Source organism: Dermochelys coriacea, chromosome 1 (genome assembly GCF_009764565.3).
Source record: "Dermochelys coriacea isolate rDerCor1 chromosome 1, rDerCor1.pri.v4, whole genome shotgun sequence".
In the NCBI taxonomy this organism is placed as follows: Eukaryota; Metazoa; Chordata; order Testudines; family Dermochelyidae; genus Dermochelys; species Dermochelys coriacea.
The window spans coordinates 331,676,742-331,820,920 of NC_050068.2; the positions used below are offsets into that span (position 1 = coordinate 331,676,742).

General features: G+C 42.1%; 1 protein-coding gene across 2 annotated transcripts; it reads left to right on the forward strand.

Moving 5' to 3' along the window:
- Positions 1-33,287: 33,287 nt before the first annotated feature.
- On the forward strand, positions 33,288-100,860 carry LOC119855839 (guanine nucleotide-binding protein G(i) subunit alpha-1). 2 transcript variants are annotated; one of them, XR_006275831.1, is made up of 10 exons: positions 33,288-34,247; positions 60,478-60,520; positions 60,604-60,745; positions 73,914-74,071; positions 82,865-82,993; positions 94,333-94,462; positions 95,838-95,991; positions 98,163-98,369; positions 98,491-99,378; positions 99,639-100,860. XR_006275831.1 is itself a non-coding variant. In XM_038402650.2 (9 exons), the coding sequence occupies exons 1-8, from the start codon at positions 34,130-34,132 to the stop codon at positions 98,351-98,353; spliced, it is 1,065 nt and encodes a 354-aa protein (XP_038258578.1). In that variant the 5' UTR covers positions 33,773-34,129; the 3' UTR covers positions 98,354-98,369; positions 98,491-100,860. The 2 variants fall into 2 exon arrangements, 1 of the variants encoding a protein (XP_038258578.1); XM_038402650.2 differs by having other exon boundaries at positions 33,773-34,247; positions 98,491-100,860.
- The last annotated feature ends 43,319 nt before the right edge of the window (positions 100,861-144,179 follow it).

Sequence of the window (144,179 nt, forward strand, 5' to 3'; positions counted from 1 at the left end):
AAGTCTTGCAAAATATTCTAAATATACTTTTATGTATTTTACATATATTGACAACACGTTATCTCCAGTTATTAATTTCATAAAACATTTACAATGTGCTGTAGCATTTCAGAGGTCTTTGCAAAACCTGTTCCATTCACAGGCTGAGTAGCTCCCAAATTTCCTGATACTGCAGTTTTTTCTAGACTTCTGATTTTTATCTGGCTTTCATGACCTAATACTGAATTCTAAGCTTTATTGTCATTAATAACAACAGAAAAGCTTTCACCTTCAATGGATGATGCTCAATTTTCTTATCTGATATTACTATTTTTTTCAACTTCTGCTAAATGTGATTCCATTTATTGCATGAATGAGGAATATTTCTGTGTTGGCTGATTATGATCCATCTGTATTATGCAACTGTCAAAAGCCTGTCTTGGCCTTGGATCCCATTGAAAGCAACTATTGTACAGCAGGTCACTTGCCATTTTTATGTAATTGTCCAGAGAATGTCCTAGTTGCTCATTTACATGACTGTATAATACAAAATTTCTCCTAGATGTTCAATCGGGCTTTTGTCTAGCCCTGAATAGGCACTGTTAAGAAGCAGAGATATATGAATAGTAAAATACCCATTGCCTGCTTCAGCCCACAAAATTCTTCTGAATAAACAAAATATATACATTTATTAAGAGTTATGTAGGTGGAAGTTAAAATGAACAACTTCAGTATTCAAAATAGAATAATTTTTTATTTTGGTGCAGTCTAGTCTGGCCTGGTTCAGTTAGTGCTGCCATACATACAATCACATTGTTCCTAGGTTGTGGGGTCCTACGACACCAGGAATGGGCAGAAATGCTAGTGTAATAAATTTATTAGTCTCTAAGGTGCCACAAGTACTGCTTTTCTTTTTGCGAATACAGACTAACACGGCTGCTACTCTGAAACTTACTGCATAGGCTCCAGTACCCATGAGGGTCAGGATATCTGCCCTTTTAGTATGATTTTTGTTGGAACAGATCACATATTCACTCCACAACTCCTGTTTAATCGGGAACTTCCGTCAACTCTTTCCCTAATTCGCTCCACAAATGCACGCATCATTTCTGTACACCATTCCCTTTGAGTATCTGATGGAATGGCCAGGGTATCAGACATCTCATGAGATGCACATGAAAATAATTGTTTAAATTTTTTATTCTTACTACTGCTCCAGTTTTGTATCTGTTACTGCCATTCAAATTTTCTGTAGTGAAAATAAGCAAAATGTTCATCAGTGTCAGTTACATATTCCATAAGTGTCTGAGAGTGTCTTGAGAAGACACTTTTAGTATATACTCAGATACCTATAATTGTCTTTGCCAGTTTATTGGTGGATTTTCAGCAATGATATGAATCAGACTTTGACATTTTAACTGCAAAGACTAGCTGTGGTTAAGTTTGGAGTCAAATAAGAATGGGTTAAAAGGAAAACCAACATTTCAAGGTGCATTGATCATCTTTCATTTTAAATAAATAAAATCTTTATTATCCAAGTTACAAAACTCTTTAGCATGTCTACTTGTAGCAGAAATTACAACTGTTATACAAAAAGCCCTGTCCATGCTACCAAAACCTCTAACTAGTGTTGCTAACAAGCTTTAACTCTTTTTAAGACTAATTCACAGCAACAACTTTCTTCACCAAACCATGTTTGACATAAGAATAATAATTCTTATATAACTTATGTGATGAATTTCACTTCTTTGTGTTCATAAAATGTCTGTGAACAGGCTATGTTGTTCTCAATGGTATTTGTTATTTAAAATTATTCACTAAATAATTACTAATAATAATTCTTGGCCCTTAGTTCATTCATAAGCAGCTTATTGCAAGTATTTGCCATGATTAGATTCACTAGACACATGATATCGTCATGGTTTCTGATTGAAAAAGCAGCGCAATTAGTCATATTACCGTGCAAATGCTTCCCAATACGAATTTCAAATTCCCTTTCTTTCTTTCAACATTTTTCAATAGTCTCTTTAAGTTTACAATGAACATTCCTGCCAGTTTGCTGGGCTAGTCTCAGAAAGTGAATACAAAAGAGATGTTAACGCAATCAAAAGTAAGTTATTTTAAATTTCAAATGAAATTGTCTGGAAATTTCCCCTCCCCCCAGTATTTGCCAAACTTTATAGTTAAATTACCTCAGAAGGATTATGTCTCTGAAAACAGCTGTAGCACAGTTTAAAAATTGCAAATATAGGTACCTATTTTAAATAATATTAAGCTACTTCCCATGGTTTAAAAGTGATAGCATGGATGACACTTTAAACAGGGTGAATTTCCAAAGGAACAGGTGAGTGCTCCATGCCATAGCCCATTTAGACAGGAATAACAACTCACCACTTTTGGCACCTTAGAGACTAACAAATTTATTAAAGCATAAGCTTTCGTGAGCTACAGCTCACTCGAAAGCTTATGCTCTAATAAATTTGTTAGTCTCTAAGGTGCCACAAGTACTCCTTTTCTTTTTGCGAACACAGACTAACACGGCTGCTACTCTGAAACTCACCACTTTGAAAGTGTTTCTCCCTCAGAACCAATCTCTAACTAAGGTAAAAACTGTTGGAAATTCTGTATGCAGAGGAAATTGATAGGAAGATATATTTGATATAAATATAACTGTTTTGTCTCATGCCAAAATGTTGAAAAAAATTAAATTGCACCTAAAAATTATAGCCACATTATGTAAAATTAATAAAATAATTTGCAGAGATATCATTCTCACAATTATTTGAACTCCGTGTTATTTAAGTGATAATACTACCTGTTCACTGTTTTATTAAGCAGCTATCTAGTTCTTCAGTAGAATGAAGGCAGCATAGTTTGCCCTACTGAGGAGCATGAATTAGTGTTGACTAAAACAGTGTGTGGTCACTATTATTGCCATTCTGTTACAACATTCTTATGTTGCTGTTATGTTCTCTTTTTTTTCAATTGTTTAAAGGTCCCAGAAAAGATTTGGGTAGAAGTCAAATTCTTTCTTTACCATTATATGAACTGAATGAGAATACACATCTTTCAGATGAGATGTAATTTTGAAGCTCTGACCATTGGTGATCATTAAAACTCTCAAAGTACTTTGCACAAGAATAAGGGTGCTAGCATAAGTGTCATGGCTAAATTTCAGTTGGATATTATATTGTGATTACCTAAAATGCTCCATCTAGTTTCAGTTGGGTAAAACTATTCTTCACTGTCTGTCCAGACATGATTACATGTAATGTCAAAGAATTCTCACATTTCATCTGAAAGGTGGATGCATTTTAGTTGTGGGTGAAATGATTTCTGTCATAAGTAGTTTGTAATCAGTTAATAATGTTTTTTATATACTGTAAGATATGCAGAAAAATATATGTACAGGCCAGTTATTGATTTGATCATCAGTGGAGAAAATGGTAAATGTGGAAAAGTGAATACACATGGATTTACAAATATGATTCCAACAAATGATAATTTCCCAAGCTCATTGTTAACTGATGAGCAAAAGTCAGATAACCACTAGATCTTCATGCTTTATTGAAAGCCAGCTATTTTACAAAGAGAAACTAAATGATGGGATATCTCCCAGTATCATGTCTAAACTAAACTAAATAGAAGAAATTTATAAATGAGTATTCATTACTTTTTTCAGAGATTCATAGAATTTAAGGCCAGAAGGGACAGTGTAGCCAATAGAGCTAGCTTTAGCATTTATTTTATTCAGCAGTAATGCAAGGAACCTACAGGCCTGTATCCTGTAACACATTGGCTTCAGCAGTTAGCATAAGGCTTGAGGCATCTGAACCAAAGTTCATAGAAATGCCCTAATGGTCACCCCTAAGTTTTGGGGAATTGGGAATAGAGTGTTTAAGGGTGAAGTTTATCCATAACACCAGCCAACCACAGGAACATGAGCTAACCCCAGCTTTTGGATATTTTAGGATGGGAACATCTCTAGGTGTCTGACCACAAGAGTTCCATGGTAACGAATTGATGTATATGATAATAAATTGATATCATTAATATACTAACTTATAGGAGAAGGGCAACCCAACATTAGTATGATGAGGAAATACAACTAAGGAAGAAGGAGAAATTCCTACTGAATATGCATTAGACATGGTGTCATCAGCATAACATATAAAAGTTGTATCCCAGCCTGTGGGTAGGAGGAAAGTGAGATGTAGCCCTTGGGAGATGCCAGGATGATGGCCACTGGCGATTGTGAGGAAGATGATGGTGATGAGGAGGAAAATGGTTAACATTTCCGGTTGTTCTGCAAGGGAAGGTGTGACTTCAGATGTACATTCTGTATGATCTAGATCTACCTTACTGGGTTAAAGTGTTTGTGACTTTGCTAAAAGTATTAATAAACTATTACAAATATAGAAGGGTTCCTAAAGTGTGAGTGTTGCAACTGTGCACATCGTGATTCCCAACTAAACAGTAATTTTAATAATACTGGCTCTGATCTTGAGACAAGAACGTGTCAAACCTCAGAGTGATAACTGGGAATTCTTAAGTAATCAGTATACAATTCATAGATTGAGCTACATTAGACTTTCTAGTCTGACTCCCCTGTATAACACAGGCTATTAAATTTCACTCATTTACGCTTATATTGAGCCCATATATTATATGTTGTTATATATATATTATATTATATATATATATATTATATATAACAATTAATTGTTATATTGAACACATATTGTGTTTGATTAAAGCATAACTTATGTTTCAGCTATAACATATCTCCCAGAAAGGTATCTAGAAGAGCTCAAGAGATGAAGAATCCATCACTTCCAATGGTTAATTACCCTCACTGTTAAGTGGGTACCTTTTTTATTTAATGTGTTATTAATTTATTTTATTTAATTTGTCTGGCTTCAGCTTCCAGCCATTGTTTCTTGTTATGCCTTTCTCTGTTAGATTAAAGATCCCTCTAGTACCCAGTCTTTTCTTCCTTTGAAGGTACTAATATAAAGTCACCCCTCAGTCTCCTTTTTGATAAAACTAAATAAGATTGGCTCTTCAAGTCTCTCACTGTAAGGTATTTTCTCCAGTCCCCAAATAATTTTTTGGCTCTTTTCTGCATCTCCAATTTTTCAACATTCTTTTTTAAAATGTGGGCACCAGAACTGTACATAGAATTCCAATATCATTCTCAACAATGTATTTTTCAGAGGTAAAATCACCTCCCCCGCTACTCATTACTCCCCTGCCTCTAAGGATCCTCCTACCTGTTTTTGCCACAGCAGCACACTGAGAGCTCAGAGTTGCTTATCAACTATGATTCCTAAATCCTTTTAGAGTCTTGGCTGTCCAGGACACAGTCTGCATGTATGGCCTACGTTCCTTGTTCATACGTGCATAACTATGCATTTGGTTTTATTAAAATGCATTTGGTTGGAACAGGCCCAGTTTATCAAGTGTTCCAGGTTGCTCTGAATGACTGCCCTTACCATTCCACCAATCTTTGTGACAGCCACAAATTTGATCAGTAGTGATTTCATGTTTACTTCTAGATCAGACAAAAATATTGAATAACATCAGGCATAGTACCAATCCCTGCAGAATCCGACAAGAAACACCCCTATTCCATGATGATTCCCCTTTGAGGAATATTTTTTTGGAGATCTGTCCGTTTTCCAGTTCTTAATCCATTTAACATGAGATTTGTTGATATTGTATAGTTCTAATTGTTAATCAGAAGTCTAAGGCCATGTTGACACTATACAGTTTACACCTTATGTTGACTTAACTCTGCAGATGTACACACTGCAATGCTCCTCACACCGCTTTAACTCACCTGCTACGCCAACATAATAAAACCACTTCAACAAGAGTAGAACTTAGGGTGATGTAGTTAGACCAATGCAGTGTCAGTGTAAACACTATATTGTTTACGTTGCACTAAGTGGCCTTCAGGAGCTATCCCACAATGCTCACCATGACTGCTCTGGTCACCGTTTTGAACTCTGCTTACCTACAGCCAGGTGCATAGGTGAACAGCTGTCCCTTGTTAAACCTCAGGAAAATTTTGAATTTGCTCTTCCTGTTTACCCGGTGTGGAGTGCTCACATAGCAACTGCCCAGCTAAGCATACCGGCTCCACGCAACAAATGCGCTCCTTGCCTGGAGTACATGAGAGATGATGGATCTCCTCAGTCTCCGGGAAAGGGAGGCTGTGCATGAACTTGCTTGGGTCATGGAAGGGATAGGGACATGCAGCAGTGCTGTGTAAAACTCAAAGAGCTGTGCCAGGCATAGGAGAAGACAAGTGATGCAAATAGTTGCCTCTGGTATGGAGCCACAGCCATGCTGCTTCTACAAGAAAGTGGCTGGGGTCAGTGTGGTGGTGAATACCCTCCCCCATTGAACTCCTCTTATAGTTTCGTGTTCATAATGCACAACACAATACTGAAGAGCAGTGCAGGATCCTGCTTTCTGACACAGAGGGCTGGCTCGCAGGTTACCAGGGCAGTTGAAAAGTGACTGGAAACCTAGTAGGATGCCCATGGAATGATGGAATTGAGAAACCTGCATCACGTGGTACTGAACCTGCCCCCATGAGACATTGCAAATCCTTCCCAAAACACTCTGTGGCTAGTTGCACAGTGGAATAGCTACCCCACAGTGCACTGCTCTCTGTGTTGATGCAAAAGCTGCTACAGTGGATGCGCTCTGCTGACACATGAAGCATAGTGTGGACACGCAACAGTGGTTTAATTACAGCAGTGGCTGTTTTTTAATATAACTTAAGTCGACTTAATTTTGTAGTGCAGACATAGCCTAAATATATTACATCTACATAGTTATTTTCATCAACCAATCTTATAATCTCAAAGAATAAAATCAGTTTTTTTTTTTACATGACCTATTTTCCATAAAACCATGTTGACTGGCATTAATTAGATTCCTATCCTTTAAGTCTTTCTTAATTGAATCCTGTATCAACTTTTTTATTGTTTTGCCCAGGATGGATGTCAGGCTGACTGACCTATAGTTACCCAGGTCATCCTGCTTGCCATTTTTGAATATTGGCAGTATATATATGTAATTGCAGTATATTCATCCTTGTTGTACAACTAGTAGTATTGATTAGTAGATATAGCCAACAGATCGCTATCGTATCTCACCATACCGATGTAACCACCAAAATAACACTTTTTGCCTGACACCAAGACGCCATATTTCCAGTTTCAGACGCCATCATGTCAGGCCAGGCTAGAACGTTTTTGGAAATGTAGCATGGACAAGTGAGAAATGAAGAGTGGATTAAGGTGGTGACTGGATGAGGTGAGAGAAGAAGAAAATGAGATTGAGAGGGAACAGAATGAACAGAGAATGAGATTGCTAAGGAGTGGTAGACTCACTGATTTGTAAAGGTAATTTTAGATTATTTTATAACTGTATCAACATGCAATCTGCTCTATGTTAGTTGTAAACTGTCAATTTTGAGTCACAGAGTCACAGAATATCAGAGTTGGAAGGGACCTCAGGAGGTCATCTAGTCCAACCCCCTGCTCAAAGCAGGACCAATCCCCAATTTTTGCCCAAGATCCCTAAATGGCCCCCTCAAGGATTGAACTCACAACCTTGGGTTTAGCAGGCCAATGTTCAAACCACTGAGCTATCCCTCGAATGTAACACAACACAAAACACAGAAATATCTCATTTATGAGCATCACAGTTTGATACTGACTTGGCAGCATGTGAGAAGTCATCTGTGAGACAAATTCCAATTACGGAAAAATATTGTAACTTTCAAATTACAACTAAGAATACTGACCTTCTATCTATCTAACATGCTACGCAGAGACAGCAAACAGCCTTAAGGGATGGAAGTGGTAAACTTGCATGAAAAAAAGCTAACACTTTAGCCAAGGATAAAAATAGCTGTATGGTACAACTGTTACTCACATTAGCATGCACTTACTGATGTTTGACTTTAGTGAGACTAGTGATGTAAGTGCTTACCAACAGAGGTAAAGGTTGTATAACTGAGTCCTAAAATTTAAATGGTCTGTATTCAGGAGGGGAGAAACCATTGTACTGGGAAGGCACAAATTGACCCCTAAATACTCAGCTTCTAATGTTAACTAGTAGCTTTAGAGCTAGGACTATGTTAACTTTAGCTCATTGTTCCTCAATGAGCTACTGACCCCACATGAGAAGCTTTCAAGGGCAGTTACAGCCAGCAAGTTTCTGACAGCCTAATTGCAAGGAAGGTCTAGGAAGCAGGGACTCAGGTGAGCATTTTTACAACTTCTCAGCCTAAGCCTCTCTGATAACCTTCTAATTTATATTTTAATACCTATGCTGGGAAAGAGTTAACAGGGAAAGCAGATCTTACTATAACATGATCTCTACTTTAAATAAACTAAGCAAGAATATAGATATAATTTTAAAGAAAAGTTCAAATAGGAAAAATCCTGTTTTTTTCCCTAAACACTCAGTGTACTGACAACTTCTCTGTCCAAGACCTCTTTAATAACATTCAATACAGAATCTTTCCTGTTTAAGTACCTTATAGCTCCAAGTCAATACAAAATGTTCCCTGCCTTTTCCCTTCATACAGCTTTCTCAATGCCAGCTTTCCTTATCTAGGGTTTTAAAATTCTTTGAGCAAGGTCCCATGACTCATTTTTATAGTTCTGCTTCAGTTAAGGGGAAACAGCTGGACCTCCCAAGTGCATTTAATAAGTGATGCAGCAAACAGCTTTTTTCCCCCATAAGAAATTAACCTTGGCTATTATATGATGATTCTGTCTCACACATGCAAATGGAAGAGTTCTTAAGAAGCTAAAAGGTTCCGTTTATCTTTCTTCTACATGGGTTGTTCCATATAGGGAAGAAAGGGGCTTAAAGAGACACCTGTACTCTACTATTTAAGTGTATACTTGTTTCAACCTCTGCAACTTGAAAACGTTTAGCCTATTTTGGGATTACCCAGCTTTCAGACTAGGTAAGCTTTTATACCATTTACCCTTTAATTTGATTTGTCTTGGTATTTAATTAATTAATTATATACTCTGGCTATTGTTGGGACCATTTTCAGAGACCGGGAGAAACAAACTTCTGACCACTGGTGAAATGCAGAGATAGGGAAAGTATCTTAAAGAACAGGATTTATAAGACTGGGGGCTAATACCTAACTAAATGGCTTATACACATTACTGTAAGTCTCAGCTGTTGCTACTGTAGATACTGGTTGTGATGTTCCCATCTGGTGTATCTGGACCAGCGATCTGCTAGGTCACTCCAATCCTTGATTCTGGGAGCCAGCTCTACCCTGCTCGGCTGTGAGAACCCCCATCCTGGGCTGTTCATGCACAGCCTCTGTCATGTAAGCTCCTTGGATTGGGCAACCGAATGACACTAGCCAATATATCCAGTTACAGCCACAACCCTAGGAACCTCTCTCTTGCAGTGTCTAGTTATACCTGCTGGACGCTGCAAGCTTATATGAGTTTAACAAATGTAACAATTTAACAAATAAATTGATATGTACCAGGCTTATTATCCCAAGGGGAGTCTCTGACATGCTTCAGACCAAATGCACTGCTTCAGGTAGAATAAACAAACAGATTTATTAATTACAAAAGATAGATTTAAAGAGATTATAAATCAAAGCATAACAAGTCAGATTTGGTCAAATGAAATAAAAGCAAAATGTGTTCTAAACTGATCTTAACACTTTCAATGTCCTTACAAACTTAGATGCTTCCAACTGCTGGCTGGTTGTCCTTCAGCCAGGCTCTCCCCTTTCATCAGCACTTCAGTAGCTTGGTGTTGATGTCTGTAGATGTAGGTGGAAGAGAGGGGAAGAGCATGGCAAACATCTCTCCCCTTTATCATGTCCTTTATTCCCTCTTGGCTTTACTCCCCTCCCCCTTCAGAGTCAAGTGGGCATTACCTCAGGGCAGTCCCAAACTGACCAAAGGAATGGGGGTGACTCACTTGAGAGTCCAACAGATTCTTTGTTGGTGCCTAGGCCAGTGTTGTTTGTTCCTGTAAGGCTGGGCTGGGTTTGTCCCATATATACCCTGATGAGGCATGAACTGCCGCCCTGCTCTTGGAGAGCTTTTTCCTGTGCTTGCTTTAAGCCATGAGGATACCTTTTTAACCTCATAACTATATACATGAAATTATAACCTATTACTATAACAACACTATAACAACAAAGCTTAGTGTATCATGAGCCTTCCAAAGACACCCAACATGACAAACTTTGCATTGGGTACCACACAATCATTTTATAAGGATGAAAACAGGGGTGCAGGGTGTTCCCACGAGGTACAGAACATCACACTGGTCCAATTTTAAGTTAAGGCAAAATTTCCCTTGACTGCAATGGGATCAGGATGTAAACTATAAATAATCGTTTTGAGACTATTTTGTCTAATAAGCATTAATTCTGTTGCTAACCACAACATTTATAGATTAGTGAAAGCTTTTTTCTAGGTAGTTGCATTTTTAGGAATACACTAAATTTTCATTCATTGGAGTTTTAATATCTTAAAGGACTTAACTTAATCCTGCAACCCTTACTTATATTACACTCATATGCAGTGGGTTTAATTGACTTCAACAGGGCTTCTGACAGTTAAGGTTGAAATAGCAGACCCAACTGTGTATTAGTAATAACAGAGAAGGTCTCCTGTCCAGGAGTACAGACAGGCTTGGTTGTCATTTTACAACTACATTGCATAAGTAAAAGAGCAAGAAAAACTCCCTAGTTATGGGTTAATTTTTCTATGAGGCATAAACAAATCAATTGAGTGCGCTAAGGTGGAACTTTCTAGCTATGAAAGAAAAGATTATCCTTAAAAAGGTAATTTATAATTCCATGACCCCATTAAATATAAATTTATTATTTAGCTAAACACCCTAATGGTATTCAATTTATTGTGGAAACTAAAAATTATGAACTTTGCAAACCATTTTGACTTCTGTAATAGTTATGGAGAACAATATACTGTATAAGAAAAATAAGTCTCTATACTGAAAATACAACCTAGTACACACACTATGTATATTTAACATATAAGTATTAAAATAGTACAGATAACATTACCCTATCAACCTGGGGCAGTTTTATTTCAATATAGAAGGGAAAGGACTGCCTGCTCAAACCAGGAACACTCAAGTTAAACTGACTGAAGGGCTAGTTTACTCATTCCTGTTTGTAAGTTGAAAATTAATGTATTAAAAGTAACCCATATTTTCTTTAATGAGTCTAATATTTTTCTTTTCCTTAATAAATTATTTACCAAATAAAAAATAATATTTAGCTACTACTATAGCTCTGATCAGCAAGTATCTGAGAAAATTCCTCCTATATATCCTCATCCCTCTGAGGTAGGGAAATATTATTCCCCCATCTTAGAGGTGAATTGAGGAACATAGATACTTTTCGGTTAGTCAAAAGTTACACTGAGGATGAGAATAGAATCCATATCCTCACATTTCAGCACCTAAACCAAAAGAATATTCTTCTTCCAAAGTAGTTTGGTGTCAGATTGTGGATACAGGATCATCATCATGACTTAAGAAGTCTCAGTTGAGCTGTAACAATAACAACTGTGCAATATAGCAAGTGTCAGCTTACTCAACAACTTGTTAGTGACATGGGGCTTGATTAAGAAAGGTGCTGAGCACCCTGACCCCAGTCCAGAATAACACCTAACCCATCACATGCTTAATAGCTCTCATTCAGTCAAATCCTGGCCCCATTAAATCAATGCAAAATTTCCATTGACTTCAGTGGGATGATTCAATGCTTAAAATGAAGCATGAGTTTAAGGGTTAGATTTGCAAAAGGACATATGTTCTTAACTACCTCTTTAGTTGCTTGAATCCAACATGTAGATGCCTCTGGCAGACATGCGCAAAAGCACCTAAGTCCTGCTGCTGCTGCCAAGCTGCTTGGCACTCAGACGCTGATGGGATTCTCTACCTATGCATTCCCTCACCTGTAGGGCTTGATCTAGTAGGCATGCTCAGAGCACACCTAGCCCTCACAAAATGCAGGTGAGAGCAAGAATTTAGCTGGCTCTTCATGTCTTGTTATGCTCAGTGGTTAGGACACTCACCAGGGATAGATGAGAACTGTTTTCAAATCCTGCTCTGCCGGATTTGGAGTAGAGGCTTGAACCCAGGTCTCTGACATCCCAGCTGCCCTAGCCACCTGCCTCTTGAGCATGGTGGGGTGGGACTATCTCAACTCCTCCTGTTGAAGATATTCTACTGTGTATAATATTCATTGGAGCAGGGAATTAAACCTCACTCCCCCACATCCCTGGTGGGTGTCCTAATCACGGGTCTATAGTCCCTCTCTCTCTCTGGCCCAGTGAGTATTTATTTATACAAATTTCAACAGGAAAGACTGAGAGACCCCATCAGAATACCCCCATAGCCTAGTGGTCAGGGCACTCTCCTAGTGGGTGGGAGATCACATTTCTATTTCAAATCAGGCAGAGCAGGGATTTGAAAACAGGTCTCCTGTATCCCAGGTGAAGCCCTAACTAATAGGCTATCGTGTATAGTAGAGCAAGGGAGTCTCTCTTTTTTAATGAGAAAGGGCTGACCTGGCTTAGATGCCGACCTCTGGGAGAGGATTCACTGTTGAGAATCCCAAGTGGAGGGAAGAACCTTCCTCTGGCACTGAAGTAAGGCACCTAATTACCATTGAGGGGCAGTACTTAGGCTCCATCCCTCTCCTTGGCATTTCCTACTGACTAATTTAGGCAACTCCCTGCTCAGCTTGCTGGCTTCTGCAAATTCCTTTCTTAGGCGCCTCACTCGCCCTGTGCATGATGTGGAGAATCTGGGCACCTAACTTGAGGCACTGAATCCCACTGGGTGGCAGAGCAACTATTAGTTAACGTGCAAGTCTCCTTTGTAAATCTAGCCCTAAGTGCTTTACTGGATTAGGGCCAGAGTGTTGAGCACCTTGCAGAATCAAGCCTATGATGAGGGAATATATTAGCAATAGGAGAATGTGAGTAAGCATTATAACTATGGCAAAAGCCTTCCTTAGGTCTGCTGTATGCTTACTCACTTGCCAGTATTTATTTACAAGAGACACACACAACTATGGGCTTGATCCTAGTTGGACTGAAGCCAATGACACAATGCCAATTTAATTCAGTGGTGCAGAATTAGGTTTCAAAACAATATCTGCATAATAGATTAGGGTACACATCATTCTGCATTGTGCACCAAATACCAAACAGTAGCAAACTGTTGTTAAGCAATAACTGCACCTAGAAGATGAGTGCTACTGTGAGAATTTTGATCATATTCAACCACATTTAAAATTTTTGTAAAAATAAATAATATATATTTCGGAAACTGTATTCTTTGATAGCTTGCAGGTATACATGAAATCCATAGTCTTTTACTGGATATGCAATTCACAATCTAATCCATTAAATAAAAGCCCTTTATTGGTTGGATTATAAATTTATTAGAGCTGTCAAGTGATTAAAAAAATTAATTGTGATTAATCACCCCATTAAAGAATAACAGAATACCATTTATTTAAATATTTTTGGATGTTTTCTATATTTTCAAATATACTGATTTCAATTACAACACAGAATACAAAGTGTACAGTGCTCACTTTATATTTAGTTTTGATTACAAATATTTGCACTATAAAAAACAAAAGAAATAGTATTTTTCAATTCACCTAATACAAGTACTGTAGTGCAATCTCTTTATGATGAAAGTTGTACTTACAAATGTAGAATTACATACAAAAAATAACTGCATTTAAAAATAAAATAATGTAAAACTTTAGAGCCTACAAGTCCATTCAGTCCTATTTCTTGTTCAGCCAATGACTCAGATAAACAAGCTTGTTTACATTTGCAGGAGATAATGTTGCCTGCTTCTTGTTCACAATGTCTCCTGAAAGTGAAAACAGGAGTTTGCATGGCACTCTTGCAGCTGGTGTCGCAAGATATTTACAAGCCAAATGTGCTAAAGATTCCTATGTTCCTTCATGCTTCGTCCTCCATTCCAGAGGACATGCATCCATGCTGATGATAGGTTCTGCTCAATAACAATCCAAAGCCATGTGGACTGACACATGTTCATTTTTATCATCTGAGTCAGCTGCCACAGCAAATGGTTGATTTTCTTTTTTGGTGGTTAGAGTTTTGTAGTTTCTGCATCGGAGTGTTGCTCTTTTAAGACTTCGGAAAGCACCTCATCCCTCTAAGATTTTGGAAGGCACTTCAGATACTTAAATCTTGGATCGAGTGCTGCAGCTATCTTTAGAAATCTCACATTAGTACTGTGACACTCTGTACCTCGAGGGAACACCCTGCACTCCAATGTTCATCGTTAAAACATGATTATGTGGTATCCAATGCAAAGTTTCTCATGTTGGGTGTCTTCGGAAGGCTCATGATGCACTGAGCATCGTTGTTATGGAAATGTTATAGGTTGTAATTTCATGTATATAGTTATGAGGCTGAAAATGTGTCCTCATGGATTAAAACAAGCCCAGAGAAAAACTCTCGAGGAGCAGAGGCCCAGGCAAAATCTGCAGGAGCAGTTCACACCTCATCAGGGTCACCCCCCGCTTCTCTTGGTCAGTTTGGGACTACAATGAGGTAATGCTCATCTGACTCTGAAGGGGTGCGGGTGGGGGGAAAGCCAAGAGGGAAGAAAGGACACAATAAAAGGGAGACAAGTTTGCCATGCTCTCTCTTTCTTACACCTCCATCTACAGACATCACCACCAAGCGACTGAAGCGCTGATTAAAGGGGAGAGCCTGGCTGAAGAGCAATCAGCCAGCCTGTGGTGAGAAGCATCTAAGTTTGTAGAGGCACTGAAAGTGTTAAGATCATCTTAGAATGCATTTTGCTTTTATTCATTTGACCAAAACTGACTTGTTGTGCTTTGATTTATAATCATTTTAAATCTATCTTCTGTAGTTAATCAATTTGTTTGTTTATTCTATCTGAAGCAGTGCATTTGGTTTGAAGCATGTCAGAGACTCCCCTTGGGATAACAAGCCTGGTACATATCAATTAATTTGTAAAACTGACAGACTCATATAAGTTTGCAGTGTCCAGTGGACATAGCTGGACACTACAAGACGGAGGTTCTTAGGGTTGTGTCTGAGACCGGAGATATTGGCTAGTCTCATTCGGTTGCACAATCCAAGCAGCGGCTGGCCAAAAGTTCTCCCTCACGTAGTTGGGAACAGTTAACATACTAGAGGCTGTGCGTGAACAACCCATGAGTGGGCGTTCTCACAGCAGAGCAGGGTAAGGCTGGCTCCCAGAATCAATGATTGGAGAGACCTAGCAGATCACTGGTCCAGATAACATCAGAGGGGAACGTCACAAGTACCTTCTTTGCCTTTTGTCAAATCTGCAGCGTAAGTGTTCTTAAAGTGAACAACATGCTGAGTCATCATCCAAGACTACTATAAGATGAAATTATGGCAGAATCCAGGTAAAACAGAGCCAGAGACATACAATTCTCCCCCAAGGAGTTCAGTCACAAATTTAATTAACACATTATTTTTTTAATAAAAAGAAAAGGAGTACTTGTGGCACCTTAGAGACTAACAAATTTATTAGAGCATAAGCTTTCGTGAGCTACAGCTCACTTCATCGGATGCATTTGGTGGAAAAAACAGAGGAGAGATTTATATACACACACACAGAGAACATGAAACAATGGGTTTATCATACACACTGTAAGGAGAGTGATCACTTAAGATACGCCATCACCAGCAGCAGGGGGGGGAAAGGAGGAAAACCTTTCATGGTGACAAGCAAGGTAGGCTAATTCCAGCAGTTAACAAGAATATCAGAGGAACAGTGCGGGGTGGGGTGGGAGGGAGAAATACCATGGGGAAATAGTTTTACTTTGTGTAATGACTCATCCATTCCCAGTCTCTATTCAAGCCTAAATTAATTGTATCCAGTTTGCAAATTAATTCCAATTCAGCAGTCTCTCGTTGGAGTCTGTTTTTGAAGCTTTTTTGTTGAAGTATAGCCACTCTTAGGTCTGTGATCGAGTGACCAGAGAGATTGAAGTATTCTCCAACTGGTTTTTGAATGTTATAATTCTTGACGTCTGATTTGTGTCCATTCATTCTTTTACGTAGAGACTGTCCAGTTTGGCCAATGTACATGGCAGAGGGGCATTGCTGGCACATGATGGCATATATCACATTGGTAGATGCGCAGGTGAACGAGCCTCTGATAGTGTGGCTGATGTGATTAGGCCCTATGATGGTATCCCCTGAATAGATATGTGGACAGAGTTGGCAACGGGCTTTGTTGCAAGGATAAGTTCCTGGGTTAATGGTTCTGTTGTGTGGTTGCTGGTGAGTATTTGCTTCAGATTGGGGGGCTGTCTGTAAGCAAGGACTGGTCTGTCTCCCAAGATCTGTGAGAGTGATGGGTCGTCCTTCAGGATAGGTTGTAGATCCTTGATGATGCGTTGGAGAGGTTTTAGTTGGGGGCTGAAGGTTATGGCTAGTGGCGTTCTGTTGTTTTCTTTGTTGGACCTGTTCTGTAGTAGGTGACTTCTGGGTACTCTTCTGGCTCTGTCAATCTGTTTCTTCACTTCAGCAGGTGGGTATTGTAGTTGTAGGAATGCATGATATAGATCTTGTAGGTGTCTCTGTCTGAGGGATTGGAACAAATGCGGTTATATCGTAGCGCTTGGCTGTAGACAATGGATCGAGTGGTATGATCTGGATGAAAGCTAGAGGCATGTAGGTAGGAATAAAAAAGCACAAGAACAAATCCGCACAGACACACCCCTGGAGCCCCGACCTGGGGTATTCTATCTGCTACCCAAGATCTATAAACCTGGAAATCCTGGACGCCCCATCATCTCAGGCATTGGCACCCTGACAGCAGGATTGTCTGGCTATGTAGACTCCCTCGTCAGGCCCTTCGTTACCAGCACTCCCAGCTATCTTCGAGACACCACTGACTTCCTGAGGAAACTACAGTCCATTGGTGATCTTCCTAAAAACACCATCCTAGCCACTATGGATGTAGAAGCCCTCTACACCAACATTCCACACAAAGATGGACTACAAGCCGTCAGGAACAATATCCCCGATACTGTCATGGCTAACCTGGTGGCTGAACTTTGTGACTTTGTCCTGACCCATAACTATTTCACATTTGGTGACAATGTATACCTTCAAATCAGCGGCACTGCGATGGGTACCCGCATGGCCCCACAGTATGCCAACGTTTTTATGGCTGACTTAGAAAACGCTTCCTCAGCTCTCGTCCCCTAATGCCCCTACTCTATTTGCGCTACATTGATGACATCTTCATCCTCTGGACCCATGGAAAAGAAGCTCTTGAGAAATTCCACCATGATTTCAACAATTTCCATCCCACCATCAACCTCAGCCTGGACCAGTCCACACAAGAGATCCACTTCCTGGACACTACAGTGCTAATAAGCGATGGTCACATAAACACCACCCTATATCGGAAACCTACTGACCGCTATTCCTACCTACATGCCTCTAGCTTTCATCCAGATCATACCACTCGATCCATTGTCTACAGCCAAGCGCTACGATATAACCGCATTTGCTCCAACCCCTCAGACAGAGACAAACACCTACAAGATCTCTATCATGCATTCCTACAACTACAATACCCACCTGCTGAAGTGAAGAAACGGATTGACAGAGCCAGAAGAGTACCCAGAAGTCACCTACTACAGGACAGGCCCAACAAAGAAAATAACAGAACGCCACTAGCCATCACCTTCAGCCCCCAACTAAAACCTCTCCAACGCATCATCAAGGATCTACAACCTATCCTGAAGGACGACCCATCACTCTCACAGATCTTGGGAGACAGGACAGTCCTTGCTTACAGACAGCCCCCCAATCTGAAGCAAATACTCACCAGCAACCACACAACAGAACCATTAACCCAGGAACCTATCCTTGCAACAAAGCCCGTTGCCAACTTTGTCCACATATCTATTCAGGGGATACCATCATAGGGCCTAATCACATCAGCCACACTATCAGAGGCTCGTTCACCTGCGCATCTACCAATGTGATATATGCCATCATGTGCCAGCAATGCCCCTCTGCCATGTACATTGGCCAAACTGGACAGTCTCTACGTAAAAGAATGAATGGACACAAATCAGACGTCAAGAATTATAACATTCAAAAACCAGTTGGAGAACACTTCAATCTCTCTGGTCACTCGATCACAGACCTAAGAGTGGCTATACTTCAACAAAAAAGCTTCAAAAACAGACTCCAACGAGAGACTGCTGAATTGGAATTAATTTGCAAACTCGATACAATTAACTTAGGCTTGAATAGAGACTGGGAATGGATGAGTCATTACACAAAGTAAAACTATTTCCCCATGATATTTCTCCCTCCCACTTCACCCCCCACTGTTCCTCTGATATTCTTGTTAACTGCTGGAATTAGCCTACCTTGCTTGTCACCATGAAAGGTTTTCCTCCTTCCCCCCCCCCCCCGCTGCTGGTGATGGCTTATCTTAAGTGATCACTCTCCTTACAGTGTGTATGATAAACCCATTGTTTCATGTTCTCTGTGTGTGTGTGTATATAAATCTCTCCTCTGTTTTTTCCACCAAATGCATCCGATGAAGTGAGCTGTAGCTCACGAAAGCTTATGCTCTAATAAATTTGTTAGTCTCTAAGGTGCCACAAGTACTCCTTTTCTTTTAGCGAATACAGACTAACACGACTGCTACTCTGAAACCTATTTTTTTAATGAGTGTCCTCTGCATGGAAGCATGTCCCCTGGAATTGTGGTTGAAGTATGAAGGGGCATAAGAATGGTAGCCTATCTGGCATGTAAATACCTTGCAATGCCAGCTACAAAAGTCCTATGTGAACGCCTGTTCTCACTTTCTGCTGACACTGTAAATAAGAAGTGGGCAGCATTATCTCCCGTAAATGTAAACAAACTTATTTGTTTACATTGGTTGAACAAGAAGTAGGGCTGAGTGGACTTTTAGACTCTAAAGTTTTGTATTGGTTTGTTTCTGAATGCAGTTATGTAGCAAAAAAAATCTACATTTGTAAGTTGCACTTTCACGATAAAGAGATTGAAATACAGTACTTGCATGAGGTGAACTGAAAAATACTATTTCTTTGTATTTATTTATAGTACAAATATTTGTAATAAAAATAATTACATAAAGTGAGCACTGTACACCTTTCAGAGTAGCAGCTCTGTTAGTCTGAATTCGCAAAAAGAAAAGGAGTACTTGTGGCACCTGAGAGACTAACAAATTTATTTGAGCATAAGCTTTCGTGAGCTACAGCTCACTTCATCGGATGCATTCGGTGGGGAGATTTATATATACACACAGAGAACATGAAACAATGGGTTTTATCACACACACTGTAAGGAGAGTGATCACTTATGATGAGCTATTATCAGCAGGAAGGGGGGGGAAGGAGGAAAACCTTTTATGGTGATAATCAAGGTGGGCCATTTCCAGCAGTTGACAAGAACGTCTGAGGAACAGTGGGGGGTGGGGTGGGGTGGGGAGAAACAACATGGGGAAATAGTTTTACTTTGTGGAATGACCCATCCACTCCCAGTCTCTATTCAAGCCTAAGTTAATTGTATCCAGTTTGCAAATTAATTCCAATTTAGCAGTCTCTCGTTGGAGTCTGTTTCTGAAGTTTTTTTGTTGAAGGATAGCCACTCTCAGGTCTGTAATCGAGTGACCAGAGAGATTGAAGTGTTCTCCGACTGCTTTTTTGAATGTTATAATTCTTGACGTCTGATTTGTGTCCATTTACTCTTTTACAAAGAGACTGTCCAATTTAACCAATGTACATGGCAGAGGGGCATTGCTGGCACATGATGGTATATATCACATTGGTAGATGCACAGGTGAATGAGCCTCTGATAGTGTGGCTGATGTGATTAGGCCCTATGATGGTGTCCCCTGAATAGATATGTGGACAGAGTTGGCAACGGGCTTTGTTGCAAGGATAGGCTCCTGGGTTAGTGGTTTTGTTGTGTGGTTGCTGGTGAGTATTTGCTTCAGGTTGGGGGGCTGTCTGTAAGCAAGGACTGGCCTGTCTCCCAAGATCTGTGAGAGTGAGGGTTCGTCCTTCAGGATAGGTTGTAGATCCTTGATGATGCGTTGGAGAGGTTTTAGTTGGGGGCTGAAAGTTATGGCTAGTGGCATTCTGTTATTTTCTTTGTTGGGCCTGCTGTAGTAGGTGACTTCTGGGTATTCTTCTGGCTCTGTCTATCTGTTTCTTCACTTCAGCAGGTGGGTACTGTAGTTGTAAGAATGCATGACAGAGATCTTGTAGGTGTTTGTCTCTGTCTGAGGGGTTGGAGCAAATGCGGTTATATTGTAGAGCTTGGCTGTAGACAATGGATCGTGTGGTGTGATCTGGATGAAAGCTAGAGGCATGTAAGTAGGAATAGCAGTCAGTAGGTTTCCGATATAGGGTGGTGTTTATGTGACCATCACTTATTAGCACTGTAGTGTCCAAGAAGTGGATCTCTTGTGTGGACTGGTGGCTGAGGTTGATGGTGGGATGAAATTGTTTAACCTCTCCAATGCATCATCAAGGATCTACAACCTATCCTGAAGGACGACCCATCACTCTCATAGATTTTGGGAGACAGGCGAAGATTCAAGAAAATTTAACTCCAAGAATCTTTCTGGTATTCTTGTGTTAATACTAGTATGTAATTTTTAATTTTACTTTTTCAGATATTTTAGATGTTATTTGAATGATTTTTCTTATGAATTATATGTGCATAGTGTCAATGTTTATTAACTAATGGGGACATCACTTATAATAATTTGATGAGAATTTAACTTTTGATAACTTCTTTGACAGGGTTACAAGCCTTGTGAATGGGGGAAGCAATAATGTGGTATATCTTGATCTTAGTAAGGCTTTTGATATAGTCTTGCATGACTGTCTCAAAAACAAACTAGGGAAATACTACCTAGAGGGAGCTACTATAAGCTGGGTGCATAACTGGTTGGAAAACCATTCCCAGAGAGTACTTATCAGTGGTTCAAAGTCAAGCTGGAAGGGCATATCAAGTAGGGTCCCGCAGGGATCAATTCTGGTTCTGGTTCTGTTCAATATCTTCATCAATGATTTAGATAATGGCATAGAGAATACACTTATAAAGTTTGTGGATGATACCAAGATGGGAGGGGTTGCAAGTGCTTTGGAGGATAGGATTAAAATTCAAAATGATCTGGACAAAATGGAGAAATGGTCTGAAGTAAACAGGATGAAATTCAATAAGGACAAATGCAAAGTAGTTCAATTAGGAAGGAATAATCAGTTGCACGCCTACACAATGGGAAATGACTGACTAAGAAGGAGTACTGCAGAAAGAGATCTGAGGGTCATAGTGGATCACAAGCTAAATATGAGTCAACAGTATAGGGTTGCCAATTTTGCTTGGATGTATACCTGGAGATTTCATCACATGACACAATCTTTAATTAAAGATTAATCTTTAATTCCTGGAGACTACAGGCCAATCCCGGAGGGCTGGAAACCCAGAACAGTGTAACTCTGTTGCAAAAAAAGCAAATATCATTGTGGGATGTATTAGCAGGAGTGTTGTAAGCAAAACACAAGATAATTCTTCTGCTCTACTCCATACTGATTAGGCCTCAACTGGAGTATTATGTCCAGTTCAGGGCGCCACATTCCAGGAAAGATATGGACAAATGAGAGAAAGCTCAAAGAAGAGCAACAAAAATTATTAAAGGTCTAGAAAACATTATCCATAAGGGAAGATTGAAAAAATTGGGTTTGTTTAATCTGGAAAAGAGAGCGAGAGGGGACATGATAACAATTTTCCAGTACTTAAAAGGTTGTTACAAGGAGGAGGGAGAAAAAATGTTCTCCTTAACTTGTGAGGATAGGACAAGAAGCAATGGGCTTAAATTGCAGCACGGGCAGTTTAGGTTGGACATTAGGAAAAACTTCCTGTCAGGGTGGTTAAGCACTGGAATAAATGACCTAGAGAGGTTGTAGAATCTACATCATTGGAGATTTTTAAGAGCAGGTTAGACAAACACTTGTCAGGGATCATCTAGATCAGTGGTTCCCAAACTTGTTCCGCCGCTTGTGCAGAGAAAGCCCCTGGCGGGCCGGGCCGGTTTGTTTACCTGCCGCGTCTGCAGGTTCGGCCGATTGCGGGTCCCAGTGGCTGCGTTTCGCTGCTCCAGGCCAATGGGAACTGCTGCAGCAGCAGCCAGTACGTCCCTCAGCCCACGCCGCTTCCAGCAGCTCCCATTGGCTTGGAGCAGCGAACCGCGGCCACTGGGAGCCGCGATCGGCCGAACTTGCGGACACGGCAGGTAAACAAACTGGCCCGGCCCACCAGGGGCTTTTCCTGCACAAGTGACGGAACAAATCTGGGAACCACTGATCTAGATAATACTTAGTCCTGCCATGAGTGCAGGGAACTGGACTAGATGACCTCTTAAAGTCCCTTCCAGTCCTATGATTCTGTAATTCTGATTCAGAGCAGTCTTTGCCTTCCATATATTCTGAAGACTATGCAGAAATAAAGACAAAATCTGTATGAAATATAGATTCATAGATACTAAGGCCAGAAGGGACCATTATGACCATCTAGTCTGACCTCCTGCACAACGCAGGCCACAGAATCTCACCCACCCACTCCTGCGAAAAACCTCTCAGCTATGTCTGAGCTACTGAAGTCCTCAAATCGTGGTTTAAAGACTTCAAGGAGCAGAGAATCCTCCAGCAAGTGACCCATGCCCCATGCTACAGAGGAAGGCGAAAAATCTCCAGGGCCTCTTCCAATCTGCCCTGGAGGAAAATTCCTTCCCCACCCCAAATATGGCGATCAGCTGAACCCTGAGTATATGGGCAAGATTCACCAGCCAGATACTCAGGAAAGAATATGATTCATACCCTTTTTGTTTATATAGACCCTTGATCATTCTTTTTCATTTTCTTTTCCTCTTCTGAACTTCTTTTCTTCCTCATCTTTTCAACACTTCACCCTTTTACCAGACCAAGACTGCATTCAGGTTTTTACTCTCAAACATACCTACCTTAAGGTCCAACCGTGCAACCTTTAGGTTGATGAACATTTACTTACACCAGTTAAATTAAACTGCTTGCATGAATAAGTGTTATCCAACATAAGTAAAGCTTGCACAATCTGGCCCTTATTGATTAATGACTAACATAACTGAATGAAAAGGTTCAAATGGCACAATCTATATTTAATATTAATAAACATAATATGCAAATGTCAGTGTTTTTAAATTTCAGTAGACACCCTGACCTCTGAGTAAAGGTTATACAAAATGGGCATTTTTAGTCTTGAGAAAAGAAGACTGAGGGGGGACCTAATAACAGGATTCTAATATGTCAAGGGCTGTTATAAAGAAGATTGTGATCAACCGTTCTCCATATGCACTGAAGGCAGTACGAGAAGTAATAGACTTAATCTGCAGCACAGAAGACTTAGGTATTAGGATGAACTTTCTAACTATAAGGATACTTAGGGACTTGAAATGGTTACCAAGGGAGGTTGTGCAATCCCCATCACTGGAGATTTTTATGGACAGGTTAAATAACCACTTAATAGGGATGGTCTAGGTATACTTTGTCCTGCCTCAGCATGGGGGGATTAGTTTAGATCAGTGGTTCTCAAAGCCAGTCCGCTGCTTGTTCAGGGAAAGCCCCTGGCGGGCCAGACCGCACCCCTTGACCTGCGCCGCTTCCCGCAGCCCCCATTGGCTTGGAGCGGCGAACCGCAGCCAGTGGTAGCTGTGATTGGCCAAACCTGCAGACATGGCAGGTAAACAAACCGGTCTGGCCCACCACGGGCTTTCCCTGAACAAGTGGCGGATGAGCTTTGAGAACCACTGGCTTAGATGACCTCTCAAGGTCCCTTCCAGCCCTACAGTTCTATGATTTTAAGATTTATAAACAGAATATGCACATTTTAGTGCATCCTCCCTTGGACATTCTCCCATCCTTGTATTATCTTTGGTGAGGTTAACAAGTCACCACTGTTTTCCATCTGAGATGGGATTCTGTGCTGCACCTCTTACAGCTGTAGCACAGGTTTCAGAGTAGCAGCCGTGTTAGTCTGTATTCGCAAAAAGAGAAGGAGTACTTGTGGCACCTTACAGACTAACAAATTTATTTGAGCTTGGATTGCCACAGGGATCTGTCTGAGTTATGGAAGCCTCCCTCGGTTGTCTTATGATCTGTAATATGCCTGGAATCTCTGCAAAATGCTCCCAATTCACCCCTCCTACTCCAGTTATACCCGATATGCCAGGGCTTAAAAGGGGGTCTCAAAAGGAATTCTTTTGGCTGTCTTCAGCAGTGCCTATGTCGCAGGAATCCTCCCTCAGCTAGAACTGGCACATTTAGGGCTCTTTATACAGCTCCGACCCTTTTACTAGGTGTAAAGAGGCCAGAGCAGGGTGTGAGAGGCTCACCCATTGTGTCTTTTTGGATTTCAGGATTGCTCTCCCTTCTAATGTCTTATGTGGGGAATATCCCATTCACTCTACATATGCCTGGAGAAACAAGGCAAAATGTTTTCTGTGGACCATCCTGAACATATTGAGCAGACTCTGCCAATCAGGAAACCTGAAAAAATGTCATTGTAATTCAGTATCTGAAAGTGCACCACCAAAAAGTTGCACTGAAAATTTCAGACAGAGAAAAGAATGTTTTACTCAACCTTGGCAACGTTTTTGCTAACAAGAAAAATTGTTCATGAGTTGTCAAATTCACATCAGATGTGTGTCTACTAGGTATTCAAATCTAGTGACATTTATGAATGTGATGTTTACTGTGAAGGACCATGCCTAGAGGAGAAATTCAAATATGACTAAAAGTGAAATAATCATGATTTGACTTAACACTTAACTTTAAACTTTTTTAAAAAATGTTTAATTCTCCTAGTTGTGGCATCTCATTCCTGTTCTGCTGTGACAATCCTGAACACAGAATTATGTGACATCAAGACTGCCATTATAGCCCTGCAGATGCTCAGGTTAGTATTTTTAGATAATTACAGGTTTTTGAGAAGCATACTTATTAATTTAATAATTATTTATTTTGTAGGGGATAAGAAATATCCTATCCCTCTTGCTTACTTGGGGCATTCAGCACACCAAATCATGATTATTTCATTTTCAGTTCAGGTGGAATGTTCGGGAATGGGGCCTTCTTTGGTATGATTTTTCATATATCATAATAAAAAGCCTTTTCAAAACAAATGCATTATACTACAAGAAATCCATTTACTAGAGCAGCTATGGCCTGATGCCATGACTCTTCTACAGTCCTCGTATCTATGATATCTCAGACCATTGCTCCCTGGAGTCTCAATAACTGAGAGATGACCAGTGTGACTTGTGGGGAACCTTACTTTTTTTTTTGAAAGGTTAATTTAAAATAAGTTAAGCACCAAATGCACCTCTATCTCTTATTTCAGGCATTTAAAAACACTTTAACTGCAAATATTTTGCCAGAAATTATCTGCAAGGATTACTGGATTGCATAGTATACTCACACAAAGCTGATTCTCCTCTCCACTAGTGTAATTAAAACTAATTCCATTGAAGTAAACAGAAGCTGCACTATGTATCTGAGGGCAGAATCAAGCCCTACATTATAAGGCATTTACCCAGCTCTTCTATCCAACACTGTTACTCTTTTCTAACACATTAAATTTTATTTTCACTGAAATCCACACAGCACTGATATTAATTACTTGAATCCATTGCATTCTTATCAGTATATTCAAATTATTATACTGTCCAGTTGCCTGCTCAGTCTACCTAACATTATCCAGCTATGATACTCTAAAATTTATAAACCACATGTTGTTTAGTGCTTTTGGCTGCAACAAAAATTCTGCTTTGCATTAAATGTAGATGGGCAAGTTGATGATATCGATTTGATGAAGTCAGTAGTGGAAAAGCCATCCCTACAGAGGTGTTACATTTAACATCTGGATGATTTTTTTCACCAACAAAATTAATGTACCGGGACAGGACTCTAAACTGGTTTATTATCATCTGAAGCAACTCCTAACTATTTTAGGTTTTTATTAGCTACATTCTTGCACTGGTTATTTTACAAATGTTGGCATGAATTTTAATTTCCAACAGTAGTATAATTTTCTAAGGCATGCAATGACTTATTGTATAATATTGTCTACTTAAATAGGAGAGTAAATTATTTACAAAGACCTTCGAGACCATTTACAATTTACCATCTCTTGGTGGGAGTCCAACTACAAATATATTACTAGGTGGTGTGCTGACGGTTATATAGTGGCTTTATGGGCCCAAATCCACAAATGGGAGCTAGGTGTTGGACAAGTGTCACAATACCTAACTTTTAGGCACCTATACAATCACAGGAAGAGCACTGCAATCCACAAAGCCTGACCTAGGCTCCTATACAATGAAAGGGGAGAGATAGGCACCTTAGAATGCCATGCACTAAGCCAGCGCACTAGGCAGGGAGCCACCTAAACTAGTCAGTAGGCGATGCTGGTGAGAGGGGGATGATAAGCCCCACCCTTCTTGTGGAGTTTGGTGCCTAAGTCTGGGTTGCAGGGAGCATCTATCTCTGCGTGTGATTCATGAACCAGGGAAAGATAAGCATTTGGCTGCCTAAATTGTGTCTGGGGCCCAATGAGAGGCTGTCTAACTTCACATGCAGCTGCTGCTACTGACTACCCTATGGAATATACTAATGTGCGCCTCCCTCAGTCTCTCCTATTGAAGTTTTTTTCAGTTTAATTAAATAATTGAATAACTAAATATTAATTGGGTCAGAGAGAGTTAGAATGACTCTGTAGCCCTGGGGTTAGGGCACTTACCTTAGAGGTGGCAAACTGTTGTTCAAATCCCTTCGCATCAGGCAGAGGGATTTGCATCAGGGGTCTCCCACTTCCCAGGTTATTAACCTAACTACTGGGCTAAAGGTTAGAAGGGATGACTCCCTTCCTCTCCCCTCCCCCGTTTTGGTGGAGTTAGGTGGCCTCAGTGCACGCCTATTGGAGAGGATCCCACCACAAGTTAAGCAGATGAACACTGGTCTTTCCCCTGGTTCATGAATTACTCTGGGGCCTAGGTGGGAGATAGGGGTCTGGGCACCTAGTGGGAGATAGCAGTGCACATGCTCAGAGGTAGAACACAGGCACTAAGGAATTTTTACTGCAAAGGTGCTGAGCGACTTTAAGCACCTATGGGGTTAGGCGGCAGCCGAGCAGCAATTGCACGATTGCAGTCGTGCCTAAAAATGGGACTTTGGCCCCTACATACCTTGTACTTCCCACCCTTATAAGCTACTGAGGACAACTCATTCTGTCATGCCTAGTACATCTGTTATATATAAAAAATGCCACAAGTCTATCTAAAAGTGAGTTAAAGTCAATATGGAAAATGCTGATTAAAGAAAAATAAAATCCATCATTTATATGTGCTAGTTTGGGGTCTAGAATGAGGCCCAATTATGCACCCATTGGAGTCAATGGAAATTGAACTGAGGCCTCAGTTCTCCAGGCAGGGATTATCTTTGTGTTAGGTATTTGTACAGGGCATAGCAATATGTGGTCCTACCCTATGAGTCGAATCCCTAGGCACTGTGGTTCAAATAATAAATAATGGAGTGTTACAGCTACAAAAGTGCCAGACAATGGAGAACTGGGACCAAAAGTCTCATCCAATCAAACTAATTGCATACTTGTTAAGTGTAAGGTGTGACGTTACTGACATAACCTGTGACTATATAGGTCATTGGTGGAACCAAGGTCCTGTAGTGGCACCAAATCTTGTATAAAGGGGTCAAATAAGGTGTCTAGGACAAGGTTATGGTTTGCTGGTTATGATTATTCTATCGGTATGCATGTATCATTTTTATATTTAAAGTGATAAGTATTGGCTCTATACTGTCTGTATTTCAAACTTGTGCTGTGCTTCTGGGTGACTCCCCAGACAATTTGGCATCAGCACTGCATAGACTGCTTGATGGCCCATTAAGGACCATCAGCGGCACAACTGACCCATTGAGCAAAGGCAGATACACTTTGTGACTCAGCAAGGTATGCAGGGACCTGCCTATGGACAGAACTCTAAGGTTTTTCTATGGCATGTACTGGATAGCGCGACTTTGGGACAAAGAAAGCAGAGACCACATGGCAAGAGACTATAAAAGGCTGATGCATCTCCTCCACCTTGTCTTCAATCCTACTTCTTGCCTCTGGAAGGACTTTGCTACAAACTAAAGCTCTGAACAAAGGACTGAATGACCCATCCCAGCTGTGGATGTACTCCAGAGACTGGATTTGAACCTGCAGTTTATTCTATCACTGCTACAAGCCTAAACCAAGAACTTTGCCATTACTCTATGTAATTAATTCAATTTAACCAATTCTAGCTCTCATCTATATCTTTTTCCTTCTATGACTAAACCATTAGATTTTTAGATTCTAAAGGATTGGCAACAGCGTGATTTGTGGGTAAAATCTAACTTGTATATTGACCTGGGTCTGGAACTTGGTCCTTTGGGATCGAGAGAACCTTTTTTCTTTTACTAACATATTGGTTTTTGTAACCATTCATCCCCATAATGAGTGGCACTGGGGGTGATACTGGGAAACTGGAGTGTCTAAGGGAATTGCTTGTGTGACTTATGGTTAGCCAGTGGGGTAAAACCAAAGTTTCACTGGTTTGGTTTGCGTTGGTGTGCAAAGGAACCTCAGCCTTGGGCTGTAACTGCCCAGCTTTAAGCAATTTGTCCTGAACTGGTATTCTCAGTTGAGTCCATGAAAGCCAGCATCGTTACATAAGGGGACTGTTGTCCCCTTACTAAAATTTGCTGGGGGTGTTTTGGTTGGTTAGCTCCCAGTACCAAAGGAAAGAGGAAGGGTCAATGGGAAATCAGGACCCTGAGGCGACAATACCCAGGAACAATGGGGAGAGGCCAATGCTCCAGGTTAGCCTGGCCTCCTTGTCAATCAGGCTGATCAGAGAGTCAGGAGGTTGGGGGTTCCCGTCCTCCCTGAGAGCTGGAATTGCCTGGGTCAGACAGAGTGGGACCGAGCTAAGGAGAAAGCAGGGGCCAAAGCTGAGCTGGGGAGAAGAGCTGTGCCAGATCCAGAGGGGCCAGAAAAGAAGCCCCAGAAAGCAGGTCCAAACTGGGAGCAGAGTCACAGAAGCAGCCCACAGAGCAGACCTGTCCTGGGAGGAGAGCTGCAGCAACCAGGGCCAGAGAAGCAGCCCAGGGAGCTGGAGGCAGAGCAGCAGCAGCTGCCATGCTGAGGCAGAGTAGAGCTAGAACTGGAGTTGGAGCAGTCCAGAGCTGAGTGCAGGGAGCAGCTGGAGAGAGCAAGGGGGACCCGGGGCAGTGGGCCCAGCGCAGGGAGATGCCCCCAGCCAAGAGGCCCTGCAGGCCAGATTTGGAAGGGGATCGTAACCCTGACAGGGCGGGGTCAATGCTGGGAAGAAGGGTCCTGCCATCTAGAGCCTGAGGGTGTGTGGTTATCGCCAAAGCAATTGTCTGACCTGTAGCATCCCTGCAGCACAGCCAGGCCCTGAAAAGGGGCCTGAGACTTGTGAGGAACAGACTGAACTTCCCTTGCATTCCAGAGATGCTGTTTGTGATGTCCCTGTGCCACAGAGCGGGATTACGTGTTTTCCTTTAACCTTTTCCATTTTTTCCTTATTTTTTAAAATTGATTGCTGTTTAATAAATTGTATTTGCTTTGAACTGTATGTAATGATCAGTGGGTCAGGGAAATGTCCAGTGTGGAGAGAGCACCCTGGAGTGGGAATTCCCGAGCCCCTGCCCTAAGTAACCACAACAAGCTTGGGGGTCGAGCCCTCCGGGAATCCATGTACCAGCCTTGTTTGAGTTACAAGGACTCTGCCACACAGGAGAGTGGAAGAGGAGCCCTTGAGGTCAGGCATGGCTCTGGGTAAAGGAAGTGGGAGTGAGGAGTCAGATCCTTTCGCTAGCCCACTTCACCGCGGTACTGTATAAGCCAGGAAAGTTCCCCACAATAGCGGGACCATTTCCCTGCTCACCTAAAGGCTAGATATTGCAACCATTACTCATGTTGGAAACACTTCTGTGGGTTTTCCCAGGAAATTCAATGAGACTATTTGGCTGAGTGGTCACCAACAAGAGTATGGGTTGCACATGGGTTTAGCCCTATATATAAAATACATGGATCATAATGTGACCCTTCTCCTATGTGTCATCGACAGCAACAATGTCTGGATTCAAACAGTTAAGGATGTCTCTTACAACTAACAAACCCCACCAACTCAAACCCTCAACCAGAATTTCTGGGGTCACTACATACTTTCCTTGGGTGTTCTTAATAGGCAATAATCCTCCACTCACAGGCAGTGAATCTACAACTACACTATATCAATAATAAAACACTTTCTCACGGCAGTAGTCCATTAATTCTGTTCCCTGCCTGCTGGTGTCAACATCCAAGAGGCAAATGTCCCTTTACCACATCACTTCTTACTTCCCCATCCACTGAACCCCACTTTCTGTTTGGTGTAAGTGGGTAGCATGGCTCCAGAGTCCTGAGATGCACTTGATCAGGCCTGTCCCAAGTCCCTCAGGTCTGCCTGGTTGTGTCCTGCAACTCCATCATCTAACCCAGCTATAGTAGTTTCAGCTTTATTCAGTAGCTTGATAGGAGGGAACATATTGGAGTTCACTCAGCTCCATCCTCCCTGGGCCTCAAGGAAGGGGGTTAAACCTCTGAAAGCCTCAGAATTCCTGTACTATATCCTATGTACCTCAGGCCCACTGGTTTCCATGATTCCATCTTATTCCCTATTGTCTGCTGCCCAGTCCCTCCCTCAGGAAGAGGAGAAAGTGGTAAAATAGCTTCACATACCAAAGAGGTAGCTGTCTGCTATCTGCTTCCTCTAGTCCTTTGCTCCATCTCACTTGGAAAACCCACGCTTTTGCACATGTGGGAAAAGGGGAGGGGATGCTGCTGTGGAGATGAAATTCTTCATTTCTATATATTCCAAATTTTATAACAAATCCCTGTCTCAAGGGGAATGACCTGTCCTACTGTCAAAATTTGAACCACTGTGATGAAGAACATTACAAACGTGCTGTGATTCTCACCTCAAAAGGAGTAAGTTAAAAGTGATTGAATTCAGAATTACTTTTCTTAAATTAGTAGGTATGTATAAAGGAACTGGGTTATTTTACAAAAGCTCATCTGGAATTTCATACACATCATTTTTGCAATCCCTCAAATAGCCAACCTAGTGACCCAAATCCCCCTGATTTTATTTCATGGCCACCATTCCTCCATCTATTTTAATCTACTTTAGGATCACTGTTGTAGCATTATTCACCCGCTTCATTCTTGGAAATGAGTAAATTATGCAGCTGCTCCCAGAACTCTCTGGTTTGAGAAATGAGATTGACACTAGGTCTCCCAGATGGCAGTGCAGAAGCCACAGTAGACCATCATTTATTTTGATATGTAATAACACTAATAAATAGCAGAGCTAGTAAAGTTGTTCATTTTTTAAATGAAAAATAGCTTTGGGGAGAGGGCGGTTGGGGGAAGGTGCCAGAAGTAAACCAAAACTTAGCATGGAAAGCATATGTGGCTGGAAGAGGTGGCAACTGATTGGGGTGGGAAGAGCAGGGCAGGAAGCAGATTCTTGTGGTGAAGAGGGGAGGATGAGGAGAGCTGCATCTTCCTTTATGCTGCTAATTATACACTTGAGATTTATGACTTCTGGCCCAGGAAGCTGTTTCCTGCTGCTGGTTAACCAAACCATTTTTCTTCAAATTTGGCTTCATTTTCTTTGCTGAGTGAGGACTTAAATCATGCCAAATTTGAAATGCTACGTTCAGTTTGAGAGTTTAAGGTATTTTAATGGGAAATAATTTCTTCATTGACAAATGAAGTTTTTTCAACCATAATCTGATACCAGCTAAACTTAAAAAAAACAAATACCCTTGAATTGAAGTCAATTGTGGACATTTACACAGAGGGGATTTTTTTAGTGTGTGAAAATCTGAAGGAACTGCAAGTTTCTCATCTTTAACTATACAATAGTGCTCACTGTTCCCAAGAGAGAACGTGACATCTTTTTCAGTAACAGTGGTTCTTTGAGCTGTGTTGTCCAAATCAGTTCTGCTTCTGGTGCATGTGCACCCCGCATGCAGGAGCCCAGGTTCTTTTGGGCAAGCTCAGCTGGGCCCAAGCCCTTGCACCCCATCTGCCCTCCCCTGTATTCCAGGGCCTAAACAGCAGAGGGGGCCCAGAATGACTGCAACTGGGAGTGGGCGCCATCGTGGCAAAGAAGCATGGGGGAGTGCAGTCCAGTGACCGTGAACCACAGTTACTGCTTAGGGTTGCCACCTTTCTAATGGCTAGTAACTGGATTCCCAAGGCCCCACCTTTGCTCCGTGTTTTTCTGCCAAGGCCTGTCCCTGTTGCTCATGCCTCTTCCCCCTCCACTCTCTGAATCATCTAGGTTTCAGAGTAGCAGCCGTGTTAGTCTGTATTCGCAAAAAGAAAAGGAGTACTTGTGGCACCTTAGAGACTAACAAATTTATTAGCGCATAAGCTTTCATGAGCTACAGCTCACTTCATCGGATGCATTTGGTGGATTTTTGTGAATCATCTAGATATCCCTTCACCCCTCTGACCCCCAAGGGACCCTCTGCTCCAGGGCTGGGACTGGAGCTGCTGCAGCTTGACAAGGAGCCTGCCTGCTGGTAGGAGGCAGCCCTGGCTGAGCAGGGGCTGGAATGGGCTAATGACCCAGCACCTCCCCACGCCCTGTGGTAACTGGACTTCTGGTGCCATTCAGCACATGTGCCCAGACACGGCCAAGCCCCCTTTTTGACCGGACTTTCCGTTTCAAAACCGGGCACCAGGCAACCCTAAATGGCAATCGGACCCAGAACCCCCCCCAACGAACTGTCCGGACGGGTTGCGTGGCAGCCGCACGCAGGGTAGGTCAGTGCCGTGGCCAGCCGCGCCCCGCGCCAACTCCTGCCATGGCGCTGCAAACGTCGGAGCCAGCCTCATCAGGTCAGAAGTTCCACCCCCTAGCGCATTCGAGCCCTCTGATTGGCTGACCCCCCCCCGTGTCTGGGGCAGACTAACCAATTAGAGCTGCTGCAGCCAGAGGTCCCTGTCGCCTCTCGCAGGAGAGAAGCGGGAGCCCCCTCCTCGCCTTCTCTTAGCAAGGGGGCGACAGGGCGGTTCGTGGCGCCTCTTCGCTCCCTTTTGAACAAGTTTCATGACTTTTGATCCCCTGGGGATCTGACTGATGCACTCCCCTGACCGGCACAGCCGCACTGAACGGGTGGGCCGGGCCAACGGGCGGACTCACCCGCTCCTGTTGGTACGGTCTTGAACGGGCGACGCCTCCCTTCAGTAAGACTGGTACAGTCCGGTACTACAACCGTTGACATTCAAAACCCCCTCAACGTTCTGGTCTCCCCGTTAACCGAATTTTTATCAACAACGGTCGGCCCGCTGACGTCACGCAGACGCAGCGTGGACTGGGAGAGGCGGTTTGCCCTTTTCCGCCCCCTCCCCATTTTTCATCTGGGTTTCTTACCCGCCCCTTCTTTTCCGTTCCCCCCCGACCCCCGTGTCGCCACAGGCTTTCTTTAACCCGAGCAGCGCGTGCGCACGCGCACTGCCTTCCCCTCGAGCGAGAAAGACTGTGCGCGAGCGAGCGGCTCGCGCTCCCTCACGCGAGGTGTTTGGAGTGCGCGCGCGCGCGCTGCCGGGGCGAGCGAGAGGCAGGCGGCGCCTCGGGAGCTGGGCGGCATCGCTGGGCTGAGGGCGCTCGGAGAGCGGACGCGGGCAGCGGGTCCCTGCTCTCGGGACCGCTGGCTCAACTCGCGCCCGGACAGAAACGGCTCTGAGCCTTGTCCGGTCAGCGTACCCGCCCCCCCCCTCCCCGGTGCGCGCGTGTGGGGGGTGAGCTCTGTCACCTGAACGCCTCGACGGGGGGGGCTTCTGGGGGGATCCTTAACCACCTACCGCCCCCCAAGATGGGCTGCACGCTGAGCGCGGAGGACAAGGCGGCGGTGGAGCGGAGCAAGATGATCGACAGGAACCTGCGGGAGGATGGCGAGAAGGCGGCCAGGGAGGTCAAGCTGCTCCTCCTAGGTAAGGGACGGGGCTGCTGCACTTCCCGGCCCGTGGGCCCGGCGCCCCCGGTCCACTGCTCTGTGCCTGCCCGCCCTGGGCTCCTCGGGGCAGGGATCCAGCCGGTGACTCCCTCCCCAGGGCCTGGCACGGTTCCGGGTAACGCTCCTGAGCGCCCGCTGCCGAGGGCGAGACGTGGCGTGTGGCACCTTGGAGATGTTACTGCCCCGTGTGGTGATCGCTCACGGACGGGACCGTGGATGTTCTTGTGGCCGCCATGCCTCATAAGTTCCCGGGGAGTGGGGATAGGGAAGGCGGCCTCCCCCGAAGAGCGGCGCGCTTGGCCTCTGCTTGCTAGTGGAAGAATTCACGGAAAGTGTAATGATCAGTGTTTATAATGTAGCCAGCACCCTTGGGTTGGACGATTTTTACTTTAATGCTTACTCCCTGTAGACATAAAAAGAACAGGAGGACTTGTGGCATCTTAGAGACTAACGAATTTATTTGAGCATAAGCTTTCGTGAGCTACAGCTCACTTCATGGGATGCATTCAGTGGAAAATACAGAGGGGAGATAGAGAACATGAAACAATGGGCATTACCATACGCTTAGTAAGGAGAGTGATCACTTAAGGTGAACTATTACGGGGGGGGGGAACCTTTTGTAGTGATAATCAAGGTGGGCCATTTCCAGCAGTTGACAAGAACTTCTGAGGAACAGTGGAGGGTGAGGTGGGGTGGGGGGGAGAAGTAACATGGGGAAATAGTCTTACTTTGTGTAATGACCCATCCACTCCCAGTCTCTATTCAAGCCTAAATTAATTGTATCCAGTTTGCAAATTACTTCCAATTTAGCTGTCTCTTCTTGGAGTCTGCTTTTGAAGTTTTTTTGTTGAAGGATAGCCACTCTTAGGTCTGTGATCGAGTGACCAGAGAGATTGAAGTGTTCTCCAACTGGTTTTTGAATGTTATAATTCTTGACGTCTGATTTGTGTCCATTCATTCTTTTACATAGAGACTGTCCAGTTTGACCAATGTACATGACACAGGGGCATTGCTGGCACATGATGGCATATATCACATTGGTAGATGCGCAGGTGAACGAGCCTCTGATAGTGTGGCTGATGTGATTAGGCCTTATGATGGTATCCCCTGAATAGATATGTGGACAGAGTTGGCAACGGGCTTTATTGCAAGGATAGGTTCCTGGGTTAGTGGTTCTGTTGTGTGGTGTGTGGTTGCTGGTGAGTGTTTGCTTCAGATTGGGGGGCTGTCTGTAAGCAAGGACTGGCCTGTCTCCCAAGATCTGTGAGAGTGATGGCTCGTCCTTCAGGATAGATTGTAGATCCTTGATGATGCGTTGGAGAGGTTTTAGTTGGGGGCTGAATGTGATAGCTAGTGGCGTTCTGTTATTTTCTTTGTTGGGCCTGTCCTGTAGTAGGTGACTTCTGGGTACTCTTCTGGCTCTGTCTATCTGTTTCTTCACTTCAGCAGGTGGGTATTGTAGTTGTAAGAATGCTTGACGTGCCCACACATTTCCCACTCGCCTTTTGAAACAGCACACGTTAAAGGAACACACAAAAGAGTACTACTTCTACTCTCTCAATGTTCTGCTTCCACAAGGAACGCTTATTTTGCCTATACTTTAAATATCTATCTTAAAATCACCTTTTGTGATTGGGTTTTTTTTTTTTTGCGATATGTAATTCAGTGAATCACTGTATATTTGTCTCCTGCATTCATACAGTTGTGGCAGTAGTTTGTTAGTCTTTTCCATGATTTTTGGGGTGGGGTTTTTTGACATATTTTTAACAGAGTTGTATGTGTCTGGGGAATGTGGGGATGTGTAAACCAGAAAGTTTAAGAGGTTTTAAAAAATTGGAAGTAAGCATTTTAAACCCTTCACTAAAGTAAATGTTACATAATCCTTAGTTACAAGCAGAAGATACTTTTAAAATTAACCCAGAAATGAGGGAGGTGAGATTTGCACCACACTATTATTGTGAGGTATCTTGTATTATATATTTTAAAAGTACAAACTGAACAGGGATATATTAACCCACATATACAAACTCAGTGAACTGCATGGTTTTTCTGCCTTTTAGGAGCTGCACTAGTAATTGATGGTAATTTTAAAAAGAAAAGTTTTCTGATTTTTCCCAGGAAATGTTAAATGCCAGAATAATATTCTGATACATTTTTTGTACAGGAAACTATTCTTCTTCTTTTCTGTTCTGACTTCTAAAATGGCACATTGGATATCTATTGCACAGGAAACTTAAGTTCTCTCCTACATAGGTAGAGGTGAAACAAGCCTTGTATGGAGAAAAACAAATGTAGTCCTACACTGCATTCATGCACTTGACATTTTTCTTATGAAGGAAACAACTGATTTTTTTTTTTTTCAGAATATCAGACCTGTTTGGTTAGTGCAGTGCTTCCTCAGCCATTGATTGTAGCATGAAAGGTTAAAAGTATGTCAGTGTTAAAAGTGTAGACATTCTAGTGTTTCTGTTCCTGAAGGTGACAGAAACTGATCATTTTATTATTATGGTAGTGCCAACAAGCTCCAACCGAAATAATTTTTTTAAGCATTTTACTATTTTTTGTGAAGTTTTAACTTGTGCGGTTATAGTATGCACAAACATTTGCATGACATCCATAGATGCACACTTTGAACATACACTTTTAAAAGCATGATTTTTAGATAATTGTATTTTCAGTTTTTTATTTCACAATTAATAAAGTCCTCTCCGCAACTGTTTCTCCTTAATTAAAAGTTTCACAAATTCAGGGTTTGTAATATAGGAAAATACATATTCTTCTGTACAGTTTTCATGCAGTCCCAGTGTGTATATAGCTTATCTGCTCATACCAATAAATTTTGAGAATAGCATAACTCAGGAGTTGAAAGCTTGCTTCAGTTAAAATGGGCTGTGAAAATCAGAGGATTAATTTTTATTGGGGCTGGATCCTAAAGTAGTTATGCAGGAAGAACCCATTGAAAATAATTGGACTAAGATTTTACATAATTAAGGACTGCATGAACAGGCCCATAATTCAGACAATACCTCTTGACCTATTTGTGTGGCTCGCCATCAGTGCTGCACCAAAGTTGGTTTGTTTCTCCTGGTGTTTTTTCTTGCTACATAAGAATGGCCATACTGGGTTAGACCAAAGGTCCATCTATCCCAGTATCCTGTCTTCTGACCTTGGTCAATGCTAGGTGCCCCAAAGGGAATGAACAGATCAGATAACCATTGAGTGATCTATCGCCTGTCGCCCATTCCCAGCTTCTGGCAAAGAGAGGTTAGGGACATCATCCCTGCCGATCCTGCCTAATAGCTATTGATGGCTTATCCGTGAACTTATCTAGTTTTTTTTAACCCTGTTGTAGTCTTGGCCTTCACAACATCCTCTGGCTAGGAGTTCCACAGATTGACTGTGTGTTGGGTGAAGAAATACTTCCTTTTGTTTGTTTTAAACCTGTTGCCTATTAATTTCATTCAGTGACCCCTAGTTCTTGTGTAATGAGAAGGAGTAAATAGTGCTTCCTTATTTTCTTTCTCCACACCAGTCATGATTTTATAGATGTCTATCAGATCCCCCCCCCTTAGTCATCTCTCTCCCAAGCTGAAAAGTCCCAGTCTTATTAATCTCTCATACGGAAGTCATTCCATACCTGAAATCATTTTTGTTTTCCTTTTCTGAACCTTTGCCATTCCAATATACCTTTTTTGAGATGGAATGACCACGTCTGCATGCAGTATTCAAGATGTGGGTGTACCGTGGATTTCTATAGAAGCAATATAATATTTTGTTGTTTTTTTTTAATCTATCCCCTTCTTAATGATTCCCAACATTCTGTTCACTTTTTTGACTGGCACTGCACACTGGGTAGATGTTTGCAGAGAGCAATCCATACACAATGACTCCAAGATTTCTTTCTTGAGTCATAACAGCTAATTTAGATGCCATCATTTTATATGTATAGTTGGGACTATGTTTTCCAATGTGCATTACTTTGCTATTATATAGACCTGTCTGTCTACTCCAAATGATTAGTTTTTAAGACAAAATGACTAGAGTCTACAAAAACTCTTTATTTTAGTACCATGACTTGAGTGTTTCTTGTTGGGTCTTGTGCTAACACATATTCAAATCCTAGGTATTATACATATTGAAAACAGTAGTATTTCTATCTTTTTTTCATTATATAAGAGCAGAAATTGGACTGGTTAAACTAAAAGTGTGATGTTAAACTGATTTAAGGTAACTTTTTGTGTGGACTCTCTCTCTCTCATTGGGTTTGAACCTGATTTATCTTCCCAATGTTAAATAACAACTGAGTTTAAATGTTGTCTAAACACAAAGTTGCACTGGTTTAGCTAAATCAGTTTAACATCACACCTTTTAGTCAAGCCAGTGCAAGTAAGCTAGGCCTCAGAAAGTGGTCCCCAAACTTTTATATTGTGCCCCAGCCCTTATCTGTAATGGAATCTGTCCACGCCAGGGAGCTGGGAGAGAAGCTGCTGCTTGGCCAGGGCCGGAGCTGAGGCTAGGACTGTATCTGGGAGCAGAGCTGGGACTGGGTGCAGGATTGTGCTGTGGTTGGGGGAGGGTCTGGGAACGGAGTGGGGTTCAGTGGTGGTGCTCCGGGCCTTGCTGTGTGGAGGAACGTTCAAGGGCACACCCCCTTAAGGGGGCATGCTCCGCACTTTCGGGACCACGGCCTTAGAGACTGTAGGTTGTGGTAATTTATTCTTGATTTTTTTTTATCTTTTCAAGTCAAAATATATTAGTCTTTAAAGTACTGTTTTACTTGGATAATTTTGTATCCTATATAGTGGTGTTGTCCCACCGTCTTAGGGGTGATCTTCCAACAATTAGAGATCTTTAGGGTATACAATCTCTCTGGTGTACGTTTTGTAAAATTTATTACTGAATTTTAGTAAAGAAAGCTGGCAAATGCTCACTGTTTTCTTGAGGAAACTTGAAAATTAAAAAAAAAATCACTGACTTTTTTTGTTTTTCATACAAGAGGTGAAAGACGGTCAGTTTCTGACAACTGAAAACTTCTAACAAAGTTTTTTTGTTGTCTACTTTTTGGTTGGAAAAAAAACGGACATTCATTTTGATCAAAAAACGTCTTTCAACAAAAAAGCTTAGTGAATCAGCATAGAGCAGCTGCATGGGATGCCTTACAACGGTGCAACTTAGGTCTCTAATGTAGACGTAACCTAAGTTTTCGGGTTTTTTTCCCAAACTTTCTAATATTCAGAACTGTATAGGATTTTTTTTTTTAAGTGTATGACAGCAGCGTATGAATTTGTTGTTTAGCTGGGTTGGAGGTTAACTGTAGTACACTTTTAACTTTCTTTTAACCATAATTTAAGTTACTTTATCTTGCTGTTGGAGAGACAAGATGTGTGAGAATCTTTTATTGAACCAACTTCTGTTGGTGAGAGACAGACTTCAAGCTTACACAGAACTCTTCTTCAGGTCTTGGTTTGATGTTAATGTTACCTCACCCACTTTGTCTTTCTAATCTCTTGGGACCAACACAGCTGGGGCAACACTATATATAGTCTTAGTATTTAGCACACAGTGGTGTAATGTCTTCTTCAGAAGGGAGTAGAGAACTTAACTGATAGCTTGGAGACCCTATTTTGTCATCAAGAAAGTTTTGTCCCTGGACTTTTCAGTATTTATTGTCAGGCTTTGTTTAGACTAACCTTGTTATAACATGATCAAAGATAGCAGTTGACCCTCTGTTGAACGGTGACCACGAATAAGCACTTGTGGTGGTGGGGAACAGTAAATGAGATTAAGTCAGAAATGTAAGTAAGTGTTGAATAATGTAAGGTCTTGACAGTGAGGACAAGAAATTTTGAATTTATTACACAGGCAAATGGGAAGTCAGTGAAAAGACTCAAAATAAAGGTGCAATGGTTGAGCTGAAAAATAATTAGGGCATGGACAAGCAATTTGAATAGTGGGACATAGAAATTTTTTTTTTTTCATGCTGAGACAGTCTTGTGCCTCAGGAATCTGTGTTCTTGACACAAGAAGATTTGGGCTCAGTTCTTTGTCTCTGAGTTGCAAAGAGATGTCTTATGCATCTCACCCATTGATTGGGGTTGGGATGGTGTGTGAAATTAAAATCTTTTTGTTCCTAGGACTTAGAAGCAGCTTATTTCCATGTTTTATCCTTACTAAGCTTGCTGTCTCCTGCCCCAAACCCATTGCTATGTAGCTCTGGGCATGGAATTGGGATGCCGGAGGTGATGGATTTATCTGCAGAATCTCTGGAGGTACTGCTTCCCTGAGGTTGAGTGCTGGGTAAGTGGTGGAGAGAAGCATCTCAATCAGCATGCTGTCTCTCCCAACACACAAAATAGTCTTAAAAACCATCCCCTGATCCCGCTTCCACATCTCTGCAATCACAAAGGATTATGGGTATAGTCAGTTGTGAGGTCAATTTTGGCCATTTCTGTGGGTCATAGATCCAGTATGAATGCTATTTTTACCATACTTGTATAAAGTCAGGTCTGTTAAATAGTCGATATTGATACTGCTTCTGATAGGAAAAGAACATCTTCATATGTCTATTGCATTTATTTTAGTTTAGCTTTTCTGGTTTAAAGTACTCATCCTCTTAGAACTTAACACTGTTCCTTACAGTTCTCCCATCTAATCAATTGATTGGGTTATCAGGCTTAAGAATGAACAGAAGATGCTTCTTAGAACCACAGTGTTAACTGTGATGGGAAAACAGATTGCTTTTCTCCCCTAGATTCAGGGGTAACTGACAGGACATTGCAGCTTCTAAATAACTGAAATTTCTAGTTTGTCGGTGCTGACATTGTTATACAAGTACAATCTTTTTCCTTAAAAAAGGGATATTAAAATAAGGTGTTAATGGGGAAAATGTGAGCTACCTACTTTTTATAAAGTTGATATTTTCAAAGAATTTTACTAGCAAATATTGCAGTTCACTGGAATAAGAGATGGATTTTTTGAAGTAAAATGGTAGTGTGTAATAATCCTGTAATAATAATAATAATAATAATACTTGACATTACATAAAATGTATTGTACTTGACATCAATCTGCTTAGCAAAGGCACCCAATAAAATATTTAGTAGGAGCTTACAGTAACTAGGCAACAGAAAAACAGTGGGAAAAAAATCTCTGCAATCAGGTCTAAACGGGCTGCCTTTACAGAAGCACACAGTATGTTGTAATGAAGATATTATATGATGGAACTGTTGAAATGTGCTTATTATTGCTGAAACAATGATTAAGAAAAGTTTGTCTATTTTTTGTTTATGTTTTAAACCTCCATGGGGTTGTGTGTGACGTAGCTATTGGAAATCTAATGGCTAAATGTAGACTTAAAATTGAATATTCTTAGGCCCTTGTCCTATATACACTTAGCACATGCTTAACTTTTTTTTCTGATGGGTAACTCCAGTGCAGTCGTTGGGGCTGCTCATATGAGTAAAGTTAAGTACTTACATAAGAGCTTGCAGGAGCTTTCTGAACTGTTCACTACTTTTTCTTCCTTGTTAATAAACTATTACTTGTTCCTTTAATGAGAATGAGCTTTACAAACTCTTATTTCAGATGAGATGCATCTCTTAAATTTAACAGTTCTGAGATGGTTCGTATCTGAGCATCCAGTTTTGAAACTGAAATAACTTTTCTAGGATTCCTGCATTAGGCAAAATGGGACCCATAAACCACTGTTGTTACTACGGGTGGAGCTGTACCAATGATAAATAACTGGTCTTAACTTTTCTAGTTGTTATATAAACCTGTTTGTGATAGAAGTCTTCCTATCCCTATATGTTGCAATACTTTCACCAGAAGTGGCCTGAGTCGTAGGATGGAGGAGTTTTATGTAGAAATGTTGTGCTGTCTTATAGAACAGGAAGTAAAATGGGTATTAACACATGGATTGAAACATTTCTGACCTCTGGTCAAAAAGCAGGGCTTGTGTTGAGGAAGCGAGCCATTTTGAAAGCATTTGAATGATCCACATTCTCCCCCCCCCCATTTCTACATCTCAGTCTGCATCCACATTAGAAAAATTGGAACCCAGAAACATCTAGAAAGTTGAGAAACTGGTCTTCTGAATCTTGCTGATCATGCAAATGACTATCTTAAATTTCCCCAAATGTCAGTTATGACAAGACTTTAGCAGCAAATAGTTTGTGAACTGCTGATGATGAATGCTTCATTCTGGTTTTCAATCTCTAGTTATATTATTGTTTATGTTAACATAGAGTCCTATTGTGAATTTCTGCATAAACATGCAATAAAGAGACTCTTTCTTACTTTACAGTCTAGATTGCTCTACCACTTTTTAGATAGCAGCTATTAAAATTATATATGAATTTCTGTGACTGATAACAAGATAGTAACTGAATGATGTATAGTTTTGAGGTCAAGTATCGGGGGGGGCGGGGAAAGCCATGTTAGTCTGGATCTGTAAAAGCGGCAGAGTCCTGTGGCACCTTATAGACTAACAGATGTATTGGAGCATAAGCTTTCATGGGTGAATACCCATTTCTTCAGATGCATGTAGCGGAAATTTCCAGAGGCAATATAAATATTCAAGCAAGAATCGGGCTACGGATAACGAGGTTAGTTCAGTCATGGAGGATGAGGCCGTCTTCTAGCAGGTGATGGTGTGGCTGATCTAGTTAGGTTCTGTGATTGTGTCGCTGGTGTAGATATGTGGGCAGAGTTGGCATCGAGATTTGTTGCATGGATTGGTTCCTGAGTTAGAGTTACTATGGTGTGGTGTGTCATTGCTGGTGAGAATATGCTTCAGGTTGGCCGGTTGTCTGTGGGCAAGGACTGGCCTGCCTCCCAAGGCCTGTGAAGGTGAAGGATCATTGTCCAGGATGGGTTGTAGATCACTGATGATGCGTTGGAGAGGTTTTAGCTGAGGACTGTCTATGATGGCCAGTGGAGTTCTGTTGGTTTCTTCCTTGGGCTTGTCTTGCAGCAGGAGGCTTCTGGGTACACATCTGGCTCTGTTGTTCTGTTTTCTTATTTCTTCGTGCGGGTATCATACCTCGATGCCAACTCTGCCAACATATCTACACCAGCAGCACCATCACAGGACCTAACCAGATCAGCCATCCATCGCCGGTTCATTCATCTACACGTACATCAATGTAATATACGCCATCATGTGCCAGCAATGCCCCTCTGTTATGTACGTCGGCCAAACTGGACAGTCCCTACATAAAAGGATAAATGGTCACAAATCTGATATTTGGAATGGCAATATACAAAAACCTGTAGGAGAACACTTCAATTTCCTGGACACAAAATAGCAGATTTAAAGGTAGCCATCCTGCAGCAAAAAAACTTCAGGACGACACTTCAAAGAGAAACTGCTGAGCTTCAGTTCATTTGCAAATTTGACATTATTAGCTCAGGATTAAACAAAGACTGTGAATGTCTAGCCAACTACAAAAGTAGTTTCTCCTCCCTTGGTGTTCACACCTCAACTGCTAGAAGAGGGCCTCATCCTCCCTGATTGAACTAACCTCGTTATCCCTAGTCTGATTCTTGCTTGCATATTTATACCTGCCTCTGGAAATTTCCACTACATGCATCTGAAGAAGTGGATATTCACTCACGAAAGCTTATGCTCCAATACGTCTGTTAGTCTATAAGGTGCCACAGGACTCTTTGCCAGTTTTGAGGTCTGAACTTAGGATCTGCTAGGACTAGAAACGCCCTACAGTAGTGAGAATCTGGATATAAACAAGTCAGTAGGATTAGGCATGTGTAGCTTTAATGGTTAATGAGATGTCTGATGTTGAAAAAGTCACTGATGAATCCACCATTGCTTTCTTGCAACTAGTGATGGACTGAATATAAAGTCCCAAAATTTGGACCAGTGTCGTTTTCATTTCCTGACGTTATATATTTGTCTTGGAAATGGATTTCTCAGCTACATGGTGGTTTACTTACTGATCCCTGACAAATCCAGTAAACTCGTAGCAAAACCGTTATTTGCTGCTAAAGCTTTTAATGTCATTGCCTGGGATTCCCAACTAACATGATTTAACACCTCAGACCTTGCTAGTAGCGGTTGGTGTTTTTGCCTCTGCCTTGGATTCTACAGTAGTTGAATTTTGTCTTTCTGTGCTGTTCAGTGGCTTTTTTGTTTTTGTGGGTGTATCAAACTAGATTTTAGCCTTAATAATATCCTCAGAAAACCAGCAAGTCACTTCTATTCAGGCATCTACCTTTATGGAGTTAAACCAACATTTTCACACTTATGGGTGCCTGCTGATTTTTGCACATTACAAACGTAAATTTTAATGTTTTGAAGCCACAGTGAAGGGGAGGGGAGATTGGCCCTGATTTTAAAGGAGAACCATTCCTCTGCTCAAGCTGGGGAGACTGATAGAGCAAATTATTTGAACCTGTTGGAGGACATGAACCTCTACTTGGGTAATTTGAATCTTTGCTGTATTTCAAAGCTCTGTCAAGCAGAAATAGTTTGGGACTACTTTATCAAAATGTTGATATTTTTTATTTAACCTGTTTAAAAATAAGTTGGGAAAATAATTACAATCAGTGTTTTTTGTGATATGTGTATAATTTATCACAAACATTCTTTTAGGTAATATATATTTGAAACATGCATTTGCATGCACAAACACATTTTGCATATATAACTTAGAACCTGAGTTTTGAAAATGGGGCCCTATATCCGAGTTCCTTAATGGCTTGCTTTGGAACATTGGTTAGAGCTTTAGGCCCTTACCTAGGAAGGTAACATTCAGGAAGGTTCAAGATTAAAGGTTTGGCTACATTAGGGGGATTTTTGCATTGCTGGTACTATGCCAGTGAAACACATCCAGTGTTGTGCTCTGCCTTACATCGGAGTAGTGCATCTAGGGCAAACCCAGCTTTCTTCTTCCAGGGCCTCAGTGTAGTTCCACTTGTAGGATATGGCTCCAGAGATACCAGGCTTGAAAAGCCATATTAGTTGAAGGGTTCTTGAGGGATCTTTTGTGAGGGTGATGTTATTGCTTTCTGTCTAAGGGAGTGCACCCGCAATCGCCTTAGAGTTCCTTCTCCCAGATTGCCAGATTGTGGTGATATGTAGAACTTTGAAGTAGAGGTGAAGGTGGGACAATATGGTGAATACACACAGCCCTTCTTTGAGCAACTGTTACTAATAAGTGACTTTTCTTCTTTGAGGGCCCCCCATAAGCAGTACTTCACCAGGATGATGGTGGGCAAGGAGTTCTTAGCTAAATATGGACTATATCACCACTCTCCTAAACTTGGATTTAGTACGGCACTACAATGACCAGGAGTAGCAAGCATCTGGTGAAAGGGTGAACTGAACTCCAGGTTTCTGCTTTGCTTATCTCCATCAGATGAACCTGCCTAAGAGATGCCACTGATAATGTGGGAGTTCTCAACGAGTTTTAAACCATGGATTACTGGTTTAAGTGCTAAAATATAATGTTCTATACATTTAATCCAGTGAGAGTCTGTTTCGTAGTGGATTATCCCTGACATCTCTCCCCATATGCTATAAACAATCTATTCAATTTTTCTAAAGATTTTTTTCCCCAGGTAAAACAGAGAACCTCTTTACATCTAGGAAATGGAGATGAGCTTCCTGAGTGGGAATGGAATCTGGGTAAGAACATCGGGAGGGAAATATATTGAGAGAGGTGGAAATGTGAATCCATTTGAGGTGTGAAGTGTGGATGGGGTCTCATGCGAACCACAGTATAAAGTGGAATGGGCTACAAATTACTAGCTCACTCATACTCCTAGAAAATGTAATTGGTATGAGGATGCCATTTTGATGTTAGAAAGGTTTGTGCTAGAAGCTTATAATGAGGCCCATCAGCTTTGATAGGACAGTATTTAGGTCCTGTGAAACCAGGGGCTTCCTAATGAAGGTAAACACTTTCACTAGGCCATTAAGGATCTTGAAGATTGTAGGATGAGAGAAGATGGGTTTGTCTTTAACATAATTGTCATGAGCAGATATTGCTGCTATGTAGACCTTTAGGAAGGTTATGCCTTCAGACTAAAGATGTAGAAAGTACTCTAGGACTGCAGAGACCCCAGCTCGAGATGGAGCAGGTTCTTTACCAGTGGCACGGATAGTAAACCGTTCCCTTTTTGGGGAAGGGGGGTGGACAACATTTTAGGGTGGAATCTTTCCTGGATTGTAAGAGGATGGTATGAGAGGTTTCTGCCTCTGAGAGTGGAAATGGTCAACATTAGTCAGCATATTATCCTCAACACTGCAAACTGGAGTGTGTCTAGGTTGGGATGCAGAATCCTCCTTTTCTGTTGAGACAGATCTGGGAACAAAAGTAGTGGATATGGTGACTCTCTGGCCACCTGCAGGAGATCTGGATACCAGTGCAGATGAGGCCACAGTGGAGCTGTTAGTATGAGATTGTCCCGTCCACCCTGCCATTCTTACGACTCTGACCATACATTTACCCTGGAATAAAAGACCTATGACATGGCTGTGGCTTGCCTGGGTCAGCTGACCCAATCTCGTGGGGTCCGAGAGCTTGGGCTCCAGTTCAAGCCGAAACATCTGCACAGCAATTTTTAGTCCCACAGCCTAAACCCCAGGAGCCAGAGTCATCTGACCCAGGCCAATCACAGGTGTTTAATTGCTGTGTAGACATACCTTGAGTCATGGGAATGGAAGGGAAGTCATAGGAGATGATGACTCCAGTCCAGCAGAAAGTTAATCTGAAAGAGGTTTCTATGCCCCTTTATGCAATACACTTGACATTTAGTGTTTTTGCTCAGTCACAGACTTGTTACCGTGTGGCCCCCTCTGTAAACTAGTACTGGTTTCATGGACTGATTTCATGGACCACTGGTGTTGATCCTGAGACCTCCTGCTTAATGAGTCTTCCTTCCTATTCTCTTCCCCAGGGAAGTGAAGAGCTATGGAGTAAATTTGTTCTGGATTTATCACAGCAGAAGTCTAGGCACTCATTCAGCGGAGGTCAGCTGTTGAACCGTGAGATTCTGGAGCAGAGGTGGACTTGCAGTTACACAGAACATTATGCTTTCTGACAGACAGTAGCTGGAATGGTGGTCAGTAGGAAATACTGTTACGAATATTGCTGGTTTAAAACAAAAAAATTACTTCTGGCTTGGAGTTTGGTTTGTCATATGGCTGGCTATAGCTGTGCATTCCTATCCTTGTCTTCTCTTCTATTTCCTTTAATTTTTTAAAGCCACTTGTGTGTTTGTCATAGTCTGCTTCAGCAGGACTGCTTATATGAGCAAAGTTGGTAATGTGAAACTGAGCAAGATCAGAGCATAGAACTATATGTTCTTTAGGGCAGGGGTGTTTGTTTATTAATATGTATTTGCACAGCACCCAACATAATGGGTCTGATGAATGCTATTACAATATTAATACTAATATTTCCTATATAAACAATTACTGTGTTCAGAGATTTTATTTGGTGGAGGTGCCAAAGGGGAAATGAGATGATCTTTGCAATTGCATATCGGAGGGAAGGTGGCCTATTAAGATATGACTGTGACTGTTAAGATATGGTGCACATATTGGAAAAACCTTCAAACCTGGGAAAATACTTATCCTCAGTGCATGGTCTGTTTGTTTGGGCTGTGTTTTAGGTCCAGGATTTGGCCCTTGCTACATTCTGGTTTTAGGGGGCCAGTAGATGTAGGAAGACAAAATGCATCATTTTATATTTGGAATGTTCTTTTGAAACTGATGGGTAATCACTTTATTTGCCTTAGTGATGTGTGCATGTGTTTAATATGGAAAGAATTGGGGATTATCTGAAGATATCCTGTTAAATGTAATTTAAATTTCAGGTCAGGAATCCAGAGATAAATACGGTTTTAAAGTTTTTGATAAAAGTGGAAATTATGGAGGATTAATACTGTACTATTTTTAGGGTTATTTTTAAATTCTAATTTTCTTGTGAAACACTGGACTACTTATAACATACTCTTGTAGAAATAATGGTGTAAATGAAAAATCCTAAATTACCTGCTCTTACTTTTTGTTGCTTGCTTCAGGCCTGATGAATCTAGGTATAACAATAATAATCTAGGTATTCAAGTAATTGATTACTTTAAACAAACCAAAACAACTAACAGTGGCCTATGTGTGGTAAATCATTATATTCTATATACTTAAATGAGTTGTTGCATAATTACCCTAGATAATAGGGGTGTAAATAAAATAGAAGTAACCTTAAGTAGTACATATTCTGTTATCAGCTTAATGAGTTATTGTTGAGAGACTGACTCTAAGGATTTGTCTAGAGCAATAAAGACTTATCGAGGAAGAAATGAAGCAGCAGCAATTCCTCTTTCATCTTACAGATTTCAGAGTAGCAGCCGTGTTAGTCAGTATTCACAAAAAGAAAAGGAGTACTTGTGGCACCTTAGAGACTAACAAATTTATTTGAGCATAAGCTTTCGTGAGAAGTGAGCTGTAGCTCACGAAAGCTTATGCTCAAATAAATTTGTTAGTCTCTAAGGTGCTACAAGTACTCCTTCTCTTTCATCTTAGTTTTCCAGAGTGCTTACCCACAGTGAGAGTGCATTGAAAGTTTGCCATACACGTGGTTTCTGTTTCTACCTAATATCTAAGCACTGACTGATTTCTAGATCTTGAATTATCTCAAATCTTCTGTCCAACAAATCAGTGTCATTATCACTTCAAAGTCTGTCATGTTATTCTTGTGTCTTCTAACAGTGATGTTCTGATCTTTATTTCATGCTTCGTTACTTTGTGGGTGAGTTACTGTAATATTTTATTTTCTGTAGTCTGTAGGTACTATATAGACAACTTTCTTCTTAAGTCCTTCAAGCTTCTTTCAAATGTTTACATTTCAAGTAACTTGTAAATTCTAAAACAAAAAAGATAAGAGCAGTTCAAGAGAAGACATAACATTAAAAACATCAATGTGTTAAACAGGGTAGATTTGATTTAAATCAAATTGATTTAAATCACTAGTTGGGAAGACTCGATTTAATCATGGATTTCTACATAAAAGTGCATTCTTGTTGGTTGTTATAACCTTAATACGTATTCTTCACAAATCAGAGATAGATGTAGGTTTCATTTTTAGAAGGTACTCATGATATATTTTTCAAATGATTTATTTTGAAAACTTTTCAGATTAGTTTTACAGCTATATCAGAAAATGAATGATTATTTGGTTATTTCATTTACCAAAGGTAATTGAAGCGCAGATATTTATGAAGTCATTGGGAGCTGAACTATCTCCAATTCAACAGGTTAATCATTAATATTTGTAGGATTTTCTTGCCATGCTGTATTAGGAGGAGAACATAACCAGACAGACATTTAAATTGTTTTATTTAACTAAAACAACAATGTTATGTATTCTGGATTTTTTTCTTCAACAGCAAAAGTATAATATTTTAACAAAACAAGCATATGTATTTTTGAATTTAGTTAAACGTTCAAGTTTTTTAAAATCAGGTTTGTTTTTGTTAAAATTATTTTTAACTAAAATAGTTAATAAAATATTAAAAACAAAAAGAAATTAAATAACTGTGTCAGCCAGATCCACATGAGAAACTTAAAATATTGGCTTCTGCGGGTAAGTCAGTCATCTTCACCTTCATTTTCCTGTTTGTTCATAATCTGGAAAAGAAAAACAAGCTTTCCTCCTTTTTCAGGTACCAAACAATTTCTCAATTTGGAATGACTTATTCCAAAGAAAGAAAATATTCTTTCTACAGCGGCAGAAGAAGCTACTGCTGTTAAAAGTGAGATTATCCCTTCAACAGTCTCTGAATTCAAGTGTTTAAGTGACTTCCACCAGTTCACTGGTGTGACTTTCTTTAAAACATCATCAGTAAACATATATTTCTTGAATGGTTCACCCTTAGCTCTGAAGTTTATAATAGTTGGCATTATGGAGGGCTGATTGCTGAATGTCTATGTCATAGCCAACTCCTCCTCTTCAGTGGTTAAGGTTTGACCCTGGTACTGAGTATTGAGAATATTTGCAAGAAAATGAGCTGAAGATAGTGCTTGTCCCAGTCATTTTTTTAATTATTGTAATTTTAACTCCATCATTGCATATTTCTCTTTAAGATCTCACTCAGTTCCTTCCAAATTTCAGCAGCATCAGCAATAAAAGGGCTATTTCCCTGCGTTTTGTTCAAGACTACAGAAATAGGCTTCAGGGTACTCGGCATGTGTTCAACATTTCTCAAAAAGAAAAGGAGTACTTGTGGCACCTTAGAGACTAACAAATTTATTAGAGCATAAGCTTTCGTGAGCTACAGCTCACTTCATCGGATGCATTTGGTGGAAAAAACAGAGGAGAGATTTATATACACACACACAGAGAACATGAAACAATGGGTTTATCATACACACTGTAAGGAGAGTGATCACTTAAGATAAGCCATCACCAACAGCAGGGGGGGGAAAGGAGGAAAACCTTTCATGGTGACAAGCAGGTAGGCTAATTCCAGCAGTTAACAAGAATATCAGAGGAACAGTGGGGGGTGGGGTGGGAGGGAGAAATACCATGGGGAAATAGTTTTACGTTGTGTAATGACTCATCCATTCCCAGTCTCCATTCAAGCCTAAATTAATTGTATCCAGTTTGCAAATTAATTCCAATTCAGCAGTCTCTCGTTGGAGTCTGTTTTTGAAGCTTTTTTGTTGAAGGATAGCCACTGTTAGGTCTGTGATAGAGTGACCAGAGAGATTGAAGTGTTCTCCAACTGGTTTTTGAATGTTATAATTCTTGACGTCTGATTTGTGTCCATTCATTCTTTTACGTAGAGACTGTCCAGTTTGGCCAATGTACATGGCAGAGGGGCATTGCTGGCACATGATGGCATATATCACATTGGTAGATGCGCAGGTGAACGAGCCTCTGATAGTGTGGCTGATGTGATTAGGCCCTATGATGGAACCTATCCTTGCAACAAAGCCCGTTGCCAACTCTGTCCACATATCTATTCAGGGGATACCATCATAGGGCCTAATCACATCAGCCACACTATCAGAGGCTCGTTCACCTGCGCATCTACCAATGTGATATATGCCATCATGTGCCAGCAATGCCCCTCTGCCATGTGCATTGGCCAAACTGGACAGTCTCTACGTAAAAGAATGAATGGACACAAATCAGACATCAAGAATTATAACATTCAAAAACCAGTTGGAGAACACTTCAATCTCTCTGGTCACTCGATCACAGACCTAAGAGTGGCTATCCTTCAACAAAAAAGCTTCAAAAACAGACTCCAACGAGAGACTGCTGAATTGGAATTAATTTGCAAACTGGATACAATTAATTTAGGCTTGAATAGAGACTGGGAATGGATGAGTCATTACACAAAGTAAAACTATTTCCCCATGGTATTTCTCCCTCCCACCCCACCCCCCACTGTTCCTCTGATATTCTTGTTAACTGCTGGAATTAGCCTACCTGCTTGTCACCATGAAAGGTTTTCCTCCTTTCCCCCCCCCTGCTATTGGTGATGGCTTATCTTAAGTGATCACTCTCCTTACAGTGTGTATGATAAACCCATTGTTTCATGTTCTCTGTGTGTGTATATAAATCTCTCCTCTGTTTTTTCCACCAAATGCATCCGATGAAGTGAGCTGTAGCTCACGAAAGCTTATGCTCTAATAAATTTGTTAGTCTCTAAGGTGCCACAAGTACTCCTTTTCTTTTTGCGAATACAGACTAACACGGCTGCTACTCTGAATCAACATTTCTCGTAAGCCTAGTGTGAGAATTTTGGCTGTGACAGTGCCATCTAAATATTTTTTTCACTATTTCGTTCACAAACTGTCATCAGATTAGGCCAGTTCTTGACATAGTGTTCAAAAGAGTCTATTACTGAGTTCCATCGCACGTCTTGTGGGAGAGTTATCTTGGTTCCTCCCACTTTTTTCAGAGCAGCTGCTGCAAAGTGGTTGTTATGCAAGTATTTTGCAATTTCAACATTAGCCTGAAGTCTTTGGCTAGGAAGCACATCAAATGAGCGCTGCAACCATATGTTATTAGCTTGGGACTTTCTTCTTCTTCTCTTGGATACATTTGCAGCATTGTCTGTGACCAAACCGTGTACTAGACATTTGAATTTTTTTTCACAGTTTGTTATAGGTTTTATTCCTTCTTCTCGTAAATATTCTGCTATGTGTGCATTTCCTGATGTATCACTTGTTTCTGTAAGGAAGACATTCTCTTCTTCTATTGTCACACAAGCACATACAGACATTGCTCCACCCATCAAGACTCAGATTAACAATTTCACCCTCTAGACCTTTTGCACACTGCTCAACTTCTCTTTCATACACTTTATCCAGCAATTTGCCTGCAACATCTGCTCTGTTGGGTGGAGTGTATTCTGGTCTTAATGACTGAACCGTGTTAATGAATTGTGGGTTCTCAATCATACGGAAATGAGAGTTTGTTGCATAAACAAACCAGGAAGATTTTTCATCAATTACCTCTTTTTGTAATATGCTGGTTCTTATCAGAAACTTCTCTGTGGTTGTTTCTGGATGATGGAGTTTGTTTTTTTTTCTTTTTGCTACAGGTGATATAATGTGGCTATATGATGTACATGATGTGACTGAAACACTACCATTGGCAGATAACTCTGAAACGATAGAAAATGATGGTGATCTTGAAGGTGTACAGTCTTCAGAATGCTGAATGTTGAGGATGGATTCTCCTAAACAAAATAAGTCAATGTAGTTATTTAATTATTATTACCATACTGCTCATTTAGTATTACTCATTGCATTCACTGACACTCAATACTATTTTAAAGGTGAAATTGTAAAAGGAAGATCTGCCTATTTCAGCTATTTATTTTTTATCAAAACTGCATCTAAAATGATAGTACCATAGAGTAACAACTATATTTTTTGCTCAAACATGAGAATTCAAGAATAGTCCAGAAGGAAGACAGGCAGTCCTTAAAAAAGAAGTATGAATTAAAAAAGTTTACCAACCTGAAGATCCTTCATGTTCAGACATGTTCCTTTCATCATCTTCAATGCAGCTTCCTCCTGAGAAGGAACACTTCTCATGATGTTGTTTTATTTGGGCAACAAGGCCTTGCATTTCTTTGTTGCACTGTTTGCATTTTGCATGCGTACCTGTCTTACCAATAGGTAGAGGAACTTCATTCAAATATTCCCAAACTATGTCTCTTTTATGGCCTGCTGCCATTATAGGTTTTCCTTGTAGTGAGAGAATGGTATGGTAGATCTCAAATCAATGAAGGCTACACTCAGAAAGACTTCAAGACTTTTGGATATGCTGCTCAAGCGATTTCACTTTTGTTTCTAGTGCTTGTCCCTCCCTTCTCACATTTCTCTCCAGACTTCTCCGTGTCCAGCCCCAACAGTCTTCTATTCATTGAACTTGAAACTTTTCACTTTGAGAGAGGTAAGGGACTGACTTTGTACACAAATTTTCAGAGGGACAATAGGGTTGAGGTCTGTTATTTCTTACCTATATATGTTATTTATTTAAAAACAGCTTGCTTGTTAACAGCAAAAATATCTCTGGAGACACAAATCCACAGTTTGAGAACTGCAAAACTAAGCATCTCTGATGGTATCTTCTAGACTGAACACTGAGTTCCATTGGGTAGATAGAAAGATTAATCTAAATAATCTATACAGAAGCCCCTGGAACCCCATAAGATTGGCTTCCTAATCCATGAACTATTGGAACACATTTACAAAACTTTTCTTAAACATTACATGAATATATTGTCTCGTACTATAGAATTAGAATTTATAATCCATATTCCATGATGAGATATCTTTGAGCTATAATGTATCTTAATTAAAACTATCTTTAGATAGGTTTTTTCCTCAAAAAGCATTTTATGAAAAAAAATCCAATTTAAATACACTTTTTTTTAAAAAAAATCATTGATTTTTATCCACTCTGGTGTTAAAATAAAACAAAACAAAAAAACCCTCAGGGCTTGTTATGCTTAAAATGCTGTAGCGAAGATTCTACCTATGCTAACGAGAGGACATCTCCTGTCAGCATAGGTAATCCACCTCTCCGAGAGGTGGTCACTACGTTGACAGTAGAATTCTCCCATTACCCTGGTGCTATCTACACCGAGAGTCGGGTGGGTTTAATTGTGGCATTCAGGAGTGTGGATTTTTCACACCGCATGCGATGTGGTTATGCTGACCAAATTTCCTCGTGTAGACCAGGGCTTAATCATCAACATCTGCATAACCTTATCCCTGCCCCTGTTTAAAAAAAACAAACAAACAACACTTGCAAGGACAGAATTAAGGTGATTTAGACGCTGGTGATTGAGAATGTTTCTATTCAATGGTCCGTATGTGCATAGGTGTTTAGCCTATTTCCATAATTTTTAATGTGTTATGCATTAGGTGTTATGCAGGTTTCCTTTGAGGATGAGGACAGAGAGGTCAGATATGGAACGGTCATTTTGTGAAAAGTGTTTGCCCTCAGGTGATAGGGTATTTTTGTCTGTGGTAGTTTATTCAAGAGTGTAGTGATTGTCTGGTTTCACCCACACATTTGTTTTTGGGGTATTTGATGTGTGTTTTGATAGACATGTATAAGGTCCAGGGATCTTGACGGGTGTGTTGTGGGGGGGTGTTGATCATCAAACCAGTGGAGATCTGTCTGCATGTTTTGCATCTGGTATGCCAGGGTCTGGTGCCATTTTGAGTTGGACTGTTCTATTCTGTGGGGAACTTGTTTATGATGATAAGGCTGGGGTGTTGTTTGAAGGCCAAAAGAGGGCATTCAGGAAAAATTTCTTGCAGGATGTGGACTCCATCAAGTATGGGTGGTAATTGTTTCATGAAACCCCATATGGGTTCTAATGTGGGGTGGTAGATGATAGCTAGGCATGTACAGTAAGTGTGTGTGGGGAAGCAGAGTTTCTCAGGATATTCAGGTGGCCCATTCCACAATGGTTCTGTCCACATCTCTCTCTCCTATCCTGGGACTAACATGGCTACAACCACGCTGCAAACAATTGTTTTTTTTTCTAGCAATCTCAATTTCTAAGTAATGTGATATGTGTGTACAGTCATGAAACTGTTTAACTTTTGCTCTCTTACCATTTCAGTTTTTAACTGTAGATTTCTAAATCTGTAGAAGAATTCTACTTCAAACCTAATTTAAGCATATAAACTAATTTCTCTAGTCAAGTTAGAGGGATATTGAAAATGGGTGTGAAAATGGAAGTTTAAATTCAATATGAGCTATGAAATCACGACCAACTTCTCCATTATACTCTACTTTGATACTATGGTGATAATTATATCTGCTTCTTAAATGATTTTATTTGATCATTCTGAAATACTATTTATCAGGCTTTACCAGTCCTAGTCAGCTCTTCCTGAGAAAGTTATGTATGTAGTTATTTTAACTTGTGAACGACTGAATTTGAAGAAATTAGTGCAACTGAAGATAGAAAGATATAAAATAGAGCCCCTCCAAACTTGTGTAGTTTGGGATTTTGACCCAAACAGACTGTTTTTATCCATTGCATCATTTCTAATTTCTTTACAGTCTACCTCATCGTTAATATACAATGCTAATCCACCATCTTTACCTTTATTTCTGTCTTTCCTGAAGAGCACATACCTGTACTCCAGTCATGACTACTGTTCCACCATGTTTCTGTTATCCCTATAATATCTGTTTCCCCTTGCACCAGTTATTCTAGTACCTCCATTTTGTTACCCAGGCTCCTTACATTTGGTGTACAAACATCTTAGTTGTTTCTGCTTGGCTTTGCACAGATTCCTCACCTGATTAGGTACAGTCATTCTACTGCTAGTATCACTTACTTGACTGGTTGTGTTGCTTGTTTGTGTTGAGCAGGTGGAGAACATTGTCCCTACCAAGTTCCTACTAGAAGTAAGAAATAGGCCTTTGAAGACTTAAGCAGCTCCTGTGACACACTTCAGTGTCCATCTGCCCTATCAGCACACTTGACACACTGACAAGCTATGGCCCACAGTTCATGTACACTACACTTTCTCTTAATAGGTGGCTAGTGTAACTGACCATAACCAGGTCCAGTGCCAGGCACCAGCTAAGTCTAGCATGCCTTACCTGACTGAAGAACAGAGATAGCTCAGATTTAGTTTAAGCAGGGAAGCGTCTCTCCTCATGAAGAGGGGAGGAAATGAGGAAGGCCTATTAAGAATACCCCAATACATTAGGACTTGGTCGCTTTAAGGCGGCAAAGGGTGCTCAGACACCCTTTCAGCCAGCTGCCTACCATTTACTCAGGCAGTCCCTTTCACAACACCAGCTATGCCACCCAAGGTAAGGAAGAGTTGAGAAAAAGAGGGTAGATGTCCAGTGTATGCTCAGCCCTAGTGTTGCCCCTGTCTAAGGGCTTGCCTACACTTAAAATGCTGCAGCGGCACAGCAGCAGTATTTCAGTGAACACTCTGCCTACACCAGTGAGAGAGATTCCCTCATTGGCGTATGTACTCCCTTCCCTGAGAGGCAGTAGCTAAGTTAGTGTGAGAAGTTTCCCTTCGACATAGTGCTGTCTACCCCTGGGATTAGGTCGATTTAACGGTGTTGCTCAGGGGTGTGGATTTTTCATATCCCTTTCCAATGTCCTTATACTGACCTAATTTCCTAATGTAGACCAGGCCTTAGACTTCTCCAGGAAAAAGGATGGGCCTGTGTTTTGGGGGGGGAAAGTACAAGTTCTGCCTTTACTTGGAAAAAGTCTGAGCTCCCATGCTGAGAAAGGATAGTGGTTTTAGCAAAGAACCCAGGGAGGTCTGGAGAAGCCAGCTATAAGCTTCTGGAAATACCTCTGGTATAATCTCTCTTTCAAGGCCAAGGAGGGCCTGCTTCCCTGGAGGCAGGAGCAGTTCTAACAGTAGAGGCTCCTGCAGAAAGATTCACCGTTCTCATCAGGGAGCAGAATTAAACACAGTAACTGGTCAAGCATTAGCAACCCTAGAAATTGGCTCCTTCAAATACCTCAGTCCTAGGAAAATGGTCTGGGGGAAACTACCAGGGACTTTGGTGGTAATTTATAAGCTGTAGTTCTACTGCCTGCAGATGCACTTCAAGCTGTCAGCACAGAGCTCTTAGTTTTGATGTGGGGCAGAAAGGCAGTGGGGGGGAAAAGATCCTGGACAGGGAGAATAAAGAAAGGTTTCCTCCTCCACTGATAAAAGACTAGCTCAAGCTCCATTGAACCCCTTTTTTTATTCTTGTAGCAAAAAGTACAGTAGTGGAGAAACCAGACCAGCAGCCACTAGTGGCAGGGTTTCTCCTGTTCTTGCAAGTGTGTGTCCTCTTCAGATAGTTACAGGAACTATATAGTCAGTGTATGGAGTTCTTTGAACTGTGCCTTCCAAAGTGAGAGCAAGCAGAAAGAGAGGAAGCTGGGGCATGGTGCCTCATGACCCCCTTCTGTCCCAAATGGATATCAGAGTATTGTTCACTGAAGCTCTGCAATCCTGTGAGGATTGCTAAGTGTCCACCTCCCTTTTTCCTTGTAAGGATGGAGGACGCTTCCCAGTCTGAGACCAATATGATTCAGATGATATGGAATGTTAGGTAGAAATTGTTCCTTCCACCTTGGAATATTGCACATGCCAACAATAAGCTCTTGCTCACCACCTTAAAAAAGCTAACAATAGGGGCAAATATCTTATTCTCAATCTGGAATCCCTGGAGAAAATTGTGGTTTGGGGATTGTTTAATTTGGGGGGAGAGAGGTAGATTAACAATGCTGCCTTTTAAAATATAGTAGCCCCACAAGACAAAGCTGCTATTCAGTATCTAAAACTTCTCCCCCTCATCCATTCTTGGTACAGGGAGACCCTGATCTCAGTAGATAGAGCTGGTGACCTGAATGATTTTGTAGATTGAAAATTCCCTCAAGCAAGGTTTCAAGTCCTCCGTGGCCCTGTGTTTCCATGGCACACTTGGTTCTGCCATAGTGGGTGTATTTTTTGTTTGGTTGGTTTTTTTAAATTTATTTTTAGTGATGTAGCTGTACACATGCAAACCTCTAGTGGTACTTGCATTAGTACAACTTGCCCCAGTTTGATACTGGGGAAAGTTGTCACTTTTTATATGAGTATAGGGGAGGATTGCACAAGTGCAGCTATGCTGGTGTAGACAAGCCCTGATGGTAGGATGGATTTATGGGAAGGGGAAGACAGGTACTTCTCCTTTCCAATGTATGGTAGGCAGGAGGCACCAACTTGTAGACATACTTTCTAGAGATTGATACTAAAGTTGGAGGACTCATGTAGTCAATCCTTTCTCCCTTCCTAGCAGTTGAGATGGGGAAATATTTGTCCCTAGAGCTCATCGGTGGTGTTGGGGAACCCTCCTCTAGTACCTATCATGTCTATCTGTGGCTGTACGGAATGTGATTATGTGTACCATATCAGAGTTCTATCAATGGGAGTTTGGGATGGCTGCATTATTCATGAGTAGTGAAGCTACAATTAGTAATGAAGGTCATCCCGTATGAATCTTGAGAAGAACCTCTGAGAGTGAGTGTGTGTGTGCATGCGCGTATGTGTGTGTACACACTCTCTTCAGATTGTGGTAAAATGTACCATCCCAGGCAAAGAATTTGTGTCCATTTTTTACTATGATGAAGTGATTAATAAAAAAACCCAAAACTACTTACATATGGAGGAGAAGGAATCATTCATTGCTATGTATTTCATATTAATTACAACTTACTTACACACATGATTTTCATAACTTTTTAAAAAAGTATAAATTGTTCTTAGACTGAATCTCACACAACTTTTAGCCCAAGTCAAACTGAAAGATGTTAAGTGCCAGAAGCTGACTAATGAAATGATTGACATAGTGTAATAAAAGGTGTGCCTAGTTTGTGTTAATGTGGTCCTATTGTGCCTTTTAGTTCGTGCAAGCAGGGTCGACGTGGGGCAGCTCCAGTAAACATTTTAGTGTGCTTTGCAACTCACCCTCACACACCATAGCCTGTGTTGCAGGGGCCCTGTAGACAAGCCTTTAGATGTCGCAGGAATGACAGTTGGATTACACTGTCTTTCAGGGGAGGTAAACATGTGAGGGAAAAGGTTGTCAACTTGTTGGTTTAGTTTAGGGCTGGAAAAACTTCTTGGTCTGAGGGCCACATCTGGGTATGGAAATTGTATGGCGGGCCATGAATGCTCACAAAATTGGGGGTTGGGGTGTAGGAGGGGGTGAGGGCTCTGGCTGGGGCCAGAAATGAGGAGTTCAGGATGTGTGAGGGGACTCCTGGCTGGGACAATGGGTTAGGGTGCGGGGGGTGGGGAGTGAGGGCTCTGTCTGGGGGTGTGGGCTCTGGGGTGGGACTGGGACCAAGAGTTTCAGAGGGCGGGAGGGGGATCGGGTGGGGAGGGGGTTGGGGCATGGGAGGAGATCAAGGGTGCAGGCTCAGGGGGGCGCTTACCTCAAGCAGCTCCTAGAAGCAGCGGTATGTTCCCCCTCCGCCTCCTACGCGGAGGCGGAACCAGGCAGCTCTGCGCACTGCCCCATCCGCGGGCGCCACCGCTGCTGCTCCCATTGGCCGTGGTTCCCAGCCAATGGGAGCTGCGGGGGCAGTGCTTGGGGTGGGAGCAGCGTGTGGAGCCCCTTGGCTTCCCATATTCGTGGGAGCCAGATAAGGGACATGCTGCTGCTTCCAGGAGCCACGCGGAATGGGACAAGCCCCCAGCCCCGCTCCCTGCCTGGAACAGGGCAAGCCACAGATCCTGCTCCCTGATGGGATCTCGAGGGCCGGATTAAAATGTCTGGAGGGCCGGGTGTGGCCCCGGGCCATAGTTTGCTGATCCCTGGTTTAGTTAGTTGATTCTGCAGGTATGTATTTGACCATTTGTTTGCATTAGATATTCCTGCAGTTTTTTTTAAATGAGAAGATTGTGTGGCTTGATGGGGTATAGTTATTAATATAAAGGCATTTCAGAGTTAAATCTCCTCCTATTGTAAGTGTCAAAAGCAAGAATTTGTAATTTAAACTTCCTGCCTGATGTTAAAAGGTAACTTGTAACAATTGTGTTTTAAAAGCCTTCAGCAATATATCGGTTAAGGAATTCTTGAAATTTGAAAACTGACTTTTTAACTGTTAGCTTTGGAAACGAAGGGAACTCAAGAAGAATGTGTATTAATTTTTACACTTTTATTTTTCAGGAGCTGGTGAATCAGGGAAAAGCACAATTGTAAAACAAATGAAGTAAGTATGGTTAAAAGATATAACTGAAATGATTTACTTGCTTGCATTTGAATAGAAGACTTAATATTATTTTTCGTCCATAGGATTATCCATGAAGCTGGTTATTCAGAAGAAGAATGTAAACAGTACAAAGCTGTTGTCTACAGTAATACCATTCAATCCATTATTGCTATCATTAGAGCAATGGGGAGATTGAAGATAGACTTTTGTGACCCAACCAGGGCTGTAAGTATTGAAGTACATACAAATGTAGATGTGCAGCTAACATGCCATATGTCGTTCAAGCATCATTTTCTGTCCATTGTTGTTGCATGGTAAAGATAATAGAATTTTTTTCCCCTATCCACACTCCAAGAAAGAAGAGAAGAAAAAAACAAAACTCCTTAGAGTGAGAAAAATACTTTTCAGAATAACACAGAATCTAAAGAACTTTGGCAACATTTATACGAACCTACCTTGTCTTATCTAATGGGTGCAGACAAACAAAAATATTAATAGTTCACTTTTAACATACCGAATAAATGACTGACAGTTTTCCTTTGCAGGAGGTTTGATTTATAGAGCACCATAAATGGCATTGCACTTTACATGGTATATGGGTGCCTTCTGCCTCATGTGGAGAAGGGATTTGAACTTATTTCCTACCTCCCAAATGAATGCTCTAACTGCTACTCTACAGTCATTCTGCTCCTCTGTCCGAATGCATAATTATTTATTTATGTATAGACATTGGAACTGACATAAATATAAAGGGAAGGCTAACCACCTTTAAATCCCTCCTGGTCAGAGGAAAAACCCTTTCACCTGTAAAGGGTTAAGAAGCTAAAGATAACCTCGCTGGCACCTAACCAAAATGACCAATGAGGAGACAAGATACTTTCAAAGCTGGAGGGGGGTGAGAAACAAAGGGTTCTCTCGGTCTGTGTGCTGCTTTTGCCGGGACCAGAGCAGGAATGCAGGTCAGAACTCTTGTAAAGGGTTAATAAGCAATCTAGTTAGATATGCGTTTAGATTCTGTTTTGTTTAAATGGCTGACAAAATAAGTTGTGCCGAATGGAATGTATATTCCTGTTTTTGTCTTTTTGTAACTTAAGGTTTAGCCTAGAGGGATTTTTCTATGTTTTGAATCTGATTACCCTGTAAGGTATTTACTACCCTGATTTTACAGAGGTGATTCTTTTGCTTTTCTTTAATTAAAATTCTTCTTTTAAGAACTTGATTGCTTTTTCATTGTTCTTAAGATCCAAGGGTTTGGGTCTGTGTTCACCTATACAAATTAGTGAGGATTTTTATCAAGCCTTCCCCAGGAAGGGGGGTGTAGGGCTTGGGGGGATTTTGGGGAGAAAGACTTTCCAAGTGGGCTCTTTCCCAGTTATATTTGCTAGACGCTTGGTGGTGGCAGCAATAAAGTCCAGGGACAAAAGGAAAATAGTTTGTACCTTCGAGAAATTTTAACCTAAGCTGGTAAAAATAAGCTTAGGGGTTTTTTCATGCAGGTCCCCGCATCTGTACCCTAGAGTTCAGAGTGGGGAAGGAACCTTAACAGGAACAGTTTCAACAGGAAAAATTCAGACTCTACACCAGAATATCCCATACCACAGTGCTTTGGGCACTCACCTGAGAGATGGGAAATTTGTATTTGGATTGCTTCTACACATCAGACGTGGGAGAATTGTACCCACGTCTCCCACATCCTGGGTTAGTGCTCTGACCCTGGGCAAAAGCTTATAAGGCAGGCCTCCCCAGCCCTTTTGCATGAGTTTAGGCATGCCCTGAGCACACCTGCCCAATCAGGCCCTGCAGGTGAGTTTGGTGGGGAAATGCCTAGTTTGAAGGCTTAAGGCAAAAAAGAGGTACCCACGCACCTAGACTGAGGCATCTGTGTGCATACATACTTGAAGAAATTTGAGCGTCTAGAGATTTTTAACAGAGGATACTCAAGCACCCAGGGATTTCAAGTGTCTACAGAATTAGACAGGTGAGGAGGGGTTTTGAGGATCTCAGTAACACCCAGATGTTGGATTTAGCACCTAAAGTGACAGTCCTTACCCTTGAATGCATAAAAAGTTATTGCATTCAGTGGAGATCAAGGTCAGTTGTGTGGAGTATTCATTGATTGCAAGAGCTGAAGCAGGAAATATCCCTGTTCGGGCTAGCCTTCTCAGAAGGCACATAGAGGAAGGGGAGAGATTCTGTAGATCATGTACTGAAAGAAATTTGTCAAGTATTTAGACATTTATTATTTAGTACTTTAGGGTCTTGTGCCATATTTACTTTTTCCTCACACGTCAAGATTACAAGTTTGAATGACAGAAAGGGGGTGGGTGGGAACAAAGAACAAGGGGAAGAAAAATGTTTTTTTCAGGAAAGAAGCACCATTTTATATGTTATCGCATTGCACTTGTGTACCTCTTTTATATAAATGTCTCAAAAACACTTTTTACTAACATTAATGACTAAAGCTACAATGCTCCTATGAAGTAGCCATTATCATTTTTCAGGGAAGAGTGTGAACAGAGATTTTCAGCTGTCTAAGGCCACCAAGTCAGTGGCAAAGCTGGGAGTAGAACCCAGATCTTCAGATTCCAGTCCTTTGTTCAGATTACTAGATAATGCTGCTTTGCTTTTGACATTGAGTTTATGGTGATGGGTAAGACAGAAATGATAATGATTTGGCTAATAGGGGTTACTAGATCACTAATTTTCTTGTTATGTATGAAACAAGAAAATTTATATATATAATAATGTGTTCAGAACTGTTAATTATGCACACAACTAGTCTATATGGCCTTGTTTCTCTCACTGTTACCCTCATTTACTTCACCTTTTGCTTAGTTTGTTCTCCAACTGGTTGTGAGAACAACCAGTTCTCTTTTGTAATCTCTCTAGGACCGGGATTGTCTCATTTTGTGTGCTTGATTGGAGCTTCTAGGTGGTAATATAGTAAAAAAAATAATTTGGTAGTATTAGAGAGAGACCAGTGTTTACTCCAGGGGGAATTCTGCACCAAAAAATTAAAAATTCTGGGCACAATATTTTAAAATTCTGCATATTTTATATGTCAAAATAACACAATATAATCATGCCAGTTTCAATTATTTTGGTATTTTATTTCAAAATATCTGTCAGAAAGTATGTATCTAACAATATAGACCCCCCCCCCCCAAAAAAAAAATTCTGGTAATTTTTTTGACAAATAGATTCCTTACTAGGCTTATTAATACAGAACTTTGAGTAATTCATTTAAATTACATTACAGAACTGTATTTCCTGCGCCTATCTGAAGCAGTGCAAAGGCTGGGAGGAGTCAGGAGTAACGGAGGAGCTGAGGGAGAGGGAAAGAGCCTGGAGTGAACCTGGAGAGGAGTTGGTGTGGGTGGGAGAAGTATGGAACTGGGTCTGGGGGGGGCGGGATTGTTAGGCAGTTGGGGAGCCTCCCCCATGGAGACCCTGGCTGACCCAAAGCCTCTCCCATTCAGTCACACATCTGTCCCTGTCCAGGCACCCCCCATCCCCATATGGCCTTGTAGCCCCCCCGTCCCATTCAGCCCCTGGCTCAATGCTGTCACCCCACTAGCTCCTGAGCCCATGCCCCAGTCTGTCCCCCACTAGCCATTCTGAACCCCAGTCTGTGACCCCCCTCCCAACACCATGTGCTCCACTCTGACTTAACTTGGCTCCGTGGGCAGGGTGCTGTGATTAACTTCTACTCCTGGGGGAATTCTGCACCACTGCACATGCACAGAATTTTTTTTCCCAAATGAAAACCATTCTGCCCCAGAAATTCTGCAGTTCCGCCTTTTGCCCAACAGAGGCCGCTGTGGCACCAGAACAGCCGGCTGTGTTCATGCTGCTGGCTGTTCTGGGGCCACTGCATCCTTTGGTGGGTGAAAAGTGTAACTATGTATTTTCTGCAGGGGGGAAAAAAAATTATGCGCCAGACATGAATTTTGCAGTGGCGGAGAATTCCCCCAGGTGTAAATATTGAACTGACAGCTTTTGAGTTGGTGGAGACTCTCTATTGTGATGACATTCAAAAGTAATTACTATATTAATATCGGTAACAAGAAGGTGATGGAGAGATGAATTTGTGATTCATCAGGAGGAGATGATTAAGTTTTGTGACATTTTTTTCTTTGTGTAATGCATAAATTTACAGTCAGCTCACTTGTTTCCTGTCTGTAGGAACAGGACAAACCCAGTGCTGTTTGTTTTGTAAAAAATTACAACAGTACAGAGTTCTGGGTGCATATATACAATTTCACTATATAATTATATATATGGAAATTAAGTTGATACTATTGCTCTGAATTCTTGCTGCAGTGTAAATTTACATTTTGGTATTTTGACTCTGAGACAATAGGTCATTTCAGTAGTTCTGCGGACTTGACTTCTCACTAATTGGCGTGCTTGATGGAGGACAAAACCTTCAGCATATATAGCTCTGTAGTATCAACATTCACTTTGTTTAAACCTTTCAGCAAGCAGAGAAGGACTGTGTGTGTTTTTATTTATATTTTTTTTTATATATATATATATCTCCTGAAAATGACTTGACTTTAGTCCAGCTAAATCGGTCAGCGTAGTCATGGTATGGAAAATAGGAAATCGGGGGAAGTGTGTTTTGAGGCTTTTTCTTTCTGCTTTATTGACTTTTTTTTCAGACCTTTCTTCTTAAGTGTATGAAGGAAAATTCAGAAAATTTAAAAGTGGAGTAGAATCCTAATGGTCTCTGGGGGAAAGCAACTTCATTCACAGACAGTCTTCCCTATGGGTCTGAAAGGGATTTTAAAGAAACTTATTTTAAATGGAACTTGGGCATGTGTCCTATGCTGTTACTTCTGGGACTAGACCAAGGGCTAGTCATTAACTGGAATAAGCCCTTTGAAGTGATTATAGTAGAACTGTGTTAATTTGACTCAATATGTGAGCAGCTGACAATCAGGTGATCTTGCCTTAAAATTCTCCCGTTTGGAGACTGGCATATGTTTAAATATCTATTTGATTTTATCGATCCTCCTTGGAGGACGAAGTGATACTAGACTGGGTAGAACACTTTTTAAGAGAGGGCCTGTAACCTGGCAAATGGCTTTTTCATTTAAGTTAAAAGGTTTTAGACTGGCTCCAAGATATGAGACTCGTTGTAACCAGTTCAATAAAGATGGCTGAAATACTTCTTGCCCACCATCTTATTCAGGAAATCTGAGATAGAAATGGCACGTTCTTCTTCAAGTGCTTGCTCAGGTCAATTCCATGTTAGGTATGTGTGCGCTGCGTGCACTGTCGCCGGAGATTTTTCCCTCAGTGGTGCCCGTCAGGCCGGCTTTAGTATCCTTTGGTGCCATGCACTCATGCACTGATATAAGGGGCTCGGTTGGCCCCACACTCTCTCAGTTCCCTCTTGCCTCCTGTGACGGCCACTGGAACAGCTTTCTTGCTTTGGCAAGGGGCTCATTCAGGGTTGGGGTTTTTTCATGTTATTCTCTAGTTATCTTCATTTTAATTTCTAGTAGTAGTGTAAATAATATTACTGTGTGTATATATAGATAGACTCCCCTCTCTTAGCTTAAAGAGGCTTCTTTCGTCTCTAGGGCCTGGCATGCCCTGGTCTCTTGGCTTCAAACCCTGCACTTCCTGTGGCAAGCCTATGCCAGTGAGCGACCCACACTCTAGCTGTCTGAAGTGTCTGGGAAAAGCTCACTGACGAGAGTGTTGTCAAATCTGCTGCGACTCCAAGCCTTGTACAAAAAAGGATAGGGAGGCTAGACTAAGGACTATCCTAATGGAAGCCATGCTTAGATTGGCGTTGAAGCCAAGCCAATCTGACTCAGCACCAAGCACCTCGGCTTCAGTGCGAAGCGCTTCTCCAGCACTGCATGTTTCTTGGCACCATTCCCCCTCTCTGGTACCAAGAAAGAGGCAGAAGAAACAATGGTCCAAGAGGGGACACTCCCTGGTACAAAGAAAAGACAAACAAGGAGAGTGCAGTGGAGCGCAACCTGTGTCATGTCACTTCTTCACCCCTGTTACCGTAGCGTTGACTCTGCCGTGCTTGCAGGTGCTGTTGAGTCTGGTGTGGGACCATTCACCAACACCGGAGGGACATTGTGGCACCAGCGGGATTGCAATGTCTTCCACCCTGGAGGCCTTTGCAGCGGCCAGGGACCTGATGACACTCCCGGTTCTGTTGAGCCCAATGGGACAATTGTCGGCTCAGGCGAGTGTGTCGAGAAGAAGGGAGCATGTTGCTCTGAACTCATACCTGGTGCTGGGTTCTTCAGTACCAACCAGAGGAAAACTGGCCCTTCTGTCATCGGCGAAGACTTCTCCACGCCAGCACTGATCCCCAGACCCTTGGCACCGGTCAAAGGAAAAGAAGGATACCGCACCCCCATTGTCTCAAGAGGACTCTTCCTCAGAGTTGGAGATGAAGCCTTGCACTCAACCAAGGGGCTGCCACCAATACCAGTCCTACGTTCCACCAAATCTCAGTGTGCTCCCTCCTTCCCCAGTCCTGCTCAGCACATGGCCCAGAGGACAATGGATAATGCAAGTCCTGGGGTTTTCCCCTGGTATCAGTGCCTCTGCCCAGCCATTCCTACTTGCTGGTGTCTGAGAGGAGGGCTCCTCCACTGCACCATCCGGCACCCAACTTGGAATCCAGTACCAAGCCCAGTACCCCAACACGCAGGACTTAAGCCTAGATGATGTGGTTGGGGCTGAAGAAGAGGAAGAAAACCCCCCCACACACACCTGTACAGGCCTCTTCCTCCTCCTCAGACAAAGCTGTCTCAGGACCAAGTGGCTTGATACCACAGGATGACTTTGGACCTCACCAGGAGCTTCTAAAAAGGGTGGCTTCTAACCTGGGGCTAGAGATGGAGGTTCTTGGAGTCCTCACATAGCCTCATTGATATTTTGGCCATGGCAGTCCCATCAAAGGTGGCTCTACCCCTCAATGAGGCAGTTATGAGTCCGGTCAGGTTCCTGTGGCAGACCCCATCCTCTCTCTCTCTCTCTCCCACCTCAATTTGGGCAGAGAAAAGGTACTATGTGCCCAATGAGAGGGACAGACAAGAACAGTTAGGTGCAAATCCCAAGCAAAAGGACTTAAAGAAGCTACAGCTGTTTCGTAAGAAGATTTATTTGATGGGTGGGTTACAGCTTTGCATTTCCAACCAACAAACCTTTGCTTGGGAGATACAATTACAGTATTTGGGACTCTATGGCAAATTTTGAAGACTTGATGCCACATGACTGCAGGCAAGAGTTTTCCACCCTGACGGAGGAATGGAAGACCATAGCCAGAGCCTTCCTCCAAGCAGCCCTAGACACAGCTGATGCAGTGGTCAGAACAATGGCTTCGGCTGTTCTCATAAGAAGGTGCTCCTGGCTCCAATCCTCAGAGCTACCACCTGAGGCCACTAATCAATCCAGGATCTTACCTTTGAAGGTACAGAATAGACCAACTCAAAGCTCCATGGTCTGAATGACTCCAGGACTACCCTCAGATCTCTGGGCCTCTACTCTTTTGGCACCTTCGAGGAAACATTTCAAGCGTCAGGTGCTGGCCCGCTTCTCAGCTCTGCTGCCTCACCAGGACCTGTTTTAAAAAATGGAGCAGGGGTTACAAACACAGGCAACTGCCCCCCTCCATCTCAGCTTCGCTACCAGGGTCAAACAGGTACTGCGAGGCCCCGAACAGAACTTCACAAAATGCTTGGCGGTGGTAGCTGCTTTCCTCAGAAGGCGAGGCGTTCAAGTCCATCTGTACCTAGAACAACTGGGTGATCAGTGGCCACTCAGAGGCTCAAGTGAAAAACTGCACCTAGTGTAAGCCACCTTCCATGCTCTGGGTAAGTTTGATAAATGAGCAAAAGTTGACTCTCGTTCCTGTCCAGCGAATAGAATACATCAGGGCAGTGCTTGACTTGACCTGGGCCAGAACCTTCCTCCCAGGGGCTTTATTCCAGACAGTGTCAGCTGTGATATCCAAGGTCAATGCCCACCTCACCATGACAGCCTCAGACTTTTGGGCCACATGGCTGTGTGCACTTACAAGGTATGGCAAGCAAGGCTGCGCCTCAGACCCTTTCAAGATTGCTGGCCTCTGTGTACTCACTGAACCACACCCTTTGGACTCGGTGATTACAGTTCCTGCCCCAGTCCTTGCCTCCCTCGACTGGTAGAAGGATTCCCCAATTAGTTGTCATGAGCTTGCTCCCTTTTTTACCACCAGTCTTTAGTATCCCTAATTTTGGATGTATCTTTTCTAGGCTTGCCTCGAGCACCTCAGAACTCAGCCTGTGGTCCCAGGAAGAGCTTTCCCTGCACATAAATGTCAGAGAGCTCAGAGCAGTCCGCTTAACTTGCCAAATGTTCCTTCCCCAGATCATGGGCAAAGTTGTACAAGTGCTTATGGACAACACAGCAGCCATGTTTTACATCAATAGACCAGGACAAGTGTGTTCCTCTACCCTGTGCCAGGAGGCCATCGCCTGTGGGACTTCAAGGTGGATGCACTGTTTCACACAGAAGTTTCCCATCTTCTGGGAACCTGGAACGCTCTGGTAGATCACCTCAGCAGGTCTTTCTCTTCTCACCATGAGTGGTCCCTTCACCCAGAGGTGATCAGATCCATCTTCTGGAGGTGGGGATCTCCCCAGGTAGACTTGTTCGCAACCAGGTTGAAAAGGAAATGTCAGCAGTTTTGCTTGCTACGCGGTCACAGCCCAGGCTCTTGCTGGTGCCTTCTACTTCCACGGACAGAGCTGCTGTTCTATGCATTACCTCCTGTTCCTGTGGTACACAAGGTCCTTTTGAAAGTCAAGTGAGAAAAGACAAGGGTTATCCTTGTAGCCCCTGCGTGGCTGCGACAGTGCTGGTTCAACACGTTGCTGGACCTGTCAATAGTACTACTGCTTCTGCCCCGCCCAGACCTGATCTCACAAAATCATGTCTGTTTACTCTACATGAACCTCGGGGCCCTCCACCTGACCATCAGGGAAGCTCCATGGTTGAACCTGGCAGAACAGGCCTGTTCAGAACAAGTCTGTCAGGTCTTGCTAGGTAGTAGGAAACCGTCTACTAGAGCAAGTTACCTAGCCACATGAAAGAGTTTCTTGTTGTGGTCTTCCCTATGAGGTCTCTCTCCGACTCAGTCACCCTTCCAGTCTGTGCTGGAATACCTGCTTCACCAGAAATAACACAGGGTCTGGCCTTTCCAATTAATCTGCAATTTGTGCCTCAGCCTTCCACCCTGTGGTGGACGGTAAGTCAGTCTTGTCTCATGAATTATCCATCCACTTCCTCAAGGGATTAGAGAGACTTTACTCTCAAATTTGCAAAATGATTCCACTGTGGGACCTAAACCTGTTCTTGTCAAGATTCATGGACCCTCCCTTTGAGCCGCTGGCATCATGCTGTCTGTCGTATCTTTCCTGGAAGGTCACCTTCCTGGTAGCAATTACCTCGGCCAGGAGGGTCTCAGCAATTATGGCTCTTATGTCAGAACCCCCGTATCTGATGATCTTTAAGGACAAGGTACAACTGAACCCCCTCACCTAGTGTTCCTTCCAAAGGTGGTCTTGCAGTTTCATAGTAACCAGGCTATTTTCCTGCCAGTTTTCTTTCTCAAGCCATGCAGGAAGTCAGAGAAGCAGCATCTCCACTCGTTGGATGTTAGATGCGCCCTGACCATCTATATTTAGAAGACCAAGCCGATCTGTAAATTTACAGAGCTCTTTGTTGCAGTTGCAGACAAGATGAAAGGCCTCCCGGTTTCGGTCCAGATAATTTCATCCTGGATCACCTCCTGCATTCGTATGTGTTACAAGCAGGCAGGTGTTGCATCTCCTGCCATCTTGACTGATCATTCAACGAGAACTCAGGCTTCTGGCTCAGGTTCTGATGCAAGACATCTGCAGAGCTGCAACCTGGTCGTCAGTACATACCCTCTCCCCCCACTGCACCATCACCCAGCAGGCCAGAGATGATACCAAGTTCGGAAGAGTACTGTTGCAATCTGCATGTCTATGAACTCCAAACCCACCTCCTTGGGTACCGCTTGTAAGTCACCTAAAGTGGAATGGACATGTCCAAGTTCTTGAAGAAAAAATGGTTACTAACATTTCTGTAACGATTGTTTTCCAAAATGTGTGGTTCATGTCCATTCCACGACCCACCCTCCTTACCCCTCTTTCAGAGTTAGTCAGCAAGAAGGAACTGAGAAGGTTAGGGGCCAGCCAGACCCTTTATACCAGCACATGAGCGCATAGTATCTGTCAGGCTGGCTCTAGCGCCCTCTGATACCACTGAGGGAAAAATTTCCCATGATGGTGCACGCACACCTAATGTGGAATGGACATGAGCAACAAATCACAAAACAGTATTTACGGAAAAGTTAGGAACCATTTTATTTTCCTGAGGGGAAGCCCCTCTATTCCAGACTGTTTAAGGATGGGAGGGCATTACCTAACTTCATAAAAAGAAGAGTTGATCCTAATGTCCCATAATAAAGCCACACTTGGTGTGTCTACTGTTCTCTAAAGGGAAATGTGGCACTGAAGGATAAGTCATGAAACAAGAAGTAGATTTGTTGATGGAATTGGAGGTGGGATGGAGAGATGCATGTGATTGCTACCTTCATAAATAGTTCTGTGCTCCATAAACTGTTCCCTGCATCATGCAGTCCCTGCCTACATTTCTAACCTGGTCACCTTTTGAATCCAAGGTCTTCTATCCCTTTCTATTCCACCAAGGATACCAGTCTAATTGAAACCTACTTTCCATCTTCTGCTACAGGAGCTGTCTCTTTGTCTCTTGCCATGCTCCCCTTTGCTTATAGTACCTTTCTCAGTTCTGTTGTCAAGGCTCCACTGTTTTATTCAAATCATTCTAGAGAAATCACCTTTGCCACTCTCAAAAATATGTGCTTATACTTCAAAACAAAACAAATATTTCAACTACTTAGATGTATATATTCATAAAGAAGAGAATATCTGTGTATTTAACAAATGTCCTTTCTTGCTTCTCCCTTTTCTTGGTGTCTGTTACTATTTCAGTTGTTTATGTAATCCACTGTTGAAATTGTCTGCTCCTTGGGGCAGTGTTTTTTTCATCTTTGTATTTACTGGTAAATGTATAGAATAGCTGTGGTAAATTCTGGCCTCAGTTACACCTGTCAGTCTAATTGTCCTTAGGTGAAAGTTTTGCTCTTGTAAATGAAGGCAAAATTTGAACTGCAATATGTTTCCTGGAGAACTGGGACCCATATTTGAGTTTGTGGCAAACGAGCAAGCCTTGCCTGTAAGAGAATCAGGGCAAAAAGACGAGGACCTACAATTCTTGTGGTGTTGGGACATGCCATTCCTGTACAGTAATTTCAAACTGACCTGAAAATTAAGATGTAAGGAAGGGGTTTTTTTCTTCTTCTTGTGGTTAATCTTTTGGGTATTGAAGGTCAGAACAGTATAAGTGTAAGATAAGAAATTTTTAACCGGTGATACTATGATATGACTTGTGAATTCCACAGTGTTCTAATATGGTAATGTAATGGTTAACCCCCTCAAAACAAGAACTGCTCTTCATTATCACCATATCTAGAAATGGGAGGAGAAATAAAATTTCTTTATCAATAAAATTTAGTGTCTTCATGCAAATATTTGATTTACTACCAGTGTGTCAATATATAAAAAATTAAATTAACAATAAGCTTTTATTTTCTACAGTTGGATGGACAGACTCAGACTTGTGCTACTGTGCTAAAAATAGAGGTGTAGCTGTTGAAGCTTGGGCTTTGAAGCCTAGACACGGGGGTGGGGTTTAGAGCCCAAGCTCCAGCCTGAGTTGCAACTTCAAAGTGCTGTCTACACTGCTATTTTTAGTGTGGTAATGTAACCTGTGGGTGGGCTAGAGTTCACTTCATTGCCCTTAAAAAAAAACAAGCTCCCATAGAAAAGTAGCAAGAGACCCAGAATTGAGTCTAAAGATTTTCAGCAAGGATTGCACAGGGTCAACCTCTACACATTCAAGTCTCAAAAAGAACAAAAGGAATGAACTTAATTAAGTACCAATTTTATAAAATCTTATGATAAAGAAACAGTTAAAATTTATTTTTTATAGCATAATATGGCTACTTTATAATCCACATACATTATCTTCACAGTTTATTCATAAGCATAAATAAAGAAAACAAATTAAATCTAAATGGGTCAGTCCCCACAGAAACCCAGTTAAAAGAAACTGAACTCCCAAAAGCTTAGGTTTAGTTTATTTGAGTCTCTATTAGTCTTTGATCACAAAATTTATATAGTCTGCTGAGTTAAAAGCAACATCTTCCCACTACTTGCTTGTAGAAATCTTTAGTTGGAATCCATGAAGACTCTTCCTCCTGCTCTGCTGAAATCAACTCAGTTAGCTAGTTAGCTACACAATTAATCAACCACTTAGTTCAGTATATAGCTTAAAAAAAAAAAACCTGCTGCAAAATGCTTTAGTTTGGGAAAACAGTCTGCTTTCTGCTCCAGGAGCTCAGCTTCTCCCAAACCATACAGTGCCCATGGCCTTTTGCAAAGTCGCTGCCCTGACTACTTGCCCTTATGAAGTCTGAGTTCAGGGAACCTATTTAGCATTCCCAAAACTGCCACACCCTATTCCAGAAACTTTTGTGTGTGGAATCTAATTGCATCTGCCCAGACCAGATATAAAAAATGGTTCAGCATCTGACGTATCATCGTAGGTTGTTCTACAACACAGCCTCTAACAAGACCAGGCTGTCCTGGACACTAGGTAACAGGATTGTTTACCTTTATACTAAGAAAGTTGGCAAGGCACCGAAGTCTGCATGTGGTGTGTGTCCAGGAAGACTTTGCGGTGTTCATGCTGTGCATCCAAAAACAAGCATGTTAGCAGAGCCTATGGCAGTTCCACATGTGCTACATGTGTCCATGACAGAATCAAATGAGCTTTCCTTATTGAGGAGCAGAAGATTATGCTTGTGTCTTCAATACCTTCACAACAGAGTCAGAAATCTAAGTGAATCTCTTTGTATTGTCTGCCTAATAAATGAAAATTCAACTTTACCAAAAAAAAAAAAGAGGACTCAGACACAACTTATTCCTACCTCATCCCCATAGATCTCTTTAAAGAGATCTCCCTATTAGTCACGAGGGTTACAGTAGCATGAGCTCCGTGAGATGTAGTCTGCTAGCCTGGGTCGGGAGGTCACTGTTATGGGCTGTGTAGACATACTCATTTCCTTACTCCACGAATTCATACATTTGCTGTGGACTGGGCTGATGCTTTTACGTCCTTCTGTTGACTTAAAGGAATGATATGGATTTCTGCTCTATTTTTTTTCCTCTCAAGTTTTCTGTTCCTATGTGTCTTACAGGATGATGCCCGACAACTCTTTGTACTAGCTGGAGCAGCAGAGGAAGGATTTATGACCACAGAACTTGCAGGAGTTATCAAGAGATTGTGGAAAGATAGTGGAGTTCAAGCCTGTTTCAATAGATCCAGAGAATACCAGCTTAATGACTCTGCAGCATAGTAAGTGTAGAACTGTAACTAAGCCTGTCCCTCTCCTGTAAAATGGTAAAGATTGTAAGATGAAATTCTTTGAGGCAGTCTGATACTACGCTGATGGGAGTCTTAGAAGTACCTAGATAGATGTGCCCTTTTTATGGGATCAGACAGCTGTAGCAGTCTTGATGTAGAAGTCTGAACTCGAAGAAAAGGAATTGGGAGGGGAACCCAAGTGTTGTGCTGGAATTAACAGGTCAAATCTGTGAGCAGTACCCAGAGCAGTTAATGGAAGAAATAAAAACTAACAGGTACTCTCAATTGCTTTATATGGCCAGTTCTATTTCTGCCCGTATATTGGGGGTGTGGGGTTGGGGGAGGAGTTGTGGTCTCAAAGCTACTTGTTCTGTACATGGAAACCTTCCATGACTGTTGGCTCTTAATCAGCATTGTCAATTGAACTTTCCTTCACTTCCTTTACATTAATATTGTGGTAGCACCCAAAAATACCAATCAGGATTTGTCTTTTTGTGCTAGGCACTGTACAAATGCATAGATAGATATAGTTCTTGCCCTAGTGAGTTTAAAACTAATTAAGACTAGATGCAGCAACAGAGGATAAACAGATGGAAAATAGGGTAGAAGGAGGATAATAGTAATAAGATCATGTAATTACAGGCTTGTGATGTGTAAATCATGATTCTGAATCATCTGAACGTATTCTAAGTTTAATAAATCTTCTGTTCCTGATTGATCTTCAAATTTGCTGCTACTAGTTTTTTTGCAGTACAAAGGAAAGGGATCGGGGCAGAGTGGTTTTAGCATACCTAAATCATGAATTACCAACACTGAGTAGTACACAAGTGTCATAAAAATAAAGGGAAGGGTAATCACCTTTCTGTATACAGTGCTATAAAATCCCTCCTGGCCAGAGGCAGAACCCTTTCACCTGTAAAGGGTTAAGAAGCTAGGATAACCTCGCTGGCACCTAACCAAAATGACCAATGAGGAGACAAGATACTTTCAAAGTTGGGGGAGGGAGCAAAGGGTCTGTCTGTCTGTGATGTTTTTGCTGGGAACAGATCAGGAATTCAGTCTCAGAAACTTCTGTTAAGTTAATAAGTAATCTAGCTAGAAGTGTTAGATTTCCTTTTGTTTAATGGCTGGTAAAATACGCTGGGGCTGAATGGAATGTATATTCCTGTTTTTGTGTCTTTTTGTAATTTAAGGTTTTGCCTAGAGGGATTCTCTATGTTTTGAATCTGATTACCCTGTAAGGTATTTACCATCCTGATTTTACAGAGCTCATTCTTTTTTTTTCTTTAATTAAAAATTCTTCTTTTCAGAACCTGATTGATTTTTCATGGTTTTTAAGATCCAAGGGTTTGGGTCTGTGTTCACCTGTACAAATTAGTGAGGATTTTTATCAAGCCTTCCCCAGAAAAGGGGATGTATGGCTTGGGGGGATATTTTGGGGAAGACGTCTCCAAGTGGGCTCTTTCCCTGTTCTTTGTTTAACAGGTGGTGGCAGCATACGGTTCAAGGACAAGAGAAAGTTTGTACCTTGGGGAAGTTTTTAACCTAAGCTGGTAAAAATAAATTTAGGGGATCTTTCATGCAGGTCCTCTCATCTGTACCCTAGAGTTCAGAGTGGGGAAGGAACCTTGACAACAGGCTAAACGATTGGTTTAATTTTAAAAAATATAACAAAGTGACCGATTCAAATCCATATATAGTGAATTAAAACATGATGTCGTTGGTGCATTGAAATACTACAGATCAGCGTTTCTCAAACTTTTTGATACCAGGGACTGGCTTGCTGCCTTCCTAAACTGGGTCAGGGAGATCTCGGGGACCGGCATTGGTCTACAGATCAGTTGTTGAAAAACACTGCTGTAGATTTCTCCAGCCTGCTTTTATCTGCTCTGAACCTGGAGGACAGCTTGAACTTTTTAGAGTCTTCAAGTCATCGAGAATAGGGACAAACAGGATGAACTCAAGGTAGCAAATAACTTAATAGAAAGATAAGTCTGAAGAAAGCACATCCATGACAAAAAGAACTGGAAAGTCACTTTTGTTGGTCATTTTCCTACTTTTAATATGATCCCTCAAAGTCTCTATGTCTTCAGTATTTTAGGTAACTAGCTTTATTGGGGAAATAGTCATTCCTTTTCGAGTGATGGTCCCTATTATATTCCACACGTGTCCGAAGCCAAAGCTTTTCAGAGTAGTTTTGCTCAGTGGTCCGCGTATGTGCCCTTGTATTGCCTTGTGGTTTCACCTGATTGATAAAAGACTGCACCATTTGCCGGATCTTCCGGTCCCAGCGCCAGATTGCGTACCCCTCCTGCTTTTGTCGGTGGAGTCCCAGATGCCTTTACCGGTTCTGGTCCCATCAATGGACCAGATACTATTGACTCTGTGGAAACTCGGAAGCACTCTCAGCCCTCAAGAACTGTTCACCTGGAGGGAGCGAGGTCACCACGTGTTCTGATGCACTCACCTCTGTAGAGGGCTCCATCTCATGCGTTACATCTACCACCTGCTGGACGTACCCCTCTAACACATCCTGTTCTATTGACACTGGCACTCATTGAAGACTACGACTCCTGAATCTGACAATCTGGATGTTCAGCATGGTCTGCTGCTTCCATTCAGGAAATACAACTACCAGAGGGTTTCAACAGCTCCATGGCAGTTTACCCCTTTGCCTTACCCAAGAAGCTGGTATATGTCTGCTTAGGCACAAGTATAACAGCAGCAGGATCAACCGGGTTGGCCATAATGGAGCTCATGGCCCCAATATATGCCTCCAGAATAGTCTCATTCGGCTCAGAAGAACTCCCCTGTTTCACCATCCCACTTGTCCGGAAGTGAGAGGTTAACCAGAAATGAGATTAGACGAGGCACCGATCAGGCCGGCTGCAACGGTACTGGCAGATCTGGAGAGATTCCTTTCGTCATCTCCAGGCGCAGCTGTGTCATCAACACCTTCCTCTCCACAAGATGGCTATTGTCAGTTTCAAGAACTCCTATGGAGATAGCCATTGACTTTGAGATGCAACTGGAAGAGATGTGGTTACTAGACATTCTGCACACATTGGTACTGGCAAGGGTGGTCTTACCAATCGATGCTATTCTTCAACCAGCATGCACTATGTGGCACATCCTGGACACGTGTGCACCAACCCCAAATGGGGCTGCAAAAAGGTACTACACCTCTTCTCCCCCACCCCCAACCAGAACTTTTATTTTCACACCCTCCACCTAACTTCTTGGTAATACAGGCTGTATTGGAGCAGACCAAACAACAATACCCACACTACATCATGGCAGACAGGGAGGGTAAGAGACTTGACCTCATGGGTCGAACATTCTTTTCCTCAACTGGACTGCAGTTCCAGATCTCTAACTACTTGGCACTGATGGCCAAGAATGGCTTTATGAACTATGACTGGATGGAGGAATTTGCAGATAAGTTACCTCATCAGAATTGTACTTGATTCCAAGCAACTGTACAGGAAGACAAGTTTGTCACCAAGTCCATACTTCAGGCTGCACTTGGTTCAGCGGACATGTCCTTGCATGTATTGGTGAATGGAATTGTCATGAGGAAGAAATCCTGGTTACACTCCTTAGGTTTCCCTAGAGAGGTGCTAAACACTATTGAGGACCTTTCCTTCAGTGAATCACATCTCTTCAATCAGAAAACTGATGATTCCTTACACTAACTAAAAGACTCTAGAGCAGTGGTGGGCAACATGTGGCCCGGTGGGACGGGCCACCGCTTCTCGCAGCTCCCATTGTCCAGGAACAGTGAACTGCAGCCACTGTGAGCTGCGGGGGGCCGTGCCCGCAGACGATCAATGTCAGCAAAATGTCTCGCGGCCCGCAATCAGATTATCCTGATGGGCTGCATGCAGCCCACGGGCTGTAGGTGGCCCACCACTGCTTTAGAGTCACCTTATGATCCTTGGGCATATATACACTGGAACCAAAGAGAATTTTATCGCCTACCATCAGTCCAACAATATAGAACTCCACACTTTTGCCACCAGTGGACGTACGAACCTCATCAGAACTGCCCTAAGGTACTTCAAGCATGTCTGCCTGTTCCAATAATGCAGACCTCTGCACAACACACTGTCATCACGAAAGTGGTCTTTTAGTGCATCTAGAGAGCCATCAGTCATTCCGCACACCAGTGCTCCTACCCTCCACTCCTTTCAAGGGGCATCTCAAACTCTCAACCAGCTTGAGAGTTGTATAACAATGGGCAAGTGGGTCTTGGACATCATTTGACATGACTACACCACAGAATTTGATGATCCCCCTCCCGCCCCAGAGATCCCTTTCATGACAGTATTCTTACCCTAAAGATGGACTTCCTCCTGCAGAGAGGAGCAGGGGAGCCAGTCCCGGCAGCGTTTTGTGGCACAGGGTTCTATTCCAACTATTTCCTGATGATCAAGAAGAAAGTGGGATGGAGACCAATCTTGGATCTCCGACACTTCAACCATTCGATTTGCAAGTCGAAATTTCATATGGTCACACTTGTGGCCATCATTCCCTCACTGGAAAAAGGCATATGGCTTTCAACATGCAAGGTGCATACTTCCATATCAACGTACATATGACCTACAGAAGGCTCCTGAGATTCAAAGTGGGGCATCGACTCTTCCAATACAGGGTCTCATCCAGATTTGCTGCTGCTCCACGAGTTTTTACAATGGTTTTCTCTGTGGTAGCTGCTCACCTATGATGTCAGGGAATCCTTGTCTTCCCCAACTTGGACAACTGTCTGTTGGCAGTGTGATCCAAAGAGAAAGCTCAAGCATTGATGTCCCAGCTTCTTCTCTCCTCCCTAAGAGTGAGCATCAACGTTGAAAAATCAACTTTTTGCCACCCTTAGTCCCTGGAATTCGTAGGAGCTCACATTGATGTGACCTCTGCACAAGCTTATATACCACAGGACAGATTCCAGAGCTTACTAAACCAAATAGTCCTGATAACCTTCAGCTGCTTGGTCTCTGCCTAGACCAGCTTTTCCATTCTAGGGCACATGGCGATGTGCACATATATCACACCCTTCACCCACCTGCATCTTCACTGTCTTTAGCTATGCCTGCAAAGAATCTATTCTCCTCTGCACCAATCTATGCACACCCTATTTAACGTTCCACCCAAAGTCATCTCTTCTCTTCAGTGGTGGACAGACTCGCTACAAGTCTGCTCCAGGATGCCCTTCCTCTCATCCTTGCCAACTGTTATATTCATAATGGGCACGCACTCACAGGCTGGGACAGTGTGTCTCAACCTTTCCAGACTATTGTATCCTTTTTGGGAGTCCGATTTGTCTTGCGTACTCCAGGTTTCACCTCACTTAAAAACTACTTGCTTGCAAAGTCAGACCTAAAACTACAAATGTGACAGCACACTGTTACTGAAAAATTGCTTACTTTCTCATTTTTACCATATAATTATAAAATAAATCAATTGGAATATAAATATTGTACTTGCATTTCAGTGTTTTGTATATAGAGCAGTATAAACAAGACATCGTATGAAATTTTAGTTTGTACTGACTTCGCTAGTGCTTTCTATGTAGCCTGTTGTAAAAATAGGCAAATACCTAGAGGAGTTGATGTACTTCCTGTAAGACCTCTGCATACCCCCAGGAGTACATGTATCCTTGGTTGAGAACCGCTGGGCTGGGGCACTTACATTGGAGATCACAAGGTACCTGGACCCATGCGAGAGTCCAGAATGCACATAAACATACTCAAACTTTGAGCAGTACACAAAGCATATCACATGTTCTTACCAGTTATCTGCTATTGCCACATCCTTGTCATGTCAGACAACACCACCACAGTATACTACATAAACAAAGTGGCACAAGGTCCCCAGCGCTATGTATGAAGGCAATTCCTCTGGGAATGGTGCATTGCACATCATATCCTTTTGTCAGCAGCCTATCTGCTTGGTACCCAGAATGCGATCATAGATTCTCTCAGCAAGAACTTTGCAACCGACCACAAATGGGAGTTGCACGAAATGATAATCACAGACAACTTTGGTCGCTGGGGCACACCAATCAGAGATCTTTTTGCATAACACACCAACACCAAGTGCACCCAGTATTCCTCTAGGAGAGGACTGTCTGCTCACTCACTGAGCAACGCTCCGGTCATCGATTGATCAGACCAAATAAACTATGCCCCCCCGCGCGTCCTCCATGCTCTCCTGCCGGAGTTTGACAGCCATTCTGATCTCTCCATTCTGGTGTCGTCAATTCTGGTTCCTTCTTCTCCGCATGTCGAAACAACCTCCGCTCCAACTGCAGACGTTTCTGGAACTGCTGGCAACACAATGGCAGACTCAGGCATCCAGATCCATGGAAGCTACACTTGACAGCGTAGATTTTGAATGGACACCTCCATTAGCACAAGAATGCTCAGTGGCAGTGCAAGACCTCTTCTCCAATAGCCAGAAGGTCTCCACAAGGCAATCCTGCTAGGCCAAACGACATGCTTCACCTCCAGGGCCCAACAGCAAGATCTTACCCCCAAAGCTGTGGACATCCCTATGCTTTGGCTATTTCCTCTGACTGGATCTCAGCTCTGTCAGAGTGCATGCAGTCACCATTAGTGCTTCACCCTCCAGTAGAAGAGTATTTGATTTTTACCCATCTCTAGACTGTGCGATTCTGGAAGGGCCTTTTATGTAAATATCTGCCAATTCAGCCTATCACTCCATGATCGGACCTCAGCGTAGTCTTTACCTCTTTAATGAACTCTGAATGAACTTTGAACCGCTGTCCTCCTGCCCTCGCTCTCTTTTTCTCTCCTTTCCATGAAGGTCATGTTCCTTGTTGGCATTACCTCAGCGAGGAGGATTGGTGAACTGGGAGCTGTGCTGGCAAACCCCGCTTTAACCACATTAGATAAGGACAAGGTCTCACTGACTGCATCCCAAGTTTCTGCCAAAAGGGGTTTTCCAGTTCCATCTCAACCAACCCATACTCTGCCTACCCCCTTTCCAAAACCACACGCCTTTAATAAGCAACAGTGACTTCATTCCCTCCATGTGTAGGGCCCTGGCCTTTTACCTACAAAGGATGAAGCCATTCCCAAAGTGTCCCAGGCTATTTGTTTACATAGCTGAGAGAATTAAAGGACATGCCATTTCCACCCAGAGAATCTCTCAGTGGGTCTCAGGGTGCATTAACTGTTGCTATCAATTGTCAGGGAACTCCCCACCAGATGGGATACAAGCCCATTCCATGAGAGCACAAGCATCAACCGCAGCCATGCTCCACAATAGATCCCTTGCAGCCATATGTAGCACCCATGTGGAGTTCAGTACACACCTTTTCCTCTCACTATGCTCTAGTATGTGCATTTGGTGCTGGATGCCTCATTTGGTGCAGTGGTCCTCTGTTCTACGGTTCCATCATCTTCCTTGCACCCTCTTGTCAATCACCCTCAGTGGAATACAATCGGGCGAAACCGCAAGGCAATACAAAGGTGCCTGTGTGGACCACCGAGCAATATTACTTTGAAAAGCTCTGGCACATGTGCATAACCCTCAGTGGAAGCACACATCTCGAAGAACTTCTAGTTACAGGTAAGTAACCTCCTCTTCTCTTTCCTGCAATTTCATAATGACAGCACAGTTTACTTAACATCCCTAATTATATCCCTGAAGTTGATAATTTCTGATCATGTAGGCAGCCGTTCCTTTTTTCTGTTCCTTTTCAAAGTGAATGTGACTAAAAATCACATATGTACTGTATTTAAAGCACTGGATTGATGACATGCATCTCAAGAATTTCAGAAAGCAAAACACAAGGCTTTATTTTCAAGACTATCTGACTAGAAGGAAAGTTACTATGGTACAGTGCATCAAACCAGTCACCTAGTCACATGAACATCTGTTGATTCAGTATTTTGGCTGGAACATTCTTCATACATTTATTAATTTCCATTAAGGGACAGCATATTAAAATATTTTAATTCTGTAGATAGGTGTAAAGATAATGAAATGTATTATCTGTTTACATGTTTTCCTACTTTATAATTGCTTGCACCAATTGGAAGAAAACAACATATGCGCTCTGAGACTTAGAAGGAAGAATTATTTAAGATGGAATGAATTGCTTAAATTTTCTTCTTTCTAGAATAATATTTTCCAGTATGCATTTTTTAACTAGTAAAGACGTGTCAAACTTTTTTTAAAATTCTATTTTTAAACTGGTAAATTCATAGATTCATAGATATTAAGGTCAGGAGGGACCATCATGATCATCTAGTCTGACCTCCTGCACAACGCAGGCCACAGAATCTCACCCACCTACTCCTGCGATAAACCTCTCACCTATGTCTGAGCTATTGAAGTCCTCAAACCATGGTTTAAAGACTTCAAGGAGCAGAGAATTCTCCAGCAAGTGATCCGTGCCCCATGCTACAGAGGAAGGCGAAAAACCTCCAGGGCCTCTTCCAATCTGCCCTGGAGGAAAATTCCTCCGACCCCAAATATGGCGATCAGCTAAACCCTGAACATATGGGCAAGATTCACCAGCCGATACCCAGGAAAGAAGTAAATAACCCGTAAGACTTGAATGTAGCGTGCAGGTTTTCTCTGTTTTATCCCAAAGGATACTGTCCGTGCGTATGTCTATGATGAACACTAAACTGAATGTGCTGAATAGTTGAGGATTTTTAGATATGCTAAAGATATTTTATCTGTTATAAAAGTTATCTGTGCAAATTTCATATCTTTTTTTAAAATAATTAAAAGTGTTTATTTTATCTTTAGTTACTTGAATGATCTGGACAGGATAGCACAAACCAGTTACATACCAACTCAACAGGATGTTCTCAGGACTAGAGTGAAAACTACAGGAATAGTGGAAACTCATTTTACTTTCAAAGATCTTCATTTTAAGTGAGTATTCAAGCTGTACACATAACCCTGTTATATGTTTTATTCAAAGTTTTAAATGTTCGTTAACAACTGTGACTTATTTTTATCACAACTTATTTCTTGGCATTTGGAACTATTTTCAGAGAAGATGGGGTGTCCTCGGGGAGGGAAGGGCTTAGGGGAATGACTTTCATAGTGAGAGACCAAGTACAATGAAATAACACAAACCTCTTGGAGGCATATTTAACATTGAATTGTAGCACCAGGAAAGCCTATTTAATTCCCATGTAAACTTACATGTTTACATGAGTAATGTGCATATATAAACTTCTTTCAAATAATCCTTTTTGTGTAATGCTGAAGAACTAGTGATTGAAAAATCAGCTTTTCTTCTACTTGAAAATCAATTGAAGAGCTGACAGACTATGAACATTCATTATTTGTGAAGTGAAACCACCAAAATATCTTTTATAGTAAATCGAAATGCTGATTTCTATCCCAGTTTGCAACATGATGCTTTGTTTACTGACTAATTTTGCAAATCTATTTTTTTTCTTCATGAAGGAAAAATGAGACTTTGTAAAGAGTTCAGGAAACTTCTAAGGAGCAGATGTCTCTGCATCAAGTCTTACTAAAAGATGTTATCTCTCTCTACATTAGGTGTTTTGATACTAAACATTTTGGAATCTCTTCCACTTCTCTCAGCAACCAAATGCATGAAAAGGATACAGGGGAAGAGTTGCATGTACTGTCTGTGTAGTATGTAAATCAACATGAGTTTATGGAAAATAGATCCTTGATATCTTTTTCGATGAGATTACAAGTTTGGTTGATGAAAGTAATGGTGTTGATGTAATATGCATAGGCTTTGTGAAATGTTTGATTTGGTACCACGCTATATTTTGATTTAAAAACTAGAGCAATATCAAATTAACATGGCACACATTAAATGGATCTAAAATGGGCTAACTGATTGGTCTCAAACTGTAGTTGTAAATCGGGAATTGTCTCGAGTGGGTCTCTCTCCAATGGGGTCCTACAGGAATCTGTTCTTGTTCCTACACTATTTACCATTTTTATCAATGACCTGGAAGAAAACGTAAACTCATAATTGATGAAGTTTGCAGATGACACAAAAATTGGAGGAGTGGTAAATAATGAGGAAGACACGTCATTCGGAGCAATTGGAATCACTTGGTAAACTGGGCACAAGCAAACAATATGCATTTAAATGTGGTTGAATGTAAACACAGAATAAAGGCCTCAATTACAGGATGGGGGACTCTTTCCTGGAAAGCAGAGACTCTCTGAAAAATATTTGTTGCTGGTGATGGATAATGAGCTGAACATGAGCTCCCAGTGTGATGCTTTGGCCAAAAGATCTTGATGGAGATAGTGTGCCGACCCTCATTGAGCCAAGCTAGTCGACTCATCACTGAGTACTTCGGTGTTGGCGTGAAGTGCTTCTTCCACTGTGACACCATTTCCCATCACCGATGCTGAAGAAAAAATATAAGCAGGTGGCTGAGAGGGGGTGTTCCCCGACTCTGAAGAAAGCCAACCACAGGGAGCATAGTGGAGTGTGACCTGAGTCTGGCCACTCCTCTCTGAGTCCAGTCCCAGATCAACCTTCCACACCAGAGGGACATTGTGGCACCAGCAGAGTCATGGTGCTGTCAACCCTGGAGGTATTTGTTGCAGCCAGGGACTTGTTGCCACTGTCGCTGGCAGTACAAGAATTGGCGACGTTGATGCCAGTGAACAGAAGGCAGCAAGCTCCCCTTTGGTACCATCAAGAGAGAAACCGTCCCTGCTGGTGTCAATGCAGGTCTCCTCACCTCAGCACCGTTCCTAGGCACCAAATAGTACTGCCCCTCTGTGGGCCCTGGAGGAAGGCTAGTCATTGGACTCAGAAGTGGAATTGTATTCCCAGCCAAGGAACTGTTCCCAGTACCTCCCCAGTCAGCCTCATCAGGTTGTAGATTCAGATGTATAGCTACCCCAAAGTAGCCTTAAGGCCATGGGGAGAGAGAGAGAGAGAGAGACCTGTGCTGGGCCACTCTCCAAACATCTACAGAACACTCGGTACCAGTGACTCTGGCCCCAGAGAGGGCTCTTCAAATGAGGTGGTGAAGAGCCATCTCCCCCTAGTCAGGGACTACCAGGGACAGTCCTAGCATTGCAGGACCCTGTGCCTCAGAGACAAGTGCTAGTACTGGGCAAGCCAGCAATGATGGCACGACACCCTGCCATCACGTCCCTCCTTACAGGGCTCGACTGCTCACCATTGCAGCACCGCTACCTGGCACTGATGGGCACCACGCTGTCATAGTCACTCAGGAGTGGGTCCTCTAGCTCCAAGTCAGAGGCTAAATTGTACACCTCCCGAGGGAGCACACATCAAGTCGACTATGGGCATTCCACAGCCATGGCACAAGGGCTATCCCATCGGCATGGCCACTGACCCAATGGCAAATGCCACTCCTGTGGCTGATGTGAACCCCTTGGACGGTTCAACCATTCCAAGGTTTTCACGTAGGGTGATCCCACTCAGTACCTCAAAAGCGAGAGCTCCCCTGCTAATCCCTTCAGAAAGGGGTTGGGTTCTGGGTGCCGAGGTGGGTGAAGCACAGGATGCCCTGTGGGGGACTCACCAACAACAGAGGACATGCAAGGCCTGGTGTCAGTCCAAGCCTCATTGTTGTTTTTCCCCAGATAAGGCAGTGGCGGGGATGACCATAGCACCCATTCAAGATGATTATAAGGCTCACCAAGAGCTTTTGCGTCATTTGGCCCAGAACCTGGACATACAGGTAGAGATCGCAGAGTCAGCTCCTGCCCTGGTGGACATATTAGCACTCTTGTGACCGGCAAGAGTGGCTCTGCCCTCAGATGAAGCCATCTTGCAATCTATGAGGGCTCTGTGGCAACCCCCCACATCTCTCCAGCTCACAGCAAAGCATGTGGAAAGAAAGTACTTTGTAACCCTCCAAGGGGTGAGTATCTATACACTCATCCCCCTCCAGGATCCCTAGTCATTGCTGCAAACAAACGAGACAGACCAGGGCAGCAAGGCCCATCGCCAAAAGTGAAAGAGGCCAGGAAGCTGGATTTATTGGGCAGGAAGTTATACTTGACAGGGGGCCATGGAGAGAGTGAGACCTGTGCTGGGCCACTCTAAATATCTACAGAACAATCGGTACCAGTGACTCTGGCCCCAGAGAGGGGTCTTCAAGTCTGGTGCTCATGGACTACCAGCCTAGGGTGAGCCACAGAGGGCATACAGCCATGGCCCTGCCATCGACACCAGAGGCAAATGAGGTGGTGAGGAGCCTTCTTGACGGGGGCCTCTAGCTGAGGATATCAAACCACCAGGGCCTAGGCTGCTATGATTTTAATTCCTGGTCAGCAATAACATTTAAGGAACTCTTATCTGAATTTGTGGCCCTTGTAGAGTAAGGCTGTGGCCAAAGCATCCCTTCAGGAGGCCTCGGATGCTGCAGCTAGAACCATGGACACAGAGACGGTCATGAGGTGGAGCTCTTAGCTTCAATCCTCTGGACTGCCCCACAAGGTCCAACAAACAATTCAGGACCTTCCATTCGAGGGGAATTCCCTCTTTTCCGAACAAACAGACGGTTGGCTTTACTGCCTAAAAAATTCAAGGGCCACTCTAAAGTTGTTGGACCTTCACACCTCAGCCCCAATGCGTAAACAGTACAAGTCCCAACCTATGGGTCGATTTTACCCGCCGCAGCACCAGCAGAGGCAGGACATCAGCCAGTGGAGGAGCAAGAGCTTCCGGAGGAGGCATATGCCGCACACCTCAGCAGCCTCTACGTCTGCGCCTGTGAAACAATTGACGGGTTCTAAGCAGATCTTTTGAAGGTACACCAGAGGACGGCGTACCAGACCAAAGTCTGGATCTTGCCCCTATGTTTGTGAACCGTTCGCCCAGTGGAAGTGGGATATACCCTGCAATTCATTTCTTCCACTCCATCCCACCCTCCTTCCCCATCCTTCAGGGACCCTTCTCACAAGAGACTTCTGGCCTAGGAGGTACAATCGCTCCTCAGCATGGAGGAGGTTCCTATGAAATTAAGAGGCAAAGGGTTTTACTTGCATCACTTCCTGATCCCAAAGGCCAACGGGGATCTCAGAAGCCTGAACAAGTTTATGAAGAAGCTGAAGTTCCGTGTGATCTCCCTGGCCTTTATGATCCACTGTCTAGATCTAGGGGATTGGTATGCTGCCCTCAACTGAAGGACACATATTTCCACATATCCCTTTTTCAAGGAAACAGAAAATACCTCCATTCATGGTAAACAACTATCATTATCAGTTCATAGTATTACCCTTTGGACTGTCGGAAACCTATGTTCATGAATTGCCTGGCAGTCGTGGTGGCCTTCCTCTGGAGGAGGTGTGCTGGTTTACCACAGCCTGGCGACTGGCTGGGCAAAGGCTGGTCCAGGGACCTGGTAAAAGCACACATGGAACTCATACAATCCACCTTCCAGGATCTGGGTCTTCTGATAAATGCACAAAGGTCAACTCTCTTGCTGGTTCAGAAGATAGAATTCATAGGAGCAGTTTTCAACTTGAACTAGGACAGAATCTCCCTTCTGGAAGACCATTTCAGAGCATCGTATCAATCATAAACGTTCTGAAAGACTTCCACATCACCATAGCAAGGAACTGCTTAAAGTTTTGGGACCTCAATCTGCTGTTGTCAAGACGGGGGGGCCCATTAGCGCAAGGGGCATGTTACCATCGGCTGAATCTATCCTGGGGATCACATCCTGCATCCACACACACTACAATTTGGCAGAGGTGTCACCTCCTTGCTTGACAGCATACTCCACAAGATCGCAAGCTGCTTCAGCCGTATTCGTGGCGCAGATCCCAATCCTGGACACTTGCAAGGCAACGATCTCATCCATTCACACATTCACCACGCACTCTTCCATCACTCAACAATCCAGAGATGATGCAGCCTTCGGTCAAGTGGTCTTCCAGTCTGTTTCAGCGAAACTCCGATCCCAGCACCTGATTTATTGATTGATTGATTGGGAATCACCTATATGGGAATAGACATGAGCAAGCACTTGAAGAAAAAACTGTTACTAACCTTTCTGTGTCTGTTGTTGTTCAAGATGTATTGCTCATGTCCATTCCAAAACCTGCCCACCTATCCCTCTGTCGGAATTGCCGGCAAGAAGAAACTGAAGGAGCAGCATGTTGTTGAGTGCCTATATACCACACCCTGATGGCACCAGAGTCGACCTGACAGATACCACTGGAGGAAAACTTCCAGCAACACTGCACACGGAGCATGTACACCTACATTGGAATGGACATGAGCAACACATATCGAAGAACAGTAGTTACCGAAATGTTAGTAACTGTTTCTTCTTTGAGATGTGTGGTCCCTATGGGTATTCATGTCCTTCCTCCTTCCCCTTAGCTTGCATTATCTTCTGATTTGCAGTAGAGTAGACGCTAGAGAGGCAGTCAGTCAACACTGCCCCTTATGCCGTCAGTTGGGAGCATGAGGAGATGAAGGACACGGGTACAGGCACAGACTAATGCAGACTATTGAAAAATTTTTGCTCCCTGGCACATATGGGCACTCACAGTGAATGCCCATAGCAACCACATATCTGAAACAGCTCCAGTTAAGGGTAAGTAACCTTCCTTTATTATTGCCACTTTTGCACCCCCTCCCCCAAACTTATCTTCTGTACCCATGCAGGAAAGGAGTATGATAATTCAGTCAGTTGTCTATATATTTGGGGGCTATCAATGGCTTTCACAAATGTAACTGAGCACATAATTTGAAGTCAATGGGAAGGCACTGGTGGCTCTGCAAAGGGATCTTGGTTACACATCCTGTTGACACATGAGCTGGAAAAAACTCTAGTTAGCTTTCCAAGACCTGGGCTTGTTCTGCAAAACAAGCAGGAATAAATAGTAGTAAAATCTTAATTTTTGTCACTCAGCAGTTATGATTGCGCATGCATGTGCACACAGACCAGGTTTGTTGAGTAAGTGCATTTTGTTTACTTATAGTTATCTTTTAAAATAGAACTATACTTTAGAGGGTTTGGTGCATGGAAGGCTGTAACATTCTTGCTTCTCTTGGAGACTTGTATGAGTTACTCCCAACAGAGTTGCAGAAATTTTAAAATATTCTGAGCATTCCTGATGCTACTCAAGAGTCCACCAGAATGAAGTGTGACTAAGTAGGATGCAATCTTTACAGGAAATTACACAATTTAATTTTTTAATCATAAATCTGTTCACAGATATCACTTATAACAGTGAAGATCAGTGTGAACATATGGCCAGCATATATCTTTGACATGAAAGGTTTTTTGGATATACAAGTTCATACGTTCCCATTAGGTGCAGCTTTTGTGGCAGGAGATGCTGCAGCTGTTACTTCAATGAGCAGCAGCCAAAGAGACTCTGAGGTGACAGTAAGGAGAATTGTTTGTATAGGAGGTGGCAGCTGGTGGGTGTGTGTGTTTAACAAAAAAAAAAGTTCCAAGATTGAGAAGACTGATCTCAAGTTCTCACAAGATTATGTGGCAGAGTGGAGTGACAGAACCATCTACTCTTTCCCATCTTGCTACCTGTCCAATTTTTTGAGGGAAGAAGCACCCTTATTCACACAAGAATATGGCAGACAAGGGATGGCAAGATGGAACCCCTTTCTCTGAATTAGCACTGAACTTTGCGGGTAGAAGTGATATGGGATGTATTGGACAGGGTTTCAGCAGACCCATTGCTGAGAAATCTCAGGGCTGAGAAAGCCCTGATCTTCAGTTCTGCCCACTGTTGTCTGGAGATCTGCCACTAGGTTTCTTGCAAAGCCTCACAGCTTAAATTCATAACTTTGCTAGACAATAAAAATCATGGATTCAGTAGGGACACTGGTCTTAGATCTCATTATAACAGTCTAACCCACTAACCCTCCTTTGTTTTATGACTGCAGAGGTGTTAATTGCCTACTTAAGTTGAATGATCCTTTGCAACATGTGTTTGCTTAGCAATTTGTTCCACCTTGTATTTTGCTGAGACACTCTGATTACCTTTCCCAGACCTGAAGAAGAGCTCTGTGTAGCTTTAAAGCTTCTCTTTCACCAACAGAAGTAGGTCCGATAAAAGATATTACCTTACCCACCTTGTCTCTCTCAGTAGGAGTCTTGGTATTTTCCTCTTGGTGTCTTTTTAGGCTGTGTACACTAGCACTTTTCTTGGTATAACTTATGTTGCTCAGGGATGTGAAAAAAGTATACCTCTGAATGACATAAGTTGCACCGACAGAAGTGCTGATGTGGACAGTGCTTTGTCAGTGGGAGACTGCTGCTCGCTGGGTGTAGTTTGTTTATGTCGAGGAGAGAGCTCTCTCCCATTGGCATAGAGCAGTTACATGGGAGATTTTACAGCAGCACAGCTGCAATGGTACAGCTGTGTTGCTGTAGGCTCTCTAGTGTAGATATGGCCTTAGTCTGTTTGGAGGAGGGACAAGACAAGTGACCTGTGTCCCCCTTGCCTTCTCTGAAATGGGCCTTTTGTGCACCCTACACTGAAGCAGCAGATAAAAGGTGCCAATGGGAAGGAAGTACCAGCTGGGCTTGTTGGCAGAATTTCAGTCACCAATGAATGGAGCAGAGAATTTTACTCGGGCTGTTTTCTTTGCAGTTCTCTGGCACTTCTTTCCGGACTGCCATTTCTTGGGTAGGGGTGTCTGCTACCCCTGCTTTACTCCCTTGCTTCCTCTCCCATTGCTTGGTGAATTTGCAACCCAGACTGTTGCATATTGGCAAATTGTATCCTCAAAAGCAGTGATTCTGAAGAGGATTTAAGGGCCGTGGTGGGTACCTGGATGTATAAACTGGGAAACGTTGAGCAGGAATAGAGAGCTAGTATTACCTCTAAACAGCATTGGTGAAATCATTATTGGAATGTGTGTCCAATTCTGGTGTCCACACTTTAAAAAGGATGTTGAAAAATTGGAAAGGATTCAGAAGAGAGCTGCAAAAAATGAGTCAAGGTCTGGAAAACTCACCTTGCAGTGAAAGATTTAGGAAGCTCAATTTATTTAATTTATCAAAGGGAAGGTTAAGAGGTGACTTGATCACTTGTTAGTATCTGTAAAGGGCTATTTATTCTAGCAGACAAGACCAGAGGCTGCCTAAGAAGTCTAAAATAGATGAATTCAGGCTTGAGATAAACCACACATTTTTAAGTTTGGGTACTTAACTATTGGAACAGCTTATCAAGGGTTGTGGCTTTTCCATCACCTGAAGTCTTAAGTCAGAACTAGATGTCTTTGTAAAATAATATACTTCAGCTCAAGCACAGGGTATTGACATGGAGGAATTTCTGGATGAAATTCTTGGCTTGGTCAGATTAGATGGTTGTTAATGGTTGCTTCTTGTTTTAATGAATCTTTTCTTACAAGGGGACACAGTTGCTCCTTCAATTTTCTCACCTGGCTTTGAGATGTTTAATGTGGTTTCTCTTTCCCTTCTTTCCTTTTCCTTCATATATTCTTTAGGTGGATTGAGGGAAGGGCCACATATACTTTTTTTTTCCTTCCCCCTCCCTTCTCCCTGCCTACTCTTTCTCTCTTCCCAACCCTAGGTCTCGCGAAACTTCTGCTGATCTTTGAAGAAACAGCTACTGCTTTTGCTGCGCTAAGGATCCTATGGTAATACAAATAAATAGGCACTTTGGCTGCTCCATCTGCGTCATTCCTTGATGACATACCTTAGTAGGAATATGTGGCTGAATACTTCAGCTCAAGCACAGGGTATTGACGTGGAGGAATTTCTGGATGAAATTCTTGGCTTGGTCAGATTAGATGGTTATAATGGTTGCTTCTTGTTTTAATGAATCTGTTCTTATGAGGGGACACAGTTGTACACTGAAATGGCTTGTAATGATAAGAGCAACAAACTTAGTATTAATTCACTATAAAATAGTATTTGTTACATAAATATATTTACTAGATAATTGTGATTCTGTGCAGCAGCTGCACTTCTGTTCTAAATATCTCATCCATTGTGTCTGTTCCCACTTTTTAAAAAAACTTTCAGTATTTATATTGATAGAAATGCATGGTATGATTTGACCAATCCAAGTTTTAAAACTTTTACTACATTGGAAATGTATTTCATTTCTATACTTTAGAAGGTTATAAGTATACTGAATTGTTTTTTTCAGTCATGAAAAAACATAGCTGTTGTGGCAGATGGAAATGAATCCTCCCCACTCTGTTTTTCAAACTCTGTGAAAATTACGTTTCTAGCGGTAACATTTAAAAACCATACTATTGAATATCTAGCCTCAGGTATAGAGTGATCTGCAACTGATTAGCAAAGCCAGGGAATTTGAAACCCCTGGGAGTGACAGTAGTACAAATTGTGAGTTATTGACCCCTAATTATCAGTTCTGTTTGTTCCTCAGGAAGCTGAAGATCTGGCTATCAAATTTCTGACATCTTGTTAGATTACTTATTCATACTTTTTGTAGATGTTTTTAACTTGTTTTTCCTCTTTTTGACCTTTACTTTGGATGTAAATGTCTCATGCAGCTAGGCTGTGCCTAATTGGTTGCCTGATTAGCCTTTTTTAAAAAAGGAAGTAGAACTCCATAAGATACATCTGAAAAAGTGGTGTTTTACCCACAAAACCTTATGCCCAAATAAATCTGTTAGTCTTTCAGGTACCATCAGACTCCTTGTTGTTTTTATAAAATTTAGAGTTTTTGGGTGGAGCATCACAAGGGTTAAACAGTAGTAGTTAAACAGGAGTGTGGGAAGTCGTGAGGATTTTGGGGCTTTTTTGGTTAGTTTTGTTTTAAAGCAAGCAGTAGTGGTTTTATAGACTTGTTGAATCATTACTAAAAATAGCTCGCTTCTGAGCAGGATCTTTTTAGATGCAAATGGACAGGGACAAGTTTTGAAGAGACATATTTTAATATATCAGGGTACATAAGTAATTTTAATAACCACGTAACATTGTAGACTTCTAGCTTATTGTAAACTTTATCTATCCTTCCATCCATCCTGGTTTTGTCATGTCTGCATTTAAAAAAATGTTCTCTGAGGTAAGGCAACATTTTTGTTGTCTGTAAAGCACCTAGCATGCTTCTCAGCACTGCATAAATCTAAAATAGTAGCAGCAAGATTTTTATCCCATTTTGAAGTCCAGTGCACTCGCTAGGCTTCAGAGCCCAAGCTCCAGCCTGAGCTGCAACTTCAGTTGCTTTTAGGAGTCCTCAGCTAACACAAGCTTTGAATTGTGAAAAAACTGAGGGAGAGTTGTGACCACTTTGCCCTTTATGCCTTGTACAGTGGTATCAGGATGACCTAAGCCTCGATGCATGACCTCAAAGGACAGTGCTATTCAAAAGACACAGATCTCACACCCATAAGGTGTATGTGCACCAACAGAGGGATCCATGTTGACTAAAACATCTTGAAGAACATCTCTTGGGTACTGAACTGCTTACCTCAGCTTATATACTAGAGGTCTTTAAAGATAAACCTGATCAGCTATAGGAAAGCGAATTGGATTTTTATGTTTTAAACATTAGCAACTGACGTGTTTACCAAACCCCAGCTGTATGTCTGTACTCTAGTCAAAACCCAACTTAACTTCTAGGCTGAATTTGAAAAGCTGAAAGTTAGAAAAATTATAGTTTGAGTGATAAACTGTGTAAATTTGATTTAGAAATGTTGAAACAATGAAAATAAAAACTGGAAATGTAACTTTTACTCAATTTTCAGAGTATAATCCAAGTGTTTTTATAAAACTTCCCCCAAAGCAGTGAAACACATAATTACTCTGTGCTTCTAAGTGTACAGGATTTTGCACTCTAGCTCAGAGCATTTGTGTAAGAAAACAAATTTTTTCATGGTATTTTTGTATTTTTAGTGCTAGTATTTTTTTTTTTCAATAAGCCAAAGAAGTTGAAAAGCTCTTTATTCAAGTAGTGTAGTAAAACTAAATCCAGGTGCATATTTTGCAGTGGGTTTTGACATCTTGCAGCCATAAACAGTTGCAGAGAAACTGTGTAGTACAGATCACGTTTACTTCTGCAGGGCATTTTATTTGCTTTAGTTTCAAAGTAATTTTTGCTAGGAAGTAATGCAAATTATTGTATTGAAGAGATTTTTAAGGCTTTATTAAAATTAATTTTCAACACTAGGGTGTTACTCTAAAACTTGAATACTCTTTTGCCATAAAATTGTGTGATCAGATTAGTACAGTCTGCTCTCAAATTTTATGTATAGTATTCAGAAGGCTGGAATTTCAACACTATCTTATTTTTCTGTTTTGCAGAATGTTTGATGTAGGAGGCCAGAGATCAGAACGGAAGAAGTGGATTCATTGCTTTGAGGGAGTTACAGCAATAATCTTTTGTGTAGCGCTCAGTGATTATGATTTGGTCCTAGCAGAAGATGAGGAAATGGTAAGTAAACTAATCTTGAAGGAAGGGGGAGAAGAGGAAATAGAAACTAAATAATCTTGAAGGAAGTTAAACCCTTTATGAAAAGTGTGTATATCCTCTGTTTTCACAAGAAAGTAGTTTCCACTTGCAAATGTCCCAGGGGAGAGTAGAAATGGTGAAGAAAATGCCATCTCTTTGAATATTACTGGTATAAGAAAATATCTAGAAAGAAATTCTTACTAGATACTTTTGTTTACAAGTAGCTCTTTTCCATGTTCCAAAAGACATTCTATTTTTAAATTAGGTAACGGGGTGAACGCTTTTTTTAAAATTGCGTAGTAGGGGGTTACAATGACAAATTTTGGTGGTTCAAACAATTTTTAGTGGAAAACCATATGGCTTATTTAGCCACCACTTTGACTTTTCCCTGTGTGTGTTTTATTTTTCTTTCTTTTTTTTTTTTAACCTAGTTTCCAGTCCTTCAGTCTTCCTTTCTGTATGTCTCTTTCTCTGATCATTTTCCCTGCATTTGCTGGTCTTCTCTAGCTATTTCTTCGTTTCTTTGGTTTTTCTTTCTGGCTACTCTTCTTTTCTCTTCTTTCAGGATCAGACTCCCCTAGCGGAAGCAGCCACAAACTAGCACCACTCTTCATTCATGGAGCTGACAAGAATGATCCTAGTCTGTGTTGCTCTCTAGCTGGTTTAATAAGTGAAGTGCTTCTGTGTGCTGACTCTCCAGTAGACTGTAATTTGAGGAATAAGGAAGTAGCCTTCAAATCAAGCCTAGGCAAATTGTGTCCCGGGTGTGTAGTAGTCTACTGGCGTAAACAGTTAGAAGCATGGCATAGGTTATACGCATGTCTGGAAAATGTTTGTGAGTAAATCACTTTTGGCGAAAAGCACTATTCATTTGGTCTCCTGGTAACACTGGAGTACTTGACTATCAGGCAGGGCTGCCATATTTGATTTTCTAACTACTTTTAGAGGATTTGTGCAGTAATCAATTTCCACTTAAAGGTCGCTGTCTTCCCTGGACTCTTTTTTTTTTCTTTATAACATTTGCAGTTATGTATGGAAAAGAGACACTAAACTGTGCAATTGTTAGACATTCAAAACTACAGTCATAAGTAAATGAAAAATAAAACAAAAATTAAGAATTTACTCACCTCAATGCCGCCAAAAATATTATAGGAAATAGTGCTTTGATGATCTTGTTCTCCGTTTTATACATCATGGGTAGGATTCTGGGATTCAATATACAAAAACACTTGTACAGGAGACTTTATTACTCCATTGCTAGAGTTTCACTGTATTAAACAGGTATACGTTTCCTGATTTCATTACTATTGAAAAGGGTAATGGAGGGTAGGCTGAAATATCTTCTTTTCAATTGCAGAATCGGATGCATGAAAGTATGAAATTGTTTGACAGCATCTGCAACAATAAATGGTTTACAGACACTTCTATTATTCTTTTCCTAAACAAGAAGGATCTCTTTGAAGAAAAAATCAAAAGGAGTCCCCTCACTATTTGCTACCCTGAATATGCAGGTACTCTGCTACTTGTGTGGGAAGTCAAGTCACTTCCAGTAATGGAATCTTATTCCTGGTTTTATGATGCATGAATCACCAGTAAGAAGCAGTTTAATCTGGAATCAAAGTTGTGTCCTTAGCTAGCAGTTAGGGGAAACAGTTTTTTAGTTGTAAACTGAGCCAATTTGATATGAAAGTTGAGTAACATAAACATGAAACTTTACTATGCCACTTTTAGTCACTTTAAAGTATGTGCCAAATGCTGCTTTTCTTACTTACATGAGTAGTCAGCAGAATCAATAGAACTATGAATATGAGTAAGACTAAGAGAATTTCGCCTTATAACTGCTCGTTGTAGAGCAGGAATGCTCCTGATAGACCAGTATTCACTATCTCTGGGCTGCGAGCATTGACAGCCTGAAAAGCCCACGACCAGGTCTAAAAATATCCTAAAATACAGTTAACTGCAGCTCAGAGATATGAAAAACTATACATATAAAGTGAGAAAACTGTCCCAAACTTGTAACAGCTTACAAAATGGCAACTCTCAATGCCAATGATGATAGTCTTTCCAACAGAGATGTATTCTAAGGTGGTGGTTTGAGAGCATAGTAGGACAATTACTAACATTAAACAAAAAGAAAAGGAGTACTTGTGGCACCTTAGAGACTAACAAATTTATTAGAGCATAAGCTTTCGTGAGCTACAGCTCACTTCATCGGATGCATTTGGTGGGAAAAAAAAAAAAAAATTTTTTTTTTTCCCACCAAATGCATCCGATGAAGTGAGCTGTAGCTCACGAAAGCTTATGCTCTAATAAATTTGTTAGTCTCTAAGGTGCCACAAGTACTCCTTTTCTTTTTGCGAATACAGACTAACACGGCTGCTACTCTGAAACCTAACATTAAACAAGAATTTAAAATATTTAACTGTAATCAGAAGTATTGTTACATTCATGGTTTATTGAAAGCTGATGTCAAACATCTTTTCAAATACATGGAATATTTGGAAACACTGGGGAAGAATTCATACAAATATTTGGTTCGTTCAGTATTTAAAGTGTTTAAACATTCTTTGTGATGAGATTCTTTCCAATTTATTCTGATTAGGCTCTTCCTGTACTCCATTTTGCTCCAAAACCTTTACAATCATAGGATTTTCTCCTAAAGAGGTTTAGAGCATTTAATTTTTTTTAAACACATTGGAAGGGAAAATACGGTATGCAAGAATTCTTTAGGAAGAGAGGATGATGTAATTCAGCAGTGGTCTGTATTTAGGTAGTTTTCTACTACCTATTGGTAGATTTATTTTATTTACATAATTATATAAAATTCTATCATTCTCTTGTGCAGAGAATACTTACTTGAAAAAATATAATTAAAACTGGGAGAAAAGAGGGAATAGGCCAAATACAAATTTGGACAGGTGGGGATGGAAGAAAGCTCCATGAAAAAGAAAAGTGAGTGGAAACAAAAATAAATGGAATGAGGGAAGGTTTTTTTTGTTTTTGTTCCCTCAGTATTTAATTTCCTTAGTATTTAATCTGAAAACATGAACAAACAGTTCCATGGAAACAAAACATCACTTCTGTTTGCAGAGCAGTTAGAGCTCTTTAATAACCTGATTGACTTCCCATTGAAGTCAAGGGTAAAACTCCCATGCAAGTGGGAGTTCGTTTGAGACCTTAGCCTTCTGTATATATAACTTAAAACATTAATAATCCAGTATGTTTTACCACCAGCAAGAGTTTTATACTGTACCTTAAAACAGTAGTTGTGCAGTTACTTAAAAGGCATAACATTTTTCCATTTTTAAAGAAACTGTCTAGCAGTTTTTAAAAAATAGTTCATGACTTCCTTCAAAGTGTATAGTATTCATTGCCTCTTAGGCCTTGTCTACACTACAGGGGGAGATCAATCCAAGTTACGTAACTTCAGCTATGTGAATAATATAGTTACCGTGGGGTCCACACTACACCATGTCAACTGAAGACACTTTCCTGTTGACTCCCCTTACACATCTTGTTCTGGTGGAGTACAGGAGTTGACGGGAGAGCAATCGACGGTCTTCATTAGACCCACTAAATTGACTGCCGATGCGTTGATTGCTGTGCGTTGAATCCCCGGTAAGTGTAGACACTTAGCCTGAAATTTAGTGTTTATTGATCAACTTTTTTTCCCTTCCTTCAGGATCCAACACTTACGAAGAGGCAGCTGCGTACATCCAGTGTCAATTTGAAGATCTGAACAAGAGAAAGGATACAAAGGAAATCTATACTCACTTCACATGTGCCACAGATACCAAGAATGTGCAGTTTGTTTTTGATGCTGTAACTGACGTCATCATAAAAAATAATCTAAAAGACTGTGGCCTCTTCTAAGACTTTGCATTCAATGGTAATTGTGTTCCTTGACCAGAATGAGTAATAGGACTTTTCATCAATTTGTATATGCCTCAGTAATATAGAGCATTTGTACATGTATATAGGAATCTAATTCTCTTGATCTTTATTTTTAGATTTGAAGAATGATTTCACAAACTTCTAACCTGATGGGGTTTTAAGAAGACAGAAGTACAAAACAATTTGTGCTGAAAGACAGACCAGTACTGTACTTGCCTGTTTTAACAGCTTTATTTATGTTTGTCTTGTAAATTTAATTAATTACATATTAGGTAACAATGAAAAGTATCTTAATTGTATGTATACTTGTAATTGTAGGAATGTTATTTGTATGACCATTGAACAGAATATTTTAATAACTTGATTTGTGTTCCAAAGTTTCCACGTTTTATTAGAATGCTCTGAAGGGGGGGTAAATCTTTTTTTTTTTTTCCTCCCATCTTTGGATTATTTAAACATCTTGTAAAAGTTAATTTTTGTTTCATCTTAAATATGCATGCTGACTTATTAGGTTTTGTTTGCAAAACCAAGTGTTACAGGTTTCTTGGTAGTCTAAATAATCTTACGCTTGCTCAGATTTAAAGGGACACTGTGAATTCAAGTTTGTCCCTAACCTTAGGTTTTGAAAAAGCTCTTAAAAATTTCAAGGCTAATGAAAGGTTTCTTTGATTTATTAAAATTCCAGTGGAAACAACTGATTACAAATAAACTTTTCTTGCAATCTTTTCAGCCCAAACATTACAACACCGAGAAACTGAAACCAGATTAGTTAATTTTCATTACCCAAGATGTTGGCAATGTAAAAAGAAATTATTAGGATCAATAACAGAGATTAAATTTTTTAAAATGTATTTTGTCTATTTATCTTTTTCTCCTGTGAGTGGCAAAACTTTCGTAAAAACTCTCGTAAAAATCAGTGGCAAAACTTGAGAGCAAGAAGCCTTTTTTTCTTTTCATTCCCTGGAATTAGAATCAGGCTCCTAATGTGTTGCTATTAATTGTAGGTTTCAGAGTAGCAGCCGTGTTAGTCTGTATTCGCAAAAAGAAAAGGAGTACCCGTGGCACCTTAGAGACTAACAAATTTATTAGAGCATAAGCTTTCGTGAGCTACAGCTCACTTCATCGGATGCATTTAGTGGAAAAACGGGTTTTTCCACTAAATGTATCCGATGAAGTGAGCTGTAGCTCACGAAAGCTTATGCTCTAATAAATTTGTTAGTCTCTAAGGTGCCACGGGTACTCCTTTTCTTTTTATTAATTGTAGGTAAGGAAACTAGTTCTACAAATTATTGGTAGTCATGAAAACATCAGACACTACCAAAAACAATGCACAGTGCTATCAAATATAGTACAGATATTTTCTGTTTCAAATATAAAGAAAATCTTCAGTATTTCCGATATCCATATGACGTGGTAATTTGCTAATGTTGACTTCTAATGGTGTGCACTTGTGTGATTTTTAAACTGACAGTGTCCCTTTAAATAATATTGCATAGAATTTCTTTTCAGTTAACTTTACCTTTCATTGTATCATTTACTATGTAAGGAGTATATTATGCATTGCCTTATGGGTAGTGCCAAAACTGATTTTTATACATTTGAAACTGAAATAAGCTTTTATTTTGTAAATAAGTTCTTAGATGGTTGTCCTGAGCATTTTGGTCACCTAAGAAATGTAATCACAACAAATTTAGAAATATTACTTTCTATACTTGTTAGAACATTGTATGTAACTACCGTACATCATATTACTTTGTCCAAGACAAGAACACCTCTGAAACTGTTGCTAGTTTTCCATTTTTTCTTACAGATGCATATGCTTAGAAGTGTTCATTCTAAATGTCTAACTAGAGTTATTTTAAAGTATTAACTCATTTTTGATTGTGTATTCTTTTTTTCAGGCTGTCAAATGGCCTTGAAATAGTTCATATCTCAGCTCTTTTCATTCTTGTAATTTTTCATTATTTGCTTTGGAATTTCTAAATATTTTCAAATGAGAGTAAAACAAAGGAGCAGTAATATTAATTTATTGAAAATGTTCACACAGAACAAGCTCTTTTAGTAAGCAATTATGGTAAACGGTTTACATCAAATTCATACTGCTTTGAATTGTGAATTATCATGCTGCATTCACAACTGATTTTATGTATCACTGAAATATTTTGTGACTATTTAACTTGTTGTCTTTGTACTTGATGTAAAAAAAAAATTGGGATTAATCAAAAATTATTGAAAATTTGTCTAAATTCTTTGTGCCTTGCCTAAGAGAAATGTTTTTCATTAAATTTACTGATGGAAGACCTGCTGCATCCACTTTGTGAAGATAGTGAATAGAAATGAAAAGAAATGAAATTGTGAGTAAATTCACATCAGAGTGTATGTAAGTAAAATAAATATGAGCACACATTGATGACCATTGCTGATGGATTCCTGAACTGTATCCTGTATAATTTACTAACATCCTAATAAAATTGAGATTTTTTTTTTAAAAAAGTATATTTTCTTTCTTGAAGTATGTACACAATTTTTTGTCCTATACTAAACAAGTGCATTGAAAATATATCTCCTCATGAGCTTTTCATTCCAGACTGATGGACTTTTCTCTTTTGACCTGCTGGGTTGGCAGCTGGACAAATTTCCATGAAGATTTCTCCTCCTTTCTCCCCCCCCCCCCCACCTTACCGTGGAACTGATACTGGTTCTATGGTGGGAATCTCACAAGTCTGGGTCTTACATTTATGGAATGGTGTATACAAAATAAGCTGTTCTTTTTCATGCATTTTAAGGCCTAAAGGGGCTATTATGAAGATCTAGCCTGATCTGTGTAACACAAGCCATGGTATTTCACCCACTAATTACTGCATCAAGTCCATAACTTCTGGTTGATCTAGAGCATATCTTTTAGAAAGTCATCCAATCTGAAAGACTTCAAATGATGGAGAATCCCACCATCCCTTGAGCTTTATCTTCCAGCCTATTGGAGAGTGTTTGTCTTTGTCAGATATAAAGAACTATCTACTAACAAATTGTCTCCCTGTATGTAGATACTGATGGACCATAATCAAATTATCTCTTAACCTTCTCTTCCATACACTAAATGCATGTCTAAGGGTTCTCACTGTAAGACAGGTTTTCCAGATCTTGAAATCACTCTTACAGCTCTTCTGAGTCCTCTTCCAGTTTTCTAACATCCATTCTGAATTGTAGATACCATAACTGGGCATAGTATTCCAGTAATAATCTCGTTAATGCTGTATACACAGGTAATGTCACCTCACTTCTTGGTATTTCCCTGCTCATGCATCCAAAGACAGTGTTAGCCCTCGTAGCAATAGCATCCTGCAGGAAGTGTGTATGCAGATAACTATCATGACATCTGTCACTTTATAAGAACATAAAAACGGCCATACTGGGTCAGATCAACATAAGAATGGCCATATGGGGTCAAATCAAAAGTCCATCTAGCCCAGTATCCTGTCTTCCAACAGTGGCCAATGCCAGGTGCCCCAGAGGGAATGAACAGAACAGGTAATCGTCAAGTGGCCCATTCCTAGCTTCTGGCAAACAGAGGCTAGGGACGCTTTCAGAGTTGCTGCTTTCCAGAATAGAGTCAAAATGATACCAAAATGTGTGTGAACCACCAAAATGACATCAGCTTGTGACACCAACACCTTTGACACTTGAAATTGTAGCTTCCCTCTAACATGGATCAATGAACTGGATTAGATCAGAAAAGTGGTACCCCTGAAGTTACTGGATCTGTCTTCCTTTTTCTCTCTGCTTCACTGTAATGCTACAGTCTAGAATCTTCCTCAGTCCACCTCTTGTCCAGCTCCCTGCGACAGTTTTAAAGAAACAGCACACCTTCCCTCCATCTTGTGTGTGTTTTACATTTCACCATAAATGACCAATATATTAAGATTTTTAATGGAACCAGAGACATGCTTAAACCTAGTGATACTTTGGGATAGTCTATCACAACATTAACTACCTCTTAGCTGAGCATGTTCAGAGTTTGCCTGTGTATGATTTATCAGTTATGCCTATGGTGCCTAGAAATAAATTAATCTAGCCAATTTAAAATCTACAAGAATACTAAAATAAGATCTTTGTGCTTTTGAAATGTTCAGTCTTTTGATAAGAGTACAAAGGATCATGGAGAAACTTGCAAGGTGTGAATCTGTTAGGCTCCACAGCCAAGTAAAAACCTATCGTATATGACTTGGAAGTATCTTCTTTGAGTATTTGTCCAAACAGCTATCACTCTAGGTGCGTTAGCCAAGAATCTTTTAGCCAGAAGTTTCTACTGGGGCTACGCTTGCATCCTGCTTACCCTAACGCCCCCTACAGCAAGGGTAAAAAGGAGAGAGCAGCCTTAACCACCACACAGGTCCTTTTCATTGCCCATGGTAGTGAGTCAGAGCCCAGGGTATCCCCCAGCTTCCCCATAGTTCTTACATTTAGAATTAGTTTTGATAAGTTTTTTATTTTTTTTTCTTTTGAATATCATCATGGTACTGGAGAGTAGGTCTGATGGCTGAAAATAGGTTTCTGGGCTTTAAAATATGCCCTGCTTGCAGGATCCCTATGCTTGCCAATGATGCACATAGAAAATGTTTTGTTTAGGGGAGTCTCATATCTCTGAGTGTGCCATTTGTAATTTTTTCTGAGCTCCCACAAAGGGCTCCTCATCCCAATTAACTTTGTTTCTAATGGAAAGTACATTGTGTAGTGTAGATTCTGAGGTTCTTCCTCAAAAGCAGTCTGTTCCTGCTTCAAAAACTGCTTCAAAGTGTCTTCTATCTTTGGTGACTGACATTATCCATTGGCATCATTGGCATTGGTACCGCATCCTGATAAGAATTCTGAGACCTCAGCATTGGTACCATCTGTCACAATTCCATCACCATCAGTATTGCTTCCTATGTCCACCATGGCTGCTTTTATATACCATCTCTCTAGAACCAGAATCCACTTTTATGGATGTCTCTCCTGTATCTGTACTGATACCAGAGCCCTGAGTACCAAAGATGAAAATTTCTCTTCATCCAACCTCTACAGTATTGTGACGGGGTATACTTGCCCTACATGGGAGACGAAGGGGTTAAACCAGTACTTGGCAGCAGAAGCCACACTCCCTCACCACTGCTGGGTCTGGTCCAACTGCTGCAGTATAAAAGGGAGCAACTCAGCTCAGTTGGGAGCAGCTGGAAGTCCAGGCCACGAGAGCGCTGAGACCTGGACAGGTACACAGGTACTGGCAGATGTCCCAGGGAGATTGCAGCTGCCGAGGGCCGTGCTGCCCAAGTAGCATGGAGACTCTGACGATACCCAGACTTCAACTGCAGGAGTCAAGGTAGAAAGTAGCCAAGGAGGGACTAGCCAGTGTCTGTGCAGCAGTCGGCGGGTTGCAGGCGGATTCCCCACCAACTTTGTGGCGAACCGCTTCGCCTCTACCAGGGCCCTGGGCTGGTACCTGATGGAAATGGGAGGGTCTGGGTCCCCCTAACTGGCCACCCCCCCTTTGGGGGGCAGCCCACTAAACCCCCTTCTATTGACTCTGGCCATTAAGCCGCGCTTCCTTGCAGCCAAGGGGAGTCCCATTGACTGGCCATAGGGCTGCGCTTTACATGCCAGCAAGGTGAGCCCTATTGGTGCCCAGCATTGGGCCATGGAGCCCTGAGGCTGAGCGCAGCCATATTGACTTAACCGTGGGGCTATCGCCCTTGCCTCACCCCGAGGGTGATTGGGTATACTTGCCTCGTGACAAGTACCAATGCCTCTTTCTCATGCTGTGAGTCTCTTTCTGTTCCTACACCTCAGGGACTAGCTCCTTCTCTAGAAGGATTCTGTTAAACTGCATCACCTTCACATGGCAGTAGGACCCCTTCGCCTATGGGATCTCCTTTGCCTAGGTTGATGCCTGAGTGTAGCCTTGGAAGTAGCCTTGGAAGGAGCCCCTCTCACCACAGATCCCATGCTTCAGTGTGCTCTCATGTTCTGATTTCCACTTATGGGGAACTATTTGCCCTTCCTTTATGAGACTCAGTCCTGACCTTATTGGCTTCTGTGGAATCCTTGGTCTCACCCTCTCTACTTTGTATTCAGCTGTATCGAGATCCAGTGTAAGGTTGCCACCTCCTAAAGAATCATCTACGAGTGCCTCAGTCATCTTACCATGAATTCCTTCAGAGTTCGAGCAAGAATCTCATAACAAGGGAAAATACCTGATTGAGAAATATGAGGATCAGCCTATTCACCTGACCATATGATCTTTGTCACCTGACAAAGTTGTGGCTCCATCTAATACATCCACAATAGGCTATTTCAAGACCTTCCATGATTTCCTTAAAAGAATGGCGGACATCTTAGAGATTCCATGCCTACTAATGAAGGCATTCTTGAGCCTGCCAAGGTCCTGTGGCAAACATTGGAGTCTGTCTTGGCCACATCTAAGAGGGGAGATTGCAGGAACCAAGTTCCCCCTAAGGGGCTTTGAGTACTTGTTTTACTCATCCAATCCCTGGAACTTTGGTTGTGACAGTGGCTCATTGAAAATGCTGAGCTGCTTGGGCCACCTAAATCTATGCCCAGAGATAAAGAGCCCAAGAAGATGGACATTCTGGGGAGAGGAGTTTACTCCTTTGCATGTTTTCAGGTTCATATAGCCAACTATCAAGTCATGTGGGTGAAGTACAACTTCCTGCAGTGAGGACAAAGTGTTACAGTAAATGGGTAAGCTTCCTCAAAAGACCAGAGACTCAACTAAGGCAGTGGCTATGGAAGGCCTGTTGTGACGAAGATAGTTTTGCAGGTCTTCCTGGTTGCCTCTGGTGCTAGAGCATGGTCAATGGTCACTGTAAACCATTCTATGCAGAGAACACCATGGCTGCAGTTGTCAGGCATTCCAAAAGAGATTCAAGCCACGATCGTGGACCTTCCTTTTGAGGGTTTTTTAAGTCAAGAGCTGACAAAGTGCTTACTTTCTGAGGATTTTGAGTCTCTTTGGTTCTTTACAATTGCAGAAGAGGAAGCAAAGCAGATCTCTCTTATTCTCCAGGTAGAGGCCTCCATCTTTTTTATTTCAGTTCCAACAAAAGGATCCTAATTTTTCTAGAAAAAGGCCTCTCTTCTGAAAGGGGAAGAGACCCTGCTACTATGACAGCATGCTTTTTATAAGGCCGGAGGTGGCATGTTTTATGCTGAGTTCAAAGAACTTGGATTCGTTGTAGAGAATCTTACTCCTTCTTTCCTTTCTCTGGCAGTCTCCTTATTTTATGGCTGCATGGGCTGTGATTACCATCAACCATTGGGTCTCCACCTGGACCCAGACTGTCTACATCTGACAGCTTGGAGGCTCATTGGCTTAGTTCTGTGGATAGAAGCTTCAGGATGTTTTGGCCCAGAGCAAAAAAGACTCTACTATAAGGGCATACCATGCTAAGTGGAAATATTTTTTGTTCATTCAGAGACACATTCAGCTCTTGAAAACAACAAGGAGTCTAGTGGCACCTTAAAGGCTCACAGATTTATTTGGGCATAAGCTTTTGTGGGTAAAACACCACTTCATCAGATGCGTGGTGTTATTATATAATGCCTGCATCTGTAATTTCACTCCACACATCTGAAGAAGTGGTGTTTTACCCACAAAGCTTATGCCCAAATAAATCTGTTTAGTCTTTAAGGTGCCACAGACTCCTTGTTCTTTTTGTGGATACAGACTAACATGGCTGCCACCTGATACTATTCAGCTCTTGGAGTGTTTTGGAATATATGTCTTTGAAACACTCAGGGATCTGTTTAGCTTTGCTAGACTTCATTTCGCTGCTATATCTTACCCACCTGTGAAAAAATCATTCAATTTTATCCCACTCAACACTGTTTTTAGGGTTTGATGGCAGCCACTCTAAACAATGTTTTGTTTTGTTCCCCCCTCACCCCATAAAGACAGGATTACTCTCAGGCCACATCTGAAATATTTACCAAAAATGGTTTGGGATTTTCATATAAATCAACTTATCCACTTACAGGTATCTCTTTTTTCCTCCCTAAAGCTCAACTCTCCTGTAGAGGCTAAATTCCACACACTATATGTCTCATGGTTATATCTGTTTATCATACCAGACCAAAACCATTTCATAAATCATCCAGTCTTTGTGGGTTTTGGTGATAAGTCTGATGAGCAGACTGTTCCTCTCACTCTCTAAATGAGTTAGACTGCATTAAAATTTTCTACTTGGTAAACTACCACTTCTCTTTTGAGTTAGAGCAGTCAGATGACATCATTAGCTTGCTTTAGGAGAGTCCCTATTTCTGAGATCTGCAGGACGGCTACTTGCAGTTCGGTTCATACATTTATAAATCTCTACTCCATTGTGGCAGCTTTTAGATCAGATACACAGTTTGGAAGGGCTGTCCTAAACTTGTTTAGATAGGACTCCCATCACTCACCTAAAGTAGTAACTGCTAGTCACTTATAGTGGGATCGGAGTGGACAAATGCTCAAAGAAGAAAGTGAGGTTACTTGCCTTATAGTAACTGGAATTCTTCAAGATGCTTTTGAATTCGCACCAATCCCACAACCTGCACTCCTCTTCTACTGATATGGAGTCCTTTACTTGGATTATGTGTTAGTAAAGAAACTGAGGGGCAGTGGGGCTGCTCTGCCCTTTATAATTTCACTGAGGACCAGGGCACAAGGATGTGAAGAGCACATGCATAGCCCCAAAGGACCCTGCTCGTTAAAATATTTTGGTCTTATGTGCATGGGGTGCACACTTCTACAGTGGGACCCATGCAGAAGATCGTATCTCAAAGAATGTTCCTGTAAATTAAGTAATCTGTCAAGTTGGAACAGACCAAACCACATATCTTTGCTCATTAGTGAGATTGACCTGCCGTCTTTCAATATGGGTATTTAATATGGTTTATTTGTATCTGTAACTATTGAAAAGGTCAACAAATTATGTAGAAAAACTTCCTTGACACATTTGTGTATTCTGAATTCCTGATGTGTATAATGAAATGAACCATTTTCTTAATGTTCCACGTACTCCTCTCTTCCTGTTCTGACAGTAGTATTTTAGGTTTCAGAGTAGCAGCCGTGTTAGTCTGTATTCGCAAAAAGAAAAGGAGGATTTGTGGCACCTTAGAGACTAACCAATTTATTTAAGCATAAGCTTTCGTGAGCTACAGCTCACTTCATCGGCATTATTGTTCTTGAACTGTCTGTACAGGTTTATTTCCTTAAACCCACCGAGTGCCATGATACTTTTCAAGTTATCATGGGAGCACATTCTGCAGGTTGTTTACTTGTACCCACAGTATAAATGTTGCAAGAATTTGGTGTCATGTGATCGTTCAAAAAAAAAAAAAAAGTTCATAGCTGTGCACTAATAATCTGCAGTAGATTAAGATCAGTTGCTGAATTTGTTTCTGCAGTGTCTTGAATTGGCCTCTACTATTTGTTCATGCTGGGAATGTACTCTTGCCTTTGCCATGGATGGTAGAGAATTTGTCCCAGGAGTAGAAATGGACCTAGTTTTTTGAGAAGACAAATTTGGATCACAGACTTCGTGAAATGTTTACTGTTTCCCCCTTCCATATTCCCAGCATATTTCTTTTTTTACTAGAAACTTAATTTTAAATGTACAAAATTTAGCATGCATTCTTGTACAGACACATATGTTTATCTACCGAATTTAGGGCACAGTTGTGGCCCACATGATGTGCCAACACAGAGGAGTAAAAATGTGTAAGTCGCTAATTTAATTCTCTGTGTGGTCTATACCTATGTCATGGTTCAGGATGGAGAGCAGCCTGTAAAGGGCTTCTGCCCTACCTTCCCTACAAAGATCTGGCGGTCAGCACATTTGAACCAATGCAGAGAGGAAAGTAATCTGCACAAGGTGTAGGACTGGTATAAGTTATTTTCCCAAATGCAAAAAGTGGCCAGACACCAGATTGTGATTTATGGCTTGTTCTACATAGGGGAATTGACTGGAATAGCTATTGCGGGATAAATTATTCTGCAATAGCTCTCAGTGGATATTCTTATTCCAGAATCAGGGCTTGTCTACATTGGTAATGTTAAAGCGCTGCCGTGACAGTGCTTTAACATGGCTTGTGTAGTCACAGCAAAGTGCTGGGAGAGAGCTCTCCCAGCGCTCTTAAAAAACCCACCTCCCACGAGGGGCATAGCTACCAGCGCTGGGAGCGCAGCTCCCGGCGCTGGGGCACTGTCTACACTAGCGCTTTACAATGCTGAAACTTGCTGCACTCAAGGCGGTGTTTTTTCACACCCCTAAGCAAGAAAGTTGCAGTGCTGTAAAGTGCCAGTGTAGACAAGCCTTTAGTGTGTACATACAGGGAACTATTCCAGAATAGCTTATTCCGCAATAAAAATTCTGGTCAATTTCCCCATGTAGATGAGTCTTGTTGCTTGGTCCACTCTTGGGGCAGAGCAATTATGTCCTGACCTGTCCTTAGGATGTATGATAAAAATACAATTCAACCCTTAGATTGTAAACAGTGTGGAATAGGAAGCCATTTTTCCCTGTGAAGCACAGTGAATGCCAGTAGTATGATCTAAATATTTAATATTTTCCTTATTAAAACTGCTTGAATTAAAACATTGATTTGTTGTATTATATCAGCCCATTTTCTCCCTCCCACTAGATATTGTAACAGGACTGTAAAGCTTCACACTAAGTTGAAAAATATGAATTCAGACCAATACACTGAAGTATGGAGAACAAATGCATTAGTCCAGATACAGTAACACAACTAGAATGAAGTGTGAGAACAGGTGTTATCAAATAAAGTTGAGACAAAATTGAAATTGAAAGTTGAATGTGCCTTTTTTATCCATAATCTATGGGCTGGGCCTTCTTTTTTCAATCTGCACGCCTCCTCTGAACAAAACCTTTAATGTTGTTGTGACCCTAGGCACCTCTGTATTCACACCCTACAGGTTACTGTAATAAGATTTGTATCAAATATGCCTTATGAGGTATCGTGTGAAAGCTAAAAACACACTGGTTATTAAAATTGTAAAATGCATGCATTAACTTTGTATGTGAAGTTACGACTTCCCTTTACATGATGTTACTAGAACATGTTTAAGACAAGACAGACTTGTCTAGGTAAAGGTAAGAAACAGGTCTGTCCTGGCCAAAGGAATGTGGGTTTTCCTCATTTTACATATTAGCAGTAAACAAAGCCATCAAGCTAAACCAGTGGAGGTTATCCTGATCCTGAACTTGAGAGACAGTGAATTAACAAGGCTTCTTCACCCCAAGAGACAAAGGAGACTTGTAAGAAAAAAACAACCCTTTGGGGAATATAAGGAACAGAGAGGGGCTCTGTTTTCATCCTTCACCTCAGGAGACACAGAAACCGAGCAATTTGATCTCTGTGATGGATTCTGGCCAGACCAGCCAGTAAAAGGCTCGCAAGAAGACTGTGATAAACCGTCTTGAACAAAGACTGTATCTTGCTAGATTGTTTTGGACTTTTAAATGCATGTTGCCACTTATATTTGCTTGTATGTCTCAACAACTCTTGTTCTAAGAGGCTGAATATTAAGCGAATGTCTGCACAGCAGCTGGGAGTTGTGCTTGCCAGCATGTGCAGACATACATGTACTAGCTCTGCGTGAGCTAGTGTTAGAGATTCAGTGTGGTGGTAGTGGCTCAGGCCAGCCACTCAAGTACAATTCTGGGATGTCTAGCCTGTGCTGCACCCATGCCACTGCAGCCACACTGATATTTTTAACACACTAGCAGAAGCAGATCTAGTGTGTGTATGTCTACTTGAGCTGAGAATCACACCTCCCAGCTGCTGTGTAGACACTCCCAAAGTCTTTGTGTTGTGATGACACTGATTTCTTTGATACAGTGTTTCTAGTGCAGGCAGTTACTATGTAGATAGAACATAGCCAGCATTTTCAGTCACCTGTGACTTTAAAAGTATAGTGCTGGCAATTTGAAAGGGCAGTACTTCCACTAAAGTACTGGAGTAGCAATGCTATTTCAATACAGCTACTTCGATTCACCTATGCTAAAATATCACTTTCACAAATAGTGCTTTCTGGAAGAGGTCTTCATCTGGAAGCAATTAGATAATTAAGATGACTTGCAAAAAGGAGTGCACCTTGCATTGTGGACATCTTATTACTCGATGGTTTCTTTGATTTATATTGCTTCAAGTTTTGACAGGCTTTTGCACTACAAAATTTACAATGCAAAAAACCAAGTTTCAATCCCATAACTTCAGGAATCCTGTATGTCATGTTCTTTGAGTGGGTGCAGACGTGTGTTACACTCCTGTGTGTGCACATCCTGTGCATCAAAACTGGAGACTTTTTCCTGGCAGTACCATAGGGGCAGCACTCGCATCCCGTGGCTCTAGCCTCTCCCCTGGCTATTTAAAGGCAGTGCCACCCCAACTTTCCTCACTGCCTAGAGTTGGAGCTTTCTTTGTGTGATGATTTACCTCATGCTATTTTTCTCAATTTCTCTGGAAATTTGTTGTATATAGTTCATAGTTAGTGTAGCTTAGTAGAACCCTTAGGTTTAGTTACAGTAGTTAGGATGGATAGTTAGTTGGCCTGGGTGACACCCTCATTAAGGTTTAAATATTGTCTGTTGTTTGGGGCGACTAAACCCAGTAGTGACCCACACACTGTGTGTGTTGTGCCTGGAAGAAGGGCACATTAAAAAAAAGTCATTTAAGAGGAGGATACGGTGGTGAGAGATTTTTGTGTCTGAAACAGTGCCTCTTAGAGCAGGCCACGAAGCCTACTTCGGCACTGGGGACCTCTTCAGGCTGTATAGTCCTGCACTCTCCTTTGGAGCTAACACAGAGTGGCTCCTGGCTCAATATTCAGTGCTTTCCATAACAGGAAGAGGGATACAGGAAGGAAATACAAAGAGGATGGTGCAACAGGGGAGGCCTGAGAAAGTAGGGCAACTGGCTAATTATCTTACCGAACTTAAGAAGCCTGGGAAACAAGCAGAAAGAACTGGAAGCTCTGGCACAGTCAAGGAACTATGATGTGACTGGAATAATAGACTTGGTGGGGTAACTCATATGACTGGAGCACTGTCATGTACGGGTATAAACTGTTTAGGAAGGACAGACGGGAGAGAAAAAGTGGAGGAGTTGCACTGTGTGTCAGGGAGCAGTATGACTGCTCAGAGCTCCTGTATGGAACTGGAGAAAAGCTGTTGAGAGTCTTTGGGTTAAGTTTAGAGGCCAGAGCAACAAGGGTGATATCGTGGTGGGCATCTGCTATAGACCACCAGACCAGGAGGATGAGGTAGATGAGGCTTTCTTCAGACAGCTAACAGAAGTTTCCAGATCACAGGCCCTGGTTCTCATGGGAGTCTTCAATCACCTTGACATCTGCTGGAAGAGCAATACACAGACAATCCAGGAAGTTTTTGGAGAGTGTTGGGGACAACTTCCTGGTGCAAGTACTGGAGGAACCAACTAGGGACCATGTTCCTCTTGACCTGCTGCTCTGCTGCTCACAAACAGGGAAGAATTGGTAGGGGAAGTAGAAGTGGGTGGCAACCTGGGAAGCAGTGACCATGAGATGGTCGAGTCATAGGCGCTGACTTCTACTCACGCTGATGAGTGATCGACCCTCCCCTGGCCCTGGCCCTGGCCCTCCCATTCCCATCCCTGCCCTGCCCCTATTCCGACTCCTTCCCCAAATCCCCACTCTAGCCCCGCTGCCTCCCCTCAGCGTGCCACGTTCCCACTTCTCCCACCTACCTCCCAGAGCTTGCTACGACGCCAAACAGCTGTTTGGCAGAAGCAAGCACTGGTAGGTAGGCGGAAGAGCAGGGCTGCAGCACAGTCAGGGGAGGAGGTGGAGGTGACGTGGGGCAGAGAGGGGAGCTTGGCTGCCGGTGGGTACATAGCATCCACTAATTTTTCCCAGTGGGTGCTCCAGTCCTGGAGCACCCACGGAATCGGTGCCTATGGGTCAAGTTCAAGATCCTGTCAAAAGGAAGAAAGGAGAGCAGCAGAATATGGACCCTGGACTTCAGAAAAGCAGACTTTGACTCCCTCAGGGAAGTGATAGGCAGGATCCCCTGGGAGGCTAATATGAGGGGGAAAGGAGTCCAGGAGAGCTGACTGTATTTTAAAGAAGCCTTATTGAGGGCGCAGGAACAAACCATTCCAATGTGCAGAAAGAATAGCAAATATGGCAGGCGACCAGCTTGGCTTAACAGAGAAATCTTCAGTGAGCTTAAACACAAAAAGGAAGCTTACAAGAAGTTGAAACTTGGACAGATGCCTAGGGAGGAGTATAAAAATATTGCTCAAACATGCAGGGGTGTAATCAGGAAGGCCAAAGCACAACTGGGAGTTGCAGCTAGAAGAGATATTAAGGGTAAGAAGAAGGGTTTCTAGAGGTATGTTAGCAACAAGAAGGTCTGGGAAAGTGTGGGACCCTTACTGAATGGGAAACGCAACCTAGTGACAGATGATGTGGAAAAAGCTGAAGTATTCAATGCTGGGGAGAAAGTGAGCAGCCCTCAGTGGTGAAAGAACAGGTTAAGGACTATTTAGAAAAGCTGGACATGCACGAGTCCATGGGGCCAGATCTAATGAATCTGAGGGTGCTGAGGGAGTTGACTGATGTGATTTCAGAGCCATTGGCCATTATCTTTGAAAACTTGTGGTGATCGGGGGAGGTGCCAGATGATCGGAAAAAAGCAAATATAGTGCCCATCTTTAAAAAAGAGAAGAAGGAGAATCTGGGGAGCTACAGACCAGTCAGCCTCACCTCAGTCCCTGGAAAAATCATGGAGCAGGTTCTCAAGGAATCCATTTTGAAGAACTTGGAGGAGAGGAATGTGATCAGGAACAGTCAACATGGATTCACCAAGGGCAAGTCCATGCATGACCAACTTGGTTGCCTTCTATGATGAGATAACTGACTCTGGGATAAGGGAAAGCAATGGAATGTGACGTATCTTGACTTTAGCATAGCTTTTGATATGGTCTCCCGCAGTATTTTTGCCAACAAGTTAAAGAAGTATGGATTGGATGAATGGATTATAAGGTGGATAAAAAGCTAGCTAGATTGTCGGGCTCAATGGGTAGTGATCAATGGCTCGATGTCAAGTTGGCAGCCAGTAACAAGTGGAGTGTCCCAGGGGGCTGTCCGGGGCCAGTTTTGTTCAACATCTTCATTAATGATCTGGATGATGGGATGAATTGCACCCTCAGCAAGTTTATGGATGACACTAAGATGGGGGGAGAGGTAGATACACTAGAGGGTAGGGATAGGGTCCAGAGTGACCAAGACAAGGTGAAGGATTGGGCCAAAAGAAACCTGATCAGGTTCAACAAGGACAAGTGCAGAGTCCTGCACTTAAGACAGAAGAATCCCATGCACTGCCACAGGCTGGGGATCAACTGGCTAATCGGCAGTTCTGCAGAAAAGGACCTGGGAATTACAGTGGACAAGAAGCTGGATATGAGTTAACAGTGTGCCCTTGTTGCCAAGAAGGCTAATGGCATATTGGGCTGCATTAGTAGGAGCATTGCCAGGAGATTGAGGGAAGTGATTATTCCCCTCTATTTGGCACTGGTGAGGCCACATCTGGAGTACTGCATCCAGTTTTAGGCTTCCCACTACAGAAAGGATGTGGACAAATTGGAGCGAGTCCAGCAGAGGGCAAAGGAAATGATTAGAGGGCTGGGGCACATGACTTATGAGGAGAGGCTGAGGGAACTGAGTTTATTTAGTCTGCAGAAGAGAAGAGTGAGGGGGGGGATTTGATAGCAGTCTTCAACTATCTGAAGGAGGATTCCAAAGAGGATGGAGCTTGGCTGTTCTCAGTGGTGGCAGATGACTGAACAGGGAGCAATGGTTTCAAGTTGCAGAGGGGGGAGGTCTAGGCTGGATATTAGGAAAAACTATTTCACTAGGAGGGTGGTGAAGCACTGAAAGGGTTACCTAGGGAAGATGTGGAATCTACATCTGTAGAGGTCCTCCAAGGAAAAGCCTCCTATAAGACCCACTGGGACTGTTCCAGGACTCAGAGGGACTTTTCTTCATCCTCTAAGAGGACTGCTGAGTGGCACTGAGTCCTTCGGTATACTCGATGGAGCAGGCCCATCTAATCACTCCACGGGACCATGCTGAGATCAATTGGACTCTATTGTCAACTCCAGTACTGGCCATGGGCTGTCCGTAGAGTCCAGTACTGATGACTACAGCATTTGCATGGATTCTCTCCACACCACTAGGATGATGTCAGACCTGCTTTGCCATTCTGGTCAAGATTCCCTGGTAGTTCAGGGGCTGTCAGCTGCTGGTGGCTTCTACCTCATCTTCTTCTGCTGTGGCACTGGTGCTGTCTGATTGGGTTGCGGAGCTGTCTCGTCAGCACTACATTCCTTACCATCTGGGGCAGAGTCACAGTCGACCTCCTTAGCATCTGTGTCAATGAACTCCTTGGTACTGCAATCTTTGTCACTGTGTCCTTACTATAGACACATTCATCAGGTTTGGCACCAACATCAATCTTGCCTCAGTCATTTGCTTAGACGACGATTAGACATGCAATGCATCTTCTGGTACTGATGGTGTTGACCTTCCATTCAGCCTCAGCACTGATGCCTTCTTCATATTGGCTTCTGGACGAGGCTGACCATTTGTTTTCTTCCTTGGGGTGACGCCTCCATTCCCACTAGATGACTTCTAGGGCTCCTGCAGATTTGGTTCAGGGATTTCCCCCTTTTCCCCTAGCCTTTGAAGTACTATTATTGATCCTCAGGTTACCGTCGGTACTGGGATTAGCACCATTCTTGCAGTAGGGATAGGGGCCTCTGGTCTCCCGGCCACAAGTGCCTTAGTCCTATTTGCAGTGGCCTCCTTGAATCCTTGGGATGTGCCTCAGTTTTAGAAATCCCATTCTTTGATGCAGTCTGGGGCAAAATCACAGATTCCCAGTGTGGTCTCTATTCCTGAGCCACCTCTATTACAGGTGCGGTCTGAGGTTATTCTTCCCGAGCCAGTCCAGACTGACTGTCTCCTACAAGAACATGTTCCCCCCGCCTTCCCTCCCAGCAGCCTCCATTGGCCCCTCACCCTTATTTTTCCTCTCCAGATGACTGCGCTATAGCAGACTCTTCCTCTCCAGTGCCTGAGGACTTTAGGTTATACTGGGATCTTAGGCATATACCTTCCTCCTTGGGGATTCAGACTGAAATCGTGAAGGAGAACATTCATAAGTTGCTGGATAGCCTCCTGTCCTCACCTCCAGGGAGAGCTGCTCCCCTGATAAATGAATCCTTTTTGGAACCTGCTTGAATCTCTTTGCAATACTCCAAATTCATTACCACCTACAGATAAGTGTTCTGAAAAGCCATAGTATGTCCCCATGCAGGACTTTGAGTGTTTTTACTCCCATCCAGCTCCTAACTCTCTTGTGGTGACTGCAGTAAATGACAGGTCATGACAGGGGAGATACAAGTCTACTCCTAAGGACAAAGAGTCCAAGACTGGACTTGATGGAGAGGAAAATGTATCTGACTTCATCATGGCAGATGCACACTGCAAATCATCAGGTGTTATTATCCAAATATTACTTTGTTAATTGGGATGCAGTGTCCAAATTCACAAAGAGATGCCTGAAGCTTCCAGAAGTTTAAAGCTTTCATTGCAGTGGGCCATCTGGTACCCAAGACTTTATTGCAGTCTGGACATGGTGGATGCTTCATCCAGAGTGATGGCATCAGATGTGACCATAAGGAGGGCCTCGTGGCTGCAGAATTTTGGCATAGCCCCTGATGGTCAGCAGGACAGAGGACTTACCTTTTGACTGTCACTTTTTGTGTTCAGAAAAGACTGATGAAACTTTACATTCCTTTCAGGTGTAGCAAACACTTGGAAAAACTCCGGTTACAGCTGAGTAATTCTCATTTTTTGTAGAAACTGAATGTTGTCTGCCTCCATAAATACAAATAGGCTTTATGCTGAACACAGTCAGGATCAGCGGCTTCACTAGCCTCTTCTTGGGAGGGGGGCACTGTGATGTTCTAGACAGAAAATTGGGGGGGGGGGCTGTCCTCTGCTTCTCCTCTGGTAAGTGCTGGCCCTGTCACCTCCTCTTCCTCCCCCTTAAGTGCCTGGCCAGGTTGGAGGAGTGACTGCTGCACTGGCTGGTGCCATGGTGCAGGCATCGGGGCGCTCCCCAATCTCCTTCTGCTGGGGCCAGGGCCCCAGGGCTGTGGCTCCTCCTCAGCTCCCTGCTGCCCTTCAACTGTTCACAGCTGGTAACAGCCACTTGGGCAGGAGGACCTGGGCCAGCAAAGCCCTCAGGGAGCAGTGATTACGGTGGGCGGCAGAGTCCGGGAACCCAGCTTAGAGCGGGTCAGTGTGGGCTGATGTGGGGACCCTCCACCTGCCCTGAGCTTACTCCTGCATTGCTACTTGCTGTGGCGCTGCCTTTAGAACTGGGCACCCAATCAGCAGTTGCTGCTCTCCACTCTGCCCTCAGATCTGGGCGGCCAGAGACAGGCCATTGTTACAGGGGTCTAAGGCAAATTTTGGGGTGGCTATAGCCTCCAGAGCCCTCCCTTCCTCCCAGTGATACCCCTGTTCAGGTCCTAAGATGATTAACAGATGCGTTACAGCACACCATTGTTTCAGTGCCTTTCAGTGAAACATCTGCCTTGGCCATAGTCGCAGTGCCCCTAGTCTGTTCCAGAACGGAATTCTTTGTAAAGCAATAGACAAAAGTGAAAAGTATTTTGGGTTTATGGTGTCTCCCAGGAAACACCTATCATACCACACCAAATTTATTCCCAGCCATTTGGATGATATTGTTATTATTGCATAACGTTTAATAAATGTTATTAAGGATATTCTGCATAGATTAAACTGAAAGACAGCTCTTCTAATTAAAATGTGGGCTTACACCGATTGAAACAAGAGATGCTTGCATCTAACATTTAAGGGCTTTGTGATTAAATAAACAGTCTTATCCCGGATGATTTTGCACCGTTTAAGGAAATATACTATTATTTTCAATTTGTGGAATAAAGTTAGAAGGTGATTTCAATTATATTCAGCGCTGGATTTTTTTAAAATGAATTTAAAGTTAACATTTAAAGTGTTTGCAATGTGAAAACAGCAATAACTAGATTTTACAAATCTTGTTCAATAATTTACATATGAAAGAATATATTTATGCAATACAGATCTTGTGATAAATTGTTGTTGCTCTATATTTAATATCTCCATGGGACAGATTTGTAAAGGCACCACAGCTAGTTAGGCACTCAACTCCCATTGAAAATCTCCCCAGCTTATTACAGTCTTAAATAAAAGTACGCAGTTTTTAATCATTAACAGGATAATATTATTTTCTAGATTCTGTGTTAGTGGCTCTTACAGTTCTTCTAGATATTGCACTTTTCTGGCTTGCTCACATTTGTTGTCACTTGCCTTCATTTAGAGGGGCAAAAGAGACAAAATCCAGGATGATTTGTGCCGGTGACGCAAATGAGGAGAGATTCTAATGAAACAGAGAGAGAGAGAGAAGCTTTAGAAAAAAATACTAGTTGATTATCCTAATGGTGTTCCTTGTCCAATGTTAGAAGACGGTGACTTTTTGTGAGACTTTACCATATTCACATGATGAGGAAAAAGCCATGTCACTTCCCATTACCTGCAGGGTCACTAAACCCACAATCAGTAATGTGCACATGTGTGTTGGCAAACACCATGGTTGCCTGAAGCTGTCAGGGTATGTCTACACTCAAGTAAAGGTGTGCTTGTGGGACAGGTTGGCATATCCCTGCTAATTTTAATCTACCTGGCATAGGTAATAACAGTAGTATAGATTCTAAGGCCAGAGGGGACCATTGTGATTAACTTGTCTGACCTCCTGTATAACACAGGCCATAGAACTTCCCCAAAATAATTCCGAGAGCAGATCTTTTAGGAAAAAAACTTTATTGATTTAAAAATTGTCACTGTTGGAGAATCTACTATAACCCTTAGTAAATTGACAGAGCAAGACTGATATCCAGAAATCACCTACTACAGGACATGACCAACAAGGAAAATAACAGAACACCACTGGCCATCACATACAGTCCCCGGCTAAAACCTCTCCAGTGCATCATCAACGATCTACAACCTATCCTGGAAAACAATCCCCCACTCTCACAAGCCTTGGGAGGCAGGCCAGTCCTCGCTTACAGACAGCCCCCTAACCTGAAGCAAATACTCACCAGCAACTACACACCACACCACAGAAACACTAACCCAGGAACCAATCCCTGTAACAAACCCCGTTGCCTTCTCTGTCCCCATATCTACTCTAGCAACACCATCATAGGACCCAATTACATAATCAGAGGCTCATTCACTTGCACATCTACTAATGTTGTAGGTGCAGGATTTTATAATTGTACTAAGAGAATAGAGGTATTAATATATGTCTTGATATCATTTTACCAGCCACCTTTTTGAATAGCAGAAAGGAATGACCCTCTGGGAAATTGGTAGGAATGCATCTGACAGACTGCCAGTGTCTGTACTGATTTTAAGGCAGGAACAGACCAGAACAATCATTATAACTGATTATGGTCACCCTTTTGTTTTAGGATAAATTATAACATCTAGTATGATTTCCTATATGTATTACAAATTAGGCACTCTAGTTAAATATACATTTCTTTGTTTTAAGGTTTAGTAAGTAACAGACAGGATCTTGTATTGTGTCTATGTTAAGGAGATTCAAAATAAACTGACACTGTTTCTATTCTCAAAGGTCTCTGTAAAAAGACTGCGTGAATGAGGAATTTATGCATCAGGAAAAGATAAGATGTGAAGGCCATTGTTATAGCCAGATGGTCAAGGAAAAAGGAGTAAAGAGACTTAACGACACCAGAAAATCATCCACGTACATCCATAATGAAGGAAGGGCAAATTGACGACCCTGAGGTGAAGGCTGACACCCCTAAAGACAGGACAATTGATTAAATCGGAACTAGGACAGGATAACCCTCTTGGAAATGTATTGGAATGTTTACATCAAAAGATACACCAATTAAGAAGTAACCAGTCACAGACTGACACAGCAAAATCCATAGACTTCAACAGAGAAAAAAGACTATAAGAACAGGGTGCTTGGCCATGGGACTTTGGTCACAGAGGGGAGCAGGGCTCTGTCAGTCGCGATCCGATGCTCCTGGAGTGTGGCAAGATGAACCCAATCTGGCTGACCACTAAATTGATCCAGACTCTGGACTGGTAACTATAAATATCAACTGGCCAGACTGTGTGCGTGTGTGTGAGTGTGAGAGAGAAAGAGATTGAAAAGCATATGCTAACTGTTGTATTCTCAATAAATGCGGCGTGCTGCCTTCTTCCCTATAAAGATCCTATGTGCTTCTTATAAGTATACAATGTAATATATGGCGTCATGGGCCAGCAAGGCCCCTGCCATGTACATTGGCCAAACAGGACAGTCTCTATGTAAAAGAATAAATGGACACAAATCAGACATCAGGAATGGTAACATACAAAAGCCAGTAGGAGAACACTTCAATCTCCCTGGACACTCAATAACAGATTTAAAAGTAGCCATCCTTTAACAAAAAAACTTCAAAACAGACTTCAAAGAGAAATTGCTGAGCTACAATTCATTTGCAAACTTAACACCATCAATTTGGGCTTGAATAGGGACTGGGAGTGGTTAACTCACTACAAAAGCAATTCTCCCTCTCTTGGTATTGACACCTCCTCATCAATTATTGTGAGTGAACTACATCCACCCTGCCTAAACTGGCCTTCAACATTGATTCTCCACTTATAAGGTAACTCCCTTCTCTTCTTATGCCAATACATATTTATGTCTGTATCTGTAATTTTCACTCCATGCATCTGAAGAAGTGGGTTTTTCACCCATGAAAGCTTATGTCCAAATAAATCTGTTAATCTTGAAGGTGCCAGCGGACTCCTCGTTGTTTTTGTGGATACAGACTAACACGGCAACCCCTCTTATATTTGATCATTCTTGTGGCTCATCTCTGAACCATCTCCAATTTATCAACAACCTTCTTGAATTGTGGGCAGGAGAACCAATATTCCAACCATAGTTGTACCAATGCCAAATACAGAGGTAAAATAACCTCCCTACTCTTACTTGAGATTCCCCAGTTTATGCATCCAAGGATAGCATTAGCCCTTTTGGCCACAGCATCACACTGGGAGCTCATGTTCAGCTGAATATTCACCACAACCCCCATATCTTTTTTTTTTTTTTAATCACTGCTTGCCGGGATAGAGTTCCCCATTATGTAAGTATGGCCTACATTCTTTGTCCCAGATGTGTACATTTACATTTAGCTGTATTAAAACGCACATTGTTTTCTTGAGCCCATCTTACCAAGAGATCCTGATTGCTCTGTACCAGTGACCTGTCATCTGCATTATTTAACACTCCTCCAATTATTGTGTTATCTGCAAACTTTTTCAGTGATAATTTTGTGTTTTCTTCTTAGTCACTGATAAAAATGTTAAATTGTAGAGCCAAGAACCAATCCCTCTGGGATTCCACTAGAAATACACCTGCTCAGTAATCATTCCCTGATTACAATTACATTTTTAGACCTATCGGTTAACCAACTTTTAATCCACATAATGTGTGGCATGTTAATTTTATATCTTTCTAGATTTTTTTTTAAATCAAGATGTCATGTGGTACCAAGTCAAACACCTTAGGAAAGTGTAAGTATATTACTCAACATGATTACTTGTATCAAAAAATGTGTAATCTCATTTAAAAAAAAAAGATATCCAATTAGTCCGATAGGCTATATTTGCCATAGACCCATGTTGATTGGCATTAATTGCATTTTCCTTCAATTATTTATGAATCAAGTCTTGTATCAGACACTTATATTTCCAACAGCAATCTATACATAATTAAGCAGTGATAATCTGTAGACATCAAAATGCTTTTTCAAGGTAATTATCATTCTCCTTGCTTCACAGATGGGGAAACAGAGATGACAAAGGTGCCTAAGGTAAAAAATGAATCACTGGCAGAGCTAGGAATACAACTTAGGTCCCCTGACTCCCACTCTAGTTTCCAATCCATTGGACCACGCTGCCCCACTCTTTATTGTTTTTAATAGAGTTGAAGAAAATACATAACTTTTTAATACCTAAAATAGTTAACTATATACATATTGCATACCCATGTGGAGAATATAGCCAGTGTTTCTTTTTGAATCCAGATGCATATTCTCCATACACACCTATTTTCATTTAACACTGTGAGTATTCCTAAGAGAGAAAAGAGAGGATTCACTTTAGATGGGACTTCCTTTAACCATGTTCTGTGAATTTTTACTTATAGTGCTGGTTATTTCTGCTTTTGATTGCCTCTAGAAAACTGAAATATATATTGTAATGAGTTGCACAAGTTTTACTTGAATAGACCTTTCTAAATTCATATTTTGAATCTGGGCCAAAGTTTTAAGACTTTTGAAAACCACTAATAAGGAACAGCACTGATGGCTGATTTGCTATGAAAAGTCCCTGGTATAGATGCAGTTATACTGGCAAAACTGTGCCTTTGCTGGGATAGCTTATTTTCTCTGGGGGCGACGATGGAATCAGCTATGCTGGCAAAAATGCTCACCTGTGCGTGTCTGGGGGCATAGCCCATGATTCTTTAACTTAAAATAAAGCCCATTGGGAGTTAGGTGCCTAAATACATTTGAGGCCCTGGGCCAAGGTGTCTTTAGGCACCCAAACTCAGAGATCATTTTTTAAAATGGTAGCTTTAACCTCTCTGGCTTGGTTTCCCCAAGGGGGGGTAATAATATTAGGACTGAGTGAAAGGGTGGGAAAAACTTGTAAAAATCCCACCCAATTTTGAGCCCTCTGAATTTTGCTTGACATGAAACTTTGTGCCCCCAAGCATGTTCCACAGATTGGTTTGCAAAATGCTTCTTTTAGTTCTAAATTTTGTAACACTGCTCAGTCAAAACTTCAATGGAAGATACTATAGCATCCATCTTGGGCAAGTTTTGCTTGTGGAAAGAAGACTGAAAAGAATAAAGCAACATTCAAAACGTACATCCACACATATTTCCAGTGTGCCATCTACACTCAGTCCTATAAGATCTTTTGTGTCCCTAAGCCCAACCTTGTGTCCTGACCATGGCAGAAGGCTGAGGTGAAGTGCCAAGGCAATAGAAATCTCAAGTCAGCTGTAAGATCAGCTGCTGCCAGATCTTTCTGCTGAGGGCAGACAGTTGTACAATGTGATCATTTAGTCTGACCTCCAGCATAACACAAGCCATAGCAATTCCTTGAATCATTTTCTGTTAAACTAGACTATATCTTTTAGAAAAACATCCAATCTTGATTTAAAAATTGCCAGTGATGGAAAACCCACCACAGTCCTTGGCAAATTGTTCCAAAGATTATTTACCCTCACTCAATGGTGGATTAATGCATGGGGCCACAGAACCCATGCCCAGGGGCCCTGGCCAATTTGGGGGCCCCCACAGGGGCACCAAAACTTGTGTAGAAGTATGGGGGGACTGGTGCTCTTCCTCTTCCCCCCTAGACCCCACCCCTCCTCCTCTTATACCCCCAAGGCCCCACCCCCTGGCGAAGCCAGAAGCCAGAACTAGGCAGTGGTAAGAGCCACCCAAGGAGCCCAGGTTGCTGTGGGGAGCCCCATAGCCTCCTCCTCCCCTTGGCAGGGTGCCCAAAGGCAGCCACCAGCCCATTTCCCTGCCCCCCGGGGTGCACCAGCCAGAGTGAGTGGAGGGACTGGGCTCCCCACAGCAGCCCAGGCTCCCTGAGTGGCTCTTACCATGGCCCAGCTCTGGCTTCTGGCCTGGCCAGGAGGTAGGTGCTTGGAGGGAAAGGGAAGAACAGGGGACAGAGCCCCATGGCAAGGGGGGCTCAGGGCCCCCTCAGCCCTCTACTTGGAAGCTGCAAGCACCTCTAGCAGGAGCTGTGCTTTGCGTTATGGGATCTGATCACCTTATCAGTTCCTCCACCATGAAGTACAGCACCTGCCACTGCTGCTCTGTGCCTGACCAAGGCTACTCTGCTCATGTTAAAAATTGGGAGGGCATGGCCTCTCTTTGCCTCCCTCCACAACTCTTTGTGCCCAGGGCCCCAATACATCTCAATCTGCCTTTGCCCTCACTGTTAAACATTTGTAACTTATGTCTAGACTAAAACTGTCCAGCTCCAAATTTGAGACACTGAATGTTGCTATATCTTTGTCTGCTAGATTGAAGAGCCCTCTGTTATCTAATTCCTGTTCTCTATGTAGCTTCTTATAGATAGAGCAAGTCACGACTTAACCATCTCTTTGATAACCTTTAACAGATTAAACTTCTTCAGTCTATCGCTATAATGGATATTTTTTCCAATTATTTAATCATTTTTGTGGCTCTTCTCTGAATCATCTCTACTTTTTCAACATCCTTCTTGCATTTGAACACCAGAACCAGGGCACAGTACTCTAGTACCGGGTATGCCACCAACAAATCCAGCGGTGATATATAACCTTGGTACTCCTACTCAATATTCCCCTGTTTATAAGTGTAAGTAAGCAGGTATTTAAAATATTTCTCTGGATTTTCTTTTAGGAGGGGTAGATGAGAGGGGGTGTACAAAACAAGATAATATTTGATGCAAAAATATCTGCCTGAGTTGTCATCCTGAATGTAGAAATTTCATTTGCAAAGTGATTAAATGCTGTGTTAAGGAAGATTTTTAGTTGAATAAGTGGCAATTTGATATAATACACTCTAGTCTCTCATCTCTGGATGCTTGATTCACTTTCAGTTACCTCCACAGGGGCAGATTGTGCTCCTACTTAAAGCAGTGTAAGTCAGGAATAACTCCATTAACTCACAGCGGTGTGAAACAAGTGGAAGTGAAAAGAGAATCAGGCACAGTATTGTGATCATCCATGAAGAATTAAGGGCTACTGCGAAAGATCTGCTGAACAGCTAAACATCTTAGGTTTCTGATAGGAGAGTAGGATGCTTCCAGCTAGAATAGCTATACTTTCACCTAGATATGTCTGATTTTGACTTCAGGTCCATGTCAAGGCATTTCTCTGCTAAGTACCAGTCATCCAGACTGGACTCAATTCTAAACCAGATTAGCCTCTGACTGCTGGATTGAGAATGAAGCCCACAGGAATCTATATCCTCTTTAGCTTTAGGCTTCTGACGCCATAGGATATGTCCACATCACAAATTAAGGTGTGATTGTAGCATGGGAGGCATGCCCATGCTAGCGTTAATCTAGCTAGTATGCCTAACAATAGGAGTGAAGGTGTAGCAGCACACACTTCAGCATGGGCTGTGTGCCCCATTACAAACCTGCGAGGGATCCTGTGTATGTATTGGGCTGCTAGCTGGTGCTGATATCCATGCTGCCATGTCTTCACTATTGTTATCTATGCTAGCTCAATTAGAGCTAGTGTGGGTATATATCCCTGCCCATGCTACGGTCACATATCATTTATGGTGTAGATCAGTGGTTCCCAAACTTGTTCCGCCGATTGTGCAGGGAAAGCCCCTGCCGGGCTGCATCAGTTTGTTACCTGCCGTGTCCGCAGGTTTGACCCTCGCAGCTCCCAGTGGCCGCGGTTCGCTGCTCCAGGCCAAATGGGAGCCCTGGAAGCGGCGTGGGCTGAGGGATTACTGGCCGCAGCTTTCAGCAGCTCCTATTGGCCTGGAGCAGCGAACCGCAGGCCACTGGGGCAGGTGATCGGACCCTAACCTGGGACACGGCAGGTAAACACAATCGGCTGGGCCCGGCCAGGGCTTTCCTGAACAAGTGGTGTGCAACAAGTTTGGGAACCAGGCGTAGATGTACCCAATGTCTCCTAAGGGCATTTTACCTTTTAAGCAGGGAAGGGGCCAGGAAAGCTTAGAGCCTGGGATGCTGTGGCAGAACCCTCTTGTGCTTGATAACCTAGTGGAGGTGGAGTAATGGATTTAGTATCACATCATGTCAGATTCAGTTCCTAAGGGCATTCATGCCAGATATGTGGACTTTTTTCGGCAAAGAGAGTGGTAGTCTAGGTCATCTGGTGTTGTTGGTCTGTAACTGGAGGATCACACTTCATGACAGAGTAGCCCACTCTAGTCCCTGGTGGGACATGAATCCACTTTTTTTGAACACATCACACACATTTGACACAATTATCCCGCTCTTAAAAAGTTTTCAGCCCTAAAATACATACGTCCTTGCATATGAGAGACAGGGCAGCGGATCTTGACACTGTGTCTTGGTAGGGAGGAAATGTTACCCTGTTCGATGATCAGTGGAAAAAAATGCAAATAAGCTGATTACAATGCTGAGTATGACTTTGCAATCAGTTTAGAAAAAGGGCTGGCTGTGTTCAGCATTGGTCAGATAGTCATGGCCAGACCTAACAGGAAGAGGGTTTGTCAACTGCTGGAAATTAGCCCACCTTGATTTCTCACTACAAAAGTGTTCTCCACACCTCACCAACCTCACATCTGTGATAATAGCTCTACATTACCTGAGCCTCTTTGTACAGTGTGTATGGTACACCACCATGTTTGTCATGGTTCTCTGGTGTATATAAAATCTTCCCCACTGTTTTTCCACTAATGCATCCGATGAAAGTGAGCTTGTAGCTCTGAAAGCGTAGCTCAATAAATGTAGTCTCTAAGGTGCCACAAGTACTCCTTTTCTTTTTTTAGGGAACAGGGTGTAAGCAGAACTAATTGTTGTGATGTTGAGCATGACTTGTCCACACTGACCAAAAAGTCATTGTCACCGTGGTGTCAGCTGACTCAACCTTTTACAGTAGTAGTCTCACAGGACAACATTTCTAATGAAGATATACCCTTGGATTCTTAATGGTGTATTTTAATGGTGCCTTGCAAAGCACCTATCTATGCTATATTTGGCCTTTTCCAATGCTAACTTTTGTTTATAAGATAAAAATTTAAACAAGCTCTCTTTCTGTACAAATGACAGCCCTCAGTCAGACTCTAGCAAGGCTTTTTAACTTGTAAAATTATTTTTATTATATGAATATAAAACAATAATGTTTGGAACATGTGTAAGAGGAACCAAGATACTGATGGCTATAGGACATACAATTTCATGGAAACTATTCACCACCTGCCTCAAAATGGTTATGAACAAGATCAATTAGAAGAGTGGTGGCAACATAAATGGAAACAATTATCCCATCTCAGATTCGTGGACAACATCAAACTTATTGCCGAAAGCACCATGCAGAGCATGCTACGAAGACTCGACAAGAAAAGCAGTCAGGTCGGCCTGAAAATGAACTGCTGCAAAATGAAATAATGGTAACAGGAGAAGAAATTGAAGAAGTGGAACAGTACATATATTTGGACCAAGAAGTTAATGTGCACCAAGACCTGAATGGAGAACTCTCATGAAGGATTCGGGCAGGATGGTGTGCGTTTAATTCCATCAAGGACGTCCTCAAAGGAAAAATCAACAAGACCACATGTACAAATATCTTCAATTCAACCATGCTGCCAGCCATGCTGTATGGCAGTGAAACGTGGGCACTGACGAAAAGAGAAGAACAGCGGCTGTCGGTAGCTGAAAGGGCAATGGAATGAGCTATGTTGGGAATTTCCCTTTTGGATCGCATCCCAAATGAAATGATCCGAGAACTCAGCGGTGTGAAAGATATTGTTGTGGAAAGCAGACATCACAAGATGCAATGGGCAGGCCACACAGCATGGCTCACGGACAATAGGTGGACTGCAATCATTGCTGAGTGGTACCCGCGAGAACAGAAAAGACCACCCGGTTGGCCTCCAAGAAGACGGGAAGATGACATTGTTAAACGTTTCTAACGAACCTGGAGAAGAAAGGCAAGCATGCGAGAAGAATGGCGGACATATTGTGATCGACACAGTCTTAATGACAGCTGAAGACCGATCGATCTAGGTGATAGGGGCAATATATGCCAAGTATGCAACTGCACAAACTTTGCTTTGTCAACACATGCTCTCAGAATGCAGCTGAGTACACCCCAGCCAATGGACTCTACCTCCTCTCCCACACTCTGTGCACCTTGTATGTTGGACTGATGGAGCCCAAGCTTTATTATCCAGGTTGCTGAAAATGTTTCAACCTCCTTCTAGATAATGAAAACTTTCCAGCCCTCCCCACTGTTGAAAACCACCTTGATTCTTCTTCTGAGGGGCTAAACCCACCTAAGCAATTTCTGTGACTCGCTGAGTTGTCCAACCCTCCCATGACCAAATGTACAATTTAAGTTATGGATGACAGGTATTATGCTTCACACAGGATCTTGCACCTGCCAAATCTAGAACCAGACCTTCATGGGTTACAGAGAACATGTTCTATCATTTCCCTTCAGACTACGCTTATGTCCAGTGACACCATAATAATAGTTAAGGCTATGTCGGACTTCACATTATAAAATCATGTTCCAGTAAGACTATATCTTGGCCATAAGGTTTAGTATCAGTAGTCCTAATTTGAGTTCAATTTTATGTATTTAAACTTTGAGTGTATACACAGCAGCAGTACAATACAGTATATGAAATCACCTATTTTCTGCCCTGTGTTGTTTAGCTGGGAATGTTAAGGCACACAGACCTTAACATTATTGTCACTCAGAATTCTGTGCGAACATATAGGCACATATCATTTATTTTTAGAGAATACCAGATAGCTGAGAACACCACAGCCAATGGACTTCAACTCCTTGCACTGTTGTGTGGAAAACTTTTTGATCAGTTCTAGTTACCTATATGGCATCCATCAATATAATTTCTGAACAAGTCACAATCTTTAACGTACTCATCCCCATTTTAAAGATGGAAAATTGAGCCACAAAGAGACTGTGATTTGCCCAATGTTACACAAGAAGTCTAGGGCAGAGCAAGGAATTTAACTGAGTCACAGGTTATCGTTCCACTGAAACAGCCTTCTTCTCCACACACAGTCAGTGGAAAAATAGCCCAACCTTTGAACAGTCAGCTCTGGTGTAAGTTGCAGTTCCAGGGAAACAGATTAAAACTCTTTCTTGGAAGTGGCTCAATATGTATCCTTTTTCTATCCTTTTTCTCAGAAAATTCATGGTTATTGCTCTTGTCAGGTGTATTATTATAGGAATCTTATCTTGTGTTAATCCATATTTTATCATGTTTTCCCCTCCTATTAGAACAACACATGTTTTCCAATAGGCTCTAACAATACTTCTTGGAAATATATTCCATGGCAACATTTTAACCAATTGTACATTTGTCAAACCCAGCTGCAAAATAGTAAACATTATACAGCACTGTTTGCAACATGATCCTCAGGGTCTATCAGCAATTCTGTTAAAATAAAAACAACCACATATTAAAGGACTTATAATAAAAGCTTAAAATTGGTCTCTAAGCCAAAACTGAAATTGGCAGGTGTGTTGAAGCTGGGGTGCTTTTAATTTTCATTTTTTTCATAAAAACTCTGAATACAGAAAAAGAGGCTGAAGAAGATAAGCATTTGAGGGAAAGCAAATTAACATGACTAAAGGGATATGCCATGAGTGATGTATTTACCACTGCATTTCCTAGAGCTGGGCAGAGAATGGTAACTTCATTTTGCAGAAGATTTTGATATATTGTTTTAGTCTGATCTGGAACAAGGGGTTCAGAAAGGGAACAGAGCTCCGACTGCACGGCAGTCTACCCGGCAGGCTGCCCTCAGCAATGAACCCCAGAAGCTTGGAGACCCTGACTCTGGGGCAGTCTGTATAGTGAGCTGCTGTGATCCCTGGATGCCCAGGCCTCTGAGGAGCTAGATGTCTGGGCTGCTGGGGAACCAGAAGCTTCCAAGGGCTTCCAGGTTCTCGGCTCCCCATTAGTCCACCAGACAGGCTGATGAGGAGCTGGGCAGGCAAGCTGGCAGGAAAGCAGACAGGTTTTGACAAATTGGCAAATTCTGACCAAAAAAACCTGTTGTATTGGAATATTTCTGACCAGCTCTCGTTTTTCTGACCAGCTGAGAAGTGCTGAAGACCCTCTTCTGCCATTGACAGCAGGAGTTGAGGGCCCTCAGCACCGCACAGAATATATTTGGAACTTTATAGGATTGAGCAATCAGTGTATTGGCCCAGTGAATCAGTGTGGTCCAGTGAATAGGGCACTGGAGTGGGAGTCAGGATATTTGGGGATTATTCCCATTTCCCAGCTCTGTCACTTACCTCTCTGTGACCTTGGGTAAGTCCCTTCACCTCCCACAGTGCTTGTGTTTGTCTGTTTGATTGTGAGTTGTTTGGAGAAGGGATTGGCTCTCACTCTGTGTTTGCAGAAAATCTTATAAGATGGGGCCCCAGTCTCCTTTTGGAGTGCTACACATTACTGCAATGCAAATAATAAGTAAGAGTTATTATGAGTAGAGTTCAGCGACTAGTTCATAATGAATAATTTATTGAATTAATTTTGCCTCTTTTTCTTTTCACAAATTGTCCATATGATGATTGCAATTTTTGCCAGTTTATTCACTCTTTATAATTATTTTCTCAGTAATTTCTTCAAGTGGTTCACAACCCATTGACTGATTGCACACTGGATATTTGAAATTCAAGTTTCATTGGCTAGCTTTGGTCACAGAGGTAATGTGATCAGTTTCTGCTCTCTGATTGGATGAGAGTAGGTCTCAGCCCCTGGGCTGGGATGAGAATACTCATCTTTAAAATTTCAAAATTTATTTTCAGTGAATATTCTCCAGAATTCATTTAAAATTCACTGTTTCTGGCAACCTTCTTGCTAGCCAGCTAGTTTGTAGAGTAGCCCTGGAAAGTGAGCATAAAAAGGAGTGAAAAGCACATTTGTTTAAACAGCTGAATGAATATGTGTAGGACCTTCTCAGTGTATTAATCCAGCAGCATCAGGTATTAGAATTAGATGTTATCTGAAACTTCAGGTATTGGCTTGTTCAACTGGCAAGTTACTGATTAAATGGACATTGTATCACTTTGCTATCCCATTTATTTATTTGCTGCCTTTCCCTAGACAAATAATTTTTGGCACTGATATATAATGTGCTAGTTTAAAAATGAGGAAACTTACTATTGTATTTTCATTATTGCTGTCACCAAAGGAAACTATGAAAATAATTCTGAAGGGTTTTATATCCCTGGTGCACAAGTGTTAAATGAATGTAAAGCCATAATGAGATGAAAACTGAATTATTGCAATACCTTTTAATGTCTAATGGGAATCTTTGGTAGGCTCAGATTAGATTAAACTCTTGTTGTTTTACTTCAGTGCATTTAGATGAAGGAAAAGACCATCTTTAGGGCTGTAGCTGGAATAGTCACTTTGAGCCTCGTTTTGAGTGGGTTGGGGGTTGAACACATTTGAAAGCCTCAGCCTTTGCTCACAAAAGTTTGGTGAACAACTGCAATTATTATACAGATCGGAAAAGCACAAATCTCACTCTCTTCCTAGGCAGTCTCGTTCGTTCCCCAGCAACAACCCCCCCTTCTGCTGGGGTATTCCTTAGCCCCAATTCAGCAAAGTATTTCAGAACTTGCCTAACTGCATGTAGTCCCCTTGAGATCAATGGGGGAATTGGGCCCCAATGGCACACTAGGGATTATGGGGCATCTGCCCTAGCACACATTTTTTTTTCAGGTCATCCTCAGGAGCTCACCAGCTGCCGCATAGATTAAGAGTTATCTTTCAATAAAGCCACCTAGCAAGGGAACAGGGCATTTTCCCCACTCCTGCTGCACTGTGGAGGTGGTGATAGGGGAGGAATGGAGGCAGTCACTCATTTCTCATGGTTCTCTGAAGCCTCTTCTGGAAGAAATGGCCCTTTGTGGCTCCAAAAACCCGGTGGGAAGGATTGGAAGGGGCTCCCAGGCCCCAGCAGTGAGAAGCAGACTCCATCGCGAACCTCACAAGACATTGTGTTGGTGCTGATTTGGAAGAAGAGGCAGCTGGTGAAGGAGAGAAAGGGGCTGCGGGAGAAGGGAGCAGCTGGTGTAGCTGTGGCAGAAAGACATCTATATATGTCAGGCCTGGGGGAGTCAGGGAGGTGCTGATTTCTCTTGGAGGTTCCAGTTTACCAAAGTCAACCTTGGTTTGCATCCATACTGCAGAGCTCAATTTGCCATCCCCTTCCTGGACTAAGCTCACCAGAGCTTGCACAGCTCCAGCAGTGACTTAGTTTGTGTGGAAGTGCAGGCCTTGATCTCAACTTCTTTTTATCTCCATCTCTGTAAAATACATTAAAAAAGAAAACAACACAAAACAATAACACGATTAGACTGTGCTTCACCCGGGTATGCTTTGCTGCCTGAATGCATAAGTTCAATAGCGTAGCCTATTTAGCTGTGCTCTTTGATAATGAAAAGCAGTTGGATCAAAGAGTTACAGCAGTTGCACTGTTTGTCTATAGAAATGCTTGCCAGTAAACATGCTCAAGGTTATTTCTAAAAATAGGACATCCTTTTCCTGCACGGCTGTGAACATGGACTGAAAAAATGGATCATTAAGGCTTGTACGCTGAACTACAGGAAATCAACTCTCTTACTAGCCAATTTACTAGCAGTTGTTAATGATGTCAGTGCCGTAAAAATATGGTATAGGGCACAAAAACACGGTTATTTTATTTTATTTTTTTTACACAATAACATGTTTGAATAGAACCCCATGAAATGATACACAATCACCTAGCTTAAGGTATCTGCCAGAGTGATTCAGTATGTTTCATGCTTACCATGGAGCAGAAAAGCAGGGTGGCTTTAGCTGTTTCAGGAAAAAAAAAATCACTGAATTTCTCCTCAGACACTTATTTTCTTCCCCTAAAGTGACACTCCCAGGATATAACTCATATATCTAACTTCTTAAAGCCTGTGTCACTACTAATCACTGGATAAAGTCCAGATTTCATAGGCACTTAGGTTATTAGGCCAATTAACTTAATGCAGTCCCACTGACCTTCAGGCATGTAGTAACTTTGCTCAAGGGAATACTCACATTAGGGCTGGACTGTCACAATCTTGACTTGCCTCACTCCTTTGCTTGGATTTTGACTTTGGCCATGTTGAGAGGAGGAGGGGCTACTCAGTGGCTGGGTGAGAGACCTCCAAGGAACTCCTGGACGTTGTAGGAAGTGATGCTGGTGATTTGGCAGGTGATGGTTTTCCCTTTGAGGACTAAGCCAAGGCGACAGCACAGAGACAGAAGTGCTGTACTACCAAAAGTTACATAGTTTGTATCAGATTTGGAGCTTGGGTCCTCATCACTTGATTGAATTTACCGAAGATTTGTTGGCATTTTTTCAGTAGTTAGAAATGTTTAGTATCCTGGCGAAATTCCAATGCAAGTGGTTACATGCTGCCTCTCTAATCCCCCATGCAATTATAGCTGGAGTATTCTTACTTCCACTGCACGTTTATATTGTCCTGCAGAGGAGTGCTCTTGAGCAGCTGTTATGTTCAATCAGAGATGCCACATTTCAGTGGTGAATTGATCCCTCAATATTCCTTGCTTATATCTCAGAGATGATGTGAGGCTTTGATAGCTAATGTCTGGAAAGTGCTTGGACATCTCTGCATTTCTGTATACATCTTAAGAACTGATCTCAGAGGATGTCATCAGCTTTATATTGTAATCTGAAATGTGCATTTGCTAATACCCTATTAAAATGATCTTTCATATCATGCTCATTAAAGCAGAGAGAGCAAAGTTTAACACAGATGTAATTTAAACCATCTCATCAAGACTCATAAAAATGCTCTACTCAGTAATTATACTTAACTCTTATACAGCACTTTTCATCCATACATCTCAGAGCATGTTATAAAAGAAAGTAAACATTATTATTCATATTCCATAGGTAGGGAAACTGACGCCAGGAGTGTGTAGTGACTCACCCAAGGTTACAAAGAAGGTAAGTGGCAGAGCCAGGAAGAGGACTGAATTTTCCTGAATTCTAGTCCAGTGCCCTATCCACTAAACAAAACTACCTTCAGAGGTAAAGGGCAAAGAAAATACCCTGAAATAATTAGAGCTGGCACTAATGGCTCTACTCAGAAAGACCGCATTTTGTTTTGTCTGGTTCAGACTACAGGAAATTTGCAGAACAAAATACAAAAGCAGGAGTGTGTGTGCATTTAAAGAAGGACTTGTGTCTTCACTTAATGTTTCAGAAGCTTTGCACAGTTCATGATTTATTGAATATGGACAGGACTATATTTCTTCTTGTTGTTTCCTTCCTTGCTTGAAAAGGCAATTGCCACGAAGTTATATCTCACACTTGCAGGTTCTGGACACCAAAAGCTCACAATGACACAGGGAAAATGAATGTTTAATCTTTTGAAAGTTGTAAGAATGAAAGACTGGAAATAGATTCATAGATACTAAGGTCAGAAGGGACCATTCTGATCATCTAGTCCGACCTCCTGCACAGCGCAGGCCACAGAATCTCACCCACCCACTCCTACAAAAAACCTCACCCATGTCTGAGCTATTGAAGTCCTCAAATCATGGTTTAAAGACTTCAAGGAGCAGAGAAGCCTCCCTCAAGTCAACCATGCCCCATGCTACAGAGGAAGGCGAAAAACCTCCAGGGCCTCTCCAATCTGCCCTGGAGCAAAATTCCTTCCCGACCCCAAATATGGCGATCAGCTAAACCCTGAGCATATGGGCAAGATTCATCAGCCAGATACTACAGAAAATTCTTTCCTGGGTAACACAGATCCCATCCATCTAATATCCCATCTCAGGGGATTAGTCCTATTTACCCTGAATATTTAAAGATCAATTAATTACCAAAATCCCATTATCCCATCATACCATCTCCTCCATAAACTTATCAAGTAGAATCTTAAAGCCAGATAGATCTTTTGCCCCCGCTGCTTCCCTTGGAAGGCTATTCCAAAACTTCACTCCTCTGATGGTTAAAAACCTTCGTCTGATTTCAAGTCTAACCTTCTTGGTGGCCAGTTTATACTCATTTGTTCTTGTGTCCACATTGGTGCTGAGCTGAAATAATTCCTCTCCCTCTCCTGTATCCCTCTGATATATTTATAGAGAGCAATCATATCTCCCCTCAACCTTCTTTTAGTTAGGCTAAACAAGCCAAGCTCCTTAAGTCTTCTTTCATAAGACAAGTTTTCCATTCCTCGGATCATCCTAGTAGCCCTTCTCTGTACCTGCTCCAGTATGAATTCATCCTTTTTAAACATGGGAGACCAGAACTGCACACAGTAGTTTCCTGCATTAGAATGTCCAGTATTTAAAAAGAGAGACAAAGTGGGTGAGGTAATATCTTTTATTGGACCAACTTCTATTGGTGAGAGAGACAAACTTTTGAGCCACACAGAGCTCTTCTTCAGGTCTGGAAAAGGTACTCCCAGCATCACAGCTAAATGCAAGGTGGAACAGATTGGTTAGCATAAGTAGTTAGCACATGTTATAAGGGACCATTCAAAACAGAGTGGCCTGTTAACACCTCTGTAGACATAACCAGTGATCCTAGAAATCCGTTTGCCAAGGATAAACGCAGAAAAATGCAGATTTTTTTATAGAGTATCTTTTGATTTTGCACTTTGCGAAGAAATAAAAACATGTTAATTATTAACTACATTTTACTGAAAGTACTAGTGTCACTTATTCAATGCACGCAAGTCTTGTGGTTGATTTTTGAATGTGCTTTAAATTTACATAGCTAAACATACTCCAATAAACTGCTTCCAGCATATAGAGGTTATTCTATGGTGTAGAGAGATTCATGTTTTAATGCATCTCAAATTTCATGGCAGCCTCTAGACATGAATAATTGCAGTTATGAAAAGATGCTTAAAAGTTTTAGAAAGACCTCCTAAAGTAGGGGTCTCAAACTCAAATGACACGTGGGCCCATGAGGACTAGTGCATTGGCCCGAGAGCAGCATCACTGACACCCCCCCACTTCGCTGCCCCCGCCCCACCCCCACCCCTTCCATGAGGCCCCGTCCCTGCCCAGTCTCTTCCCACCACTTCCGGCCCCCATTCCAACCCCTTCCCTGAAGTCTCCACCTCTACTCTGCCCCGTCCCTGCCCCCAGGGGGCACAGGAGAGGTGCGGGGTGCGGCATGGGGCTCAGGGCAGGGGGTTGGGGTGCAGGGTGCAAGAGGGGTTTGGGGTGCAGCAGGGGGTCAGGGTGCAGGGTGTGGCAGGGGCTCAGAGCATGGGGTTGGGGTGCAGCAGGGGGTTGGGGTACAGGGTGTGGCAGGGGGCTCAGGGCAGGGAGTTGGGGTGCAGGGTGCAGGAGGGGTTCAGGGTGCCGCATGTTTGAGACCCCTGCCCTAAAGACTGTGTCACTGAGTTTGACAAGGACAAATTTCATGTTGATGATAGGCTTCGAACTTGCTTTAAAATGGTAAATATATCAATAAAACATTGTGTTCAACCTATTTATATTGTGCCTAGGGAAACTAAAGTACAATGTTTCATTTTAATCATGGAAAAACCGCAGATTTTTGTTTTTTTAATTGGAGCATTTTGAGGGTTTTAATCATGGAAAAGCAGGATCTCTGGACACAACCTACTAACCCCCTCTTTTTGTCCTACATCAACAGTGAGACAATGAATACCCATCTAGGGCAATTCTAGTGCAAAGGGCCAAATTTGGCTCTTAGCTGCACAGGCATAATACAATCAAATCAGTGGGACTGATTCACCACCTTGGGGTCTGCTGGCAGAATGGATGCTCCATAACCCCAGAGGCAGAAAGCATGACAGGCGTTGAGCTGTTGTGGTGGAAGCTACCTGCTCGGAGGTCTCACAAAGCTCCAGAAATGGACAACACAGGCCTCTGAGGGGGCAAGACTACAGCCACTGGGAAAAGGATGCTCTGGTGGTTAAGGCATTGGACTGGCATGCAGGAGGCTTTGGTTTGATTCCTTGTTCTGCCCCAGACTTCCTATATAACATGGGACAAAGCCCTTAATCTCTGCCACAGCTCCCCATCTGTAAACTGGGGATAATAATAAATTATCCCTACTTCACAGGATGTTGTGAAGATAAATTTGTAAATATTTTTGATGTGCTCAGGCACTGCAGAGATGTGGAAACTCAGCTAGATTTTAAAGCTGCTTTTCCTCACATTATTTTCAGACCACCAGTTACTCTCATAATAAAACTGCAAGCTTTGTTTTCCCTTCATTGCAAGTACCGACCAACTCAATAATGCACTGGGAACTAGATATAAATAGAGTAGTTCATTGTCAAGTGTCTCTAATTTTTTCAGTGAAGGTTTGTTTATAATTCAGTCCTTGAAATACTGATGTGTGATTCATCAGAAGGAACCAAAAAAGTTGTTATGAGAGTCCTCTGCATGTAGCCATCAAACTAGAGTTGAGGGAAAACAAAACCAAACCACTTTCCTTGAACAATACCAATTAGAAGTTTGGTACCTGTCTCATCTGGGATGGTAGCCAGGTGAGCAGGCTAGTTAAAATAAAGACATGTGGCAACAAAATTTACTTTAACATTACTTTAAACATGGTTATTACAGACTTATCTGCGGTACTGACTGTGTAACAAGAGATTCCCAATCTAAACGTAGTCATTTTCTAAGTGACCCTGGAAGGAATACAAAAAGAACGAGGAGTACTTGTGGCATCTTAGAGACTAACAAGTTTAATTGGGCATAAGCTTTTGTGAGCTAAAACCCACTTCATCAGATGCATGCAGTGGAAAATACAGTAGGAAGATATGTATATGTACAGAGAAAATGAAAAAATGGGGGTTGCCATACCAACTCTAATGAGACTGATCAATTAAGGTGGGCTATTATCAACAGGAGAAAAAAAACTTTTGCAGTGATAATCAGGATCTCCCATTTCAAACAGTTGACAAGAAGGTGTGAGTAACAGTAGGGGAAAAATTAGCATGGGGAAATAGTTTTTAGATTGTGTAATGACTCATACACACCCTGTCTTTATTCAAGCCTAATTTAATGGTGTCCAGTTTGCAAATTAATTCCAGTTCTGCAGTTTCTCGTTGGAGTCTGTTTTTGAAGTTTTTTTGTTGAAGAATTGTGACTTTTAGGTCTGTAACTGAGTGTCCAGAGAGGTTGTTCTCCGACTGGTTTTTGAATGTTATAATTCTTGATGTCTGAACGCCACTAGCCGTCATCTTCAGCCCCGAACTAAAACCTCTCCAGTGCATCATCAAGGATCTACAACCTATCCTGAAGGACGATCCCTCACTCTCACAGATCTTGGGAGACAGGCCAGTCCTTGCTTACAGACAGCTCCACAACCGGAAGCAAATTCTCACCAGCAACCACACACCCCACAACAAAAACACTAATGCAGGAACCTATCCTTGCAACAAAGCCCATTGCCAACTCTGTCCACATATCTATTCAAGGGACACCATCATAGGACCTAATCACATCTGCCAGAACATCAGGAGCTTGTTCACCTGCACATCTACCAACGTAATATATGCCATTATATGCCAGCAATGCCCCTCTGCCATGTACATTGGCCAAACTGGACAGTCTCTACACAAAAGAATAAATGGACACAAATCAGACATCAAGAATTATAACATTCATTCTTCCTACTGTATTTCCCACTGCCTGCATCTGATGAAGTGGGTTTTAGACCACAGAAGCTTATGCCCAAATAAATTTGTTAGTCTCTAAGGTGCCACAAGTACTCCTCGTTCTTTTTGCTGATACAGCCTAACACAGCTACTGCTCTGAAACCTGGAAGGAATGCCATTTATCATGTAATAGGAAATGTAGGTGTGACAATTGGGGTAATCTGTCTAGATACAGTTTATGATTTCTGCTTGATATTGGGGACTCTGTGTTTATCTGTGTCCGACACTGCAGATTCCATTTTGACAGCTGGGTTTATTTTGCCTTCTCTCCTGTCTTTTGCCTCCATATTGAGCTAAAAGCAGGAGGGGACAGGAGAAATTCTTGCACTTGGAACAGGGCTAACAATGAAGGGTTATTTGAACTCTGATGATCATCCATTCAAATGGAGCACCCTTGGACAATGATATGGTTAATGCTCAGGGCAAACCAGTTTTTCAAGACTGAACTCCAGGGCACGATAACTAAACAATGGATCACCTGACAAGACTGAACTGGGGGTCACCTAACAAAGGACATTGGAGGTTATAAAAGAAAACCCTCATTTACTCTCACTGGCCATTTAAGGGGGAGAAAGGGAGCCAGGACTAGACAGCTGGCTGCAAGACTAAGAAGAGACTTCATGTTCCGGAGAGAAACCAAGTGCAGAAGGAAATGGGGAGAGGAACAATTCTGGACTCCTTAAAAATCTCTGACCACCTCAACTCAAAGAACGCTCAAAGTGGTGAGGAAACTGAGGTAGGGAAATGTATATAGGCATTTTGTTGTTTTGTCTAGTGTGGGAAATGCTGAGTATCAGATGTTTTAGAAATGTGTGCCAAGTAATGGAAAATAACAGTACAAGAGATAAAGGACAAGGCCAGAAGATTTTGGCTGGACTGAGGACTAAACTTTGGCTGAACTAAGGACTAATGATATAAGCAGCACCTGAGAGTCTTTACCGCCACAAGATAATGGAACCCAAAGATAAGAATGATGAGAACATTGGGTGATAAACAACAGAAAAGGAATAAACAAGTGCTGTATATATATGGCTGTGGGAAGGGAAATAAAGTGCTTTTTACCAGCAACTGTGTCAGTTGTCCTGTAAGCCAGCTTGCTAGCAGCAACAAATGGTGACCCCGACGTGATAGAATTCTGTGAATTTGATACCACGGACAGAGGAAGAAATAGCAGGGACCGCCGCTGCTGGTGTCCTCCGTTCGGGTGAGGAACCGGGACGCCCAAGAGGCGGGGGGAGCTCCCACTGAAAGGTGAGCGGCGGGGAATATCTCTCATAATGGGAGCGGCAGCATCAGCAGATGAGCAGGCCGTGTTTAAGGTCTTAAGCAATCTGCTTAATAACCAGGGAGAAAAATTTTCCCCAGAAGCTCTTCAAAAATTGCTTCGTTGGGGAAAGCGACGGGGTGTCCCGGTTAATGCAAAGAATGTGTTTGACTCCTCGGTGTGGAAAACAGTGGGGGAAGACCTGTGGGACTTTGTGGGGGTCGGAAATAAAGAAGCTGCTGCCTTGAGCCCTATCTGGCGGACTGTTCATCGAGCCGTTACCACCGCAGCGGCTCAGGCAGGGGCGCGTATTGCATTACGCGAGGCATTAGAATCATCAGCGAAAGGGGCCTTCACGGTAGGAGCGAAAGACTTTTTTGGTAAAACAATGCCTATGATTCCTTTGGCGCCGTTGGACCCCAGTGAGGTACCGTTGCCCTTGAAGGATGACGACTCAGATTGGGGCGAACCGATGGCCGTGGATCAGCCTGTGTCGGGGGAATTGTCATTGGGCAATCCAGAGAACCCGTTACAAGGGGGGTCAGGATTGCCGCCCGCGGTTGTGCCACCAGCCCCTCCCTGACACGTTCAGATTATTGACTTGCCTAAAACTGGAGAGTTTGATAACTTGACGCAGGACCAGATAATTCGGTGGTTATATAAGGAAGGTATTGCAGCTCAACAGATGATGGATGAGCTGGATAGAAAGGAAAACAGACCGCAAGGATCGTCACGATCGCATTTGCTGCAACAGCTTCAAGAGCACGGCATACCTGACCCCTCACGTTTGCCCCATATTTGTAGGTTGTGTGGGTATTATGGTTGTACGGAGCACCTCACTCCCGAGGGAGAGTTGCGACCGACAGCAGAGGAAGAATATCGCAAAATTTATGCCCCCGCTACGCAACCGGTTCGACCAAGAGTGAAACCTCCGCCACCTACGTGTTCTTCAATTGGACGAGGGCAAGAAGAACGGGGGACGGGGGTGATTTGGAGGGATGGGGGGGGAGGAGTGGGATCTCCTGACCCAATTAAGCGCTGGCATGGATTGATAAAGGATGCTATAATTGAAGGGGAATTTTTGGATGCCATGCCGGCTACTTTCCCGGTATCGGTATCAAGGGAGGGGGTTAAATCTTGGGTGCCATTATACTGGAAATTGATGAGGGAGGCTCAGAAAGCTATTGTGGCGTATGGCTTGAAAAATCCGTATGTACAAGCGTTATTAGAACAAATATTCTCAGGGCAAGCGATGTGTCCCTTTGACGCCCAGAAATTTGCAGACATGTTGTTAACACCCACACAGAGATTATTATGGAAGGATTCATGGAGAAAAAAGGCTGAGCACGCGGCAGTGTTTAATTTAGATAGACCCCAGGACGACCCTCTCCAGGTAGCAGGTATAGACATGTTGTTGGGACAGGGGCGATTTGAAGAGCCTCAGCTACAGGCGCGATTGGTACCCCAAATATTACAACAGTCTCAGCTTCTAGCATTGGAGGCATTCAAAGAGCTCCCTGATTTGGGCACCCCTTCACCTCCCTATTTAAAAGTCATGCAGGGAGTGGGCGAATCTTTTGCCCTCTTTTTGGACCGCCTAAGGACGGCATTGGATAGGGCCCTAATTTAACACCAGATGCCAGATCGGCATTGGGGGTAGATTTAGCCCTTCAAAATGCTAACCCCACGTGTAAGAAGATTTTGGTGACCTTACCAAAATCAGCCTCCCTAGTCGACATGATTGAAGCCTGCACTCGTGCCCCCTTGGTGGAGGAGGAGGATAAGGCAAAGATTCATGCACGCGCCTTGGCGGTAGCCTTAAATACCTCCAAGTCAAGGTGGCGTAGAGAAAGGGAGGGGGCGTGTTATTAGTGTGGAAAGATGGGTCATTTAAAACGGGATTGCCCCAAGAAAAGAAGTCAGACTAAAGCCCCTTTTTTGTATTTGGGACTTCGGATCACTGACTGCGCCGTACGCCCCCAGCAGTTGAAAATCTCTCCTCATGTTCGCACACTGTATGATGCACAGAAACTGCTAGGTGAACTGCAATGGTTTCGCCCCCTTTGTGGCCTCACAAATCAGGATATAATTCCTCTTCTTCCTTTATTAGAAGGGGGGAGGGCGCCTGGAGAACAAGATCCCGCGCTTGCAGGGGAAGCATCAGAGGAGGTTGTGCTTGTGGCCATATCCTGTTTATTTCCAGAATGAGGATGTGGGTTATCGATATTGTTATAGTGGTATTGCTTGGGTTACAGGGGGGACTCCTTGTACCCCTACGTGTGTGAATGATGTATAACCTATGGGAACGTCTAGCATTGATACCAATGTCACACACTTTTGTTTGTCTGATTCTGTGGCAGCCGGGGAACTACTGGGCACTTGTCTTGTGCCCATATGTCATCATCCCGAAGAAATTGGCAGTCACACCATGCTTGCAGCTTATGCCAATTTGTCTTCACAGTATTCGAATATGGCAAATTGGGGCCCCGCCAATTACTCCTTGCCCCCTGGGGCCCTATCTTTACATAACCCGTACCCAGCCGGGGCAGATAATGTAACGTGTGCGCGAGTGGTTAATTGCACACGCGCAAAGGTACCCATGGGCTGCCAAACCGTAAGTGCCCCCCTTTTGAATTGTACTAATGCGGTTAATGTTTCTTTTAATTATGGACATATTATTTTGCCATCTGGTTGGTTTTTTTACCTGCAGCGAACGAACCTTTAGTTATATTCCTGCCAATCTAAGTCATAATACCTTGTGCTGTCTTAGCCGAATGACCCTTTTGTTGCCCGGAAAGAATCAGCAGCGAAATCGGCGAAGCACGGCCCTGCAAAATACGTGTTCCGCCGATGTTACCTTATATAGTCACTCAGAATATTTGGCTTTGCTGACTGCTGTTGCAGGCATTCCTGGCTTTGCAACTTATTACACGGTGCAAACTTTGAATGCATTAGCTTGTTTTGCTGTTAAAGCGCTTAATGCTATATTACAGGCAATTGCTCTTTTAAGTGTGGAACAACAGGAATTAAGAGATGCCATTTTAGATAATCGAGCTGTGATCGATTTTCTATTGCTTAAGCATCTCTGGTGTTGCTATTATGGAAAATGCTTTTAATTTAGAGAAATTAGTGTGTTGGCGTATTAAACAGTTTAATCTAATTTTTGAAATATTAACTGAGTTATTAATTGATGTAGATAGCATTTGCCATGCAGTTTTATATAATAGTGCTGCAATTGAATTTTTATTATTAGCACATGGACACAGATGTGAAGATTTTGAGGGTATGTGTTGTGTTAATTTGTCAGATCATTCTCACTCTGTTCATGAGTTACTTGCAAAATTAGAACAAAATATGAATAACATCATTATAGCACACTTTTATTAATTGGTATCTGTATTGGTATAATTTGTTTGTGTGGTCCATATATAGTTCAATGTATGCGTTGGGGAATGTCACGGATGATTCAAGCTGCTTTTTAACAAAAAGGGGGAGATGTGGGAAATGCTGAGTATCAGATGTTTTAGAAATGTGTGCCAAGTAATGGAAAATAACAGTACAAGAGATAAAGGACAAGGCCAGAAGATTTTGGCTGGACTGAGGACTAAACTTTGGCTGAACTAAGGACTAATGATATAAGCAGCACCTGAGAGTCTTTACTACCATAAGATAATGGAACCCAAAGATAAGAATGATGAGAACATTGGGTGATAAACAACAGAAAAGGAATAAACAAGTGCTGTATATATATTGCTGTGGGAAGGGAAATAAAGTGCTTTTTACCAGCAACTGTGTCAGTTGTCCTGTAAGCCAGCCTGCTAGCAGCAACAGTCTAGATCTGTATAGGCCTTATGACAAATGGTATTCAAGATAATCTCCTATGCACATGGATTTTGAGCATTTTGAAAATTAAAAGAAATTCATACTGGGGATGTATACTGGGAACCCCTTAATCAAATTACCCAACATTTGCACCACAGAGTCTACCCCAAGGGTATATACATTTTCAAGATAATCTTCCTGTGCATGTGGATTTTAGAGCTCTTGGATTATTGGGGTGGGGACTATATCTGCAGGAGCCCTTGACGAAGTGACCCTCAACTTGCATCACAGACTCTTCTCCTTGCCTTAATGAATGTCACATAATACTTGAGGTTATACCTGGATTTCCATTTTAATAGGGGGTGAAAAAGTTCTACCAAAATTCTGTCCTTTGGGTTTGAGTATCATTTTAAAATTTTGTTAGAATTTGTGCTCTCCTTGATTTTCCTAGAGCAGTTTCTGAGGGGAAAATATCATTTGAGGTTTGCAATGGCTGGTTTAAAAAAATTCTCTAATGTCTAAAATTTCCTTTTGGACCCCTTTCTGCAGAAACAGCAGCATTAGGATGAGTGAAAGCTTTTGGTTTGTGAAGCGTGGATAAATTATTGTAGAAAATTGAAATTTGTTTTCTGATTTCATATTTAATAATAAACACAAATTATAATTTTGACTGACCACAGTACCCTGGCACTACATTTGTTAATGTCAGCATTATGACAGCGCTGAGAATAGGATCTCTATTATGGATGTGTTTTCTGGTGCTCTGCAATTCCTTTTGATCATACTGGCATTGATGAGAGTTGTAGCTACCTGATTTTCTTTGATCACACGCTGTCCCATTGTTTAGGAAACAGGTGAGGACCATGAGGACCTTAAGGCCTAGTCTTCACTACAAAAGGTTACTGGTATAGCTAACCCAGCAAACACTCTTCATGTATGTGGGTTCAATTTACAATGGTAAGAGCGTGCTTCTGCCGTTATAGCTTATAACAGTTACCCAAATGAGATAAATGGTACTGGGAAAAGTACA

Excerpts from the sequence above, each read along its gene's own strand:
- LOC119855839 (XM_038402650.2), top strand. The coding sequence starts at position 34,130 with ATGGGCTGCACGCTGAGCGCGGAGGACAAGGCGGCGGTGGAGCGGAGC. Across the intron at positions 60,521-60,603 it reads ACAATTGTAAAACAAATGAA|GATTATCCATGAAGCTGGTT; the intron begins GTAAGTATGGTT and ends TTTCGTCCATAG. Across the intron at positions 60,746-73,913 it reads TTTGTGACCCAACCAGGGCT|GATGATGCCCGACAACTCTT; the intron begins GTAAGTATTGAA and ends TGTGTCTTACAG.